Source organism: Hyla sarda, chromosome 9, assembly GCF_029499605.1.
Source record: "Hyla sarda isolate aHylSar1 chromosome 9, aHylSar1.hap1, whole genome shotgun sequence".
Classification (NCBI taxonomy): Eukaryota; Metazoa; Chordata; class Amphibia; order Anura; family Hylidae; genus Hyla; species Hyla sarda.
This window is the reverse complement of record NC_079197.1, coordinates 87732663-87846040: the sequence shown is the minus strand read 5'-3', so window position 1 is coordinate 87846040 and position 113378 is coordinate 87732663. Positions and strand designations below refer to the sequence as shown.

General features: G+C 43.1%; 1 protein-coding gene across 2 annotated transcripts; it reads right to left on the bottom strand.

Moving 5' to 3' along the window:
* Nucleotides 1–22559: 22559 nt before the first annotated feature.
* LOC130291357 (cullin-4B-like) lies at nt 22560–108511 on the bottom strand. 2 transcript variants are annotated; one of them, XM_056540032.1, is made up of 21 exons: nt 108047–108511; nt 107405–107788; nt 82489–82604; nt 80308–80411; nt 79459–79528; nt 77734–77807; nt 77097–77259; nt 67035–67124; nt 66208–66290; nt 54264–54331; nt 49791–49909; nt 49517–49709; nt 48759–48863; nt 41630–41740; nt 40276–40361; nt 40026–40133; nt 32288–32401; nt 29981–30086; nt 29675–29847; nt 28871–29023; nt 22560–26709 (listed from the first exon to the last, which is right to left on the bottom strand). In XM_056540032.1, exons 1-21 carry the CDS (start codon nt 108276–108278, stop codon nt 26614–26616), a joined length of 2748 nt encoding a protein of 915 aa, XP_056396007.1. In that variant the 5' UTR covers nt 108279–108511; the 3' UTR covers nt 22560–26613. The 2 variants fall into 2 exon arrangements, with proteins under 2 accessions (XP_056396007.1, XP_056396008.1); XM_056540033.1 differs by having other exon boundaries at nt 40026–40124.
* Between the last annotated feature and the right edge of the window lie 4867 nt (nt 108512–113378).

Sequence of the window (113378 nt, the reverse complement as noted above, 5' to 3'; positions counted from 1 at the left end):
AAAACCTAAAGAAAATGACCCAGGTTGGTTGGGGGTCAATAGACAAAATTAACCTAACCCCGAGGCCGAAGCCCGGGGTGAAAACCCCCTTATTGCTCAACCCTTAAAAAATAACCATTATTGGTATATATTAAAAACTCTCCAGTATAAAATTAAAATAACCCCTGACAGGTATATGCAGGGTTAGTGAGGGAAAATTCCCTTCCAGTATTAAGTGCGGTGCTGCAGACACTCACACTGTACTGTCAGAGGGTTGATTAAAACTCAACAGTATGCCCACCCCTACATGTTTCGCCGCATCCTCAAGAGGTATATGTGGCTACTATGGCCCCAAAATGGCGGCATGGGGTATTTATAGTTTACCCCTATGATGTAATCATTAGTGGACAGCGTCTACCATCCAATGGCTACTATTATCTCATATCTGTTGTGGACTCCATCCAATCCTGGTACTCACCTGGTGTTTACTTCCAGGTGAGCGCCGGTCCTTCTGTCCAATCCGGGTGCGTGGCACCTCCTCTGTATGACGCGCTATGTCGCGTTGTGCTGACGTCTTACCTGTCGCCTCGTTCTCATACTATGCATGCGCACTCGCTGCGTACCGCCGGCCTCGCATGCGCCCGAACTTAGACTAATCTCCAAGCCAGTCTCCATATCGCGCATGCGTCCGGACTTAGAAACCTGCACGTACTCTTATCTTTCAACTATGATGACACTGACCATACGCTCAGACTTAGAAAACTTGGAAAAATGAACTTTCCACTCATTCACTGTGAAGACACTGTGCATGTTATTATTAATTTGTAAATGGTACTATGACTGGCACTTATAGTATACCAATAATACGTCGATATATCATTAATCCACTAGTATCATAGCTAGATATGTATATATTTATATGAAGGAGAGATATAACCAAAAAATACAAATAATCCATTGGTACTTATAAAGAGAATACTCATAAATAACTATGACCCAACATAGGATATACAGTGAATGTGTGATAAATAAATTAATTATCCATACATACTTTATAACTAATAAGAATAACAATTAATCAATAATATATAGTGAATGACCATGAATCTACACGACTGCAGATGTTTGAGAAAAAATAATAAATCAAAATATACCTTACGGCACTCTTTATAATAATTAATGAAAAAATAATTTAAAAAAATGAAAAAATAAAAAAAAGTTATGTGCCCAAATGTGTCGTTATATTCTCTCATGCTTCCATATATAAGCAAGATCATTACTAACCAAAGACAGGTAAGTATATTTATAAGTCCATTGATCCACATATATGAAAAACGAGGATCGATATATGTGCTGTCATTATAAAGGATAAGTCCACAGTTAACACTATGTCCAACTAATTAATCGTATATATTTGTTTACCGCTATGGGGCTAAAAATGCAAATAAATGGGGATAATTACTCTATAGCACTATTAACATTTGACATGATCACAAAAATGCAGCGAACGAGAAGCCCTCATTAAGGCCCTTTGGTGTCTGACTTTGAAGCCTAAATATCCATTTAGCCTCCTCCCTAAGGAGGCAGGTGTCGATATCTCCCTTCCTTTGTCCTAGTTTGATTTGGTGCAAACCGATGAATCTCAACTCCTGTGTTCTGCCACCATGTATGGCATTAAAATGTCTGGCCACGGGTGTGTCTACATGTCTCCTTATATTACTAAGGTGCTGGCACATTCTCCTACAAAATTCCTGTGTGGTTTTCCCTACATACACTTTAGGGCAAGAACATATGATGAGGTAGATGATGTTATGCGTACTGAAATTGATCAATTCCCTTATCTCATACCTCCAATCATCAACAGGGTTGGTTATCTCCTTGGTCTTTGGTACATGTTGACCAAAACTGCAGTGCCCACACGGATACGAGCCCTTACTGCGGTCTCGCAGCCATGTGCCACTCCTCTCCTTCTTTTGAAAGTGCGAATGGACCAATTGGTCTCTCAGGCTAGGCCCTTTCCGGTACGTGACACTCGGTCTCGTGCTAATGACTGGTGATAGATCTTGATCTCTTGTTAAGAGGTGCCAATGCCTCCTAAGTATAGCCATAACCTCTCCACAGTGTCCATCAAATTTCCCTATATATCTCACTTGTTTAGATTCAGTAGGTTTAGGTGTAGAGGACAAGAGCATGTTGCTGTCGGATTGCCTTGCTCTTTGAAATGCCCGCTTGAGATGTTGTCGGGGATATCCTCTCTGTCTAAACCTATGATAGAGGTTGTCACTTTCCCGCAGGAATCCGCTCTCTTCCGAGCAATTGCTCCTTGCCCTGAGGTACTGGCCAACTGGGATACTCTATTTAAGAGACCCCGGATGCCAGCTGCCCCAGTGCAAAAGGGAATTGGTGGACGTGGGCTTCCGATATATGTCTGTCTGGATATGGTTATCCTCATCAATGTAGCTATTGGGATCCAAAAAATTAATGGATCTTCCTCCAATCTCTGAAGTGAACATCATTCCTATTTTATTCTGGTTCAGTCTCTTCACAAATTCTTCAAAGAGGCTAGGGGTACCGTCCCACAAGATCAGGACTTCATCTATATAGCGTCCGAAAAATAAGATGTGCTCAGTGAAATAATTCAACTCATCAGAAAAAACAAACGTGCTCTCCCACCACCCTAAAAAAATATTAGCATAATTCGGTGCGCAGGAAGCCCCCATGGCTGTGCCCTGTGTCTGGTGAAAGAAGGTGGCGTCAAAGAGGAAATAATTGTGTGTAAGGACAAATTCTAATAGTGTCAGAACAAATTGATTGTGCTCGTGAAATAATGTGCTCTTAGTGTTAAGAAACTTAGAGACAGCTCGAATTCCTAGTTCGTGTCTGATGTTGGAGCATAAACTCTCAACATCCAGGCTAGTTAGGATCGTATTGTCCATGACGGTAATGCCTGATAATTTGGCTACGTGTCTTTGGTGTCTCTCAAGTAAGAAGCTAGTGAAGTAACAAATGAGGAAAGAACGTGATCAAGATAGACACTACCACCCTCTGTCAAACAATTATTTCCAGAAACTATAGGGCGACCTCTAACCGGGATAGTGTTTTTGTGCGTCTTGGGAAGTGCATAAAAAGTGGCTATTGTGGGGCGGGGGTTACACATTGCTTAGTATTCGTCATCTGTAATGAGCCCCTTCTCCTTTGCTACAGTCAAAAAATGTTTGTATTCACATAGATATTCACTTGTGGGATTGGAGGGAAGTTTTTCATACTTTGTGGTATCTGATAAGAGAGTCATAATCATATCCACATAGTCTTCATTATTACCACGTTGCCACCCTTGTCACTAGGCTTAATTACCAGTCTGTCATTGTTCCTCAATGAGTCCAGTGCTACTTGTTCCGGTTGACTCAGATTGGAATTAACCAAACCTCTGTTTGGTTTGATATTTATAATTTCTTGTGTAACAATATCTACAAAAATTTCGATGTTCTGGTATTGTGAGAACAATGGGACTGTTTTAGATTTCGGTTTCATATCGGTATATGGTGCCACAAAGGTAGACCCCCCTTCCTCACTCTCTGTTAACAGATCATATAGAGTCTCCACCACTCTCTCGTCTCTCTCCATAATCGCCCTCGAGTCACTGTCTTGCATAGTGTGCCATTTGTGCAATGCCAATTTGCGTGCAAACAAGTTAATATCTTTGACCCATGTAAAGTGGTCAAAGATAGGTGTAGCGGTAAAAAACAGTCCCTTATTTATAAATATACTTACCTGTCTTTGGTTAGTAATGATCTTGCTTATATATGGAAGGATGAGAGAATATAACTACACATTTGGGCACATAACTTTTTTTTTTTTTTTTCATTTCTTTTTTTTTTTTTCATTAATTATTATAAAGAGTGCCGTAAGGTATATTTTGATTTATTATTTTTTCTCAAACATCTGCAGTCGTGTATCTGTAGATTCATGGTCATTCACTATATATTATTGATTCATTGTTATTGTTATTAGTTATAAAGTATGTATGGATAATTAATTTATTTATCACACATTCACTGTATATCCTATGTTGGGTCATAGTTATTTATGAGTATTCTCTTTATAAGTACACATGGATTATTTGTATTTTTTGGTTATATCTCTCCTTCATATAAATATATACCTATCTAGCTATGATACTAGTGGATTAATGATATATCGACCTATTATTGGTATACTATAAGTGCCAGTCATAGTACCATTTACAAATTAATAATAACATGCACAGTGTCTTCACAGTGAATGAGTGGAAAGTTCATTTTTCCAAGTTTTCTAAGTCTGAGCGTATGGTCAGTGTCATCATAGTTGAAAGATAAGAGTACGTGCAGGTTTCTAAGTCCGGACGCATGCGCGATATGGAGACTGGCTTGGAGATTAGTCTAAGTTCGGGCGCATGCGAGGCCGGCGGTACGCAGCGAGTGCGCATGCATAGTATGAGAACGAGGCGACAGGTAAGACGTCAGCACAACGCGACATAGCGCGTCATACAGAGGAGGTGCCACGCACCCGGATTGGACAGAAGGACCGGCGCTCACCTGGAATTAAACACCAGGTGAGTACCAGGATTGGATGGAGTCCACAACAGATATGAGATAATAGTAGCCATTGGATGGTAGACGCTGCGGTCCCGAACAGCCCGACTGAATAGCCGGGTTAGTGCTTACAGGACACCGGGAGGGACCTTACCTGCCTCCTCGGTTTCTTCTCCGTTCAGGGATCCCCTGTATGGCCGGCCGGCGCTCTCCTTCCTCGTCATCACGTTGTCGCGTACATGCGTCGGCGTGTGTAACGACGTGATGGCGGCGACGGAGAGCGAGGATACCCGGCCGGCAGCAGAGATGTTCCAGAGTGACAAGAACACGGCGACAGCGATGGAGTGACATCCAGGGCAGCGGTGACGGGTCCGGAGCGGCGGGGACACGTGAGTATTACCTCCTATGCAGTGGTCTTCAATCTGCGGACCTCCAGATGTTGCAAAACTACAACTCCCAGCATGCCCGGACAGCCAACGGCTGTCCGGGCATGCTGGGAGTTGTAGTTTTGCAACATCTGGAGGTCCGCAGGTTGAAAACCACTATTGGGTTCAAAATCTTTATTTTTTTAGATTTTGCACCTATAAATTGGGTGCGTCTTATACGCCGGTGCGTCCTATAGGGTGAAAAATATGGTAAATAGCCTCCTCCTTCATTCCTCTTCATTTCCACATGGAAATTCTGCTTGAATTCCACTCGATTTCCGCTTTAATTCTGCTTGATGGAGAAGGCAACAATTTCCTGACCAAAATAATTCCTCGTGAATTCCTCAGTGTGAACGCACCCTGCTCCTACCATGGAACAGACACTGTCCATGATGGGAGCTTTTCCATGATGGGAGGAGTAGTAGTCCCGCAGCAATGCAGGAGTCCCAAGCGGCTGCGGAGTAAAATGTAAAAAAAAAAAAAGTACAGAACCATGCACAAAACTGGTAGACTACGTTATTATGTGCATGAAAAAAAAAAAGGCAAAAAAAACGAACACATACATAATCAGATACATCTAATTGTGTAAGATTTTGTATGGTTGGTCAATGTATATAGTAATTACATTACAGGTTATGGATTCTAGATTTATAGGGACAGAACGTTGATCCAGGGATTTATTCTGACTGCCATATTTGGAGTCGGGAAGGAATTTTTACCTCTAGTATGAGGTTTTTTTTTCCTTCCTCTGGATCAACTCAGTAGGGACTCATTAGGGATATAGGTTGAACTTGATAGACTTTGGTCTTTTTTCAACCTTATGAACTATGTTACTATATGTTTTTCTGTACAGATGCATACAGTTTTCAAATTTAAAACGTATACTGCAACCGTATAGCAAAATCATGATCTGAATGCTGAGTCCTGTTTCATGAGGTTTGCACCCTTCCTTAGAAGGCATGTATTCCTTAAAGGACTACTCCGGTGAAAAATTTTACCTGTGAAAAAAAAGCATTAAAGAAAGTTATATAACATTATAATGTACTTACGCTGTCCATATGGTAAGGATCCCGGTCCTCCTCTTCTTTCTGTCGCTCACCGGAAGCTCTGTACTTTTCATTTTTCTAATGACGCTCGACTTCTTTTTTCATTGCTCTGCCGCCATCTTAGCCCGGTGACTCATACCTCCCATGAGTCAGCGCGGGCTCTGCCGGCCTCCTAGCCCGGAGTCGGCTACTCCCCCCTCGCTAATCTATTCATTTGTTCGGGTTTGCTGAGCTGCCATAGGCTTAGCTCAGCAAACGCCGCTGGCTAATCTAGATTATAGATGTGCGCATGCGCACATCGTTATCGCCGCTGGCCGATAAATCAGGGGGAGGGCAGGAGCAAACAGGAAATTAGACTAATGCATTATGGGAGATGTAGTCTTTTACGCTACACTCCATATGCACTGTACCCGGAAGTGACAGGATTTTCGGATGGGCATAGCGGACAAACGGCTGGACCGATTTGCGTGGAAATGGCATCTTTGGAAAGGTAGGAGTCTAGGCTACATTATAGTATCAATTTAGAGCATCGGAGTTCTCCTTTAACATGTATTCTGTTTTAAATTGTGAATTTGCATTTCTCTCGATGAGGTAACCAATCATAGCAAATAATGCATGTCAAAAAGGCAACAGAAACACAATGTGTACACAGCCTAAGGACTCAGGCACACTACAGAATTTCTGGGTGAAGCATTTGCTGCTGCTGCCTCCCATTGTCTTTATTTGGATTCTGCTACACTGTGTGCACGTGTAAATATACCTTTAGGGGGGTATTAGGCTAGGATTCCACTTGGGTTTTTTTCTGGCAGTTTTTGGAAAATTGCTGCTGCAGTTTTTGAGCCAAAGTCAGAAGTGGATCCATAAGGGAGGAGAAGTGTTAGTCCTTTCTTTATATGTCCTATTCCTTTTGAATACACTTGTGGCTTTGGCTCAAAAACTGCAGCGACAATTTTCCAAAAACTGCCAGAAAAAAACCCAAGTGGAATCCTAGCCTAATACCCCCCTAAAGGTATGTTTACACGTGCACACAGTGTAGCAGAATCCAAATAAAGACAATGGGAGGCTGCAGCAGCAAATGCTTCACCCAGAAATTCTTCACCCAGAGTCCTTAGGCTGTGTACACAGTGTTTCTATTGCCTCTTTGACATGCATTATTTGCTATGATTGGTTACCTCATTGAGAGAAATGCAAATTCACAATTTAAAACAGAATACATGTTAAGGAATACATGCCTTCGAAGGAAGGGTGCAAACCTCATGAAACAGGACTTTTGATGGGCATGGTACTCCAGTGGGTCACAATCTAGCTTTATTTTTTCCAACATTAACTCTTGAAATTAAAGATTAAAGGGGTACTCTTGTGGAAAACAATTGTTTCATATCAACTGGGTTCCAGAACATTAAACCGATTTGTAAGTTAATTCTATTAAAAAATCTTAATCCTTCTAGGACTTATCAGCTGCGGTATGCTCCAGAGAAAGTTGAGTTCTTCTTTTCTGTGTGACCACAGTGCTCTCTGCTGACACCTCTGTCCATGTCAGGAACTGCTCAGTGTACAAGCAAACCTCTCCTGCTTCGGACAGTTTCTGACATTGACAGAGGTGTCAGCAGAGAGCACTGTGGTCAGACAGAAAAGAACTCAACTTCCTCTGTAGTATACAGCAGCTGATAAGTACTGGAAGCGTTAACATTTTTTTAATATAAATAATTTACAAATCTGTTTAACTTTCTGGAGCCAATTGATTTGAATTTTTTTTTTCCACAGCAGTACCCCTTTTAAATAGTTACTCCGGTTGAAAACTTTTTTTTTTATAATCAACTGGTGCCAGAAAGTTAAAAAGATTTGTAAATTACTTCTATAATTTTTTTTTATCCTTCCAGTACTTATTAGCTGCTGAATACTACAGAGGAAATTCTTTTCTTTTTGGAACACTGTTCCCTGCTGCTCTCTGACACCTCTGTCCATTTTAGGGACTGTCCAGAGCAGCATATGTTTGTAATGGAGATTTTCTCCTAACTCTGGACAGTTCTTAATATGGACAGAAGTGTCAGCAGAGAGCTCTGTGTTCCAAAAAGAAAGGAATTTCCTCTGTAGTATTCAACAGCTAATAAGTACTGGTAGGATTAAGATTTTTTATTAGAAGTAATTTACAAATCGGTTTAACTTTCTAGCATCAGTTGATAAAAAATAAAATAAAAAAAACTTCCCTCTCGGGCCATTTTTAATTTTTGCACTTTTGTTTTTCCTCCTCACCTTCTAGAAATCATATTGCTGCCATTTCATCTGAAGAAGGAGCTCCTATGCTCTGAAACGTGTCATGTTTAGCTAAATAAACTACTTTAAAGATACTTTACTTCATCTGTTTGGTGGACTTCCCCAGAAACCCAGTAATATGTTCTCCTATTCCTGAGTTCTTCTAAAAATCATAACACTTTCAATTTTCCACCTACGTACCCATATGAGGGCTTGTTTTTTGCGCCAATTTTACTTTGTAATACCATTAATAATTTCACCAAAAAATCTATGGCGAAACCAGAAAAATATATTTCTGGGGCAAAATTGAAAACCCCCCGCCATTTAGTAAATTTTGGGGGCTTCCAATTCTACGCAGTGCACTTTTCAGTACAAATGACACCTTATCTTTATTCTGTAGGTCCATACGGTTACAAGGATACCCAATTTATATAGGTTTGATTTTATTTTACTACTTAAAAATACACCAAAATGAGTATGTTTAACATTGTCCACTTCTGACCAGTATAACTTTTTATTTTTCCGTATATAGGGATGTATGAGGGTTAATTTTTTGTACCATCATCTAAAGTTTTTATCATGACCTTTTTTTTTTGATGGTACCTTTTGATCGCGTTTTATTCATTTTTTACTAGTATATGAAGTGACCAAATATACGCAATTCTGGACTATGGAATTTCTTTTACTCTTGCATCTTTGACCGTGCAGTTTAATTAACATTATATTTTAATAGTTCAGACATTTACGCACACAGCAATACCACACATGTTTAGTTTTTTTTTTGACATTTTTTTTTATTTGAAAAATGGGAAAAGGGGTTGATGTAAACTTTTCTTAGGGAAGGGGTTGTAACATGCTATCTTTAGATGGCATACACTGATCAATGCTTCTCCTTAGCAGAGCATTGATCAGCGTTATCCGTGCTCCATTGCTTCAGCCTGGCAAAGCTGACTGAAAGCCTGGAGCACCAATCAGACGGCAGGGAGGAAGCTAAGATACCTCCCCCGTCCTCTCAGCTGATGCATATAAAAAAGTAAAAGATAAGAAACAGGCAGAATTAGTAATAACTAAAAAGCAGAGGATTGAGAATAACGGGGAAGAAACAGATCAGAAGTTTAGATACAACTTTATTACTAATTATAATAGTGGAGCTTCATGTATTAAAAAGATTTTACAAAAAAATTGGTCAATCATCCGTAATGACCCATCCAAAAAGAGGTTGTTCCTGAGCAACCAGGAATTACCTTTAGGCGTCCACAGAATTTACAGAACTTCAGCAGATTGAGGAATATAGGAGATGAATCCCCAGATAAGGTCGGATCTTGCTGCAGCCCATGTAGAAAAAGTCGGTGTCGATGATGTGAGTTAATTAAGGGAGACATTAGGAATTTTATAGCTACACATACTGGTAAGGAGTTTGAGGTAAAGGGTAATTTAAACGGGGTTATCAACATTATATATATATATATATATATATATATATATATATATATATATATATATATATTGGCTCCAGAAAGTTAAACAGATTTGTAAATTACTTCTATTAAAAAAAATATTAATCCTTTCAGTACTTATGAACTTCTGAAGTTGAGTTGTTCTTTTCTGTCCAAGTGCTCTCTGATGACACCTGTCTAAGGAACTGTCCAAAGTAGAAGCAAATCCCCATAGCAAACCTCTTCTACTCTGTGCAGTTCCCGAGACAAGCAGAGATGTCAGCAGAGAGCACTGTTGCCAGACAGAAAAGAACAACTCAACTTCAGCATCTGATAATTATTGGAAGGATTAAGATTTTTTAATAGAATTAATTTACAAATTGGTTTAACTTTCTGGAACCAGTTGATATATCAATAAAAATAAATTTTTTTTTTTTTTTCCTGGAATACCCCTTTAACCCCTTCATGACCCAGCCAATTTTCACCTTCAGGACCTGGGCATTTTTTGAAAATCTGACCACTGTCACTTTAAGCATTAATAACTCTGGAATGCTTTTAGTTATCATTCTGATTCAGAGATTGTTTTTTCGTGACATATTCTACTTTATGTTATTGGTAAAATTTCACTGATATTTGCATCCTTTCTTGGTAAAAAATCTAAAAATTTCATGAAACTTTTGAAAATTTTGCATTTTTCTAACTTTGAAAGCCTCTGCTTGTAAGGAAAATGGATATTCCCAATAAATTACATATTGATTCACATATACAATATGTCTACTTTATGTTTGCATCAAAAAATTGACAAGTTTTTACTTTTGGAAGACACCTGAGGGCTTCAAAGTTCCGCAGCAATTTTCCAATTTTTCTCAAGATTTTCAAAATCGTACTTTTTCAGGGCCCAGTTCAGGTTGGAAGTGGATTTTAAGGGTCTTCATATTAGAAATACCCCATAAATGACCCCATTATAAAAACTGCACCCCCCCCCCCCCCAATGTATTCAAAATGACATTCAGTAAGTGTTTTAACCCTTTAGGTGTTTCACAGGAATAGCAGCAAAGTGAAGGAGAAAATTCTAAATCTTCATTTTTTACACTCGCATGTTCTTGTAGACCCAATTTTTGAATTTTTACAAGGGGTAAAAGGAGAGAAATCACCCTAAAATTTGTAACCCAATTTCTCTCGAGTAAGGAAATACCTCATATGTGTATGTCAAGTGTTCGGCGGGCGCAGTAGAGGGCTCAGAAGGGAAGGAGCGACAATGGGATTTTGGAGAGTGAGTTTTTCTGAAAGGGTTTTTGGGGGGCATGTCCCATTTAAGAAGCCCCTATGGTGCCAGAACAGTGGACCCCCCCACATGTGACCCCATTTTGGAAACTACACCCCTCATGGAATTTAATAAGGGGTGTAGTGAGCATTTACACCCCACTGGCGTTTGACAGATATTTGAAACAGTGGACTGTGCAAATGAAAAATTTTATTTTTCATTTTCACAGACCACTGTTCCAAAAATCTGTCATACGCCAGTGGGGTGTAAATTCTCACTGCACCCCTTATTACATTCCGTGAGGGGTGTAGTTTCCAAAATAGGGTCACATATGGATATTTATTGTTTTGCGTTTGTCAGAACTGCTGTAATAATCAGCCACCCCTGTGCAAATCACCTCAAATGTACATGGTGCACTCTCCCTTCTGGGCCTTGTTGTGCGCCCCCAGAGCACTTTGCGCCCACATATGGGGTATCTCCGTACTCGGGAGAAATTGCATTACAAATTTAGAGGGTCTTTTTTCCCCTTTTACCTCTTGTGAAAATGAAAAGTATAGGGCAACACCAGCATGTCAGTGTAAAAAATGTATTTTTTTACACTAACATGCTGGTGAAGACCCCAACTTCACCTTTTCATAAGGGGTTAAAGAAAAAGCCCCCCAAAATTTTTAAGGCAATTTCTCCCGAGTACAGCGATACCCCATATGTGTCCCAAAACTGTTGCCCTGAAATACGACAGGGCTCCAAAGTGAGAGAGAGCCATGTGCATTTGAGGCCTAAATTAGGGATTTGCATAGGGGTGGACATTGGGAATCATTGGCATAGAATACCCCTAACAGGGTGCCTCCAGCTGTTGCAAAACTCCCAGCATGCCTGGACAGTCAATAGCTGTCCGGCAATACTGGGAGTTGTTATTTTGCAACAGCTGGAGGCTCCGTTTGGAAACAGTAGCGTACCAGACGTTTTTCATTTTTTTTGGGGAGGGGGGCTGTGTAGGGGTATGTGTATATGTAGTGTTTTTTACTTTTTATTTTAGGTTAGTGTAGTGTAGTGTTTTTAGGGTACAGTCACATGGGCAAAGGTTCACAGCAAGTTTGCCGCTGGAAGTTTGAGCTGCAGCGCAAAATATGCGCCATCTCAAACTTGCAACACTCACTGTAAACCTCCGCCCATGTGAGTGCACTCTGTACATTCACAATGGGGGGAGGGGGCAAACATCCAGCTGTTGCAAACTCCGAGCATGGCCTTTGGCTGTCCGTGCATGCTGGGAGTTGTAGTTTTGCAACAGCTGGAGGCACACTGGTTTGGAAACACTAAGTTAAGTAATAAACTTTCAAGTGTTTTGCAACCAAACTTAGTGTTTCCAAACCAGTGTGCCTCCAGCTGTTGCAAAACTACAACTCACAGCATGCATGGTCTGTCAGTGCATGTTGGAAGTTATAGTTTTGCAACAATTGCAACAGCTGGAGGCACTGAGGTAGGAAATGGACAATGTTTCCCAACTAGTGTGCCTCCAGTTGTTGCAAAACTACAACTCCCAGCATGCCCAGACTGCCCAGGCATGCTGGAAGTTGTAGTTCGGCAATATCTGAAGGATCAGATGTTGCCAAACTACAACATCCAGCATGCTTGGGCAGTCTGGGCATGCTGGGAGTTGTAGTTTTGCAACATCTGGAGGTCCACAGTTTGGAAACCACTGTATAATGGTCTCCAATCTGTGCTCTTCCAGATGTTAGAGAACTACAACTCCCAGCATGCCTGGACAGACTGAGCATGCTGAGATTTGTAGTTTTGCAACATCTGGAAGAGCACAGATTGGAGACCATTATACAGTGGTCTCCAAACTGTGGGCCTCCAGATGTTGCAAAACTGCAACTCCCAGCATGCCCAGAAAGCCAAAGGCTGTCTGGGCATGCTGAGAGTTGCAGTTTTGAAACTCCCAGAGGCAGAAGTGAGATCGCTTTACGGCGATCTCACTGCTGCCAATGAAGATGCCGCACTGCTGCCGGAAACTCACCTCCGGGACGCACCGCCGCCGGGACCGCCTGGAGGACGTCGCTCGCGCCGGGACCGCTCGGGACACCGCATGGACGGGTAAGTGACGCCGGGGGATGGGTCAGGGACACTTAGCAGAACGGTGTGTGTCCCGATCCCCGTGATCGGGACTTACACACCGCGCTGCTAAGTATTCTGATAGCAAAACGCTGCTATCAGCTAATCAGATTTGACCAGCTGATAGCAGCGATCGCTGGGGGGTGGGGGATGAAACCCCCCGTGGTCGCATGGTAAGATGGCTGGCTATCAGCGATAGCCAACATCTTACCGGGCGCTGCGGGATGCCGCGAGTAGCGGCAAAAATGTTCATGACGTACCTGTATGTCATGGGTCGGGAACACCTTGCCACTCATGACGTACAGGTATGTCATAGGTCGGGAAGGGGTTAAACTGTGATAGTACCTTTGCTGTCTATTTATTATCGTGCTGCTGTAATGTGCCATATGTCGGACAGACCATACAGATTGTCCGTACTAGGATGAACATAGGTTATCGGCTATCGGCCTGAAAATTCACAGGTTATCGGCTCAAAAAAATCAATATCGGTTGATCCCTAGTAATAATCATATGTATACTATTTTTCTTATATTTAACTGTATTGGTATATGTTGTTTGCATGGTTTTATTGTGTTGTTGCATTGTTATTTTGTACAGTGGTCCCTCAACATATGATATTAATTGGTTCCAGGAGAACCATCATATGTTGAAACCATCATATGTCGAGTACATATGTCTATGTAAAAATGGTAATTGGTTCTGGGGCCTCGGAACCATTCTATGTTGAATACATATCTCTATGGGAAACTGCTAATTGGTTCTGGGATGACCATTGTATGTGGAGTGTATGGGGAGTGTTTAACAAACCAGGGTGCCTCCAGCTGTTACACAACTACAACTCCCAGCATGCATGTACAGCCATTGACTGTCTGGGCATGCTGGGAGTTATAGTTTTGCAACAGCTGGAGGCACACTGATAGGGAAACATTGATGTATGGGGTGTATTGTGTGTATATGTATTGTATGTGATGTGTGACATTGCATACAGTACTGTACAGTTCTTTAAATACCTTCGGGGGGGGGGACAGAATGTCCTCCATTACGATCCTGCCGACTACAGCTGTATAGGAAAGGAAGGGGAGGGCAGCCAGCAGCTCATTGGGTGCCTGCAGCAAGATGCTGCAGGCTATTGGCTATAGCGGAACTTGGGGGGGGGGGGGGCTTACATGGAGCTCACAGTGGAAGCCTGCGTTAGTTAGTAGGACAGCATGTGAGTAACAGGAGGCAGAACGGGGCACATGGGGCACATTAAACAACTGTCAGTTGCTGAAGTCGTCAGCACTGTCAGATAGTTGTTTGTACGATGGCCCCGACACACAGCAGCATCATATGTCGATGCTGCCTTCAACATACGATGGGCTCTGAGAGGCCATCATATGTTGAAATGATCAAATGTCGGGGCCATCATAAGTCGGGGGGTCACTGTATTTGAATGTAAAGGATTAAAATCCTCCAGTATAAGACTGGGAGAGTTTTCCCTACCTGACATGCCTGAAGAAGCTGCGCATGTGCATTGAAAAGTGTTGTATGGTTGTCCAGTAAAGTTTTATCCATTACCTGGCGTCTCCCGTGACTGATGTCCTGCAGAGCGCTGCTGAAATTCCTGTTCTTTGCCGAAGTTGTTTGTTTTCCTATCTTGCAATCCATGGGATTTTAGATATTCCACAATCCTATCCTTTAGTAGGGTTTCCATTAATTTCCCCCTATTGATGTCAGACTAACTGGCCTATAGTTGCTTGATTCCTCCCTACTACCTTTCTTGTGAATGGGCACGACATTTGCTAATTTCCAATCTTCCGGGACGACTCCTGTTACAAGTGATTGGTTAAATAAATCTGTTATCGGTTTTGCTAGCTCGCCACTAAGCGTTTTTAATAATTTTGGGTGTATCCCATCAGGCCCCTGTGACTTGTCTTAACTTTAGACAGCTAATGTAGAACCTCTTCCTCTGTACAGACATTTTTTCACAGACTGCGCTAGTTTTTCTTCTGCCTGCGTTGTAGAAGCTTGCCTGGCCTCTTTCTGCCTAATCTTGTAGATTCCCTTATCTTTATTGCTATAATATATATATATATATATATATATATATATATATATATATATATATATATATATATATATATATATATATATATATATATATATATATATATATATATATATATATATATATATATATATATATATATATATATATATATATATATATATATATATATATATATATATATATATATATATATTTTTTTTTTTTTATTTATTAAATGTTAGCTTTTTGTTTATGATTTTGGCCATTTCTGCCGAGTACCACAGTGGTCTCTTCCTTTTTCTGCTTTTACTAACAAGTCTAATGGAATTTTTGGTTGCCTTCAATAATGTATCTTTTAAGTAGTCCCATTTCTTCTGGACTCCATCTAAACTTTCCAGTCGGATAGGGACTCATTTATGACTAATACAAGTCGGTTTTTCTAAAATCTAAAACTTTTATTTTTGTGTCATGTGACTCCTTCACTGTTCTTATATTAAACCACACTGACTTTTCTCTATCAGCTCCATTGGGGGACACAGACATACCAAAGCCGTCCTTTGGGTGGGTAAGGAATCAGTCAGGTAAACGGCTGGACCACGCCGCCTGCAACGCCTTACAGCCCAGAGAAGCATCAGCTGATGCAAAAGTATGAATCTGGTAGAACCTTGTGAAAGAGAGCAAAGTCAGCCACGTGGCCGCTTTACAGAGCTGCAAGGCCGAAGCCACGAAGTGAAAGGCCCAGGAAGCCCCGAAAAACGGGCGGAATGAGCTAAAACCCCGACGGGGGAATCTTGCCCTTGCAGCAGTAAGCAGACAGGAACCACCAAAAAATGGTAGCCGTAGAAGGTCGTCCTGTAAGAAGACCTTCCGGAGAAAAAAAAAAAAGAGTCACAATGCCGAAGTGACTGAGATATAAGTCCGAACAGCCTTCTCCACAACCAGTTTGTGGAGCAAACTCCCTGGGATGAGAAGGGGCCGGACAAAAAGACGGCAGGACAATGGCCTCATTGAGATGAAAAAGTCTAAACCATCTCAGGTAAAAAGGACAGACCTGGATGGAAAACAAGTTGTCCTGGTAAACAACGAGGAAGGAAGAACGGCAGTAGAAAACTGGCAGCAGTAACGCCCACCTAACAGAGGTAAGAGTAATAAGGAACGCCACCTTCCAGGGAAGGAGGTGAAGAGGAATGTCCCTGAGAGGTTCAAAAGGAGCGCCTTGCAGCTAACACCAAGTGTAAGTCCAAAGGGGGAGAAGGGGACAGAAGGATGGGCAGTGTGTGCCACTCCCTGAAGCATGTCTGGACATGAGAATTGAATGCCAGAGGACTTTGAAAAGGAATGAAAAGAGCCGAACTTTGACCCTAAAAGGGAGCTGAGAGCCAACCCCGACTGGAAAGGGAAAAAGGGGTCGGGGAAGGAAAACCACGACCAGAGAAAAAAGGCTGAGATTCACACCAATGAAAAGAAGACCGCCAGGTATGGTGGTAAATCTTCGCAGAGGAAGGCTTGCGAGCCCTCAGCATGGTGCGATCCACTTGGGAAGAGAAACTGCGGTCTCAACCTCCACGTCATCAAAAGCCGAGACGGTAAATTGGAGGTCTGGGCGAGAGGGAAGGCACAGCGGTAAGTCGTTAGGAGCTTGACCGCAACGGCGTACCATGCCCGCCGGAGCCAGTCTGGGCCACGATAATGGCGGGAATGCCCTCTGCTGTGAGTTTCCTCAGGACTCTGGAATGAGAGGAAGAAGGGGAGGAAACAGATAAGGTAGGGCAAAGCCCGACCAAGAGAGAGGAACGCTGCAGTTGTGGCAGGATGAGTAGAGGTCCACGCCTGGAGTGCCCTAGAGGTTGCAGGTCACTGGGACCCTTCGCCTTGGACGGCTGAGGACCAGCTGAGACAGACCACCTACTAGTTGAATATGTCTGGAATGAAGATCGCTGAGATGGTCGGAAACTTAAGTTCCGCCAAGTAGGGAATTTCACGAAGCAAGCAAGCAAGCAAAGATAGAATTGCCCTAGTCCCAGCATGTTGATGGGGAGAAGGGCTTCTGGGGGACCAAGATCCTGACTGGCCGGTCCCTGAAAACACCTCCCCAGTCCAACAGACCGGCAGGAAGGAGCGCCCCTGAAAAGCAGGGAGAAACGAAGCCACCATAGAAGGGACCGACAAGATTGTCGAGAGAGAACGATCGTGCAGTCGAGAGACAAAGGGGACCTGTCCCACCGGAAGAGAATCACCAGTTGAAGAGGTCTGATGAAACTGGGCGAATGGCACGGCCTCCATGGCCGCCAGCAACCAACCCAGGACAGTATGCAAAAGCGAATGGAAACTGGAGTAGGATGCCGAAGTTATCTGACTCCTGACAGAGTCAGCCGAATGTCCGGCAGAGTCGAAAGCGGGCAGAGGCCGCGTCGAACTGGAGCCCCAGGAGAGAGGTTGAACTTGTCACGATTAACCATCCAACCAGGGAAAACAAGGGTTGGAGGTTGAGAATAAGACTCCCCAGAGTCTGGGCCCTGGTTGGAGCTCTGATCAGGAGGTTATCCAAGAAAGGAATCACTGAAACAACTGTTGTCCGTAACAGGGCTATCACAGGCGTCAGGTCCTTGGTAAGGACCCGGAGTAGTGGTCAGACCGAAAGGGAGAGCCACAATATAAAATGGCCGTCCGGAACTGCAAAGCGGAAGTTCCGCTGATAACCGGGAAATATTGGAATGTGGAGGCAGGCATCCTTGATGTCCAAAGGAAGAAAAACTCCCCTTGAACCATGGACTCCAGCACCGAACGGAGAGACTCCATTTGGAATGGGAAGCAGAAGATGCTGGTGGAGATGCTCGAGAACCAAGATTGGGCGAACAACAACAGCAGTCTTGGGGACCACAAAGAGGTTGGAATAAAAAAAAAAAAAAAAAAAAAAAAATCGAAAACGTTCCCCTGAAGGAACAGGGAAAATTACTCCCTGGCTGAAAGGGAACTGGAACATGCCCCGAAATGCCTCCACTAGAGTGGAGGACCGGGTGGTCCAGGAAAGAAAAAAGCAGTCCCATGGAAGGGAGGCAAATCCGGCCCTGTATCCGTTGGCTACAACATCCCTGACCCAGGAAACCTGAAAGTGCATGTCCAGGCATCCCGAAAGAGTAAGACGGCCAACCACCCGAGAAAAGTCGGCGGGTGGGGGGCGACCCCTCAGGCCGAGTAGGCCTACGAGTGCCTGCTGAGGCCGCAAAACGTCCGGAATGGTTAGTCGACCTCCGGGATGGATGGGTCAGGAAGTAGGGAGCCCTCTTCCCGTGAAGGCGTCTGGCTGGACCTTTGTTGGTACCAAAGGTCCGCAGGACCGGAAAGAGGAGGACTTCCGATGGAAAGTGGTTCTGCGAGCCTTATCCAGAGGTATAAGGAACTCTTTCCGCCCGTCGCCTCACTTCTTGAAGGCTGTGTTCGCATTCCAGGCTATAAGCCACATGGAGCGAAGGAGGGCTACCAGGTAGCTTGTGGCAAAGGCAGCACAGAAAGTCTTGAGAGCTGAAAGTCTTGGGTGCCGGTCGGGCACGAAGAAAAGAGACTTCTGGAGACACGTCCGAAGTTCCTGGGTTCCTTATCTGGAAGGTGTCTCTTATGGCCGAAACCAATGAGTACACCACATCAGGCATATCCGTGCAGCCCTGAGTCGGAGGCCGAATCAGAAACCTCCTCCACAAGTTCTCCAGGTGAATGAGAACGAGGTGAGGCAGCCCCGGAAGAGGTCGGGCACGATGAAAGGCAACTTCTGGAGCCACGTCCGAAGTTCCTGGGTCCTCTAGATGAAAGGTGTCTCTTATGGCCGAAACCAATGAGTTCACCGTGTCGGCAGAATCCGATCGGTCCTCTGAGTCGGATGCCGATTCGGAAACCTCATCCACAAGCTCTCCAGGTGAATGGGAACGCGTGGAGGCGGCCCTAGATGAGGAAGAGACTGACCCGGTACGCGGCTCTGGAGAGCGGGAGCGTCCTCTGGAAGAGGGACGCTTGTGATAAGTTGAGGTAGCGGGGTGAGACCTATGATGGGAACGCCCGTATCTGTCCGTAGACCCCGGGGATGATTCAGAAGAAACACCCCTATTACGCTTGCGAGAAGCGTAGGGAGAAGGGGAGCGAGTGTCCCCGGAGGGCCGACGGAGGGAGGACCTCTCCAAGGCAGTCACCACAGAACGGGAGACCTCGTGTCAAACCCCCTGCACACGCACAGCGCTGATTGGAGAGGATTCGCTCCTTCCTGAAAGGCTTCGGAGGCTCAGGGTGGGCAGAGCTAACCCAGATAATGATGGTGCCCGCTCCCGGCCCAAAGCGCACCTTGTGAACGCATATGCGCATCGGGGGAACGGAGCTGGTGAACGCTGTCGGCAGAACACTGCCGAAAACCAAAAGTAAAAACTTCTATGCGGCTGGGCTGAAGGAGCGCCTGCCCGCCGAACAGATACACCGCGGCTGCAGAGGACAGCTGCCTCATACATACTGTGCACCAAACACACACATGCCTGCAATATATAAATGCCACTGCTCAAACCCCAATAAAAAGTTTCCCCCATAGAGTAAAAAGGGAGGGAAGAACCCCTCCTGGCCAGTCCCATAAACCCTTATAGAAAAAAGGGTGTCTCCAGCTGTTGAGGGTCCAGTACCTAAGAAAAAAGGGGGGGGGGAATATACTCACCTTAGTCAGAAGAACTTACCTAATGAAGTCTTCCTGATGAAGCCTTCAGCCAGCTTTTAGTCACCTGCATCATGCCGGGCTTGAAAAGCGAGACGAGCAGGGCAAAGTGAGGGACCCGGACCCGTGAGGTACAACCCCAGGCGCTGGCCGTTGGCGAGAGAGGGTTGACAGTACATCCACGATGTCTGTGCCCCCTCAATCGCAAATGGGGAAACAGTGAACGCTATGTTCCTGAGTCCCCACCTGAAAACAGGAAAATAAAAGGAAATAAGAAACTAAACGTCCCTAATCTAGAAAAAATAAAAAAGTTAGACCAGGTCTGTGGAAAACCCCAGACCAGTGTCCATCGCCTGCAGACACTAAGCTTAAACGGATTACCTCAGGCTCTACAGGCGGGTATATCCTGCTGGGAGGAGCAGACTTTTTGGTTTCCATAGGTGTCAAGTCTCCTAGCAACAACAGCATATACCCAAGGTCTGTGTCCCCCAATAGAGCCGATAGAGGAAATATTTTTTTGGTTGCGCCGTACATTTTATGGTAAAATAAGTGATGTCATTACAAAGTAAAATTGGTGACGCATAAAACAAGCCCTCATATGGGTCTGTGGATGAAAACATAAAAAGTTATGATTTTTAGGAGAGGGGGAAAAAAACTAAAATGCTAAAATAAAATTGACCTGGTCCTTAACCCCTTAAGGACCAGGCCCATTTTGGCCTTAAGAGCCATAACTCTTACTTACCTATATTAGGGGTTGTTTTTTTGCGCTACCAATTTTATTAATAATTACATCACTTATTTTACCATAAAATGTATCGTGCAACCAAAAATGTTTTATTTGTTGCAGGAAATTACGAAGGAAACTGCAATTTTGCCAATTTTGGAAATCAGTTTTACGTAGTGCACTTTATGGTAAAAAGTGCAGTTCTCTTTGTACCGACTGATCCCGTTGCCTTGAATGGGGTCTGATTGTGATGTCTGTCATTACCAGTGGATCGCCGGCTGCTGATAACAGTCAGGACAGACAGCCAAGAGAGCGCAGCTCCTGCACTCGCTGCACAGATCCGACATGGCACAGGGCATAAATGTACGGCTAAGTACAAGGCAGCCAGGGTGTACATTTATGTCATTAGCTGAGCAGGGTACTTCGAGACAAGATAGGGAACAGAAAAGCTCTGAAAGGGACTGCACTAGCAGAGTATTTAAGGCAAGTGAAATGTTTTGTTTTAAATGTCTTAGGCCACCCTAAGCACTTCTAACACAACCCCCTTTAAGAGCAACAACATTTTCAAATATGGAAGCTATTATCAGGGGGATGTTAGTTATAATATAACCCTCTTGAAGAAGGATGTGATTATTGCATTAGAGGAAGGGATCAAAAGGCCAGACAGTCTTTGTTTGATAAGAGCTTGCTAAGATATGGAAGTTGAGCCATGGTTGGTTGTTATAGGGAAAAAACTGTCTTGGTTTTTAGGAAGGTTGATAATTCTGAGCCAGTGTCCAACAGGCGCTTTAGGTCCATATTGTAGCTAGCAAGGGCAAGATAGGAAGAGGTAAACAAAAACCAAACAGGGGAGCGGGGAAGAGCAGAAAGGTGCAAATCACATTCATACAGAAAATAAAAATTTACATTTTATTAACATATCTGTTTGGCATTGTCTGAAAAATAGTTAACAGTTTATAACACAAAAAAACAAGTCTATCAAATTCAAACTATATCCCTATTGTGTTGATCCAGAGAAATGCACAATGAGGTTGATGCCAACTGCCCCAAATGTGGCAGTTAGGATTTATTCTGATGGGGCAAATCAGAATAAATCCCTGAATTAACATTCTATCTCCATAAATCTAGTATCCATAATATTTTAACCCTCCAAAAAAAAAAAGCTTTCAGGCCCCTTTGAACTTTTACTGAGTTCACCATGACCACTTCCTCTGGCAGAGAGTTCCATAGTAAAGAACAACAGTCTGTGCCAATGTAGAAACCCTATTTCCTCTAGGTGTAGAGCAGTCGTCCCAGACTTTGGCCCTTCAGAAGCTGCTAAACTATCACTCCCAACATGCCCATATGTCCACCAATGCTGTATGCTGTAGTTTTGCAACATCTGGAGGTCCACAGTTAGGAGACCACTGGTGTAAAGGCCTTCCTCGTTATAGACACAATCCTGGGTACAAATAAACACGGGAGAGATCTCTGTACTGTCCCCTGATATACATAGTTGTTAGGCCACCCCTAAGCAGTCTTTTCTCAACTAAATAACCCTAATTGTTATATTCTTTCTGGATACTGGTGTTCTCCCATTCCTTTTATTACTCTGCTTGCAGTCTTTGGAATCTTGTTTAGCACAAATTTATATTTTTTCTTGTACACTGGAGCCCAGTACTGTACACAGTATTCTGACTAGTGAGTTGTGAAGTGGTATTTTTTTTGTTCTCGTGGGCATCTATGCCCCTTTTAATGCACCCCATGATTTTATTTGTCTTAGCAGAAGCTGCCCAATACTGGTTGCTACAGTTACATTTATGGTCAACTAAGGCCCCAAAGTCCTTTTACAAGTTGGTTGTACCCAGCATGTTCCAATTTAATACATAATCCCAGCCCGGATTTTTCCTCCCCATGTGCATTACTTTACATTTATCAGTGTTGAACCTCATCTGCCACTTCCCAGCCCAAACCTCCAACCTATCCAGATCCATTTGTAACAGTGCAAGTGTGCTGGCAAGAACCAAGTTATGATGAACGCACTCAGAAACCCAGAATTTTAGCAACACAAAACTGCTTAATATTTATTAAATGACACAAAATACCTAGATACAGACTCACTCTTCTTTGAAGGGACACATATTTACATTATTTATCATCAACTTGACCTTGTACCCTTGTCACATTTGTTTTATGAAACATTAAAAAGGTTTCAACCTCTGCCTTAAAAGGATGCGATGAGCTCACATTCCTTTTCATTTGCATTGAGCATTAATAAAGTGAACAGATACAATTTCCGAAATCTACAATTTAGTGAATATGCTCCCCAAACAATAATAAAAAAAAGGAGGCATGTTAACTCCTCATTTGGAAAACAGTAAAATAAAAAGGTAAATTACATTTCTGAATGCTGCTGTACTCTTCAGCAGGTGAGGTGTGCACATTATACTTGAAGCCTTCTCTACAAGTCCGTAAGAGAAGAGCCAGCTGTACAGACATCTGCGGAAAGGTGGTGACATTTTACTGGGGTTCGCTTGTTGCCCATGTCTGGCACATCTGTTCCTAACTTTGCAGCTACAATATGCTTAAAGCTGTGATTGCCTCTAAACGCTTGAAAGAGAAAATCATGTTCTATATACATGTTATACTTAAAAACTTAAAACCTAAATGTTCCAAAAGGAGGTGACAGGATTAGATCTCTGTAAAACAATCTGCATTGTAAAACAAACATTTTTTAGTTGTGACTGATAACTTGATGCACTTTTTGGCACATTTGCGACATCTACACAAAAAATAACTGTATATTTCAGTTTCCCCAAACAGTAACAATGCCTGGTTCTTTAAGAGGAAAATAATGCAGATAGTTATCAGTAAATAAGTTAAAAAGAAGAAAAGCTCCACAGAAAATAAAAAAAATTAACAGCATTTGTAAGAGGAAAGCAGAGAGATTAATGCAAGCTTGGCAATTATTACCAGCAATTGCATTTAATGCACGCTACATTCAAGTACAAATCAAGATACATTATGGAGGAAGAACTCTGAGCTGTCAAGGGTTTTAAAAAAACAATAGCAGAGAAAAGTCATTTATTTTAAAGGGGTACACCAGGGAAATAAACCAGGGTATTCCATGAAGAAATTTTTTTTTTCATATAAACTGGCTCCAGAAAGTTAAACCGATTTGTAAATTACTTCTATTAAAAAAATCTTAACTTCAGCAGCTGATAAGTACTGGTAGGATTAAGTTGTTCTTTTCTGTCTGACAGTGCTCTCTGCTGACACCTCTGTCTCAGGAACGGTCCAGAGTAGCAGCAAATACCCATAGCAAACCTATCCTTCTCTGGTCAGTTCGTGAGACAGAAGTCCGCAGAGAGCACTGTTGTCAGACCGAAAAGGACAACTCAACTTCAGCAGCTGATAAGTACTGGTAGGATTAAGTTCTTTTCTGTCTGACAGTGCTCTCTGCTGACACCTCTGTCTCAGGAACGGTCCAGAGTAGCAGCAAATACCCATAGCAAACCTATCCTTCTCTGGTCAGTTCGTGAGACAGAAGTCCGCAGAGAGCACTGTTGTCAGACCGAAAAGGACAACTCAACTTCAGCAGCTGATAAGTACTGGTAGGATTAAGTTCTTTTCTGTCTGACAGTGCTCTCTGCTGACACCTCTGTCTCAGGAACGGTCCAGAGTAGCAGCAAATACCCATAGCAAACCTATCCTTCTCTGGTCAGTTCGTGAGACAGAAGTCCGCAGAGAGCACTGTTGTCAGACCGAAAAGGACAACTCAACTTCAGCAGCTGATAAGTACTGGTAGGATTAAGATTTTTTAATAGAAGTTATTTACAAATCTGTAACTTACTGGAGCTAGTTGATATGAAAAACATTTTTTTTTTCTCTTCATCGAATACCCCATTCAGAGCATAAGGGATAAGTTTCTAATCATTGTAGGTCTGGCTGAACCAGTGATTTGATGAGTGGGCTGTCACTGGTGGGGGCTGGAACACGCCATGGTCGAGTGAGTAGCCAGCCCCCATACAAGAGATCACAGGAGCCTTAATGTTTGAACCCTGCGATCAGAAACTAATCCCGTATCCTGTGGAGAGGGGATAGTCTTATTTCCCCAGAGTACCCCTTTAAGGGTATGAAAAAAGAAGGCTCCAGTGGACAAGAATCATCTCAAATCATCTTAAAAACAAAGACTTTCCTTGTAGTCAAGTGAAGGTGAGTGCTCACTGAGAATAGCAGATTAGATCCACAGCTTAGAGAATTGCATGCTTTGGGTTTCTAATGTTGCAGAACTTAGTAGGAAGGCAACATTTACAACATCTGACTTCTTGTTCACTTTCCTCTTGTGTCTACAGCTCATATGTAGATTACTGTCTCCATGGTAACAGATAAAACTCTTCAATTTGAGTCAAATTCCTGTATCTGCTTTCTACTGCTTGCTTATATACAGTTAGTAGGTTAAGAAGTACTGCAAGAGCAGACTACACAGGTTGTTTGTAGTCTGTCGCCATAGTTACACAGACATGCATAGGAGCTGTAGATACTAAACATCAAATTAAGTATATATTTGCTTTATTTTAGATGCACTGGAATAATAGAAATGGTTGTGAACATTCAGGTGTGAGCATGTTAAAAGAGATTCCTTACACTGGGTACATAGGAGCTAAAGCTGTGATTTTTCTGCACTTTCAGTTGAACACTATTCCTTCCTCCAGCATGAAAAGATGCATCACATTAAAGCCCAGCAACAAATACTGTAGACTATTCTAATACAGCCATTAGATTTAGGGTTCATTTGCCAATATTTGAAGGAACACTGACAGAGGTTCTAGATGTTTACAAGGTCATTACTGAGTTCTAAGTACCACTCCAACTACTACAAGGTGCTCAGGCAACCGAGAACATCTTAAGAAAACCAAGGATACTGCTCAGGGAATAAAACTCAGGAACTGTTCAGACCTGGCTAGAGAACAAGCTGATAGGTGGAGGCAAATTCAAATAAGAATGTAAATGGCTGCATGTGGAAGTGCTTCTGCAGCACAATAATTAGGAGGAAATCTATCTTCTATCCTGGATTTGTAAAATGAAAATTTAAAAAGAAAAAAAAATTAAAAAATATCTACCCTGTATAAAAAAAAATATTATATATATATATATATATATATATACCTATTTTTTTTCCTAAAGACATACACTTTTAGCAATAAATTCAATTGGAGTCTCTGATAAAAAGGCACAAAATTCACAAACCCCTTAAGTGAATTCACATTGCATACAATCCACGCGCCCAACACCAAACCAGTCAAAGGCCAATTAAAAAGCCAATTGAATTGGGCATGTATTGTAGGAAGCCACTACATAAATGCTGTGACTGATCACTTGGTTGCAGACTTCTCTCCATGAAATCCTGCACAGACAGGAAGTTAGTGTGGGATTTTGTAAAGTCCAGCCAAATTTGTAGGCTGAAGTCATTCTTCACTCAAAACAAAACAAGCCTCCACCGTACAATCACCTAGATCACAACATGTTCAGCCCAAAGAAAATGTACAATGATTCTTCCTATACATCTTAGCTTGGTACACACACATAGGAGAGTTTACAGTACAAGCTAGCACTTAGGCTCACATGAAAAGATGACGTTACAGGAACATGTTTAGGCTTTTGTTTTTGAAGTGGTAAAAAAAAATAAAAAGTCAGATATCCAGGTCAGGCTTTACTCACTGGGGCTTCAGCAAGCCTTTTTTGCACACAACTTTTGCTTGCTTGAATGCAGATTCAATGATCAGATGATACCATGTCGATTTCCCATTTAGCTTTATGAGGAGATGAAAAATGATGGAATATGGCCATGTAATCTTCAGCGTGTCCAGCAGATTACAACCCAGGGAATACCCAGGACACATCATTCTAAAGAACATGCAAAAGAGTTCAACAGCATTCTTATCGAGTGTAATCTTTAAAAAGAGGTTTTTCAAATTGCAAAAAAAATAATAATCTGCTCAAGTCTTCTTTATGCAGGATTCAGTTATCAATGGTTTAACAAGTTAATGGGATCAAGCTATTTTATTATCCGCTAGGGGCCCATCAAGACAAAGGCTGCAACATTTCTTATTATGCAACATAATTGTACTGGTTGGGATTCTCTTTGTCTCTTTCCATGTAGTCCCTGTCTATTAAGGATTCTATTCTTTTCTTGAGATCTGCAGGCTAAAAAAGAATAAAAAAAAACAAACACAAGTTTGATTAGGATAATTAGTTCCTGAAAAGTCTGCATGAGAAAGCATGGCAAACATTTTTATTATATACCTCTTAAAGAGTTACTTTTGCTTAACACTTAAGGATGCAGGGCGCAAATTTACGCCCTACACCCACTCCCATTCTATGATGCGCTCATCATGGAGAGATGGTCCCAGCATTCACTGGGCTGTTCGGGACACTAGTGGTGACATCGCAGCCTCCCGATCAGCTGAGGATGGCAGAAGGGGCCCTTACCTGGCTCCTCACTGTCTGATCGGCACTCCAATGATTCAGTAAGCCATGGCAGCTTGGAGCAATAAAGTGCAGACAACACTGATTAATGCTGGCAATGGCACAGCATTGAACATTGCAAGCAGTCAGAGGATTGCATGGAATAGTCCCCTATGGAAACTAAAAAATTGTGTGGGAATAAAAAATAAATAAAAAAAAAGTGATTTTATGGTAATAAATGCAAATTAACTAGAGATGAGCGAACTTACAGTAAATTCGATTTGTCACGAACTTCTCGGCTCGGCAGTTGATTACTTATCCTGCATAAATTAGTTCAGCTTTCAGGTGCTCCGGTGGGCTGGAAAAGGTGGATACAGTCCTAGGAAAGAGTCTCCTAGGACTGTATCCACCTTTTCCAGCCCACGGGAGCACCTGAAAGCTGAACTAATTTATGCAGGATAAGTCTTCAACTGCCGAGCCGAGAAGTTCGTGACAAATCGAATTTACTGTAAGTTCGCTCATCTCTAAAATTAACCCCTTCCCTAACAAAAGTTTTAATCATCCCCACCCCTTTTTCTAGTCTTTAAATAAAATTATGTAAGCAAAAACACACATAATCGGGGAACTAATCATATATGACCTGCGGGCGCTGCTCCCCCCCGTCCTCCTGTGAGCCGCCGGTGCTTTAAATGAGTGAAGTGTGTGCTGCGATCCTCATGCTGCTTCCTGGGGATGGGAACGTCACAGTGCCGTCAGCGTATCACCGGCCGCAGCGATGTCCTGTATCGGCCAGTGAAAGGCTGAGGGCACTGTCATGCAAGGAGCCGGACGGCTCCTTACATGACAGTGCGCCCAGTCTATCATGTCATGTAAGGAGCCGGCCGGCTCCTTACATGACAGTGCGCTCAGCCTTTCACCGCCCGAGGTGGGACATCGCTGCGGCCGGTGATATGTAGACGGCTCTGTGACGTTCCCATCACTCTGCAGCCCGGGCACAGGAACATGTAAAAAATTAATCAGTACAGATGTCCTTTAATCATTTCCAGCACACCGACACACAACTCATTTATTTAAAGCGCCAGCGGCTCACAGGAGGAACGGGGGGGGGGGGGTTGGGGTTTGGGGGAGAAGGGCCTGCGGGTCACATATGATTAGTTCCCCAGCGTGTATGGGGGAAATACTGTAGAACCGCCATAACTTACAAAAATACAGTGATATGCATTTTTGGTCACACTGCCCAGCACTAATGGACCTACGAATAAAGATAGTGTGGCATTTTTACAGAAAAGTGCACTTCGTAGAAACAGGAGCCCTCTAAATTTACAAAATGGTGTTTTATTTTTGTTCTTACATTTTGTGGTGAAATGATTGATGACCTTTTTATGCTTCATATAAAAATCTATGTGGAGGGTGGAGCCGCTGACAGTCACATGATTGACTTTGAACATAATTTCCCAGCAGTCAGTGCACATGCTCATTCCTGTGCTGCATAGTGTCAGTTATCCATCAGGAGAACCTTCATAACAAAGTTATCTCTTCTCTCCTTACACACCATACAGTGTTATTATAGTGAGTAATATTCTCCCCCCTCCCCTCCTGCCAAGTGAATTATGTGTTACAGCCTGCAACAGCCAGTTATAGCAGTAAATATTATATAAGGTATATTTACCTCATCCTGGCCAAAGGATGAGGTAAATATACCTAGCACTACAGCTTCTTATTAAGGAATTCTCAGCTGTCAGTCCCAGAAATCGCCAAATTATGCTATATCAAATGAAAAAACTTCACCTCTGCACTGAAGCAGCACTGGCACCTCCAATAAAGCCTATTACACTGAAATTATTACCACTCTTAAGACTCGAAGACAAAGCGCAGAGATGTGGACAGTGTGTAAACTTACCTTCACTGGGAATTTAAGCTGGTTGTACACCTCTGACACCAAAAGATTGTGGCTAAGTGTTTTCCTCATCTTCATGATTCGAACAATGGCTGCATCAATTTGGTACTGCCGGTCCTGAAAGACTCGCTCTGTAGTGCTGGCTTGTTCCTCCACCTTTTAAGATCAAATATAAAGCCTTAGCTAGACAGTCACCAAATACAGAAAATGTAACAATTTACAGCACAATATACCATACTGTAACATTTTATCAGGACGAAAACACAATATAGACTGACCAGAAAGTTGTAGGGCAGATCCAATATAGATATAAATGCTCTGTAACATAACTAGCTTATAACAAATAGGTTGTAGCACACCTCAAGTAACTCATGTTCCAAAGAGGATCCTAATTTATTGCATGTGAGGAAAGGGCTATTTCTAATGTTATGGGCAAAAAAACAGTAAATTATATAAGCTTAATTATTTTCATACACATGCTATATTTTTTAAATTATTTTTTTGTGCCACTTGTGTCAGACTACTCTTTAGGGATGTGATGTATTTCTAAAGAGTGTTATCCTGCCTTCTCTTGCCCTCCTTACTGTAAACCAATTTGCTGCCATCACCTCTGACTCAACAGGGAGGTGGATACTACTTATAAATACAACTGACTCCTAAACATGAGTCCACTGTATTTCTTTGGGAATGTGTCCTTTCTTCTATGTGCTGAAATCCATTCCCATGTTCTTTTAATCTAAACAAATGGGAGAACGGATCTTCCAACCTTCTATGTGGCCACAAGAGTTATAAGAACAGCAAAAGTACCGTTTCTTTCATCTGAATCTGATTAATCCTTATCCTGAAAAGCTGATGCTTGAAGTCATCATTGAATGTGAACTTGTCTCCATCATCTACATCTTTACTCCTTGGATTCTTGGTAAGAACTCTGGCTCGCCCACAGGCCAATGACTGAAGGGTTCTTCTTAATTCACTATCCTCTGACAGATGGGGGAATGAAAAAATATATATATGTATGTTAAACATCTAAAGCATACAAAATTATTGTATCTAGTTTAAGAAAAAAAAAAAAAAAAAAGGGCCAAGAAACAGTAACATCCATTCACCACTCACCTATACCAGTGGCCTGCCTTATGTCTTCAAAACTAAACTCCTCACCCTCATTAAACATGAGCAGAACCAGTGTTTGGAAAAGCGAAACTTGTAATTCTTTTCTACCCTAAAAGGAAAAAGAATAAATAAAATAAAAATGTTACCAAATCGGTTTCCAATTTATTTATTTTTTTAAACCTGCACGGTAAAAAGGTGATTATGGGGCTCTCAATGCAGTTATTTAGTCTTTGAGAACCCCCCCCCCCCCCCTTCATGATGCACAGATTTTTCTTATTCTCCACATTTCAGGGGTGGAACCAGAGCTAAAGTGTTTTTTCATTAGCACAATAACTTCCTTCACCTTATTTGTCTGGCCAATCATGGCACAGCAATTACTTCTTGCCATGACACAGTGTTCGTGAAAGAACAATGGACTGAAGAGGCAGGCTGGCACAGTCCTGTGGGTCGATTTACAAAGTACAATAGACAGAATGTATAGGGATCCACTGGCTTTGCAGGGTGCTAAGTAAGCAGAAGCAAAAGAAACCGCAGCACGGGAAGGAAAGGGTTAAACTAAGCACAGAATAGCTGCTGCTGGTGAAATGAGAAGGATGCCTTGATTCGTTGTGGTTCAGAGAGAATATAGAGCCTCTGGTGGATGGGGACAAGCTCACATCTTGCAGGGGCACAGGTCAGGCTCACTCGCTCTTCACCCTTCTTGAACACAGCACGTAGCTAAGCCCACCCCCATTTCCGGTTTTCTGTATTGCAGTTTTTGCTTTAGAGCTATGTTAGGGAATCTCTATTGCAGAATATGTTTAATTAGCAGGATCTGAGCAGACAAAAAATGCTGCAAGCAGACACTCTTGTCTCTTCAGATCCTGCTAAATAAACCGACACCAGACTGTCCCAGTTAAAGTCAATGCCCCTTATTTACTAAGAGTGTTGTGTAGGTTTCTTTGTGGGTTTTAATTCCCTACAATTTATTTTCCACGGTATTTACTAAGGTTTCCCTACATTTTCCACTTTCCCTACACTTTGCTTTTTTTACACATGCTCTGATCTGTAGGGTTTTCCTCAGTTCAAATCCACCACATTTTATGTGGAAACCTTAGTAAATATTTAGGATTTTTGTGAAAATGTCGGAAACACACCCCTTTCCAGGTTTTCCTGGCAAAATGGAGAGTTAGTTGGGGTTTTTCCAATTCTGGTGCAAATTCTAGCGCAGACAAAAATTTCTGGTGTAACACAACAGAATCTGGCACACAACCCGACAAAACATGTTGGGTTTGCAATAGTAAATGAGGGCCGATGTGTGTTGTGCAGACATATTTTTCCTAACAGGCACGGAAAAGAGAAACCTAATGGCCAAGAAGTAACTTTTGGGAAATGAAGTGATTTACTAGGGGGCATCCTCTTCGTTTAGAGGAAAGACTGTTTCTACACCAGCACAGACGGGGGTGCTTTACTGTAAGAGCAGTGAGACTGTGGACTGTGGAACTCTTCCAGGGAAGGTGGTCATGGTGAACTTTGTAAAAGCGTTCAAAAGGGGTCTGAATTAGATATCTATAGCCGCTGTGATGTAGGCCGAGGCAGCAAGGCTTTGGCCTAGTAAACGTACTTGAAAGTTGCGGAGGTCCTACCTCATTCAGTGTCAGCAACCCAAGAGAGAAGAGATCAATTGCCGCAGCTCCCTTATATGGGCAGGGGCGGGCCGTTTTGGATTGGTCCAAAACAACTATCACTCACCGTTACACGGCATTATGGGAAAACACGTGACTCAAGAACCACCTAAGGTCCTTCAACATACCATAGAGTTCTGAACCGTGTCACATGACCCCCTAGGTCCTGCGACGCTAAAACAAGTGAGCAACACCATATACATAGTAACTTGATATTTATGGATATTATCAATCTAAATAAGGGGTGACTAGGGGTTAATTAGGGAAGCGAACCCCGACAGTCCTAGGGACTCTGACTTTGGGGACTAATAAACAAGGAACAGTATGAAATACGGTGCCGGGACACCACACAATACTTATCATACTATTTCACATGAAGTACCAGAAACTTTGCAGGTGCTTCCTTCCATCTCCAAAAGAGAGGAGACTAACAGGCTGCAGCAATCAATGTTTAGCCAAAGTAACCCCTCAGGAACCCCTAAAACATCAGCTTATAATACATACATACATATATATACACACACACACACACAATTTTTTTAATGTTTATTTGTTTATTAATTTTTTCTTCTTTACAAATCAGCAGCCAGGACATAAATTATATCAAATGCTAAGAAAGAAGAATAAAAACCACAAGTAAGCTTACCTCATTGAATTCTGCTTTTAAGACGCACTGCCCTAATGTGGACTGCCACTGTAACTTCCTACCACTGTGCTTTCCAAGGTAAAATGTTTTGAATATTTCTTGCAGTTTTACCATCTAGAAGTAGAAAATATATATTATTGCACATTGGTCTGTACACCCATGACACAAATGAAGACTTAGAAGTTTATCACATTAAAGTAGGCAGAGTCCAGAATAAGAAATTTCCCTTAATTCAGCTTTTTCAATTTTTAAAACTTGTTTTTAAGGGGGAGAAGAATAAGGCTATGTTCACATACCACAGGAATATTTTGCTGCAGCAGAGTCACATTGATTTCAATAGGATTCTTCTGCACTGTGCACACAGCAGAATTTATGCGGCAGATGTTTCTGCCACGGAAATCACGACTGCAGTGTCCGCAGAAAGAATAGACTATTCTTTCTGCGGATTCTGCTCTGAAATACACTGCCGTCTATGAGAAGGCACATTCCCGACCAGTCCTAGTGCCTGCTAGATCATTCAAATGTGCGGAATGTCCACCCATTTTCGGCTGTGTAAACCCGGGTTAAAAGTGGATGCCACTATTGAGGCAGTGTTGCTAGTATTCATTTTTCTTTTTCCATCCCCACTTGCCTTGCTGCACCAGTTTTTGCTGTACAATGAACCTTTGGCTTAGTATTTATTTTGATGACATTTGATTACTGTTTCAGGCTTCATCAAAATGCTAGATTTGTTGACATAGCTATTAAATTTCACTTTACCCAGACTTGGCCTTTCAAGAAGGTGACTCAGGCTAAATATAATTTTCAATAATACAAATGACTACACAGAAATATTTAACCCCTTAACTCCTTAAGGACTCAGCCCATTTTGGCCTTAAGGACTCAGACAATTTAATTTTTACGTTTTCATTTTTTCCTCCTCGCCTTCTAAAAATCATAACTTTTATATTTTCATCCACAGACTAGTATGAGGGCTTGTTTTTTGCGCGACCAGTTGTCCTTTGTAATGACATCACTCATTATATCATAAAATGTATGGCGCAACCAAAAAACACTATTTTTGTGGGGAAATTAAAACAAAAAACGCAATTTTGCTAATTTTGGAAGGTTTCGTTTTCACGCCGTACAATTTATGGTAAAAATGACGTGTGTTCTTTATTCTGAGGGTCAATACGATTAAAATTATACTTTTATATTATTGTTGCGCTTAAAAAAAAATCACAAACTTTTTAACCAAATTAGTACGTTTATAATCCCTTTATTTTGATGACCTATAACTTTTTTATTTTTCCGTATAAGCGGCGGTATGGGGGCTCATTTTTTGCGCCATGATCTGTACTTTTTTTTGATACCACATTTGCATATAAAAAAAACTTAATACATTTTTTATATATTTTTTTTAATAAAATGTATTAAAAAAGTAGGAATTTTGGACTTTTTTTTTTTCATTCACGCCGTTAACCGTACGGGATCATTAACATTTTATTTTAATAGTTCGGACATTTACGCACGCGGAGATACCAAATATGTCTATAAAAAAAAAATTTACGCTTTTTGGGGGTAAAATAGGAAAAAACAGACGTTTTACTTTTTTTATTGGGGGAGGGGATTTTTCACTTTTTTATTTTTACTTTTACATTTTTTTTTTACACTTGAATAGTCCCCATAGGGGACTATTCATAGCAATACCATGATTGCTAATACTGATCTGTTCTATGTATAGGACATAGAACAGATCAGTGTTTTCGGTCATCTTCTGCTCTGGTCTGCTCGATCACAGACCAGAGCAGGAGACGCCGGGAGCCGCACGAAGGAAGGAGAGGGGACCTCCGTACGGCGTTATGAATGATCGGATCCCCGCAGCAACGCTGCGGGCGATCCGATCATTCATTCAAATCGCGCACTGCCGCAGATGCCGGGATCTGTATTGATACCGGCACCTGAGGGGTTAATGGCGGACGCCCGCGAGATCCGATGCCCGCGGTTATGCTTAGGACGTAAATGTATGTCCTGGTGCGTTAAGTACCACCGCACCAGGACGTACATTTACGTCCTGCGTCCTTAAGGGGTTAAGGAAAATGGACGTACTCCTACACCCCCGTTTCCGAGTCCTTAAGGACAGAGGACGTATGAGTACGTCCTGTCCATTCCCGGCCCCCCGCAGCCATGTGGAGCAGAGCCGGTGCCCGATACCTGCTGATATCGATCAGCAGGCATCGCGGCATATCGCCCAGGGGGGTCATGATGACCCCCCATGTCAGCGATCGCAGCGCATCGCTCGTCAATTCAAACGAGCGATGTGCTACGATTCCGTTCCCCGCCGCTCGCCGGGCGGGGATCGGAGCCGGATGTCTGCTGATTTCATTCAGCAGACATCCCGGCAGTGTGCCAGAGGAGGTCCGGAGGACCTCCTACACCAGCGATCGTTGCAGGACGCCGGTAACTACTTACCGACGTTCTGCAGCGTTTCCGCGTAATCAGCGTTTGTGCAGACCCTCTTAGCTATAAAAGAGCGGTCCGCCACCGCTTGTTAAAGCCCACCCGCCGCTGATCAGTCCCGTAGTATTGATCAGCGTTTTTTTTTGTTTGTGGTGCGGGCATTTTTTTCTAGCGTTTTTTTGCACCCATAGGCGGTCCGTGTCACCAGTAGCAGGCGTGTGCTGTGTGGCCGGACCGTACCTGTGTGTGTGGGGCGTGCTTCACTGCTGTCCGTGATTTATCACCGATCAGCGTGTTTTTTTGTGGTAAAGGCACTTTTTTCGGTTAACGCTTTTTTTTAAATTTTTTTTTGCACCCATAGGCGGTCCGTGCCACCAGTAGCAGGCATGTACCTGTGTGTGCAGCCTGTCCCACCGCTGTCAGTGATTTATTTAATCAGTGCGCACACCACTGATAAATGCTTTTTTTTGGCGCAGGGCTTTTTTGCGCTAGAAGTCCCCCCCTTTTTTTTTTTTAAAGTCCCCTTTTAATTTTATATTTTTTCTGTTAGGGCGGGTTAGTTTAGTTAGGTTAGGGCGGGTTAGGGAGGTAGTCTCGCACCACACCACACGCAGCACATACACAAATAAAGTTTCACACACACACCAGTATTCCCATTAGATTAGGGAAATGGCCCGCAGAGCATTTTTGGCGGAGGAGGCATATGCCATAATTGCCTCCGACACCTAGAGCGGCTCAGAGGACGATGAAGACCCCACCTTCCTTATTTCATCGTCCTCCTCATCATCTAGTTCTGATGATGAGCCACCAAGGTGGCGGCGGCGCCGCAAACCTCCTCTGTCCTTGACCCTGTGCCCCATGCTAGTATGAGTCCCCCTGGCACTCATACTAGTGAAGCCCCCCAGCCAAGATCACTGGTACATCGTACCGGAGAACTTGTCTGGACTCAGCCAGCGGACCACGAGCCCCTGATTCCTGAGCTTGTTGGCGACTCAGGAATCAAAATTAACATCGCCGGGTTCACTGAAAAGGACTTTTTAAATCATTTTTTTAGTGACGACTTTGTTAATTTGATGGTTACACAGACAAATCTGTATGCCCAACAGTTCGTCGCCGCTAACCCGGGCTCACTTTTAGCTAGACCCGGCGGCTGGACTCCAATCGATGCAGCCGATATGAGGACCTTTTGGGGCCTCGTGCTGCATATGGGTATAGTTAAAAAACCCAGTGTCAGGCAATATTGGAGTGGGGACGTCTTTTACCAGACACCCCTCTACAGTATGGCCATGGCACGTTCCCGGTTCGAGGCCATTCGGAGATGTTTGCATTATGCTGATAATGCGGCATGTCCCCCCCCCAAACTGATCCTGCGTATGACTGACTGTATAAAATCAGGCCGGTCATTAATCACTTCGGGGCCAGATTTTGGGAGGCCTATGTCCCGGGGCGGGAGGTCTCTATTGATGAGTCGCTCATCAGCTTCAAGGGGACACTCAGCTTCCGGCAATACATCCCGACCAAGCGAGCGCGGTATGGCGTGAAGATGTATAAACTTTGCGAGTGTACCTCCGGGTACACTTGCAAGTTTATAGTGTATGAGGGAAGAGATTCCCGTTTTGAACCCCCAGAATGTCCCCCCACTCTGGGTGTTAGCAGGCAAATAGTTTGGGGCCTTTTGCATCCATTGCTAGATAAAGGTTACCACCTTTACGTGGATAACTTTTATACTAGTATCCCTCTCTTCACATCCCTCGCCGCCAGATCCACGGTCGCTTGTGGGACAGTCCGGAAGAATCAAAGAGGCCTTCCGCCCCATCCCCTACATGCTCCTATCCCCCGGGGCGAGTCCCGTGCCTTTTCCCATGAGAACCTGTTGTTGGTCCGGTATAAGGACAAGAGGGATGTCCTTATGCTCACCACTATTCATGGGAACGGCAGCACCCCTGTCCCTGTGCGAGGTAGCGAGGGACCGGTCCTCAAGCCCGATTGTATTCTGGACTACAATCGGTATATGGGGGGAGTTGATCTTTCTGATCAAGTCCTGAAACCATATAATGCCATGCGGAAAACACGTGTATGGTATAAAAAGGTTGCGGTCTACATGGTACAGGTTGCCATGTACAACTCTTTTATACTGTACCAGAACGCTGGCAACACAGGGACATACCTGGAGTTCCAAGAGGTAGTTCTAAAGGCCCTCATCTTTGGTGACTGCCAAGGAGCGGGTCAGAGCACCTCTGGAACTTTAGGTCCCCGGATCGTCCCGGGCCAACACTTTCCTGGTGTGCTCCCCAACACTAGAAGGTCGGGATGAACCCAGAAGAAATGTAGAGTGTGTCACAAGAAGGGGAGACGGAGGGACACCACCATTCCGTGTGACACTTGCCCAGATAATCCGGGCCTCTGCATAGGCTGCTTCAGGGAGTATCACACTTACATGGAGTACTAAATTTTCCATCCTTTGCCCTTATTTTCATTCCCCAGAATTCGGCTCCAATGTACCAGTCCAGGATACATTGACTTCCAAATTTTAAATCAACCCCCCCCCCCCCCCCAAAAAAAAAACCCTAAACCTTTTTCCCCCCAATACCCCAATAGTCTTTTTTTTCTTCTTCCTCCTAAAAAATGGGTCATGGGACACAGAGTCAACAGCATTGGAGGTTTGCAGTTGCCTCAAATGCGCAACGCTCTCTCTCCACCTGAGCGGGTTGCGCATTTGAGGTAACAGAATAGGGACGCCCCCACACATCCCCTTCCCAGAATGATGATTCAGAGTATAGGGTTTGGGGCAGGCATCATTTTTACTTTTGGCTGTACTCTGGGTCATCATTCTGGGAAAATAATTGGCATATCAGTACTAAATTTGCAATTTTCTTCCCCCCCCATAGTACACTTCATCCATTCCTGTAAAATAAATGAAGGGAACACCGTCTGTTCCAAATCTCCACTTCACCCTATACACCTTCCCTAGGGGGTGTAGTTTGTAATAGGTTCACATGTGGGTGTTCCTTTCTTGTATTTTCCTCTGAATGCATGTAATTGTTAGGTCCGTAACAAACATCGGCCTCAAATGCGAAGAGTTCTCACTGAGCTCTGTCGTATTTCCAGGCGACAATTCGGAGTCACATGTTAGTTGTTCCCAGAAAGATGAAGGTTGAAAATTGCAATTTTCAAAAAGCTACCCTTCATCCATTCCTGGAAAATAAATTTAGGAAACACCTGTGCGTTCAAAATGTCCTCTTTACCCCTATACCCATTCCTCAGGGTGGGTACTTTCTGTAATGGTGCCACATGTGGGTGTTTCATTTTTGCATTTTCCTCGGAATGTATGTAACCGTCAGCTACTGATATGCCATAGGCCTCAAATACAAACTGACCTCTGACTTCTAAGCCTTGTTGTGCGCCCATCCAGCACGTTACCCCATATGTGGATGTATTTTTATAGTCCGGGGAAAAATCCCTCCAAAATTTGTAACCCAATTGCTCATATTACCCCATGTGAAAATATAAAAAATTGGGTAACCCCAGCATTTTAGTGTAAAAAAAATCTAATTTTTCAATTTATGGCCCACTTTTCAAAAAACCTGAGAGGTGTTATTTCCCACTGTACCCCTTGTTACGTTAATTTTTTTTTTGGCTGTTGGAGGTTTTATAAATGCACATGACCCCCAACTTCAATTTTAACAAAATTTTCACTCCTTCCATTCTGAGCATTGCAGTGCGTCCACATAGCAATTTACATCCACATATGGGGTATTTTTTTTTTCTCAGACAAAATTGTTCTACAAATTTTGGGGGCCTTTTGCCCTATTACCCAATGTGAAAATGAAACATTTGGGGTAGCACTATCAATATAGTGCAAAAAAATCTAATTTTTCACTTTTACGTCCCACTGTTCAAAAAACCTGTGAGGTGTAAGTACTCACTGTAACACTGTTACGTTCCCAGAGGGGTCTAGATTCCAAAATGTAATGCCATGTGTTTTTTTTTTTTGCTGTCCTGGCACCATAGGGGCTTCCTAAATGCGGCATGCCCCCAGAGCAAAATTTGCTTCCAAAAAGCCAAATGTGACTACTCCTGAGACCTGTAGTGCGACAGCAGAGCACTTTTCACCCCCATATGGGGTGTTTTCTGAATCGGGAGAAATTGGGCTTCAAATTCTGGGGGGGTATTTTCTGCTTTAACCTTTTTTAAAAATGTAACATTTTTGGAAAAACAAGCATTTTAGGTCAAATTTTTTTTTTACATTTGCAAGAGTCATGAAACACCTGTGGGGTATTAGGGCTCACTTAATTCCTTGTTACGTTCCTCAAGAGGTCTAGTGTGCAAAATGGTATGCCAAGTGTTTTCTTTTGCTGTTTTGGCGCCCTTGGGCTTCCTAAAGGTGACATGCCCCCCAAAAACCATTTCAGAAAAATGTTCTCTCCAAAATCCCCTTGTCGCTCCTTCGCTTCTGAGCCCTCTACTGCGCCCGCCGAACCCTTTACATAGACACATGAGGTATGTGCTTACTCGAGAGAAATTGGGCTACAAATATAAGTAAAAAATTTCTATATTTACCCCTTGCAAAAATTCAAAAATTGGGTCTACAAGAACATGCGAGTGTAAAAAATGAAGATTTTGAATTTTCTCCTTCACTTTGCTGCTATTCCTGTGAAACACCTGAAGGGATAACACACTTACTGAATGTCATTTTGAATACTTTGGGGGGTGAAGTTTTTATAATGGGGGTCATTTATGGGGCATTTCTAATATGAAGACCATTCAAATCCACTTCAAAACTGAACTGGTCCCTGAAAAATATTGAGTTTGAACATTTTGTGAAAATTTGGAAAATTGCTGCTGAACTTTGAAGCCCTCTGATGTCTTCCAAAAGTAAAAACACGTCAATTTTATGATGCAAACATAAAGTGGACATATTGTATATGTGAACCAAAAAATAAAAAAATTTTTGAATATCCATTTTCCTTACAAGCAGAGAGCATCAAAGTTAGAAAAAATGCAAAGTTTTCTATTTTTTTCATCAAATTTGGGAATTTTTCACCAAGAAAGGATGCAAGTTACCATAAAATTTTACCACTATGTTAAAGTAGAATATGTCACGAAAAAAAACAATCTCAAAATCAGAATAAGTAAAAGCATTCCAGAGTTATTAATGTTTAAAGTGACAGTGGTCAGATGTGCAAAAAATGGCCTGGTCCTTAAGGGGTTAAACTTTAATATAATTGTTAATACTTTGTAGGTTCTCTTCTAGATCCATGCAGTAAATTAAACATAGAACCATAGGAGATGCACATACCTCAGGAGGTAGGTGAACTTCCATAGGCACGTAGGTTGGCCAGTAACCCATTGTTAAGATATTCACAGTTAACTCCATGTTACCCGGTACATTCTGATTCTGCATATACTGAAAAAATGACATTGAATTAAAAAGGAAAAAAAAAAGAAAAAGTTTGCAAAAAGCAGAGCAACAAAATAAGTTTATGCACATGATCATGACAATTCTAGCAAAATAGCTTTTACACTATGGGTTAGGTGGCTTTCTGTACCTGTTTAAAGTGAACCATTATGTCTTTAGACAACTCCATGTCTTTAAACATTCCTTCAAGTTTGCTAGTAAAAGCAGCTCCACATTCTGGAGAAAACAAACAAAAAACATAGGAATATTAAAAAAGCAATGAATAAAACTATGGCTTGCTGAAATAATTACTGTCAAAAGTTGTTGATCACACCAGGTCTCACTCCCAAGACCTGTTGTGATCTTGAGTAAGGCTGAAATAACTAATAGATTATTCAGCAACTAATCTATTATTAAAATAGTTGTCAACCATTTTCATAATCAGATAATCGGTTGGTCGATTAGTTGGTGAGCCAATTTCTAAAGTTTATATACAGATAGAGATTATCACTGTATATATACACAACTCTGGTCCTTGGCAGCCTGTTCCAGCACACAGGATCTTCTGCTTCCTGCAGGTAGCGCGAGTCCCCAGTTTTCAGGCTCTGTGCTAAAGGCCAGACTCAAAATAGTTACAGAGAGAAGATGCAGGAAGTGGAAAATGATGTGTGCTGGTCCTCTCTTCACTAAATGGGCTGCTGGGGGCACATAGGATGGATGGACAACCAGGGAATGCGCTGCCCCTCCCATCTGGCCAGAGGTAAGAAACAGAGAGGAGGGGGGGAGGAGGTATCAACCATACAAGGAAAAAAAAATAATTTTAAAGAATTTTACGTATTTAAAATATAATAAAAAGCTTCTCCTCTCCGCCTCTGCAAAGCTCAGCATCTAGCCAAGCCCACAAACTAGATGCGGAGCTAACCAGTTCTAACAAGTGGCAATAAATAAAGGGAATCAGTCAGCTGCAATTCCCGTTCCAAACTGCTAACACTGTTAGGGCAAGGAAACACATGGTACCTTTCATATTTCTGTCTGTGCTTCCATAACAAAAAACAATGCTTTTATTCTCCCATGCAAATCTCTGCTCCTAAACCCTTGAAGTACTGAAGGTTTCAACACCGCCTCCTTCCCCCTCCAAACGTGCGTATGTGAGTTTTGCACACAGGGCTCAACTTCCAGCTGAATATCAAGCAGCTACAAGAATTGGGGAGGGGGGAGAGTACGATAGTGAGGAGACGTTCCAGTCCTCAGCACTTCAAGATATAGAGAGATATCAAACGGTACCATGTGTTTTCCTTGTATTAGGACAGACATGTGCCAGCTGCATTGCTGGATCTTACTACTGCTCCTGTACCAGTTGACAATATACTGAATGTTCTCATTTTACATATTTTAATTACTTATTTGGTCCCTGGCAGATGATCTTAAAGAAAATACTGAATAAAGGAAATCATGTTTACTTCCAACTAGAGTGCAAAAGTTCACTGAGCAGACTGTAATCTTACCATGTTTGAGCTTGGAAAGCATAGACTTTTCAGCATCCACAGAAGCACTTTTCCCCACCAAGAGCCTCTTGGCCAAGTCCTTTTTGTAGAAGGCCTCAAAGACATCTTTTCCTGTTGAAGTTACCAGAATATGTAAGTATCACTTTTCAGGTCTTGTTTATTTGCATGCTTTTGCTATTATACTATAACGCATGCTCACGAGCTTAGCTTGCTTCATCGAAGGTGAGTGATGGCTGCCATCAGCAGCCAGCGCCCACAGATAAAGACCAACATTAGCGATCAAACGGATATTGGCCATTACCCAATTAAATGCGGCATTTAAGAGGATGCAGAGTGCTGCTATGTTTCACTGGGAGCCAAAGGCCTTCAGAATGCCTTTGTGCTGGCCCTAGTGATCTGCTAATAGAGCCTCTACTAGCAGAGCACCAATCTGACAGTTTAATGCTATGCAATAGCATTGGCCACTATACACAATCTAATTAGGACTTCTATAAAGGCCTTTCCAAACACTCCCATTTCCCATTATTTCAATATACAAAATGTTATTTGTTATCATAGCCTGCTGAATGGTTTGATCTTTTAAAATATTTATGAGATCACAGCACAAGAAAGAGCACTCTTACAGCTCTGTAGGCAGAAAAAAGTTAGTATAGGGTCATTTTAAGGATATTCTGTAAAAAGAAAAGTTTTACTTTTTTTTAAAAGGTAGTAAGAAAAAAAAGCAATGTAAACATTGTTATTGTAATCAGACAGACCTGCAAAACAAAGGCAGCAAGTTTCACTAAGTTTTACTGTGTAAAAACACCCCCTACCCCCCTCCCCCAAAGTTGCTCCAATTTAGTCTCACAAAATGTTTTTTGTTTCACCGTACATTTTAAAGGAAAAAAAAAAAAGACGACATTTCAAAGCACAATTGGTCCCGCAAATAATAGGCCCTCACATAGTTCTGTATATGGGGGGAAAAAAAAAAAAGTTTTGTGGCTCTTAGAGGACAAAAAACATTGCAAAAGTCAAAGTGTTACGGTTAAACATAAAATAAATATAATAATAAATAATAAGTGTTGACATGTCAAAAAGGCTTTGATCGTTCAGGGTCTGGGTGCCGAGATCCCACCTATTCCTAGAATAAGCAATTGCTTAAATGGGCACAGTCAGATTCAAAAACTTTTTATATATGTTGTACGTGTGTGTGTGTGTGTGTGTGTGTGTGTGTGTGTGTGTATGTATGTATGTTAACCTTTCTAATATACTTCATGAGAAAATTTTATTTCCTTGCACAGGCATGTACAAAGTCCAGTAAGTGAGGGTGGTTGCGGGTGCAGTCAGGGGCGGGGGGGGGGGGGGGGTGGTCACGGCGGCGGTCGTGGTGCAGCGGGGGGGGGGGGGGGGGGGGGGAGCAGTGGCAGAGATAGGTCTCAGGACCCCCTGACAGGCAGGGGGAGAGAAGCGGGTGGCGGCGGCGGCCTATGGTACTGCAAAAGCCACTGAAGTGCATTGATTTAAAGCGCCCACTTTAAATCAATGATCTGCAGCGGTGTCGCGGGGGGATAAATAGCAGATAACTTATGCCGGAATATCGGTATAAGTTATCGGCTATCGGCCCTAACCTCCACCGATTATCGGTATCGGCCCTAAAAAACGATATCGGTCGATCCCTGATCCCGACCTCCCATCCTGACCTGTAATATGTGTACCAGGTATTGAAATATCTCCAGCCGTACAGAAGTTATATGAGAACATACATTTCCCATTGATTTTCATGGGACTTTAAACAAAAACCCCAACCCTCACAAATGGGGGTAGTTAAGGGTTAAATTAACTATACTATATTTTAAGTGGACATATAAGTAACATGTGACCAAGTATTATCGAAATATCTCTAGCCGTTTGGAAGTTATGCAGTAACATATATTTCCCATTGAGTTGTATGGGACTTTAAACATAAACCCCACCCCTGGCAAATGGGGGTGAGTAAGGGTTAAATCACCTATCCTATGTTTGTTGTTGACATATAAGAAACATGTGTGCCAAGTTTCATGTTAATATCTTTAGCCGTTTGGAAGTTTTTGTGGCACATACATACACATTGAGAGAGAGAGATAGATTATTATATATATATATATATATATATATATATATATATATATATATATATAGATAGATAGATAGATAGATAGATAGATAGATATATAGATAGATATATAGATAGATATATAGATATATAGATATATATAGAAATAACACTTCTAACTTTATTTTCTCTTGGCTTTCGCTACAATGTGTCTGAATGAACAATAGCAGTGACCAAGCACAACCTGGCTGTAATGCATCATTATGGACTAGCAGACCCTAGCAAGATTTGTAAAAAGTTGTGAACAGTAGCTCAAAAAGCTTGACAGCAATTATTTTATTTAACTGATTAACGACCAAGAACGTGTATACACGTCCTTGTGCCATTAACGGTGTATGGCGCAGGCTGCTGAGGTAGCCGGAGGGCTTACCTCTCTTCCTCCGCCGTCCATGGCTCCGAGATTGATAAAGCCTGGCAGGACCAGGCTTTATCAATTGTGTGCAGAGCACACAGATCATTGTGGTTCTATGGAACTACATTGATCTGTATGAGGAATCTAATGATTCCTCCTAAAAGTACCCCAAGGGGACTAATAAAGTGTAAAAATCAAAAGTTTAATAAAAGCTTTAAAAAAAATAAAAAACACATTCATTATCCCCTTCCTTATTAAAAGTTTAAAACATCCCCTTTTTCCCAAATTCCATATAACATAAATATTAAAAAACATAAAAATTAACATGTGGTATCGCTGCGTGTTAATGTCCGAACTATAAAAATATAGCATTAAACTGCAAAAAAAAAAATTTTTATTTTATTTTATAATAACCGATCAAAAAGTCCCATCAAAAAAAAATGGTACCGATGAAAACTTCAGATCATGGCGCAAAAAATGAGCCCTCATACCAACCACCCCATATATGGAAAAAATAAAAGTTATAGGCGTCAGAATTGGAAATTTTAAACCTACTAATTCTCGTGCATAAAGTTATAATTTTTTAACAGAAGTAAAGCAAAATCAGACCTATAAGTTGGGTATCATTTTAATCGTATGGATCTACAGAATAAAGATGAGGTTTAATTTTTACAGATTTACAGAAAAACGCACTGCATAGAAACAAAAGCACCCAAGAGTGCCAAAAAAGTAGTTTTTTTATTTTTTTATTTTTTTTTATTTTTTATACTTACTGTAAAATCTCTTTCTCTGAGCTTCTATTGGGGGGACATAAGAACCATGGGTATATAATGCTTGCCACTAGGAAGCTGACACTAAGCTAAAAACATAAGAAAAAGTCCTCCTGTCAGGATATACCTGCCCCCTGACTCAGATAATCAGTTTAGTCCCAAAGAAGAAGGAGAAACCGACCAAAAGAGAAAACCGTCCGAACAAAACCCAGATAAAGAGAACCGACCAAAAACTCCCACGAACAGGCGGCCGGACCTGGCTGGCCACCAAACAACCAAAACCAATGGGTGGGTGCTGTGTCCCCCAATAGAAACTCCAAGAAAGATTTTACAGTTAGTATGAAAAAAAATAAAAATCAACTTCTCAATCGCTTCAATTGGGGGACACAGGAACCATGGGACGTCCTAAAGCAGGACGTCAGCATCAGCAGACGCGAAGGTATGAACACGATAGAACTTAGAGAAGGTGTGCAAGGATGACCAAGGCAGTTAGCCTTGCAAACTTGCATAGCTGAAACCCTGTGGCTGACCACCCAGGATGCCCCCACTGCGCAAGTGGAGTGAGCCGTTACCCGGAATGGGGGAACCTGCCCCTTACAGTGATAAGCGTCCCAGATGGCAGACCGAATCTGCCTTAGAGGCCTGGAGCCCCTTGTGCAGCACTTAGGAAAGCACAAACAGTGAGTCCCAACCCCGGAAAGAAAAGGTGACCAAAACAGTAAGTCCGAATGTCCGGAACCACGTCCAGCTTATGCAGCGGACCAGAGAGAAGGAGACACAGAGAGGCAGAGAGAGACAGAGCTGACCGGCCATAGGAGAGAGAGACAGGAAGGGGGAGGAGAAACACAACCCCTGCAGCACGTGCAGGACCTGAGAGGCTGAAGCTCCGATCCCAAGCCCGCGCTGCCCGATCATAAGCTGGGGGAGAGAGGGAGGTGGAGCGCACGAGCTCCGGGCGCTGACGAAAAGTAAGCGGAGCTAAACTGAGGAGCAGGCCAAGGCCGCGGGCTAAATTTATATGCCACCCCCCGGCCAAGGCCCCCTCCGGTATACTGTTTGGGAGTACCGCTCCAGAGGATGCCGGCAGTGTGTGCTTAGAGAGGAGACCGCCGGGGACGCAACGGAAGCAGTCAGCGGTCCCTTACGCAGAGTCTTCCCTGCCATGCCACAGTCGCAAAGGAAGCCACATCGGAGCTGTTTGACAGCTGCAAGGGCTGCTCCGGGGACGGGGGAGAGAAGCTGCCAGTAAGAACAGTGCTGCCGCCCAGTGCCAGAATGTATGAGAGGGGAGCCTGTGCTCAAAAAGAGACCCCCCCAACCCCAGAGAATAGAAATAGAAGACAGCCCATACCTCACAGAAACTGACAGAGGGACAGTTTGGGAGGGGGGGGGGGGGTGTACATACTCGCCCACATGGAATATACTCACCCGATTAGTCTTGGACAAGCTGAACACCAGGCTACCATAGTGGGCAAGCTGGGGACATGGACCCAGGGTACACCCCCAGGCGCTGGCTGATGGCAAGGCGTGGTTAAAAGCCCATATTCTATGCACCGTGCCCCTAGCTCGTAGACCAGGGATCAGGTAGTGCCATGCTCCTGTCGCCCCAACCTAGAGAAAATAAAGAAAAGAAAACCTAACTAAACATAGAAACTAGATAAAAAAACAAAAGTTAGAAGACCAGGTCTGAGAGCTCCAGACCTGTGCCTGCCTCATACTGACACTAAGCTAAAACTGATTAGCTCAGAGTCAGGGGGCAGGTATATCCTGCCAAGAGGAGCAGACTTCCTTTTGTTTTTTGCCTAGTGTCTAAGGAGTAGTGGCAAGCAGCATATACCCATGGTTCCTGTGTCGCCCAATTGAAGTGATCGAGATAATTCATTTATTTTTTTTTTTTCAATTTAGCCCCATAAATTTTTTCTGGCTTCACCGTAGATTTTGTGGTACAATTATTGATATCATTACAAAGGAAAATTGGTGGCGCAAAAAACAAGCCCTCACATGGGTCTGTAGATGGAAATTTTTAAGTAATGATTTTTAGAAGGTGAGGAGGAAAATACGAAAGTGCAAAAATGAAAAAACCTGTGGTCCTTAAGGGGTTAACCCTTATTTCCTTACCAACATCTGTATTGGTGCCTGGGTCTTGTGTAAGGTTGTTTTTTTTTATCATATCTTTTTTTTTTTTTTTTTTACTTTTTTAAACGGAAACAGACAGTCGGCACAATGAATAAGACAGATGGGTACAAAGTCTCAAGGAATGACTGACAACATAATATCAGACTCAGGCATTGAGATATATCAACATTGTGCGTAAAAAGAAGTTTTTTTAACATAGCGTAAAATCTCTTTCTTTGAGCTTCTATTGGGGGACACAGGACCATGGGTATATGCTGCTTGCCGCTAGGAGGCAGACACTAGGCAAAAATCAAAAGAAAGCCGGCTCCTCCTAGCAGGATATACCTGTCTCCTGGCTCTGAGCAACTCTGTTTAGTCCTACAGCAGAAGGAGAACAGACCAAGAAAGGAACAGTCTGAACGAAAACCGAGACAACTGGGAACCAACCCCCCAAAAAAAACATCCCCACACTAAAGCAGCGGAAACCAGCTGGCCACAAACAAACCAATGGGTGGATGCTGTGCCCCCCCCCCCCCCAATAGAAGCACAGAGAAAGATTTTACGGCAAGTCCAAAAATCTACTTTTCTCGAGCGCTTCATTGGGCGACACGTCCTAAAGCAGTCACTGGGGAGGGATAGACTAACATCCCAGCAAGAACAGAACTCCCCTGCGGCCAAGGCCTGCGACTGAGTATGCAACAGTATGAACACGGTAAAACTTAGCAAAGGTATGCAGAGACGACCAAGTCGCCGCCTTGAAAACCTGCAAAGCCCCATGGGTGACCGCCCAAGATGCACTCACTGCGCGGGTGGAGTGAGCCATCACATGAAAAGGGGGCACCTGAACATTGCAACGATACGCCTCTGAAATGGCAGAGCGTATCCACCGGGAGATAGTGGCCTTGGAAGCCGGAAGCCCCTTGCGCCATCCCTCAGGAAGCACAAACAGGGAGTCACACCACCGAAACAAGGAAGTGACTGACAAATCGGTCCGAATTGCTCAAACCAAATCCAGCTTGTGAAGCCAGCGCTCTCGTGGATGAGAAGGGGACGGGCAGAAGGAAGGTAACAATCTCTTCGTTCAAGTGAAATGAAGACACGATTTGGAGCTGAAAAGAGGGCACAGGCTGAAGGACCACCTTTGTCTTGATGAAGCACCAGGAAAGGGTGGCCAATTCCGACACCATACTCACCCCTGAAATCTTCGACCAGCTAGGGCCACCTGCCTTAAGCCAGTCCCAGCTGGCAAACAGGGGACCGGGACCCAGGGTACACCACCCGACACTGGTTGGTGGCGAGGAGGGGTTAACTGCCCATCCAGCAATGCACCGTTCCCCTGGCTCACAGGTGAGGGATCAGGCAGCGCCATGCTGTCGCCCCACGCTAGAAAAAAAACTTAAAAAAAAGGAGAAAAATTTCTAACTAGACACTGAAACTAGGGGAAAAAAAAATAACCTAAAGAAGACCAGGTCTGGAGAGCTCCAGACCTGTCTCTGCCTCCTGCTGACACTAAGCTAAAACTGAGTAGCTCAGAGCCAGGAGGCGTGTATATCCTGCTGGGAGGAGCAGACTTGCTTTCGTTTTTTTTGCCTAGTGTCAGCCTCCTAGCGGCAAGCAGCATGTACCCATGGTCCTGTGTCCACCGATGAAGTGCTAGAGAAAACTGAGTAAGGATGCTATAAAATAAGCAGTAAAACAAACCTCACAAACATTTGTGTAAGGTTTCTAAAGTACTTTTATGGCAGTTTTTTCATAACATACCGTAAATAAACCTAAAGATGATCATAATCTTATCCAGCATTTTCTCCAACTCCTCATCTGTTGCTTCTTTGTTTCCAGTTCGTAATTTAGAATCCACATATTTTGCTGAATTGGAAAAAAAAATTATATATGAATATTTTTTTTTTTTTTTTTTTTTTATGATAAGCCATGATTCGGCACACTGTTACATATTGAAGGGGGAGTCCCATAGAAGCTAGACCCGTGCAGACTTAATAGTCCCTGGAATGAATGGAGCGCACCAACGGTATAATCTACATTCAGCAGCACCGTAGATAATTAGTGGAGCAGTGGTCGCACTCTATTCCTTATAGGGACAATTAAGTCACAACAAGGCACATACATATCTTTCACTTTTTATTTTTTATTTTTTAAACAGTTTCAGAAATCTTCCCTATGCTGCAATCAACATTTTCCATGGTATATGTGGATCTAAAGGATGGTGATAATCTTGTCTCCACCATGAGAGCAGGCGAGTGGCTGTAAATGACAGGTATTGTCCTGCTCCTAATAGTACTGGTTAAATACTCTGAGAAATCCTGTCTTCAACATACTATTGGGGTGCTAGTTTTTAATGGAAGAGACAATACAAAGAGATTTCTATCAGTGAAATGGGCTAAGATGACAAGACTATATTGCAAAATATTCTCCCCAATTGTATAAAACATGTTGTATGTTAGCAGCCTACATCTTAAGCCGTTTGGTTATGAAATGTACTTTACACCATAATAAATTTGTACCAATAAGTTCTGCTGGCTTGTTTGGTCTCTTGTTGATAAAAGTTTCAAATGCTTCTTTCATGGCATTGACAAACTTCTCATTCTTCATAAAACACACATCGATTACGTGGTCAACTTTGTCTTTGAAGTCCAGCAGTTCTTGTACCATAGTTCTATCTTTTTCTGGATTTATCACTATGGTGCTTCCAAATGCCTGAAAAATGTTTAACATTAAACATTCAACTCTTACATGTTTTATCATTATATGCGAGACATTTTAGACTCAAGCTTCTACCTTTATGTACTCAATCCAGTGCTGCAGAAGAACCTGCACTCCACCTCGGACTCTGCTAAACAACTGATAAAGCAAGGAGAGGTCTTGGATTCTGTTTTCATCCAGAAGGTGATTCAAACCTTTATTTGGAACACAAGAGTAAATCTGTTCACCTCATTTGACAGCAAAATATGAGATGTTAACCAGAGAAGTGTTAATATTACCCTGGCTAAATCTCATCCAAAAGTGACAAATTTGGGATTGCTCAACTTTAAAGATCTGGGCGGTCTGCAATTTAATTAGCAGGGATGTTCCATGAATCTGCAGTTGCAAGATGCACAGATAGTAAACACCTTCTCCGCTGCAGAGTGGAGCTCTACATGAGAAAGTGGAATCTATCTGCTCGCAAGAGATTTCACAGTGGAGAAAGGAGGTCTAGATGCCGAGTGGAGCTACATTCTGTAAGTGAGGAGGCATTACCTATGAAGATTCAAGGCAGATGTCACTGTGCACCCAGGGCCTGGGCATGCCTCACGTGCACTAAACTCCTTCATTAGCATATAGTGAAATCCGGGAATAATGTCTGAATGAAGGCATGTATTCTAAAACGGTAAGAACCATTGTCATCAGTGTGACTCACACCAAAAGCCTATATCAAGGGAGAAAAAGTATAGTATCGAGCTTAAAGAAGATAGTGGAGAACTTACCAGGTCAGTAAATGGCTTCTTTATTGATCATCTAGATCAGTCGGGATACATGCAGGGGAGGATGGAATGGATGCCTGACTAAGTGCATCGGCACGTAAACGGTCCGTTGCCACTCTCTGTACCCCCGCGTCCATTCCATCCTCCCATGCATGTATCCCGACTGATCGAGATGATCAATAAAGAAGCCATTTACTGACCTGGTGAGTGCTCCGCTATCTTCTTTTCGCTTGATATTATCTGCTCTTGATGCTCGGCATGGTAGCACTGAAAAGGTTGAATATTCTGGTTTCCAGGGACTGTGTGGATCAGGTGTTCATTCATTTAGGTTCCATGCAAAGTAAGGGAAGGTGCTGAGACCAATCCTCTATGTGTTGGAGAAAAAGTATAGTTTGTACTGTTATGTCACAGGGTTAAGAAGCTAGAGAAGGGGCTCGGGAGTCGTGCCCACTCTATACCCGGCGGCTCCATGAAACTTGTACTAGGCCTCTATATTTGGCATCCTCACGTGAAGAACTGTCCAAACTATTAAAATATAATGTTCTGCACGATAGCATGATAAACAGCATAATATAATTGGTCCTGCATGACAAACAGCTTAAACAAAGAAAAGAAAATTTTTTTTTTTTTTTACAGTCATGGCCGTAAATGTTGGCACCCCTGAAAATGAAAATGAAGTATTTCTCACAGAAAAGGATTGCAGTAACACATGTTTTGCTATACACATGTTTACTCACTTTGTGTGTATTGGAACTAAACCAAAAAAGGGAGGGAAAAAAAGCAAATTGGACATAATGTCACAGCAAATTATTGGCACCCTTAACTTCATATTTGGATGCACACCATTTGGAAAAATAACTGAAATCAGTCACTTCCTATAACCATCAATAAGCTTCTTACACCTCTCAGCCGGAATGTTGGACCACTCTTCCTTTGCAAACTGCTCCAGGTCTCTCTTATTGGAAGGGCAGCTTTTCCCAAAAGCAATTTTAAGATCTCTCCGCAGGTGTTCAATGGGATTTAGATCGGACTTATTACAGGCCACTTCAGAACTCTCCAGGGTTTTGTTGCCATCCATTTCTGGGTGCTATTTGACGTATGTTTGGGATCATTGTCCTGCTATAAGACCCAAGATCTTGGACACAAACCCAGCTTTCTGACACTGGGCTGTACAGTGCGACCCAAAATCTGTTGGTAATCCTCAGATTTCATTATGCCTTGCACACATTCAAGGCACCCAGCATCAGAGGCAGCAAAACAACCCCAAATCATCATTGAACCTCCACCATATTTCACTGTAGGTACTGTGTTCTTTTCTTTGTAGGCCTCATTCCATTTTTTGGTAAACAGTAGAATGATGTGCTTTACCAAAAAGCTCTATCTTGGTCTCATCTGTCCACAAGACATTTTCCCAGAAGGATTTTGGCTTACTCAAGTTCATTTTGGCAAAATGTAGTCTTGTTTTTTATGTCTGTCAGCAGTGGGGTCCTCCCGAGTCTCCTGTTATAGTGTTTCTTCCTGAGCCTGCAGGACAGCTTGAATATCTTTTAAACTTGTTTGGGGCTGCTTATCCACCATCCGGACTATCCTGCGTTGACACCTTTCATCATCGATTTTTATCTTCCGTCCACGCCCAGGGAGATTAGCTACAGTGCCATAGGTTGCAAACTTCTTGATAATGTTGCGCACTCTGGAGAAAGGCAAATCTAGATCTCTGGAGATGTAACCTTGAAATTGTTGATGTTTTTCAATAATTTTGGTTCTCAAGCCCTCAGACAGTTCTCTTCTCCTCTTTCTGCTGTCCATGCTTAGAGTTTGGTGTGACATTATGTCCAATTTTGCTTTATTTCCTCCCTTGTTTGGTTTAGTTCCAATACACACAAAGGGAATAAACACGTGTATAGCAAAATGTGTTACTGCAATCCTTTTCTGTGAGAAATCCTTCATGTTCTAGAAAAATTTCAGGGGAGCCAACATTTACGGCCATGACTGTGTGTGTGTAATTAAATATATATTATATATAATATATAATTATATACATACACACACACTAAATGGTAGAATTGGTGATATTTGGTGACTTCATATATCAGAAAAAAAATTTATATAAAGCGATTATAAAGTAACATCTAATCCAAAATGAGAGCAATAAAAACTTCAGATCACACTGTAAAAATTGGGTAGGAATGAAGTGGAAAAAAAATAGGACTTCCCGGATGGAGTCTGTTGGGAACTATAGATACGGAACAAAACGTTGCATATGTTTGACCACAAACGCTCCTTGCAATTTCCCTCCATAAGTTTAGTGCACACCTGTCCTGCTGGAGATAAGGACAGGTGTGCACTAAACTTCTGGAGGGAAATTGCAAGGAGCATTTGTGGACAAACATCTGGAACACTTTGTTCCGCATCTACAGGCGCCATCTGGGAAGTCCTACTTTTTCCACTTCATTCCTACTCATCATACCGGACCTGGAAGTCATGGTCAAGGATGCCGAGTTTGCCACCCTCTGGTTATATACTCCAAGCGAGTCTACACGTCTACTAAGGGTGCGTTCACATGGAGTAAATGAAGAGTAATTCACGCTGAAAAATTTACGGGCAGAAATTTTTTTTTCCCCGCGGGAAATTCATGCGGAATTGCACGCGGACATGGGGGAGAAAGAAGTTAAGGGTTTTTCGGCCATTTCCGCGCAAATTGCACGCGAATTGCCCGCAAATTCCGCGCGAAATTTTTTTTTTTACCATTGACTTCAATTGATTTCTGCTAGCGGATTCCGCTTGAAGAATGAACATGTTCTTTCTTCAAGCGGAACGGAATTCAGCGCCGGAATTCTGCTAGCAGAATTTCCGCAGTGTGAACAGGACAGCAGAAATAACATTAAAGTCAATGGGCCGAGGAGATGTGCATTAGTTTGTAGCGGAGAATTCAAGAGTAATTACTCGAGTAAATTCCTCTTGAATTACTCCGTGGGAACGCACCCTAAGGTGTTGTACTCTCAGCACAACATCCTATGGTAAGGTGCATTACTTGGCACACATAACTCCAGCAATCACAGTATTTCACTAGGAGCGCACCTCTCTTCTTTTTTCCTATTAGACACTGTAAAAATTGGCCCTCACAGCCACATAGACCAAAAAAAACACAACATATATATTATAATAGGGATATTTTAAGCACATGATAATGTCAGTTTTACAGCATGGCAAACAGCATAAAAACATGTTTGTATTTTGTATACATCAAAACGCATTTTACAAACATCTAAATGCAGCTAAACATAGCTTGTTTTATGGAAATTTGAATGGTGTAAGGTGTCATTACAACATGCAAGTGGCCCCACAAAAAATATCCCTTCATATGGGTATTGTAGGGGATCTGTAGATGGAAAAATGTATGGCTAATAAAAGGCAATGAAGAAAAAGTAATGAAAAACTAAACTGGTTAGGTTTTTAACCCCTTTTCCTGTCAGCAGGTTTTCACCATGTTTGTAAAGTCTCATCTACCAAGAGCCATAGATCTTATTTTTCCATCTACAGAGCCATATGAGGGCTTGTTATGTGCAGGATCAATTGCACTTCTTAAATACACCCTTCATTTTACCATAAAATATAATGTAAAATAAACACAAATGTGTTTATTTTACATTATAGAATGGATAATCTTTACAATTTATACATGCACTGTTTGTTCATTTCTGCAAGAGGACATAGAAGAGCACAGGAAACTATTCTATACAAAAAAGTAATGACCAGAATGCAATGTGGTGGCCGACAACAAAGACTGTACCTTTCTGGAGAGTTGTAGTTAAGTGTTCACCAAGAAGTTGCTTTTCAACTGTGGCAATTAAAGGTTTCCTGTATATTAAAAATGGGTTCATTAAACATAAACTAGAACATTTATTATGATTAAATGTATAAAAAAAAATACAGCTCTTTACAGCTCTTCTCCACCCACAAGCTAATATCCAGGTGTAACTGCAGTTAGTCCATATAAAACAGCCCATACTGAAAGCTGGTTAGTTGGGAGCTGTTTAATGGGGGTTTGGGTAAGAAAAGGTCTTTAAGGGGTACTCTGGTGAAAAACTTTTTTTTTTTTTTTTTTTTTTAAATGAACTGGTGCCAGAAAGTTAAAACAGATTTGAAAATTAATTCCATTAAAAAAATCTTTATCCTTCCAGTACTTATTAGCTATGAGGGTTTACTCCTGCTCTGGACTGTCCCTGATCCGGGCATCAGGTGTCAGCAGAGAGCACTGTGGGCAACACAAAAAAGAAATTCAAAAAAGAAAAAATTTTCTCTGTAGCATACAGCTGCTAAAAAGTACTGGAAGGGTAAAGGTGTTTTAATAGACGTAATTTACAAATCTGTTTAACTTTCTGGCACCAGTTGAAAAAAAATTTTTAATTAACACACTCCTGAGGAAGTCACTTAGTGACGGAACGCGAGGAGGTTCTTCGGACCTGGGCGTATGGGTGATATTTGCTCCCACCTTGTGCAGGCCTTGCCTCCTATCTGACCTTATTTAGGCATCCTTTGCTGGCATCTCTAGTTCATTTGTTTACATTTATTGACTGCTTGGCAATTTATTTCTAGAGATTCCTTGTCATCTCTGATGTTCACTGTGACACCTCTGTATATAGGTTCATTTTACGTATTTTGCATATGTCACTTTATTATGTGCTTGTGTGATATAGGTACTGCAATCACTCTATTTGTGATAGGAGAGTCATATTTCTTTAGCCCTGGTCCGGATGAGACATATACCATGTCTCATCTGTGTGGTGTGGCCCGATATGGGCCTTTTTAAGTGGTTTTAAATACATTTCCTTTGTGTCTGTCATTATTGTGTTTTTTTTTTTTGCTATGTCAATCATGTGTTCCTAATAAAGACTGTTATATTTTGCGTTAATTGAATATCTTAGGTGTGCTTCCATTTGTACATTATTTCTGGGTTTGTTGCAGCAGAGAGCACTGTGGACAACACAAAAAAGAAATTCAAAAAAGAAAATTTTCTCTGTAGAATACAGCTGCTAAAAAGTACTGCAACTTTCTGGCACCAGTTGAAAAAAAATTTAAATAAATAAAAAAAGTTTTCCACCGGAGTACCCCTTTAAGACATACATAATGGGGAGGTAGTGTGATACCAAAATTAACTACAGTGAAGAACGATGAGGGAGATTTATAAAAGCCTGTGCAGAGGTAAAAGTGGTGCAGTTGCCCACAGCAACCAATTAAATCAATTGTTTTATTTTTTTGGAGACCTTTTAAAAATCCTGCAGATGGACGTATATATACACGTCCATTTTCTTCGTGCCTTAACCCCTTAAGGACGCGGGGTATTTCCGTTTTTGCATTTTTGTTTTTTCCTCCTTACCTTTAGAAAATCATAACTCTTTCAATTTTGCACCTAAAAATCCATATGATGGCTTATTTTTTGCACCACCAATTCTACTTTGTAATGACACCAGACATTTTACCCAAAAATCTACGGCGAAACGGAAAAAAAATTAATTGAGAGACAAAATTGAAGAAAAAAAACGCCATTTTGTAAATTTTGGGGACTTCCTTTTGTACACAGTAAATTTTTTGGAAAAAATGACACCTCTTTATTCTGTAGGTCCATACGATTAAAATGATACCCTACTGGAGGGGGCGTGGCTTGCTCATGGCGGCGTGAGGACACACTTCTCCGCTCCTCGGCCCGCTTTACAAGCACTTAGTGGACTGCAGCGACGCTGATTTTTGGCTCCCCTGATGCCTAATAGGAGGGGGAAGAAGCAGCCTACCCTCACACCATCGGACAGAGGCTCCATTACCCATTTTTTCGGCAGCCAGAGGTCGGCGGGAAGAGGTTCCTCGGGCCCAAGATGGTGGCGGTGGCAAGTACGACATCTTCGCAGCGCTCAGCTGTGCGCGCGGGTCCTCCCTCTCCTACACCTTCCCGTGCCTCCCGCTCTGATGTATCGGACGAGGAGGGTGAGTGGGACATTAGGTCTTACCTGAAAGCTTTACCCACAAAGAGGGACTTGATAATTGTGTGCATAGACTGGAGGCCAGTTATAAAAGGGAGATGGATTCTCTTAAGGGGGACATGCGGCAGCTGGACCAGCATATGGAAGCTATAGAGAAACGGCAGGAGGCGTTCAGTGACCGCATAGATCATCATCAACAGGTCTTGCAGGACCATGCTACCAAGATCACTGACCTCATATACATGCAAGGGGACATTGAAAATCGCCACAGGCGAAATAATATCAGGCTACGGGGCATACCTGAAACTGTCTTACCTCCTGAACTGGACAGTACAGCTCAAAGGATCTTTGGCATGCTTCTGGGTATGGAGGATCCCCCCTCTATTGAACACGATCGTATCCATCGTTCGCTGGGAGCTAAGCCACCTGACAACGCACCCCCTCGGGATGTCATATGCATTTTTATAAAGAAAAAGACCGGATTATGGCCGCAATGCGCTCACATGGCCCCATTGATCTAGACGGTGCTACTATTACTCTCCTGCCGGATTTAGCAAGACGCACATTGCAACTACGCAGAGCTCTGAAACCCATCTTGATTATGCTCCGTGAGAGGGAGATCCCATATAGATGGGGGTTTCCGTTTCAATTGAATGTACGCTACCAGGGCAAGACTGCCACTTTTTGTCATCTCGGGGACTTGCCAAAGTTCCTCACAGTTTTGGAGCTGCCTATGGTTTCCATTCCGGATTGGCCGTCTGTTTTGTGCCCTATTGATCCACCGTCTCGTGAAAAGTGGGCGATGGTGCCCCCAAAGCAGAAGTCATGCAATAGATCATCGCAGAGACCCCCCGCTACTTGACTCTGCGACTTCTTCCTTGCTACGCCATTAACGCAGTAGCGCTCATTCTTGGCGTGCTTATTCTGTTCTTTGTGTTGATTTTCCACAGGAATTGTCACGCCTGCATGGAACTGTGGACATTGCTTTTGTTCTTTTTTGCTGGAGTCCTTCTTTTCAAGCCGGGGTATACTGTGCATATTTGCTATATAAGTGCTCATGTATGGGTTATTACCTCTCCCTTCGGGGAGATTATTGTGTTATTGAGCAGGTTTGGGGGTGTGGTGGGTAGTTGGGGTGTTTATATTTCATAAGTTGCACTTTGGTCCTAGATTGTCCTATGCCATTAGTTGTGATGGGCTGGCATTGCCCTAGCCTGCCAAGGGCGGTGGGTGGGATACCGCCAAATGCTGCTCTGTTGGTAGCATGCATGTCGATGTCTACTAGAGGCATCGTGATCCAATTTTGTTACGTTTCTTGCCTTCTCAGTTCCTGAGCTTGTTTTTTCTCTTCTGTTTCTTTTGTCTGTTCGTCTCCCTTCTTCTCCTTCCCTTCCTTCCCTCCCCCTTCTGTCCCTCCCAGTCTTGCCCTCTCCTCCCTTTTCCCCTTCCACGAACCATACTAGGTCGTTATGGATACATTGGGGGACATTTACTAATCTAGTCTATTCTGGGTATGCTTATAGACCAGCGTATGTGGTAGTCTCCTGTCTATTGTGCTCCTAATTTATTAAAGGTCTCACAGCCCTTGATAAATTCTGTGCTCAGACTTCAGGGTCTACAGCTTAAACTGCATTTAGACCTGCTCCCACATGGTCTGACATTTTAGCGTATTTTGGGCAGATGCAACTTGTCGCACAAAAGTCGCACTTGATAAATTCAGCACCAATGCATTTTCCAATGCATTTTTGGCTAAAATTGACTTGCATGATTCATGTTCTAAAAATCCTCTACAGCAAAAGTCGCAGAAAAGTCGCACATATTTAGACTGCGACTTTCTGTGCGACAAATTTAGACAGGAAAAAACAGTCTAAATCCTTTGATAAATATCCCCCATTGTCTTTATGCTCCTTCAATGTGAAAGGTCTAAATGTCCCTGAAAAAAAAAAAAAAAAAAAAAGGACGCCAAATATCTAGATACCTCCATAAGCAAAAGGTTTTAATCGCTCTCTTTCAGGAGACTCAATTTAAATCCACAGAACTCCCGGTAATCAATGATCGGCTATATCCGGTCTGGTATCACTCTATGTCTCCCGATTCCAAATCCAAAGGGGTGTCTATAGCTTTTCATCGATCATTTCAACCCTCTATCCTGAAATCATCCTGTGACCCTCTGGGTCGTTATGTATTTTTGCAATTTTCACATTCCTCCCACTTGTTCACTATTGCATCTGTTTATTTTCCAAACCAGGGACAAGTTTCTTTTGCCAATAAGGTCCTTCGACTTCTGGACGACTTTGCAGGTTCCTCACAGATAATTCTGGGTGGAGACTTCAACTGGGTCTGGGACCCTCTTGTAGATACTTCAACCGGTAAGTCCTCTTTATCGTTTGCAGCATTGCTTAGACTGAGAAGGGGGCTCGTTGATCGCCGGATGGTAGACGTGTGGCGCACAACTCATCTGGGGGTCAGGGATTTCATCTTTTTTTCACCCACATCATATAGGGGGACATTTATCAAGGGGTTTAGTCAGGTTTTCTTTACTATAATTGTCGCAAAATTGTCGCAACTGCGACTACGTGTGTTTTCGTGTGACAATTTGCGTGAAGAACAAGAAAAGCAAGAAAATTCAAACTTGCTTATGTAGTTAATTTTTCAAAATGGATTTGCTTTAGTCAGGTATTTATTAACTGCGACAGTGGCAGCTGCGCAATAAAAAGTCACAACTGCCTTAAAAATTGACTAAATTTACTCCAGCTCCAACATGGAGCAGGAAAAGCTACTGCCGCCCGGGCTCCGACATACTTTCTCCCCGCTACCCTTACTTCGCTAAAGGGACACTGCAGTGATTTACATCCCACCCCTCTCACCTGCCAGCGCCACACAACTCCCATCTGTCTGCTAACTGTTGCAAGACTACAAGTCCCAGCATGCCCTTAGAGTGAGGACATGCTGGGAGTTGTAGTCTTGTACAGCAGGAGCTGAGCGGCACGGGCGGGAGACAAGGGGGGGGGATGTATATCAGTGACCCCATCATTATTAGAAAGTAGCGGGGAGGCCGTATGAGGAGCCCGGGCGGCTGCACTGTAATGTCAGCCTGGGCTCCTTATAACATATACCGGCGCCGCAGACTTCTAAATCCCCTGCTATCATTTCCCATTTCCCGCTGGGTACTGTGATTGGCCAGGGGGGGGGGGGGGGGGGGGGGGGCTATGGGGTCCATCAGCATACACCCCCCCCCCCCCCCGGCCTTCACCTGCACTCACTGTTTCCGGCCTCTGCCCTCCGCAGTGTGTGTCACTGTGTGTGTGTGTGTGCCCGGGCTCCCTTTGCAGGACTACAACTCCAAGCATGCCCTTACTGTAAGGACATGCTTGGAGTTGTAGTTGTGCAGTGCAGGCGAATGACAAGCTTGTCTCCTGCCCCCAGCTGCAGGACTACAAGTAGTCCTGCAGCTGGGGGCAGGGGACAAGCTTGTCACTTGCCCACACATCTACAACTCCCAGCATGTCCTTACTGTAAGGGCATGCTGGGAGATTTAGTCGTGCGGGGCGGGAGATGTGCGAGCAGGTGATAATAAATGTACTAACCCATTTTTTGTTTTTTCTTCTCATTTCAGATCCGTGTATCCTGTGGACTCCTTCGGATTCGGTGGACTACTTCGATGACCAGCGTTTTTCTTTGTTTGATTTTAATAAAATGGTTAACGAGGGCTTGTGGGGGAGTGTTTTGTAATAAAAAAAATTTTAAACCGGTTGCGTTTTTTTCCTTACTTTACTTGACAGGCTTAGTAGTGGAAGCTGTCTTATAGACTGAGTCCATTACTAAGCTGGGCTTAGCGTTAGCCACAAAAACCGCTAGCGCTAACCCCCAATTATTACCCCGGTACCCAACGGCCACAGGGGTGCCGGGAAGAGCCGGTACCAACAGGCCCGGAGCGTCAAAAATGGCGCTCCTGGGCCTAGGCGGCAACAGGCTGGCGTTATTTAGGCTGGGGAGGGCCAGTAACAATGGTCCTCGCCCACCCTGGTAACGCCAGGCTGTTACTGTTTGGTTGGTATTTGGCTGAGAATAAAAATAGGGGGGACCCTATGCGTTTTTTTTAAATAAATAATTCTCAGCCAAATACCAACCAAACAGTAACAGCCTGACGTTACCAGGATGGGCGAGGACCATTGTTACTGGCCCTCCCCAGCCTAAATAACGCCAGCCTGTTACCGCCTAGGCCCAGAAGCGCCATTTTTGACGCTCCGGCCTGTTGGTACCGGCTCTTCCCGGCACCCCTGTGGTGTTGGATACCGGGGGGTAATAATTGGGGGTTAGTGCTAGCTGTTTTTGTGGCTAACGCTAAGCCCGGCTTAGTAATGGACTTCGTCTATAAGACAGCTTCCACTACTAAGCCTGTCCAGTAAGTAAAAAAAAACAAAACAAAAAAACAGGTTTTTATTACAAAAATCACTCCCCCCACAAGCCCTCGTTAACCATTTTATTAACATCAAGCAAAGAAAAACGCTGGTCGTTGAAGTAGTCCATTTTTTTTCAAAGCTGCAAAGTGGTGTTCTGTAGTCATTATTTGTTTTTTGCTTATGTATGCTAAAAAAAAAAAAAAAAAATGGTATTTAAAAGTGATTTCTTGGTTTTTGCTCATTTAAGCCAAATTTATCAACCCCCTGTGATAGTATGATAAATATGTCATACATAAGCAAAAAAAAGCAAGAAAAAAATGACTACAGAACTTTCTTACCAAAGCAACGATGAGAAATGTCCCCGATAGTCGCTTAGACATGGTATTCATTAGTCACTCCCTTCTTTCCCTCTCACACCGGGCCTCTATTGCCCAGATTGTTTGGTCAGAACATGCCCCTGTCCTTGTCAGCATACAACTCTCCCCGGGTGCACCCAGAGCTTATTCCTGGAGGCTGAATGATCATCTACTTAAGGACGTTCTGTGTCCAGGAGGTCAGACGAGTGATATCCGACTTTCTTGACATCCATGCCTCCGATTGTACTTCGGCGCCCACCCAATGGCTGTCTAGAGCTTTGCATCCACGTTTGTTCACACCTTACATTATGTCACTGACATCCCCTACCTCGGGTAAATTACATACCACGCAACAGATTATTGAGGAGTTCGGATCTTATCAATCCCTGTACAGCATAAAAGGCAGATATTCGGATCTCCCGACTTCTTTCTTTCGTGATAAAATTCAGTTTTACGTGACCCGCCATAGTCTCCCCATGTTACCCCCCTCTTTATGGGAGCATCTTGAGCGGCCGCTAGAACTTGGGGATGTGACCGACGCATTCAAAGCTTTAAGAATGGCAAGAGTCCTGGACCAGATTGATTCACGGCTCGATTCTATAAATTGTTCGCGTCCATGGTGGCACCACCTCTGCTTCGCTCTTTTAACTATTGTACGTGGTGCTCGCTTCCCTCCCCAGGCTCTGGCTGCACATATCACAGTGTTACCAAAACCTAATAAAGATCCCTCTAGCTGCTGTCATTCTAGACTTCTCTCACTCCTTAATCTAGATTTTAAATTATACTCCAAGATTCTGGCCCTGAGATTAGGCCAATTGTTGCCCTCTATTATTCATACGGACCAAGTGGGTTTTGTTAAAGGACGGGAGGCTAGGGATAACACCCTGAAATCGTTCTCGCTCATTGCTGCCGCCAAATCGAAGGGCCTGTGTGCTTTCTATCTATAGATGCCGAGAAGGCCTTTGATAGAGTGGGGTGGGACTTCCTAGACCTAGCATTGACAAAAGCATGGGTCCGAGATTACATAGATATGTAATGGCACTGTATGGGGGTGCGAGTGCCCAGGTGAAAGTTAATGGTACCTTGTCTGCTCCATTCGATGTTCGGAACGGCACCAGACAAGGTTGCCCTTTATCGCCACTTCTCTATGTTACAGCTATGGAGTATTTGGCGGTGGCACCGAGACAGAATGATTCTATCAAAGGACTGGCCTTAGGTTCGTCCACATATAAGTTATCTCTTTTTGCTGGTGATTTTCTCTTATATGTATCCTCTGCTCATGTTTCTATCCCTGTCATATCCGAATTCGAAGAGTATGGCGCCCTGAGCCATTTCAAAGTTAATTCTCATAAGTCCGAACTCCTCAATATTACTATCTCTCCCGACACCTTTGCCGCCATTTCCTCCCATTTTCCCTTTAAAGTACAACGCACTACTATTTCATACCTGGGAATACAATTGGGTCCTGACTTGTCCTCTCTATTTGACCACAACTATCTCCCCCTGTTGCGATCCCTAGAACGAGATCTGTCCTCCTGGCAGCTATCAAGATGAACGTGTTACCGCGTCTACTATATCTCATGCAGACGTTACCCTTTAGGATTCCTGTCTCCTTTTTCTCCCGTCTTCGGACTATGGTGACTCGATTAATTTGGTCTTCTGGAGGGCCGGGTATGCGTCACCAGATTTTTATCAGGAGTAGGGAGAGGGGGGGGCAGGAGTCCCTGATTTTCAACTATACTACAAGGCGGTCATCTACTCGCGTATTTTGTTGTTTAAAATACATTAACAAAATCTAAAAAGTTTTTTTGATGACAGGTACTCTTTAACCTCTTAAGGACCCATGACGTAAATGTACGTCCTGAGCCCGCTCCAGTCATAGCGGGTCGGGTCCGGCCACTAACAACAACCAGGACCCGAGGTTAAAGTTGAACGCCGCGTCTAAAGTGAAAGTAAATTGTTGCCGGTTAGCTCAGGGGGCTGTCCGCAGCAAAATCGCGGCATCCCGAACAGCTGTAAGACAGCAGGAGGGTCCCTTACCTTGCCTCCTGGTGTCCGATCGCCGAATGACTGCTCAGTGCCTGAGATCCAGACATGAGCAGTAAAGCGGCAGAATCATTGATCAATGGTTTCCTATGAGAAACCATTGATCAATGTAAAAGATCAGGGTGTGCAGTGTTATGACGGCTATAACATTGCAAAAAAAAAAAAAGTGAATCAAGATCATTTAACCCCTTCCCTAATAAAAGTTTGAATCACCCCCCTTTTCCCATTTATAAAAAAATAAAAAGGGTAAATAAAAATAAACATATGTGGTATCGCCTCGTGCGGAAATGTCTGAGTTATAAAAATATATTGCTAATTAAACCGCACGGTCAATGGCGTACACTCAAAAAAAATGCAAAGTACAAAATAGTGTATTTTTGGTCACTTTATATATCATGAAAAAATGAATAAAAAGCCATCAATAAGTCCTATCAATACAAAACTTCAGATCATGGTGCAAAAAGTTAGCCCTCATACCGCACCATACGCGGAAATATAAAGTTATAGGGGTCAGAAGATGACAATTTTAAACGTATAAATTTTCCTGCATGTAGTTATGATTTTTTTCCAGAAGTACAACAAAATCAAACCTATATAAGTAGGGTATCATTTTAATCGTATGGACCAACGGAATAAAGATATGATGTCATTTTTACCGAAAAATGTACTGTGTAGAAACTGGAGCCCCCAAAAGTTACAAAATGACGTAATTACAAAGTAGAATTGATGGCGCAAAAAATAAGCCATCATATAATTTTGTAAAGGTAAGGAGGAAAAAACGAAAATACAACAGAATTTTTCACTAAGTTTTTCACACAAAAATGCTGAATTTATTGACCAAAAATCGACCACTAACATTAAGTACAATTTGTCACGATAAAGACAATCTCAGAATCACTTTCATAAATTAAAGTGCCACGAAGTTATAACAACATGAAGTGGGACAGATTTGAAAAATGGTCATTAACCTGTTCAGGACCCAAGACGTATGCATACGTCTTGGGACCCTGGTACTTAAGGACTCCGGTCTCCGCCGCTCGCCATGCAGGTTTTTTTTTGCTGTCCTGGCACCATAGGGGCTTCCTAAATGCGACATGCCCCCGAGCAAAATTTGCTCTCAAAAAGCCAAATGTGACTCCTTCTCTTCTGAGCATTGTAGTTTTCCCGTAGTGCATTTCAGGTCAACTTATGGGGTACCTCCATATTCCGAAGACATGGGGTTACAAATTTTGGCGGGTATTTTCTGCTATTAACCCTTGCAAAAATGTGAAGTTTGGGGGGGGAAACACAAATTTTTATGAAAAAATATATATTTTTTTTTTTACATATGCAAAAGTCGTGAAACCCCTGTGGGGTATTAAGGCTCACTTAATTCCTTGTTACGTTCCCCATGGGGTGTAGTTTCCAAAATGGTATGACATGTGTTTTTTTTTTTTTTTTTTGCTGTTCTGGCTTCCTAAATGCAACATGCCCCCCAAAAACCATTTCAGAAAAACGTACTCTCCAAAATCCCCTTGTCGCTCCTTCACTTCTGAGCCCTCTACTGCGCCCGAACACTTTACATTTATATACTCGAGAGAAATTGGGCTACAAATATAAGTATAAATTTTCTCCTTTTACCCCTTATAAAAATTCAAAAATTGGGTCTACAAGAACATGCGAGTGTAAAAAATGAAGATTGTGAATTTTCTCCTTCACTTTGCTGCTATTCCTGTGAAACACCTAAAGGGTTAAAATGCTGACTGAATGTCATTTTGAATACTTTGGGGGGTGCAGTTTTTATAATGGGGTCATTTGTGGGGTATTTCTAATATGAAGACCCTTCAAATCCACTTCAAACCTGAACTGGTCCCTGAAAAATAGTGAGTTTGAAAATTTTGTGAAAAATTGGAAAATTGCTGCTGAACTTTGAAGCCCTCTGGTATCTTCCAAAAGTAAAAACACGTCAATTTTATGATGCAAACATAAAGTAGACATATTGGAAATGTGAATAAAAAAAAATAAAAAAAATATTTGGAATATCCATTTTCCTTACAAGCAGAGAGCTTCAAAGTTCGAAAAATGCAAAATTTTTCAAATCTTTCATCAAATTTTGGGATTTTTCACCAAGAAAGGATGCAAGTTACCATAAAATTTTACCACTATGTTAAAGTAGAATATGTCACGAAAAAATAAACTCTGAATCAGAATGATAACTAAAAGCATTCCAGAGTTATTAATGTTTAAAGCGACAGTGGTCAGATGTGCAAAGACGCTCTGGTCCTAAGGTGTAAAATGGCCTGGTCCTTAAGGGGTTAAAGGAGAACTCCAGAATATAAAAATTGTCCCCCATACTGCCGGCAGTAAAAAAAATAAAGATGTACATACCATCCTCCACTCCCCCGGGGCCTCCAGTAGCCGGCTCTGGTCTTCGCCGCGATCCCATTCCTGGTTGCCGGCGAGTCATCCTGCACTCAGCCAATTACCGGCCACAGTGAAGTCCCGATTCGGCCGGCGATAGGCTGAGCGGCAGTGTGACGTTTTCGGCCCCGGCAGCAGGTGCCGGTGTAGTGAAGAATTGTGTGTCTTGAAGCGTTCTCACACTGCCGCTCAGCCTATCGCCGGCCGAGTCGGGACTTCGCTGTGGCCGGTGATTGGCTGAGTGCAGTATGACTCGCCGACCACTGGCAACCAGGAAGAGGATATTGGCGGAGACCGGAGCCGGTTACTGAAACCCCGGGGGAGCTGAGGAAGGTATGTACGTCTTTATTTTTTTTACCAACACACCAACTCACATCATAGGTGATAGATGTACGGCCACAATCACAACAAAAGAAATACCCTTCCCCCATTTGAATGAGGTGGCAGTGGTTGGGCATGTGTGCTGCCACTCCATTTAAAGGGGTTATCCCTTTAACGGATACACATTTTTCTAATAGCCTAAACATGAAGAAATAATTCAGAGTGAAACTTACTGTGTGCTTTGATCCAAATATGTAATAACACGATCTGCTTCTTCTTCTAAGCGTTTGTTTACATGATGAAGATACTCTGGGACCTGAATAATAGGAAAAAATGAAAATTAATTGTAAATATAAATTAAATAGATCAAGAAAAACATATCTTAAGTGAGTGGGTGTAAATTATTTTATTTAATGCTTAATGTTTTTTTCATAACATTAAAATAAACTGGAAAAAAAAAAAAAAAAAACATGTTGCAAATGAATTGTCTTGTTTATCATGACCAGTCGATTTATCCTGTGCTTCAATTGAAGGGAACTTACACATGTTCAATAAACTACAGAGAAACAACCCTAAGTGGAAACAACCCTTGATCCTGGAAGACCAAAAGGTATTTCTTATTTTTCTCGAAACTTCAAGCCAAATAGTCTTGGACTGGTGTTTGGGATAGGTGGGAGTAAGGAAGTCCTTTCCTCCCTGCACTATCTTTAGCCCTCTGAGAAAGTATAGATTAGATCTAGTTGGTTCCTATGAACACTTACTTCTGAATAAATTAAATAATCTCGTCCCCAAACAAACAGCATTTGCTGTAACCATTTGTAAACAGCTTTTAAAAATACTGTGCTGCCTTGTCATTACCTTACTGAGGGTTACCTCAGTATTTAAAGAATTGGTTATTGATGTGTGCATGATGCCTATATAATGTGTAATTACTTTGTACAGAGAGAAGATGCATAATACTATTTGCACGTAGAATTAGGCAGGCATATAAAAACTACCAAATTGTACATTTCAGCCCTTGCCAAGGTTTATGAACACAGTTTCTTTTAATAAAGCCTACCTCTCTTTCTTGCATGAGCCTTTGGCCTTCAGCAGCGTACAGACGATTTGTTTCTTCTAAGAATCTGTGCTCAAATGAATCTTGGTAAATCTACAAAAGAAAACCATGAAAATGTACACGGACTTAACTGCACATATGCAAATCAACGTCATATAGAAAAGTGTTTGTATATACTCCCATTAAAGGTTACAGATTTGCAAAATTACTTCTGTTTTATAATACAATAAAAAGAGGAAACCAACTATATATATATATATATATATATATATATATATATATATATATATATATATATATATATATATATAGTTGGTTTCCTCTTTTTATTGTATTATAAAACAATAATAAAATATATATATTGTAAAAAAAAGAATGTAAAAAATAGAATGAATGGGTGATGTAAAATAGGTGAGTGGTTAAGAGATATCAAAATGTATAATTTAAATATATAATTAAAAATAACAGAATAAATAAAAAAATTCTATTTTCATTTTATTTCATTACACACGATTCAACAAGCTGGTTTTGACAAACATACTATATGTCTGGGCAATAATAATCCAGTACATGTTTTCTGGGATCTAGAATCCAGTCCACATTTTATGTTCACTAAGGATCACACCTGTGTCATCACAAATTAACTACTGTCATTAAAAGTGGACTATATAAGACCCTCATTCACCTATGGCAGACATTGCTACTGAGGAAGGGGATACCCCAAAATGCGTTTAGCCTATCTGCCTACACAGCCCACCCTGAAGAACACGCTGTTCCTGCAACTGCTGGGACCCCCTGATTTCTACGCGCAGTTTACAGTGCTTCTATACGAGGCAGTTGTATGCACACACTCCCTGCCGGACCTGCGCTACCCCACCACCGCCAACCATCTTCGGCCAGTCATCTGTGCCACTCCGGGTTCGACATTCCATCTAGGCAAGCTCTCGGACACTACATCCAGGCCGGCCGCACAGCTGTGCCAGTCCCCAGCAGCGAGGTCTGATCATCCCGGAGAAGCCTTTAAGCGGTGTGGTGAGTGGTGCACAGCACCAATCTCTTGATACAAACTTGTCTCAAACTTGCTACAATATCGGTGCTCATTTGTTACAAACTTACTATTAACTATTGAACTATCCATTATCTGCCTAAAACTACTGATACCTTGAATTAAATTAACGGCTTTTCCAACCAACTTACGGGTGGCAGTATTAACTATAAATGATTTTATTGTACTATTATTCCTATCTACTTATCCTGTTTCTTAATTGTTATATTTATGCTTACAGTCCACATATTTGAACATACTTGTTTAAACCAGCTTTTCTAATTATATATTTAAATTATACATTTTGATATCTCTTCGCCTTTCACATATTCACCACTCACCTATTTTACATCACCCATTCATTCTATTTTTTTACATTATATATTTTTTTACAACATATATAAAAAATTTTAATTATATTTTATATTAATTTTTCCACACCACATTTGCACTCACTTTACCTAGTCCACATTTGCACAGAAATCCATTTCATCACCTATATATACCTAGAGGTCTGTCTTTTTCCTCTTTTTATTGTATTGTATCTATCGGCAAATAGGGTACATGTATGACAAGTACATCGGTATATATTATATAGTGTGAGGCCCCCCAACCTTTTTATTTTTTCTACTTCTGTTTTATGCCCTAGGAGAAGGTAATTTATTTTTTCCAGTCAAACACTGTGCTTCCTCTGCCACACCTCTGCTATACACTGCTTAAAATAGGTGTGTACTTGTGGGTGGAAAACATTCCCTATACTTTTTACCACTAGGGGTCACTTCACTGTCCAGATTGCCTGTGTGTCTTAGCAGACAGACAAAATACAGGAAATGTGGGTGGGACAAGCAGGGATCTGCCTGCTTTGTGAGCCAGGAGCGTGTCAGAGCAGACAGCTGTCAACTCTAAGGAGTGAGGGAGGAACTTTCCACATGAGATGTGAGGGCAGGTGTTATGTGGGAATGCCCCCTCCTCAGTGAACTGCATGTGAGCAGAAAAAACAAAAAACGGATGAAAGCAAGAATTTAAACACACAAACAGAACCAACGCCAGTTAAAAAAAAAAAAAAAAAAAACAATAATTTCTCTGGAATATTATAATGTGTGGGCAACATAGTAAAGTGAGAAAGGTGCTGGTTTTCGGAATATACAGCATGTGAAATAAGTATTGAACACGTCACCATTTTTCTCACACTCTCTCTAAAAGGGAGATATTGATATTAAACTTTCACCATATGTTTGTACCAACTCCAGTAATCCATACAAAGAAACCAAAACAAATAAGCACAGAAATGAAGTAATGTAAAATGTCACTGTGAAAAAGTATTGAATGCATGAAGGGAAGTGCAAAAAGGCATGGAAAGCCAAAAGCAACAGCAGAAACGTAACAGTAAAAAAAAGGCCATTAATAAGCTTGTAAGTACAAATTAACATCAGCTGGTTCAGTCCCAATCGATGGACTATAAAAATGGTTGCTTTTTGGTCCCATCACAAAATTAAATAAATAAGAGTAAAAAGTCAGAGAAATGCAAAAGTGGTACCGATAAAAACTACAGGTCATGTTGCAAAAAAATTAGCCCTCATACAGCCCAGTTTACAGTAAGAAAAGAAAAAGAACAGGGCAATTCCAAACATAACCTCTTAACTTTTTCAGTTAAAAAGTTAAGAAAAAAAATAAAAAACAGTACAATACAAAATCATGTAAACATGGGTATCATTTTAATGATCTTGACCCATAGAAGAAAACATGTCAGTTTTACTGTAAAGCGTAAAAAGCAGATTTTTGTTTACTTACCGTAAAATCTTTCTCGGAGGATCCATTGGGGGACACAAACCGTGAGTGTATGCTGCTGTCTCTAGGAGGTGTGACACTATGGTAATAAAAAAATAAAAAAAAGTCGGCTCCTCCCAGCAGGATATACCCGCCTTCAGGCTCCGAGCTAACCAGTTTAAGTTCCAGAGCAATAGGAGGAGACCAACCGGTCAAAGAAAAACCCCAAACTTTCCGAGAACAAGAAGGAAAAAAAAAACATAACTGAACACACCCTCGGAGAGAGAACCAAAGGGAAAACCCAAAAAGGGCGGGAGCTGTGTCCCCCAATGGAACCTCCGAGAAAGAGATTTTACGGTAACAAAAATTTCATTTCCTCTAATCGGCTCCATTGGGGGACACAGACCGTGGGATGTGCCAAAGCCGTCCCTTGGGTGGGCAGATAAGCAGTCAGGCAGACGGCCGATCCACTGCCGCCTGCAACACTTTACGACCCAGACTAGCATCAGCCGATGCGAAAGTATGAACTCTGTAAAACCTCGAGAAAGTGTGCAAAGACGACCAGGTAGCTGCCTTGCAAGTCTGCGAGGCCGAGGCTCTATTCTGGAGAGCCCAGGATGCCCCAACAGAACGGGTAGAATGAGCCACAACCCTGAAAGGAGGAATCTTCCCCTTACAGCGATAGGCTTCCGAAATGGCAGACCGAATCCACCGAGAAATGGTGGCCTTGGAAGCAGGTTGTCCCTTGCGACGACCTTCCGTAAGGACGAAAAAGGAATCACACTGACGAAACGAAGAAGAGATGGAGAGATAAGACCGAACAGCCCGAACTACATCCAGCTTGTGTAGTAAGCACTCCTTAGGATGAGAAGGAGCAGGACAAAAGGACGGGAGGACCATGTCCTCATTGAGATGAAAGGCCGAGACCACCTTAGGCAAAAAGGAAGGACCTTGCCAGAAAACAACCTTGTCCTGGTGGATCACCAGAAAAGGAGAACGGCAGGAAAGAGCTGCCAATTCAGACACCCTCCGGATGGAGGTGATAGCAACAAGAAACGTCACTTTCCAAGAAAGAAGGCGGAGAGACACCTCTCTAAGGGGCTCAAAGGGTGCACCCTGGAGGGCACTCAGAACCAAATTCAAGTCCCAAGGGGGAGAGGGAGACCGATAAGGAGGAACAGCGTGCGCCACTTTTTGAAGGAAGGTCCGGACATGAGAAGTAGAAGTCAGGGGCCACTGGAAAAGAACAGCAAGGGTCGAAACCTGACCTTTAAGTGAACTGAGAGACAACCCCAGTTCTAACCCCGACTGCAAAAAGGAGAGAATACGGGGAACCGAGAAGGTTACCGGAGAGAAGTCCTGAGCTTCACACCAACGAAAATAAGACCTCCAAGTACGGTGGTAAATTCTTGTGGAGGAGGGCTTACGAGCCTTGAGCATGGTGTGAATGACTTGGGAAGAGAACCCGCGGGCCCTCAAAACCGTGGTCTCAACCGCCTCGCCGTCAAATGCAGCGACTGTAAATTGGGGTGGCAAAGAGGACCCTGAGAGAGCAGGTCCGGGCGGAGCGGAAGGCGCAGTGGAGTCATCCAGGAGCCTGACTACGTCGGCGTACCACGACCTTCGGGGCCAATCTGGAGCTACCAGAATGGCGGGGATGTCCCCTGCCTTGAGCTCCCTCAGCACCCTGGGAAGGAGAGGAAGAGGGGGGGGGGGAACAGATAGGGTAGGGCAAACCCCGCCCAAGGCCAGAGCCTGTGGGTCCCGGGACTTTGACACAAAAGGAAGGATCTTCCGATTGTGCCGGGACGCGAAGAGGTCCACGTCCGGAATGCCCCAGAGCTGCGCAAAGACCTCCGGATGTAGAGACCACTCGCCATGGTCGGGCGAGGACTGATTGAGGAAGTCCGCTTCCCAGTTGAGCACCCCCTGGAATGTGAATAGCCGAAATGGCCGGAACCTTGCTCTCCTCCCAGGTGAGAATCTTGGTCACCTCGGCCATGGCTGCCGAGCTGCGAGTGCCGCCCTGTCGATTTATGTACGCCACGGCCGTGGCGTTGTCCGACAACGCGGACAGGACTGGACTGAAGACTGGACTCCCAATGAAGAAGACAATATAATACAAGACGGTAATTCCAATATGTTTATCGGAAAAAGGGCCTCCTGGGGAGACCAGAATCCCTGCACCCTCCAATCCTTGAAAACGCCGCCCCAGCCCGACAGGCTGGCATCCGTTGTAACAACCTGCCAGTGAAGGGGAAGAAACGACCGCCCTTGGAGAAGGGGGGAGCGGAGCCACCAGAGCAGAGACTGACGGACCCTGCGAGGGAGAACAATCTGACGATCAAGGGACAGAGGAGACCTGTTCCATCGGGAGAGAATCGCCAGTTGAAGGGGGCGGTAATGAAACTGGGCAAAGGGTACGGCCTCCATAGTTGCCACCATCCGACCCAGGACTTCCATACAAGTGCGGATGGAGACTGATACCTGGGTCTGAAGGGAGCGGACCCCCGACAGGAGCGCCAGACGTTAGTCCTGCGGAAGACAAATTCGGGCAGAGGCAGTGTCGAATCGAAGTCCCAGGAAGGTTAGAGACTGGGTAGGACGGATGACTGACTTGTCCCGGTTGACCATCAACCCGAAGCGAGTCAGAGTGTGGAGAGTGATGTCCAGATTCTCCAGAGTCTAGGCTCTGGTTGGAGCCTAGATGAGAAGGTCATCCAGACAGGGTATCACCGAGATTCCCCTCGACCGTAACATGCCCATCACTGGCGCAAGGATCTTTGTAAAGACCCGAGGAGCCGTGGCTAGACCGAAGGGGAGGGCTACGAATTGAAAGTGCCCCTCCGGAACCGCAAAGTGGAGGTACCGATGATGGCCTGGGAATATTGGCACATGGAGGTAGGCATCCTTGATGTCCACCGATGAAAGAAAGGAACTCCCCTTGTTCCAGGGACCCACCACCGAACGGAGGGATTCCATTCGGAAGTGGCGGATGAGAAGGTGACGGTTGAGACGCTTGAGGTCTAGGGTTGGTCGCACACGACCGTCCTTCTTGGGGACCACAAAAAGATTTGAATAGAAACCTCGAAACCGTTCCCCTGGAGGAACGGGAACGATAACCCCCTGGAGAAGCAGAGACTGGAGAGACGCTCGAAATTGCTTTGCCAGGAGGAGGAGGAGACCGGGGGGCTCGGGAGCGGAAAAAAAAGCGATCTCTCGGAACGGAGGCGAATTCGATAACCGTTGGACACCATGTCCCTGACCCAAGAGTACTGAATGTGTGAGGTCCAGATGTCTTGAAAAAGCAAGAGACGATCTCCCACCCGAGAAGAAACCGCGGGTGGGGGCCTCACTTCATGCAAAAGTGGGTTTGCGGTTGCCCGATTTGGGCGCAAAACGGCCAGACCGGTTGGAGTCCGACTTCCAAGATGGGCGTGCCGGGAACGAGGGAGCCTTCTTGTCCCGCGAGGGCGCCTGCCCGGATCCTTTTCTGGAGCCAGAGGTCCGAAAGGAAAAGGACTTCCTTTGAGAAGTAGGGCGAGCCTTATTTTGAGGTAACAAGGAACTCTTACCTCCCGTTGCCTCCGAGATAATCTCATCAAGGAGTTTGCCAAAAAGACGGCCACTCGTAAAGGGAAGCTCAGTGAGAGACCTTTTTGAAGCGGCAGCCTCATTCCAAGCTTTAAGCCACATAGAGCGATGGAGAGCCGCTAGGTGACCCACAGCAAAGGCAGAGCAACGGGCTGACTGCATGGAAGCTGTGCACAGAAAGCCCCCAGCTTTAGAGCATTGGAGAGCCAGAGCAGATAGATCTTTTGGGGGGGATCCCGCTAAGATATCCTGATGGAGCTTTTGGCACCACTCCGACAGGGCCTTGGACACCCATGTCAAGGCGAAGATGGGAAGAAGAGAAGAGCCAGCTGCTTCAGAAGCAAACTTCGCTAAGGATTCTACCTTCTTGTCTGTGGGATCCTTGAAGGCAGCGGCATCTGCCAGAGGCAGTGTAGTCGCCTTAGAGATCCGGGAGATTGGTGGATCCACTGAGGGAGGGGTTACCACCTTAGCAACTAAGTCCTTGTCAAATGGATAACGTTCTTGAATTATCTCGATTCCCGGGAACCTCTTGTCTGGATGTTTCCATGCAGATTCCAGAATGTCGTCAAAGTCAGCGTGAGAGCTGAACCTTTGAGGTGCTGGCTTATACTCCTGGATTGACATCCGAAGATCCTGGGTCCTCTAAGTGAAAGGTGTCTCTTATGGCTGCCACCAATGAGTTCACCACAGCAATTGAGTCCAAGCGGCCCTCTGAGTCAGATGCCGGCTCGAAAGCCTCGTCCACCAGTTCACCAGGGGAACGTAAATGAGTAGAGGCAGTCCTGGAGGGGGGGGGGGGGGCAACCCTGACCGGGTACGCGGCTCTGGCGTGGCAGAGCGACTCCTCTGAGAACGTCCTCTGGACGAGCGACATTTGTGCCCAGATGACAGGGGGGGGGGGGCGGGAGCCACGAGGGTAACGCTCACGTCTATCTGAAGACTCAAAGGAAGAGTACTTTTGTGAGAGCGTGAAATATGTGGAGACGAGGAGCAGGCCCTTTCAGAGCTCCTGCGCAGGGCAGACCTCTTCAAGGCGGACACCACTTCCCGGGAGGCCTTAGCCACCGAACGGGAGACTCGGCTCAAGTCAGCCATATACTGGGTCAGGGAAGAAACCCAAGCTGGTGGAGCGGCTGAATCCACCGGGACCGAAAGGGCATCATGGGGTACCAGGGGAGCAGTGGAGCAGGCAGGGCATGTGGGCTCAGCAGAGCAAGACATCTTGGTATTACAGTGCTTACAGACAAAATAAGTCACTGAAGTCCCAGGTTTCTGTTTAGAGGGAGGAACAGCTCTGGGTACGGACATAATGTGAAAAAAAGACAGGAACTATCTAACCCTAGTCTGTGTCCCCTGTCAGCTGCAATGAGGAGAACTCGCTCCGTACAGCTAGAGTGAATGAACAGGCCAGCCAATAGGAAGAGAGGGGCATGCCTGAAGCAAGGCACTAACTAACTGACCCCTTCTTACTGAAAATCGTGCCCACATCGCTGATTGGAGGCTGCTTCGCGCCTCAGAGCTTCCCGCCCTGTGGGCGGAGCTAAAGACCGGCCGGGAAGAACTGTAATGGCGCCCGCTCCTTGTCCCGAGCGCACATGTCAGCCGCATATCCGCTCGGGGTTATAGAGTGGGCGGCCTAAACGCCGGCAGAGACTGCCGGAGAAAGAAAGTAAGCCGGCGCTGAAAGCACCCGGCCCGTACCAGCGTCGCAGCTGTCAGCCGTGTATAAGGCGCTGCCGGCAAAGTGAAAGCAAGCCGGCGGTGAGAGCGCCCGGCTCGTAACAGCGCCGCGGCTGACAGCCGCATATAAGGCGCTGTGGACATAGTCGCACCAAACACACACACAAAGTAAAGTGCCCCATATATTACATGCCCCCTCAGGTGCCACTGCTCCCCCAGAATAAAAGTTCAGCCCCTGTATAAGCCAGCCCCATAACCTGAAAGGTGGGCCAAAAACAGGTGGTCTCCAGAGGTTGCAAGACCATACCTATGGAGAAAAGGGGTGGGGGGGAGGGGGAGTACTTACCTCAGTCAGAAGAACTTACCTAATGGAGTCTTCAGTCAGCTTTTGTTACCTGCATCACGCCTGGCTGCTATGCGCGAGCGAGGCGAGCAGGGAAATAGGGGGACCCGGACCCATGAGGTACCAACCCAAGCGCTGACCGTTGGCGGGGGGGCAAACGGCGCATATACGCAATGTCTGTGCCCCCTTACTCGCAATGGGGAAACAGGGAACCGGAGTCCCCGAGTCCCCACCTGAAAACAGAAAAGAAAAAGGAATAAAAAAAAAACTTAAAAAAAACTAACACTAACACTAATACTAGGAAAACTAAAAATCAGAAGACCTGGTCTGGAGAATTCCAGACCATGTCCACCTCCTTCAGACACTAAGCTTAAACTGATTAGCTCAGAGCCTGAAGGCGGGTATATCCTGCTGGGAGGAGCTGACTTTTTTTTATTACCATAGTGTCACACCTCCTAGAGACAGTAGCATACACCCACGGTCTGTGTCCCCCAATGGAGCCGATAGAGAAATAGAGACCCTCCAAAAGTTGCAAAATTGCAGTTTTCTCTTTAATTTCCCCACACAATTTTTTTTTCCCCATACATTTTATGGTAAAAGCCAAAGTGTGCCATGTCATTAAGGAGTTCATTTCTGACCTTATTTGTTTTGGTTTCTTTGTATTTATGGATTACTTGCGTTATCACCAATACCTGGAGAAAATAGCACCTTTAGAAATATATTTTGTGAGAAAAATGGTGATGTGTTCAATACTTATTTCACCTGTTGTGAAAACCAGGGTGCCTCCAGATGTTGTAAAACTACAACTCCCAATATGCCTGGACATCATTTGGCTGTCCAGGCATGCTGGGAATTTTAGTTTTGCAACACCTGGAGGCACCCAGTTTGGGAAACATTGGTTTAGATTAACAGATTTCCTTCACTTTAGCACCCAAAAAACCTTTGACACAGCTAAACATGTCAGAGGCTACAACATGCAAGTGTTTTCAACCACACAGGTCAGACTGACTGAACATCAGGTGAGGCATGGGTTTTTCTACCCAGAGACAGAAAGGGAACCACATTTCAGGTACGTAATTTGCACCAAAAACTGAAACATGAGAACAAAGACAAATAGTCTTTGTATACCCCCAAATATCTTTAAATTAATATAATATATTATATATATAACAAAAACCAGATTGGAGCAGCACGTCCTATTGTACCATAGTGCTGGTGCAAGCGGCGAAAAGAGCTTTGGTCAAAGCAAGTCAGACATCTAGGAAGGATGCCGCAGCACACAAAAATAGTTCAAGTGTAAAAAACAGTGGTTTATTCCATGGAAATACAAGCAAGCGACGTTTCAGCTGCCAGTGCAGCTTGTATTTCCATGGAATAAACCACTGTTTTTTACACTTGAACTATTTTTGTGTGCTGCGGCATCCTTCCTAGAGATATATATATATATATATAAAAATATGAGAGAGAGAGAAGAGAAAAGAGAAAGAGAAAGAGAAAGAGAAAAGAGAAAGAGAAAGAGAAAGAGAAAGAGAAAGAGAAAGAGAAAGAGAAAGAGAAAGAGAAAAAGAGAGAGAGAGAGAGAATTTTGCTAGTTATATGCTACAAAACCTGACAACGGATGTGTATGACTTACTTGTAGGTCAGAAAGCATACTAAGAAGACTTCTTAACAGACTCCTGTCAATGGCTTCTCCATTCCTCTCTCTCTCAATTAATAGTAGGATGCCATCAATCGTCTTGTTCTGAACTTTTTGATCACTTATTATGTGAGTTCTAAATAGTTCTAGACCCATGTCCCTATGAATAAAAAAAAAAAAGTTAAAAATTAAAAAAATATACAAACAAGCTGTCAAGTCATATAAATAAACAGGGAGGCCTTGCTATCCCTGTTGCCCTAGGAACCTTTAGGGAACTGGAACTTCACTTTTTTTTATCCACATCATGCATCGCTGTACTGATAATTTGAGAGTTTTTAGCCTAATTTTACCTGTTTTAGTCTAAGGTACTATATTGCATATTAATACACATTTTGTATGGGCATATATACATTTTTTTCATAGAGCTGTGCTGCAAACTCTGCAAACTCTGCATGCCAAGAATGGGAAAGTTGCAGTAGCCTTTTAGCTATACTATTCCCATAAACAATAATTTAAGAAGACGGACACCAATATATCTAGGCATGCTGGCTTTGTGTGATTCATCCAGCTTTTACTAAATGGTTTGGTTGTATTTCCACTTATTTATATGAAACTCTTAAATGGATAACCTTACCATATAGAAGGCAGCATGGAATTCTGAAGAACATAGGTACGATCCAGAAATAGGAAAATACTTCTAATCATTATCTTCAAGAAGGGGGGGAAAAAAAAAAAATAAAGTTAGTTAGCTTCAATTTTTGTACATTCAACAACAATTATGTTTCCATAATTTCTGGAGCTCTGTATACAAAATTAAAGTGGCATGTCTCTAAGAATTAACTATCCCTATAGCATGGAGAGCCAGGTCACCATTGTGTTACGTTACAAATACTGTGCAGGCAGAAAACATCAAGAATAAAGAGGATGGAAGAACAGGAACTGATGTTTTAACAAAAAAGGAATCAAATGAAAAGCTCTTAATTCAGCCCAAGGTGTAAAACAGACAACTCTGCTAAAATAGTCTCTCAATGAGTAGGTGCAAAAACCATCAAATAGCCATATGTAGTGACTATTAAGATTTGTTAGCAGTAGACCTGAAGGTTATAGTTACAAGCACAGAGGCAGAAGCTCCTCCACTCTAAACTTCCAATAACAATCCTCCCTGTCTCTGGCAGTGTTGTCATAAGACAATTACCGTATTTATCGGGGTATAACACGCACCCTCATTTTACCAAGGATATTTGGGTAAAAAAAGTTTTTTACCCAAATATCCATGGTAAAATGAGGGTGCGTGTGTGTGCACGCGTATACCCCAATACACCCCCAGGAAAGGCAGGGGGAGAGAGGCCATCGCTGCCCGCTTCTCTACCCCTGCCTTTCCTGGGGTCTAGAGCCCTGCTGCCGCCACTTCTCTCCCGCTGGCTCTCGGCGCCGCTGCCCGATCTCTCCCCCTGACTATCGGTGCCGGCAATGGGGCAGCGGCACCGACAGCCAGGGGGAGAGAAGGGGCAGCGGCACCCATTGCCGGCGCCGCTGCCCCGTTGCCTCCCCCCATCCCCGGTTGCATAATTACCTGTTGCCGGGGTCGGGTCCGCACTGCTTCAGGCCTCCGGTGTGTGTCCTCTGCGTCGTTGCTATGCACTGCCGCTTCTCTCCCCCTGGCTATCGGCGCCGGCACCGATAGTCAGGGGGAGAGAACGGGCAGCGGCGCCGATAGCCAGGGGGAGAGAAGGGCCGGCAGCAGGGCTCTAGACCCCAGGGCAGGCAGGGGCAGAGAAGCCGGCAGCGCTGGCTGTCTCTGCACCTGCAAAGCGGCTGCAGTTCATTGATTTAAAGCGCCCGCATTAAATCATTGAACTGCAGCGGCTTATCGGTGTATAGCACGCAGATAGACTTTAGGCTAAAAATTTTAGCATAAAAAGTGTGTGTGTTATACGCCGATAAATACAGTACTTATACGACTATATCCTACGTAGCACTATTTAACCCCTCAGGGACAGCCAATTTTGTGTTCTTTTTCTCTCTCAGTTTAAGAGACAAAACTAACTTTCCCTCTAGAGCCATACAAGTTTTTTTTGTTAACTACCAATTTTCTGATCGATGATGTGACCAGAAATCAGCAATTCTGTCCGTTGTTTTTTACATTTACACTGTTAACCATTTAACATTTTATTAGACCACACAACAGTGCTGTACATTTACATTGCAGATCCCCATTTAGATAATAAAAAATAAAAAAATCCAAAGTCTGACAGGATTAGATCACTGGGATTTTTTAGATGCAGGGCTTGGGTCTGTAACCTCAGCCAATGACACAAATACATCATTAGTTTCTGACTCCAAAATAAAGAATGCTTACCATTTGTCTGCAATGATCCTGCCAACATTTGTCTATTTTCTTTAGGAAGAGAACACTATCCAAAGAATCTGTAAGTTATTTATTAAGGAAAAAAAAACCTTAAGCAAAATATGTGAGAAAACATGCAAAAAGCTTCAGTAATCTATGCCTATATGTTTGCTATTTTCAGCCATTCCATTTCAGCCACAGACAGCGATGGATTGGGTTCATAGTGGCATAGGCGGCTTCTTTGGTGCTTTCAAAAATACAGGACAAATGAACTTTGCATGCGGTGCTGTTTTGTCTGGTAAAATGTTGTGTACCCCACCAGCACAATTTTGTTTTCATTGATCTAACCCAGTGGTCCCCAAACTGCGGCCCTCCAGATGTTGCAAAACTACAATTCCCAGCATGCCTGGACAGCCTACGGCTGTCCAGGCATGCTGGGAATTGTAGTTTTGCAACATCTGGAGGGCCACAATTTGGGGACCACTGATCTAACCCATTGCTGGAGCAGAACAACAGAAAAGACAATGGTGGTGTGAACCCAGCCTTAGGAAACCAAGCACTGTACATAAGAGGATTGCAGACTGCCCGTTGCTGCTGACGCTATTCTCACGTCTCTGCTGCATGGGTCTATTGACTGGACTTAATAGAAACAGAGAGAATATGCATTTCTAACTGCTATTCTAGTCAGTGGAGCAATTCAAAATAACAGAAATGTGTATGCATATGAACCCTGGGTAAGACATAAGATTCAAACAATATACTGCAGGAACATGGGCCTGTTTACATACTTACGGAATGTCAGCTAGATAGACATTACAAATAAAAAAATAAAAAATAAAATCACAAATTAAAAAAGGATATTCTCTGAACTGATGGATTTGTGCTTTGATGTGGTCTTCACATATCTGTCTCAATTGTTTGTAGAGGTTTGCAGAAATTTTATAAGAGCAAAGGTTTTCAACAGCCTAAATACATAAAATATATATATATAAATGATTAACAAAAACTGGAAGAGACTCTGCCTGATGGGGTGTACATTATTCTAAACATCACTTTAAAGATTAAGAACCAACCAAGAAAGCAAGACTGGCCCAGCTTCCATCTATGTTCTGTGGTCATCATCGTATTATAGATATTTACTGAAATGTTTTTCCCAATCCAATCTAAATAATAATAATAATAATTTATTATTATTATTATTATTATTATTATTATTATTATTATTATTATTATTATTATTATTATTATTATTATTATTATTATTATTATTATTATTATTATTATTATTATTATTATTATTATTATTATTATTATTATTATTATTATTATTATTATTATTATTATTATTATTATTATTATTATTATTATTATTATTATTATTATTATTATTATTATTATTATTATTATTATTATTATTATTATTATTATTATTATTATTATTATTATTATTATTATTATTATTATTATTATTATTATTATTATTATTATTATTATTATTATTATTATTATTATTATTATTATTATTATTATTATTATTATTATTATTATTATTATTATTATTATTATTATTATTATTATTATTATTATTATTATTATTATTATTATTATTATTATTATTATTATTATTATTATTATTATTATTATTATTATTATTATTATTATTATTATTATTATTATTATTATTATTATTATTATTATTATTATTATTATTATTATTATTATTATTATTATTATTATTATTATTATTATTATTATTATTATTATTATTATTATTATTATTATTATTATTATTATTATTATTATTATTATTATTATTATTATTATTATTATTATTATTATTATTATTATTATTATTATTATTATTATTATTATTATTATTATTATTATTATTATTATTATTATTATTATTATTATTATTATTATTATTATTATTATTATTATTATTATTATTATTATTATTATTATTATTATTATTATTATTATTATTATTATTATTATTATTATTATTATTATTATTATTATTATTATTATTCAACATACTCTATCCAATACTCTGAGCTGTTGACTTCTGTAAAGCTATGAAGAGTCTTTTTTTCAAAACTTTACTGCTTTGTATGCATTTCTGGGAGAGCTGGGTGACAAATCATTATTACTGCTCCTACAGGGTCTGTCTCACAGGGTTTTCCCTGACTTCTTTAATATTACTGATAAAAAAAAGTTCCTTTTAGATTCTTACTAGTTTACCTTTCTTTCAGTGGAAAACCTCTTACACCTAAAGCATCAAGTCTACCCACTTTGTCTCTTGCCCATTCAGTTTAATCTAGTGGCCACAGATGGGCACTGACTGACCTAGTGATCCTAGCAATATGCCATCTCTGTCTTTAAGGGGATCCAAATAAGCTTTATACCATGATAAGAGCTCAAGTGTCTATGAGGCTATGATGAGCAACAAGAGTAACTCCTCCACCCCCACCCATCACTCTTTGCCTTGACTGACTGATGTACAGGGCTCTGCTTCCAGTGCAGAGCCAGACACATCAGGCAGGGAGGAATGGGCAAAGAAAGGAGTGCATCTTGCAACTCATTACAGCCTCCTTAAATCAACTGGTGCCAGAAAGTTTAACAGATTTGTAAATTACTTCTATTAAAAAATCTTAAACCTTCCAGTACTTATCTGCTGTTATGATCCACAGGAAGTTATTTTCTTTTTGAATTTCCTTTCTGCCTGACCACAGTGCTCTCTGCTGACACCTCTGTCCATGTCAGGAACTGTCCAGAGCAGGAGAGGTTTTCTATGGGGATTTGCTCCTACTCTGGAAGTACTGGAAGGATTAAGATTTTTAAATAGAATTGATTTACAAATCTGTTAAACTTTCTGGCACCAGTTGATTTAAAAATGTTTTTTTTATTATTTTTTTTTTTTTTTTTTTACAGTGAAGTACCCCTTTAAGCTCTGGCAGATTTCCTTTCAACACATATGGCATACATAGAGACTAACAGATAAAAGAAATACTATGTGCAGTATTAGTATAACATACTCACCTGGTATAATTCTTCTAAGTTGTATTTTATTGAAGTGCTATTTTCAATGGCATCGACTGCTTCTTTCAGCTTCTGCCAGGTTTCATCAGTGTAGTTTTCAGGCAGTTTTGGTTTTTCTGTGATCAGGGGGGAAAAAAAAAACAAAAAAACATTGAAGGTTAACCAGTGAAAAATATTCATGTGCATCGACAGCTTTTCAAACAATAACTGTGTATGGGTGTTTAACTAGCAAACAAAATGCAAATATCTTTGGAAACTTCTGCCACATCTACATAAGCACTCCCTATCCCTTGGGACTAACAAAAGTAGTTAATATAGCGGGCTGCTTAACCCACCAATCCAGACCCTTTGAGACAAATTGGCAGTGTTCTGCCACCAAAGTAGCGACACCAAGGTTTCAGGGGACAAGATAATCTAGATCAACAGGTCACCCATTCCAAACTCTCAAAAAAGTTTTTCTTTGTTCATGTAACACGTTGTTCTAAATATTAGCTGACAAATGGTCTGTCCAAAGTAGAAGGGATCTAGCAACACATGTACCAGCTCTATTTGGCTTGAGGGCTGCCCTGATGTTTTCAAAGACCTTTTCAGAAAAAAAAAAGAAAAAAAAAAAAAAGTGTGGCAATCCTATTACCGAGCACGAGGAGGGACGGGGAGTGATAACTGTTTAGTTTGAAGTGACGCTTATTTGGCTTCTACGTACAATGGGAAATGTCATTGATGTGTTACATGTTCTGCTTTCTGATACTATATTGATGTCAAATATTGTGTTCACCACTGCCAGTCTTGTTCAGAATGTCAGGGAATGTCCTGAGCAATGTCTATTTCTTCTGTGTATGAAAACATAAAAATGTGTTTAAAAGGGAGTGACCCATTAGTAGATACCTTTGAAACAGACGTTTATTTTAGGGAAAGTATTCTAATTCGTAGTTCCCGACTCTTTAAAAAGGATATGTTTCCTTCTGATAGCCTTTGGTAGAAAGGTCTGTCTGGGCTTTCCCATTCTATCATTACTTTAAAGTTTTATGAATTTATGGCCTAAAAATTAGGGCCAATACGGATGTTCACTATTTTGGACGTTATCATATCGGCAATTACCTTGCCGATAATCAGCTAATGCCCCGCCCCCGCACAGCACTGCTCTGGCCAGAGACCGCCACCACCTCATTGCCTCCCCCATCCCTAGTTTTATAGTTACCTGTTCCAGGCTACTTCTGGCTCCTGCGGTGTCCTGTGTTATGCTGTGCGCAGCGCAGCGCAATGACGAGTGATGTCCTCAACGCTCAGGAGGACGCCGCCGGAGCCAGAACAGGTAATTTTAAAACCGGGAATGGGGGAGGCAATGGGGCAGCGGCTGTCTCTAGCATGGGCGATGTGGCACGTTCGTGGTGGTTGGACTCAGGAGGACCCCAGGACAGGCAGGGGGAGAGAAGCGGGTGGCAGCGGTGGTCTCTGGCACCACAAAAGCCACTGCAGTTCATTGATTAAAAGAGCCCACTTCAAATCAATGATCTGAAGCGGTGTCGCCAAGGGGGGGGGGGAGATAAATAGCAGATAACTTATACTGGAATATGTGTATAAGTTATCGGCTATCGGCCCTGACCTCCACAGACTATCGAAATCGGCCCTTAAAAAAAAAAAACAAAAAAAAAACAAAAAACATATCAGTCGATACCTACTAAATGTCAGCACAGCCTGAGAATGCATTAAGGGGTTACCCATCTGAAAATATGCCCAATATGCCCATGCTGCCATCATTAACACACAATATAAATTAACCTTGAGTTACCTGTCCCGGTCTCCTCTGAATTCCTCTTTCTTCTGGAGCCCATCAAGGAACACTGCAGCTCAGCAAACCTCTGGCAGCAGCGATGTCCTGCCTCAGCCAGTGATTGAACCCAAACACCAGGAAGCAGACTGGGGCCCAGGCCCAGCCTGACATTTTGCCGCTAAGCCAATAACTGGGCGACATGGGACACGGCTGCAGCCAGCGAGTAGTTTAGGTGCACTCTTGCATATCAGGCCCCAGAAGCAAAATGAGGATTGGGGCAGAGACCAGGAGAGCGATACCAGAGGCACCCGGGGAGTGGCAGATTTTCACCGGAGTACTCCTTTCAGGTAACAGGTGATTATCTTACATATTTACTACAGAATCCACGGCAGACATTGGAGACTGAAACTTCAATTTGCACCAAGGATATAAAGTCCTATGGGCTGCTGATCCACATGAGCTAAGCCCCATTCAATGGGGAGAATACACAGATTTTATCTAGGCAGAAAACACACACACATTACTACCACTGACCAGCTAAAATCTGTGTGTGTTCTGTAGGTCAATCTGATTACAAAGAGACCCAAATTAAAAAAAAGTTTTATTTAACTACGGTACTTTTAATATATCTTAACTTTTTGTAAGAAAATAAATATGCTTAAAATTGTCCTCTTCTGACACCTATAAGACTTATTTTCTGTATACGGGACTGTATCAGGGTTAACTTTGTTGCGGCATGATCTATGGTTTATATTGGTACAATTTTTGTTTTGATGGAACCTTTTGATCATCTTTTAATATTTATTTTTTCGTGGTATATGAAGAGATAAAAAAAAAAATGCAATTTAGAGGTTGCATGGAGTTTTTTACGTTTACTCCATGCAACGTGCGGGTTCATTAAAGGAGTACTCTAGTGCATTTTAATAGTTTGGACATTCCGCATACGACGATACCAAATATTTCTATATTTTATTTATTTACTGTTAGGGTTAATTCACATTTATTAAATGGGCACTGTCAGATTCAATAACTTCTTATATTTGGACATCTCGGCAAAACAAGCCTACAGAAGTAGGCTGGAGAAGCAGAGCACCATAGGGACCGCACAGAGGCAGGAAGGGACCCTGCAGCGGTCATGCACATTGAGAGATGCTAGTACCCCCCCTTCCCCACTAAAGCACTGGTGGCACAATTTTCACCAATTCCCAGCACTAGTGGTATGCCCAGCTGCTGATAGCAGCCGGGACTTCTTGGGAATGAAGCACACTCAGCGTGTAAGTGCACTTCATACACCATGACTGCATTCAGGGCACATTTTTTTTACTTCATTGCCCTTACAGTAAAATAGATGAATGTTTAGCACATTGTGCTGATCAGTATGAGTGCAGTGATACCCAATATGTATGTGTCTATATTTTACTATAAAAAAAAAAAATGCCATCTACAAAGTTACTGGTTTTGTAACAAAAAATAATAATAATAATTTAAATCAACTGGTGCCAGAAAGTTAACAGATTTGTAAATTAATTCTATTTAAAAATCTTAATCTGTCAAGTACTTAGCTCCTGTATGCTGCAGAGGAATTTGTGTCGTTTTTATAGGAGTCTGACCACAGTGCTCTCTGCTGACCCCTCTGTCCATGTCAGGAATTGTCCAGAGCAGGATAACTTTGCTGTGGGGATTTGCACCTACTCTGGACAGTTCCTGACATGGACAGAGGTGTCTGCAGAGAGCACTGATTAGACTGAAAAGAACTTCACAACTTCCTCTGGAGCATACAGCAGCTGATAAGTACTGGAAAGTGAAAGATTTTTCAATTTAATTTACAAATCTGTCTAAGGCTGCATTCACACCACATTTTTGCAATATAGTTCCCGTATCAGGTTTTTGATGAAAAACGGATTCTTTAACCTGTTGGGGACGGAGGGTGTATGGATACACACTCGCGTTCCTGTACTTAAGGACGGAGGGCGTACCTGTACGCCCTCCGCATTTCCAATCACCATAGCTCGCGGGCTGTCATTGGACCGGGATGACTGCTGATATCTATCAGCAGGCATCCTATGACATCGCCTAGGTGGGCAATCAATTCAGATCGGCGATTCGTGGCGATTCTGGGCTGATCGGGTCACTGATGACCCGATAGCCCGGAAAATAGGGATGATCGGAGCCATCAGAAACAGCCCGGATCACCCTAAATGCCGGAATGCCACCTTCCCCTATCCCTTGCCATTGGTCTGTCAGTACGACCACCAATGGCAGTTGGGGGGCGGGAGGGGTTAAAGTTTAGATCCCCCGCTCTGCTCACCCATAGAAGTCCAGACAGAGCGGGGGGGGGGTACTTGAACAGGGCACGGGGGTCTTACCCGGCAGGGGCAGCGGCGGCAGGCACATGAGCTGCGGCGGCAGAGGAGGAGACTGCGGGCGACAGTGAGGATCTCTGGTGAGTGATCTTCTCTGTAGCCTGATGGAAGTAACAAAACTACAACTCCCAGCATGTCCAGACAGCCTTTGACTGTCTGGGCATGCTGGGAGTTGTAGTTTTGAAACATCTGGAGGGCCACAGATTGTAGACCACTACTTAGCGGTCTCCAAACTGTTCTTCCCCTTTGTTGTATAACTACAACTCCTAGCATGCCTTTCGGCTGTCATTGCATGCTGGGAGTTGTAGTTTTGCAACAGCTGTAGGCACATGGGTTGGAATCACTGAGCTAGAATCTGTTTCCTAACTCAGTGGTTCCCCACGAGAGTGCCTACAGCTGTTGCAAAACTACAACTCCCAGCATGTACAGTCTTTGTGCATTTGTATTTTTTCAAAAGCTGAAGGTTAGCGCCCCCCCCCCCCCTCCCCTCAGTATTGCCGGACAGCCATTGACTGTCCTGGCAGGCTGGGAGTTTTGCAACAGCTGGAGGTACCCTGTTTGGGAAACCCTGCCATAGGATTTTGGTGGAGACAAGCGCCAATCCGGGACCGCCCCTATTTCAAATTCCTAATTTAGTCCTCAAATCTGCATGGTGCTCTCTCACTTCAGAGCCCTGTTGTATTTCAAGGCAACAGTTTAGGGCCACATATATAAATTGCATTACACATTTGGGGGGGGGGGGCTTTCTCTCCTTTTACCCCTTATGAAAAGGAAAAGTTGGGGGGCTACACCAGCTTGTTAGTGTAAAAAAATAAAAAATTTTACATTAACATGCTGGTGTTGCCCCATACTTTTCATTTTCACAAGAGGTAGGAGACAAAGACCCCCAAAACTTTTAACACAATTTCTTCCGAGTATGGAAATTCCCCATATGTGGACATAAAATACTCTGCAGACGCACAACAAGGCTCAGGAGTGAGAGCGCACTATGTACATTTGAGGCCTAAATTGGTGATGTGCACACAGAGGTTGGGGTTACAAATTTTTGGGGGCTTTTTCTCCTATTACCCCCTGTGAAAATGAAAACTTTGGGGTAACACCAGCATTTTATTGAAAACAATATTTTTTTATTTTTACGTCCCACTTTAACGAAAGTTCGTCAATCACCTCAGAAAAGATGGTGTGACAAGTTTTGGGGGGCATTTTCTCCTATTACCCCTTGTGAAAATGAAAAGTTTGGGGTAACACCGGCATTTTAGTGTTAAAAACCAAATTTTTCATTTTCACATCCCACTTTAATGAAAGTTCGTCAATCACCTGTGGGGTATAAAGACTTAATTTTCCCCTTGTTACATTCCTTGAGGGGTATAGTTTCCAAAATAGTATGTATTTTTTTTTTTTTTTTTACTGTTACTGATACTGTTCTGGCATCACGGGGGCTTCCTAAATGCGACAAGCCCCCCAAAAACCATTTCAGCAAAATTCGCTCTCCAAAATGCCATTGTTGCTCCTTCCCTTCTGAGCCCTCAAGTGCACCCACAGAACACTTTATATTCACATATGGGGTATTTCCTTACTCAAGAGAAAATTAATTACAAGTTTTGGGGGGGGGGGGGGGCTTTTTACCTTTTACCCCTTGTAAAAATGAAAAAATAAATTGGGCTACAATACCATGTTAGTGTAAAAAATGGAGATTGATTTTTCTTTTCCACTTTGCTGCTATTCCTGTGAAACACCTAAAGGGTGCCCCATTTTGAATACTTTGAGGGGTGAAGTTTTCATAATGGGGTCCATTATAAGGGATTTCCAACATAAAGACCCTCATATTCACTTCAAAACGTAACTGGCCCCTGAAAAATTCTGATTTAGAAATTTTCGTGAAAAAATTGCTGCTATAATTTGAAGCCCTCTGATGTCTTCAAAAAGTACAAACATGTCAACTTTATGATGCCAACAAAGTTAATAGGGATGCCCCAATACAGATACTAGAATACTCTGCATTTGCATGGTATCGGGGACTCGTTTAATGTCCCCGATACCATGTCCGATACCTGTCTACAAGGGGGACAAGCGGGGGGTGCTGTCTACAAGAGGGGGGCGCTGTCTACAAGGGGGCTGCTACTAATTTCTGCAACTATCTATACTACCTACAAGGGGATACTACCCACTATTAAAGGCAATCTTACAGCAGAGTCACCTGCACCAACTTGAATTTATAGGTAGATAGGTCAGGTGACCCGGTTTCTATCACTGCTCACCATGTGAACATCAGTGACACACTGATAATTTTCTATTCATTTCTGATATATGATGTGATAAATTAAATTTTTATTTTATTTTTTAAACGTTTACGCTGTTCACCGTGCAGGATCATTAACATTATTGCCCAGATTTACCAATCTGCTGGGTTTTACCATAGCAACCAAGCACAGCTTGGCATTCACTTTATCAGAGATCAATAAGATATGACACATGAGCTGTGATTGGTTGTTAGAGTTTCTAGGCCAACATTTAAATATTTCAGAAAAATCTGCTGCGATACCATTTAAAAAAATAAAAATAAAATAAGGAAACTTCATTTTTATTAGAGAATGGGCTTTTAAATAACTTTAAATACATTTACACTTTTTTAAGTCCCCATATTATCTGCACTCATTAGGTTGCATTAACTGCTCAATGCGTTGCTACTGCATAGCAATGAACAGTGATATGGGTGCTCTGGCTGAATCATTGAAGTGTCTATACTGTGAATCGTAAGGGGACCCTCCATCCCCATTTTACCTCAGGGTTCAATGACCACCCTGTGCTACCCGACATTTTGTATTTAGGCCTTTAGGAACAGTGATCAGCATCACTCACCCTCACCCCTAAGAGTTTTTCCATATTCTGACCCCCTATAACTTTATTTTCTTATTTATGGAGCTGTTTAAAAGCTTATTTTTTTTCACAGGGAGTGCTTAGTTTTCTTTGGTGCCAATTTTAGGTACCGTATTTTTCGCCCTATAGGACGCACCGGCGTATAAGACGCACCCAATTTATAGGTGCAAAATCTAAAAAAATAAAGATTTTGAACCCAATAGTGGTCTTCAACCTGCGGACCTCCATCTGAAGGTCCGCAGATTGAAGACCACTGCATAGGAGGTAATACTCACGTGTCCTCGCCGCTCCGGACCAGTCACCGCTGCCCTGGATGTCGCTCCATCGCTGTCGCCGTGTCCCCGTCGCTCCGGAACTTCTCTGCTGCCGGCCAGGTATCCTCGCTCTCCGTCACCGCCATCACGTGGTTACGCACGCCGACACACGTACGCGACGACGTGATGACGAGGAAGGAGAGCGCCAGCCATACAGGGGATCCCTGAACGGAGAAGACACCGAGGAGGCAGGTAAGGTCCCTCCCGGTGTCCTGTAAGCACTAACCCTGCTATTCAGTCGGGCTGTTCGGGACCGTCGCGGCGGTCCCGAACAGCCCGACTGAACAGCCGGGTTAGTGTCACTTTCCCTTCAGACGCGGCGGTCAGCTTTGATCGCCGCGTCTGAAGGGTTAATACAGGGCATCACCGCGATCGGTAATGTCCTGTATTAGCCGCGGGTCCCGGCCATTGATGCCGCAGGGACCGCCGCGATAGGGGTGTATTCGCCGTTTAAGACGCACCGACTTTTTCCCCCCAGTTTTGGGGAAGAAAAAGTGCGTCTTATACGGCGAAAAATACGGTAGATGGGACTTTATAATCTATGTTGTTTGTTTTTTTTTTTTTTTTTTTTTAAGAATGCAAGTGGCCTTAAATCGTAGTTCTGGCACTTTGTATGTTTTCAATTATGGAGTTCACATTTTACAAAAGAAAAATAAATCAAAATAAATTGGCATAAGTACAGTGCATCGCAAATATCATTAATTATAATCCAATCAAAGCAAAAGAAAGAAAAACATATCCGTGCAACACATTGATAAATGAAGATCCAGCTGATCAGTGCAGAGATACATATCAGTGCTGAGATATTAGGAGATTCCAAACATATCAAGAAAACAAAAATTTAATTATAGAAACAATTCCACTAAGAGATGGTAATCAGTAACCTAGTAAAAGAACATTTATAACCAAAAGAAGACAGACAAAAAAAAAAAAGAAACCCACACAAAAGGGAAGAAGGAAAGGGTGGGAATGAAGAGGTCAGAAAGTAGATCTCTCAAGGAAACTATCCCAGGGATCCCAAACAGAAGAAAACAAATCTCGCTTAGGCTGGGTTCACACCACGTTTTTGCAATACAGTTCCCATATCAGGTTTTTGATAAAAAAAAAAAACAGATGCCTCAAAACCGGACTAAACTGTATCAAAATGTGTGTACAAATTTTTATCTGTATACGGCTGAAAACCATACACGGTTTGAAAAATGTCCGTTGCATCCGTTTTTTTTAAGAAAAAAACGTATACATTTTTAACTTTTCACTCCATTATGAATAAAGTTTCACTTGTTTGATCGAAATTCCAAGAAAAAAAAAAAAAAAACTGTGCAAAGTCAAAAACCATATGGAACGGTACACACATATGGTTCCCATTGACTCCCATGTTAAATTTTTTTTTTTTTTTTTTTAAACATACGGTTTTTCACCTAGACCAAAAACAGTGGTAGGCCATGGTTTTCTGTCCAGAAAAAAAAAAAAAAAAAAAAAAAAAAGTAAAAAAACGGAGTCAACTGTATACGTTAGTGGTCCCCAAATGGTGGCCCTCCAGATGTTGCAAAACTACAATTCCCAGCATGCCTGGACAGCAGTTGGCCGTTTGGGGACCACTGGCATACAGTTTTGAATGGGAAGTCTATGGGCACGGTTTTCTGTACGGTTGCATATTTTTATTTTTTTAAGAAATCGTATGCCGAAATCATATAGCAAAATCGTGGTGTGAACCCACCCTTATTCAATGAGGTTGTGGGGTACTCAAGATCACATTTCTTGCTCCATGGCCTGATGATCTATCACTGAAGGAGTGACCTGTCTCATACAAAATTTTGCTATCAATGCCTTTGCTGCCAAAAGAATTTGTAACATGAGTTTGCCGCTTCTCTTACTCAGGGTCTGAGGGGATAGATGGAGGGCAAACTATGGGTTAACTTATCTGTATTTTCAGTTGACAAAAGTAACATGTGTACCAAATATCTCCAGCCATTTGGAAGGCATGCCGGAATATACACACACACACACAATGGGGGAGATTCATCAAAACCTATGCAGAGGCAAAGTTGCCGATAGCAACCAATCAGCTCGCTTCTTTATTTTGCAGAGTCCTTGTCAAGAAAGAAGAAAGCTGATTGATTGCTATGGGCAACTTTACACACACACACACCCCTAGATCGATAAAGTTATTTTAATAGTTCAGACATTTCCACACATTGGTAATGACAATAAAGCAGGGGGCAATCTCATCCATAAAAGCAACTGCTAATTGTCATTTCACTGCCTAAATGCTGTAGTTGCTTTTGACCATGGCATCTAAGGGGGTTAATCATATGCGCACATAAAAAAATAAAATATTATAATAAATACTAATAAATAAAATAAATATATTATATACACATATACATACATTCATACATACACACACTGATCCCTCAACTTACAATGACCTCAACTTACAATGATCTTTTCTGGACCATTGTAACTTGAAACCAGACTTAACAATTCTACGGACAGTCCAGATCTGTGAAAAGTGTCAATGGCTGGAAGAGCTGACCAATCAGAATGGGCATTTTACTGGTAAAACACCTGTATTACTGAAGTGTATGCACTGACTGGCTGTCTGGTAGCGCCCCATACAGTGCAGGGAGATACTACATGTTCTGTACTACTCTTTACCTGTGCCACTGTTAGCTGCTCCTTTGGACACTAAATGGGGGTGGCTCAATTTTACTTTTTACGACAGTGCATTTACTGTACAGCACCCTGACGTTCCTGTCCTCTATATAGACAGTGATTACAGCTCCCAGCTGCACTCTTACTTTTATATGGAAGGACTTGCTTTATCTATATTAGTTATCTACTTTTTTTTTTTTTTAATCCTCACTCTTTTTCCTATTCTTGGATGACAGAAGATGTGCAATCTGCATCAAAACAATAGAAAATGTGGGCACCCCAACAGAAATATCATCAATAATGAATTGTACCTCCTTTAGCAGAAATAACAGCCTCTAGATGCTTCCTATAGCCTGTAATGAGTGTCTGGATTCTGGATAAAGGTATTTTGGACTATTCCTCCTTGTAAAACATCTCCAGTTCAGTTAGAGTAGTCCAGTGGTGAACAACTTATCCCCTATCCTAAGGATAGGGATAAGTTGCAGATCGCGGGGGGTCCGACTGCTGGGGCCCCCTGCGATCTCCTGTACGGGGCGTGTTGACCACCGCACAAAGCGGCGGCCGAAACCCCTCAATACAACTCTATGGCAGAGCCGTAGCGCTGCCTTCGGCAATCTCCGGCTCTGCCGTAGCGCTGTATTGAGTGGGCATGTCGGCCGCCGCTTCCTGCGGTGGTCGACACCCGCTATCTGGCCGGAGAGCCTGGCCCCCGTACAGAGAGATCGCAGGGTGCCCAAGCGGTCGGACCCGCCGAGATCTCAAACTTATCCCCTTTCCTTAGGACAGGGGATAAGTTTTTCACCACTGGACTACCCCTTTAATGGTTGCCGAGCATGGACAGCCAGCTTCAAATCACACCGCAGAATTTTAATAATATTCAGGTCTGATGTCTGGAATGGCCATTCCACAACTTGCACTTGTTCCTCTGCATAAATGCCTGAGTAAATTTTGAACAAAATTCAACTTACTTTGCAATGGATTCCTCTACATTATTCTCAAGTATCTGCTAAAACTGAGTGGAATCTATGCCACCCTCAACATTAAAGGGGTACTCCGCCCCTAGACATTTTACCCACTAAGGATAGGGGATGTCTGATCGTCCAGCCGCTGGGACTTCCCACAAACTCTGTCCCGGCACCCCGGCATTCTGAACATTTATGGCTGTGATGTTATCACCCACCCCCCCCTTATTCACTTCCATGGGATCGGGTGTGACAATTACACCATGGACGCTCAAAACTGGCGTTCTGAACCTAAAATGTTCAGAACGCCAGTTTGCTGGGCCAGAGATAAGACTCCCAGCAATGGCCACACAGCATGATTGAACCTCCGCCGAATTAAACTGTCGGTACCAAATGTTTGTCTTGGAATGCGGTGTTCTTTTGATGCAATGCATCACGCCCCTTGTTATGACCAAATAACTTTCATTAGTCCACAGCATCTTCTTCCAAAATGAAGCTGGCTAGTTCAAATGTGCATGTGCATACCTTAAGTGACTGTTTGTGGCGTGTGTGCAGAAAAGGCTTCTTACGCATAATTCTCCCTTACAGCTTCTTCTTGTGCTAAGGGCACTAAATTGTTGAACAATGCACAGCGACACCACCTGCAGCAAGATTGTGTTGTAGGTCTTTGGAGGTGGCCTGTTTTTTGACCGCTCGCCACCATTCACATTTGCCCCTCCAATATTTTACTAGGCCTGCCACTTCTGGTCTTAACAAGAACTGTGCTTCTGGTCTTCCATTTCCACAATATGTTCCCCACAGTAGACAAAGACAGCTTAAAGGGTTTTTGCGCTGCCCTGACCACCGGACGCTGTGAGCGGAGCTCCGAAAGTTCATTACTCCGAACACTGTGTGCGGGCTTCCGTGTTCGCGGCCGCCACGTCACGCCCGGCCCCACGTGATGTCTCGCCCGCCCCCCTAACGAAAGTCCATGGGAAGGGGGGCGCGACCGCTGTCATGCCCCCTTCCCATAGACTTTGGTAGATAGGGCGGGCGAGACGTCACGTGGGAGCAGGCAAGACGTCACGCCCGGCGGCCGCGAACACGGAAGCCCGCACACAGACACACACACACACACACACACTAAAAACTGGTGCCAGAAAGTTAAACAGATTAGTAAATTACTTCTATTTTGAAGTCTTTAATCCTTACAAAATTTAGCAGATGTATGCTAGAGAGGAAATTATTTTCTTTTTAAATTTATTTTCTGTCTGACCACAGTGCTCTCTGCTGACACCTCTGTCCGTATCAGGAACTGTCAAGAGCAGCATAGGTTTGCTATGGGGATTTTCTCCTGCTCTGGACAGCTCTGGATAGGGGCATCAGGTGTCAGCAGTAGGGATCGACCGATTATCGGCACGGCCGATATTATCGGCCGATATTCACGTTTTTTCCCCGTTATCGGTATCTGCTTCTAACCTGCCGATAATGCGCAAAACAAGGCGTGTGCACAAATCGCGGGACTTCAGTCCCGGCCCTGAACTTCAGGCCGGGACTGCTTGTTTTGCCGTGCGGAGCAATTGCCTGACAGCATGGTGAAGAGAAAGCTGTCAGCTGTTCCGCTCCTCCACTTCTCCACTCCCTCACCTTTCTCACGCTGCCATCCACGGCAGGGGTGTCACTAAGTCAAATTATCCGGGGCCTGAGCCCCATATGTCAGCAAAGGAGCCCCGAATGTCAGGAGGCGGTAGTGGCATATTTACAGGGGCCGTTCATCTGCCCTTGCACTTTTTCTTTTAATAAAGCATATGCGGACCTCGCCGCTCTCCTCCCCTTCGGCACTGAAGGGGACCTCGCTCCGGGCCGGTGTTATAAAGGAAACTGTGTCCCTGTGGAGGAGAATCACATTCTGCTACAGGGACACAGTCTTCTTTATTACAACAGCGATGAGTTAACAGGCAGGGATGCAGCACACGACGCAGGCACCTAACGTCACGGTCCATACCCTGGCTGGAGGAGGAGGAGGACATCCCGCCGCCACAGAGCTGCTTCAGCTGTCCTCCCAACAAGGTGAGAAGGTGGGTGAAAAGGAGGATAGGGGAGAGAGAGCAGTATGGAATGAGGGAGGGGGCTGTAATTGGAGTGTAGAAAATCACAGGGGGGGGGGGGGGTTAGAAGAAGATAAAGCATCAGAGAGGTGTGTGTGTGTGGTTGATGGCAGTGAAGTTTTAATAAATATAGAGTCGGGGAGGAGGGCAGAAAAGTGTGGTGGAGAAGGAGACAAGGGGATCTGGGGGGGACTTAGTGGCTGAAGGAGGATAACCGAGGGTCTCAGAGTGACTAAGGCAGTGGTGTACAAACTGTGGCCCTCCAGATGTTGCAAAACTACAACTCCCAGCATGCCCGGACAGCCAATGGAACGGGCATGCTGGGAATTGTAGTTTTGCAACATCTGGAGGGCCACAGTTTGGACACCACTGGACTAAGGGTTCCAAACAAGGGGAAAGGGGGGATCTGGAGGAGAACTAAGAGGTCTAGGGGGACTAAGCGCTCATCCACACTGCAGACATTCGGCTGGCATAATTTCACTGTGGAAATCCACTAGCAGCAGAGTCCTATTGTTTAAAATGGGATTCTGTTGCTCTGTGTATACTGTGGAATTGCCACAGTGGAATTATGCTGGCGCAATGGAGAAATAGCCGATAATTTATACCGGAATATCGGTATAAATTATCGACTATCGGCCTTCACCTCCACAGATTATCGGTATCGGCCCTAAAAAAAATCGATATCGGTCGATCCCTAGTCAGCAGAGAGTCCTGTGGACAAGAAAAAAAAAAAAAGATTAAAAATAAAGAAAAGAATTTCCTCTGTAGCATACATCTACTAATAAGTACTGGAAGGGCATATTTTTTTTAACAGAAGTAATTTACAAATCTGTTTAACTTTCTATAATTATATATTTTCCACCGGAATACTCTTTTAACCTGTTGGTGATAGAGAGCGTATGGGTACGCCCTCGCATCCCGGTACTTAAGGACTCCCTCCATATTTCCGCTCGCCGGGCAGTGATCGGACCGGGAAGACTGCTGATATCTAGTAGAAGGCATCCCGTGACATCGCCTAGGGGGGATCCTTAGACCCAACCCATAACTGCGATCGCCGTGATTTGCCAGTCAATTCTGACCTGCGAATCACGGCTTTTCCAGGTAATTGGGTCTCCGGTGACCCAATAACCCGGACAATAAGAATGATCCCCCGCCCTGCCCACCGATAGAAGTCCGGGCAGGCCGGGGGGGGGGGGGGTGCTTGAAAATGGCACATGGGCCTCACCCGGCGGCAGGCAGCGGCAGCAGACAGCTCAAAAGCAGCGGCGGCGGAAACTGCGGGCTATAGTGAAGATCCTCTTTGGTGAGTGATCTTCACTGTGGCCTGCTAGAAGTTACAAAACTACAACTGTCTGGGTATGCTGGGAGTTTAGTTTTGCAACATCTGGAGGGCCACAGATAGGAGACCACTGTGCAGTGGTCTCCCAAAACTACTACAACTCTCAGCATGCCCAGACAGTCCAGGCATGCTGGGAGTTGTATTTCTGTAACATCTGGCCCTTCAGATGTTACCGAACTACAACTCCCAGCATGCCTGGAAAGTGTGGCAATGCTTTGAGTTGTAGTTTTGCAACACCTGGAGATCCACAGTTTGGAGACCACTACACAGAGGTTTCCAAACTGTTTTCCTCCAGCTGTTGCATAACTACAACTCCCAGCATGCCCTTAAGCTGTCATTACATGCTGGGAGTTGTAGTTTTGCAGGCACACTGGTTGGGAACACTGAGTTAGAGAGTCAGCAAAACTACAACTCCAAGCCTGAACCGTGCATGCTGGGAGATGTAATTTTGCCACATGTGGAGGTACACTGGTGGGAAGGCACCGAGAGTCTGTTACCTAATCCGGTGTTTCCCCACTAGTGTCCCTCCAGCTGTGGAAAAACTACAACTTCCAGCCTGCACGGTCTCTGGGAGTTGTAGTTTTGCAACAGCTGGAGGTCTTTCCCCCCCCCCCCCTCCCCCATGTGAATGTACAGGGTACATTCACAGGGGCGGGGGTTTACAGCGAATTTCCGGGTGCAAGTTTGAGCTGTGGCAAATTTACCACTGCTGTTCAAACTCCCAGCGGGAAACTCACTGTAAACCTCCGCCCATGTGAATGTAACGTAAAAACACTACACTTACATGAAATAAAGCGTAAAACACTACACATTAAGACCCTAACACCCTAAAGATGCCTTGTACAGCACTTTCCTCAACGGAGCCTCCAGCTGTTGCAAAACAACTCTCAGTATTGCCAGACAACCATTGACTGTCCAGGCATGCTGGGAGTTTTGCAACAGCTGGAGGCACCCTGTTTGGGAAACACTGCCGTAGGGTACTTTTGGTATCGGAGGCAAGTGTCATTTTTTGCACCCGGGTCCGCCCCCATGGAAATCCCCAAATTCTCTCTCCAAAAGCCCAATGGTGCTCCTTCTCTTCTCAGACCTGTAGTGCACCAGCAGAGCACTCTACATCCACGTACGGGGTATTTCCTTACTTGGTAGAAATTCGGCTTAAAATTTTGTGGGCCTTTTTCTCCTATTACCCATATGAAAATGAAACATTCGGGGGAACACCAGCATTTTAGTTAAAAATCTCATTTTTAATTTTTACGGTCCACTGTTCAAAAAAACTGTGAGGTATAAGTACGTACTCTAACCCTTGTTATGTTCCTTGAGGGGACTAGTTTCCAAAATGGTGTCACATGTGGGGGGGGGGGGGGGGGGGGGTTCTGCTGCTCTGGCACAATGGGAGCTTTGTAAACGCACATGGGCCCCTGACTTCAATTCCAGCCAAATTCTCTATCCAAAAGCCCAATGTTGCTCCTTCCCTTCTGAGCCCTCTAGTGAATCAGCAGAGCACTTTTCTACCAAATATGGGGTATTTCCTTACTTGGGAGAAATTGAGTTTTACATTTTGGGGGGCATTTTCTATTACCCCATGTGAAAGTGAAAAATTTGGGGTAACACCAGTATTTTAACTGTCCAACTTTAACATAAAGTTGTCAATCACCTGTGATGTGTTAAGGCTCACTGTACCCCTTGTTACATTCCTTGAGGGGTGTAGTTTCCCAAATAGTGTGCCATGTGGGTTTCCTTTGCTGTTCTGGCACCCTGGGGACTTCCCAAATGCAACATGATAAAATAAAATGCAATATTTGTCCTCCAAAACTCCAAAGTTGCCCCTACCCTCCTGAGCCATGTTGTGCGCTTCCAGAGCACTTTACATGCACATATGAGGTATTGCCATACTCAAGAGAAATTGGGTTACAAATTTGGTGTGTGTGTGGGGGGGGGGGGTTCTCCTTTACCCCATGTAAAAATTAAAATAAATGGGGCTACAAGAACATGCTAGTGTAAAAATGGGAGATTGAGTTTTCTCCTTCACTTTGCTGCTATTCCTGTGAAACACCTATAAGGTTAAGCTTTCTGAATGTCATTTTGAATACTTTCAGGGGGTGCTGTTTTCATAATAGGTCCATTATGGGGGGGGGGGAGATTTCTTACAGAAAGGCCCCTCAAATCCACTTCAAACTGAACTGGGCCCTGAAAATTTCAGATTAAATTTTTCATGAAAATTTGGAAAATTGCTGCTTTACTTTGAAGCCTTCTGATGTCTTCAAAAATTAAAAAACATGTCAAATTTATGATGCCAACTATAGATGAGCGAATTTACAGTAAATTAGATTCGTCACGAACTTCTCGGCTCGGCAGTTGATGACTTATCCTGCATAAATTAGTTCAGCTTTCAGGTGCTCCGGTGGGCTGGAAAAGGTGGATACAGTCCTAGGAAAGAGTCTCCTAGGACTGTATCCACCTTTTCCAGCCCACGGGAGCACCTGAAAGCTGAACTAATTTTTGCAGGATAAGTCAACTGCCGAGCCGAGAAGTTTGTGACGAATCGAATTTACTGTAAATTCGCTCATCTCTAATGCCAACCTAAGACATATTGTATACCTGACTCAATATATAATTTATTTGGTATGACCATTTTCCTTACAAGCAGAGAGTTTCAAAGTTAGAAGAATACAACATTTTCCAATTTTTCATGAAATTTTGGAATTTCTCACCAAAAAAATAATGCAAGTATCGACAAAAATGTACCACTAACAAAATACAATATGTCACGAAAAAAAATAAAAATCTCAGAATCAAATTAATAAGTAAAAGCATTTCAGTTATTAATGCTTAAAGTGACAGGTCAGATTTGCAAAAAAAATGCTCCTGTCCTTAGGGTCAAAATGGGCTCTGTCCCCAAGCGGTTAAATCTTTGCGATAGGTTTTTGTAGCCTTCCCCTAAACCATGATGTCAAACAGTCTTTGTTTTAAGGTCATTTGAGAGTTGATTTGAGGCCTCCCATGTTGCCACCCACAGAGGAGAGTCAAAGAACAACAACTTGCAATCGGCCACCTTAAATCCCTTTTCTCATCATTGGATGCACCGGTCTATGAAGTTCAAGGCTTTATAAAGACACCAAACCAGTTGTGTTCCAATTAATCAGCAAAACCAAAATTGCCCAAGGTAGGAAAGGGGTATATAACAACTGAATACACCACGTCACCTAGGTGACCGGGTAAAAAATAAATAAATAAAACCCTATATTAGAAAAATTCCCTCCTTTTTATTATGTGTTATTAAAACTTCCCAAAACAATAATGGAATCTCTTATATGGAATTGAAGGTTTTTGGATAACAGTATCCGCAGTACGCTGTGGGAACTAGGCTGCTTATTGAAATACATTTTAATAAGCAGCCTAGTGCAGGAGGTGTTCGTGCCTCCCCGCCTCTTGCATAGAGCTGTATGGGGAGGGGGTGTACCGTCGACCTCAGTAAGGTCGACGCTACGCACATTAGCTGGCGCATTGCGTTGCAATGCCGGGGCCCTGATCGGGAGATCGTGGGGGGGTCCCAGCTGTCGGACCCCCCCGGGATCAAACACTTTTCTGTCAATTCTGTTATTATAGATAAATGTAAAAATCTAACTTTTATAAAAATATTTGAAAAAGGCTACAATCTTAGGCTGGGTTCACACCACGTTTTTCAAATACGGTAACCGTATACGGTTTTCCGCAAAAAAACGTATACGACCGTATCCGAAACCGTATGCATAGAGAATGCATTGTAAACCGTATTCCAAATGTTGTGTATGGTTGCATCCGTTTTGCCTCGGATACGGTTTTGCCGATTTTTCAACCGTAGGCAAAAACGCTGTCGACCACGTTTTTGCCTCCGGTTGGAAAACCGTATGCGGTTCTTTTAACATTGTTGTCTATGAGAACCGTACACAGAATTTCAGAATACGGTTGCACACGGTTTTTCTGATCCGTTTTTGGAGTTGACACATGCGCAGAAGGAATTTCAATAGAACAGTAGTAACTTTATTAAGTTGCTGGAAAACTAATTCCAACGAAAATAGCAAAAACTTTGGCAAAGACTGATGCAAACGGATAGAACCGTACGGGGAAAAACCGTATACGTTTTAATTTGGAGTCATACGGTTGTATAAGGTTGCATACGGTTTTTGCCATACGTTTTTTTAGCGGAAAACGGTAACCGTATTTGAAAAACGTGGTGTGAACCCAGCCTTAGCAGGGCCCTTGCTACAGATTCAATGTGATATGTTTTATTGTGATACCATATACTTAAGTATAATCACTAATAGTATCAAAAATGCAGTGCAAATGTGATTTAGACAGTACTGTAGCCTTGCTGGATTATGTCCAAATATAACTGATACTACAACCGTATCATAGGTTGCATAAAGTTGATGCAAATGATATCTCAGGGATGTGGAAATCATATTGCCCGAAGCCCGGGACATGCAGTTCCGTGCAGGTGAATTTTTCATAGCTTTATCCCGGCCAGATCGACTCACACCCCCCCCCCCCCCCTTTTTTATTTTTTATTTTTTCTTTAAATAATGCAGGTGTGAGGCGCAGGAGCAGACACAGACTGGCATGGGACGCAAGTCTGCACCTCCTGACTCGAGCCCGCTCCATACTCTGCATGAGTGAATGACCTGTAGAGAACTGGGACCAAAGTAACAAAGGCCACCATCAGTAATACACTACACCGCCAGGGACTCAAATCATGCAGTGCAAGAAAGGTTGCCTTGCTTAAGCCAGTACATGTCTGGGCCCATCTGAAGTTTGCTAGAGAGCATTTGGATTATACAGAAGAGTATTGGGAGAATGTCATAAGGTCAGATGAAGCCAAAGTAGAAATTTTTGGTAAAAACTCAACTCGTCGGGTTTGGAGGAGAAAGAATGCAGAGTTGCATCCAAAGAACACCATACCTACTGTGCATGGGGGTGGAAACATCATACTTTGGGGCACCTGAAAGCTGAACTCATTTATGCAGGATAAGTCATCAACTGTCGAGCCGAGAAGTTCGTGACGAATCGAATTTACTGTAAGTTCGCTCATCTCTAGTCAAAATGATAACAGTGATACCAAATTTATAATCTTTGCTATCCTCACAAAAATAAAAAATAAAGTGTATTATATATTTATTATTATATATATTACACACCCCCACCCCCGGTATATACACCGTATATTATGCAAGCATTTTTATCCATAATGGGAAAAACAAGTCCAAAAAAAAATAATTATATATATCTCTGCAGTTTTTTGCGTTCATTAATATGCTTTGGTTAACTTTTCAATGTGAGAACACACTTGCGCACAACAACACTAGGTCACTATGAGGTAACAGTGAAATGTTAGAGGGGCATGACATTTTTCAACTGAGCAAATCCCCACAGCAAGCCTCTCCTTGGCCCGGACAGTTCCTGACATTGGCAGATGGCATCAAGGAGCACTGTGTCCCCTCCAGGGTGCAGCTTAGGCTAAGTTTACACTCCTGCTGTGCATCTGTGAAGGGAGTAGAGATGAGCAAAGTTACAGTGATTCGATTTGTCACGTCGGATAAAGTCAGCAACTGCTGAGCCGAGAAGTTCGTCACGAATCGAATCACTAAGTTCGCTCATCTCTAAAAAAGGAAGCTCCTTCGCTCTGTTGGTTGGAAGGATGGGTGTCGCTCAACTCCCATAAAATATTGGATACTGCACGGACCCTCAAGAGCCAAACGCACCCTCAACAGGTGAGAGCACAACATCAGTGTCAACTTCTCCTGATAAGAATAAGTAGTGGAATGCTTGCTGTTCTTTACATAAGAAAGTAATTTGCTACTCTGTATAACTTTCTGCAGGTCAGTACAATTACGGTGATGCCCATCTTATATACTGTTATGGTCTTTTAGTTTCATTGCTTTGCATAGCTATATTCTGACCCATCTAACTTTATTATACAACCTACATTTTCTTGAACTTATTTTCTTGAGCTATAGTTTTTATTGGTACCATTTTGGGTGGGTTTATGGATGTGAAGTATCCAAAATACAGGATTTCAGGCAGTTTCTTTTTTTGATTGTGTTCATTAGTGCAGACAATTCTGCGTTGTTTTTAGGAAATATTACCTACATCGCTGTAGTGTTTTTTCTCCTCTTCATTAGATCTGATCTGTGACCCTGCTATTGCCAAACATCACACACTTTCCCAGAGTCCCCCTTGCTTGCATACACAGTAATTATGGTGCGTTCAGACGAGTGGATCCACAGTTTCGCCGACGATGGACCCTACAGTGCTGCCTCAGATGTGCCTGCGCAGAGCAGCAATACTCCGCTACGAGCAGACACACTGCTGCGATATGTTTCGCTGTGTGCATGCGCGGTGTACTTGCACACGTCGTGGCCGCTCCCCCTGCTCCCGGAGCGAGGCTGAGAGCAGCCACGATGTGCGAGTATACTGTGAATGCACGCAGCGAACCGCACATCGGAGTGTCTCTGATCGTAGCAGCGGATTGCTGCTCCAAGCAGGCACATCTGAGGCACCCTGTAGGTGTACTTCGGCAGCAGATCCGCAGATCAGGGTATTTTCACACTTAAATTCAGCAAGAGATTTCCTTGCTAAATTTCTTCAGTGGATTAGCTTTGTTCAACTTATGTCCATGGCAGTCTGCAGCAGACATAAGCATCTTCCCATCAGTAAACAGAACTTCTGTGGTGAATTCAACCAGAACGAACATGTTCCAACTTTCACTGAATCCAATTTCTCATCTTAGTTACGCTACGGAACTTCCAACGTGTGAACAGAGCAGCAGAATTCCCCCTGAGATCAATGGGAGACTGCCGCAAGCGGAATCTCCATAGTGTAAATGGGGCCTAACCAACAATATGCAGTTGAACTGAGCATGGTTGGCAATATCAGTAGATGCCCTAAGTGGTAGCCAAGGGAAACTGTATTAGAAAGACATGGGACATTAGTCAGTATTTAGCTTTCATTTTCTGAAATTCTTGTACATATAATATACCGTATATGTTTTACTTCAGATAAATCAGTTTACAACCATTTATCTTTGGGGTAAAACCACTTTAGTTGTAGGGTACAATACAAAACGTATGTACCTTCTCTATCACACCCTGACAAAATTGCATGTCAAGTGTCAGGAAGGGGTTAAAGAGTCCCATTCCTGACTTGTCTGTTTTAGTTAATATTAGTATTCCCCATAATATACCTTTGAGTTGTGCATTTTACACTAAACAGGCATAAATATATTGCGGTACACTCAGATACATAGTTACAAAATATTACATGTAACTAAATGGTACCGAGAAGTAAAAAAATGTTACAGTTCTCAGAATACAGCAACACCAAAACATTTTTTTTAACAGTCTTTATTGTGCAAAATTTAGTAAAACAAAAATTGTACTTTACTGTAATTGTACTGACCCACAAAATAAACATTATGTTATTTATTACACACTTTCAATGCCAAAAAACAAAAATCACATGCACACACTAAAAACACTCATTCCACTACATAAAAAAAAAACAAAAAATAGCACAGCGCGCCCCCTGCACTACAGGAGCAGTCACAGATACTCAATGAGGATTGGCAGGTTGCTACCTATGCTCACCACTTTGAGCAGTAACAAATAATAGGTACAGTGCTCAGTTTTTCTGCCCCAAGACTGATATCACCTTTTGAAATGTCACTGACTGTCAAAGTGATTGGAATCTTTTAAAGGAGCCCTCCACTTGTGTCAGACATGGATTTACTGAACAACATACCAAACGTAAAGCATAAAAGCCACCACAGATCAGACTTATCAGTGCGGCTCACAGTAAGGGCCCATGCACACTACAGAATTTACCACTGGAGAAATGCAGAACAGAGATTTCTTTGCAGCAGCCTCCCATTGTCCTCAATGGGAACAGTGCATGTCCCCATAGTTAAGGTGTTGAGCCCACATTTAGCAATTTGTAAGACAAAGAATGGTGTGGTTTACCTACCACAACCAATCACAGTTCAGCTTTAAAGGGGTTCTCCACCATAAGGTGATTTTAGTACTTACCTGGCAGACAGTAATGGACATGCTTAGGAAGGACCTTGTCTTGGGGCTAAATGGCTATGTTGTGAGATTACCATAACACTGTGGCTAGCTTCTTGTGAATTGGTATTTCTTGTTTGACTTTTCTTCAATTTATGACTACAAATCCCACAATTCCATTTTCTCCCTCCCACACATCAGCCACCCCACCCATAGAAACAAATGAGCTGCATCCATCAAAAGACCGGTGGTTTTCAATCAGGGTGCCTACAGCAGATTGATCTCTCTCCCACCAAGCGATCGCTCCACCCATTGAAGCAGACAGGCTGACTAATAGTATACAAAATGACTGTTGCCTCACTAAAAATTAATATTGGGGTGAAAAATCACATAAGAATTGTGAGAAAACCGTCTCACACACACACACACGTTCAGATACTATTAATGAACTACACTAACTTTACAGCCCCTGTAGCATAGTCAAGTAAAAAAAAAAAATCCTGGAACACCCCTTTTAGAGATGAGCGAACTTCCAGTAATTCGATTCGTCACAAACTTCTCGGCTCGGCAGTTGATGACTTTTCCTGCATAAATGAGTTCAGCTTTCAGGTGCTCCGGTGGGCTGGAAAAGGTGGAGACAGTCCTAGGATAGAGTCTCCAGCCCACCGGAGCACCTGAGAGCTGAACTCATTTATGCAATCTAAAGTCAGCAAACGCCGAGAATTTCGTGACAAACTGAATTACTGGAAGTTCGCTCATCTCTAACTCCTTTAATATCTTAAACTCTGGAAAAGTTAACAATGAGCTGTGAGCAAACCACACCAGTCAGATTAATACGTCTGGGTCATAGTATTTAAAAGGAGTTCTCTACCCAAGCATTACTTGTTAGACCAGCGGTTCCCATACTGTGGCCCTCCAGATGTTGGAAAACTACAATTCCCAGCATGCCTGGACAGCCAACAGCTGTCCAGGCATGCAGGGAGTTGTAGTTTTCCAACATCTGGAGGGCCACAGTTTGGGGACCACTGTGTTAGAAGAAGAGGCCCCTGTTGGGACAACCTCAGCTGTAAGCTGTTGGAACCTAGAAGTTCTTTGCAGCTCTACCACAGGGGAAATTGAAGATAAGTATCATGAGTAGAAAAAAAAAAAAAACTCTGAAGGATAGGGGGATAGAGGGGTCCGAGCGCTAGGGCCCCCCCGAGATCTGTTTAGAGCCACGTCCCCTCCATATAGCTCTATGGAAGAGCCGTTGGGCAATCTTGGGCTCTCCCATAGAACTATATAGAGGGGGCGTGGCAGCCCCCGCTTTGGGTCGTGATATGCCGCTGTATAGGAGAGCCAGGGCTCTAAACAGGAGATCACGGGGGGCCACAACACTCGGACCCCCGCAATCAGAAACGTATCCCCTATCCTTTGGATAGGGGATAAGTTTTCATTTCATGATACTTATCCTTTAAGCATGACACAGTTCTGATTTATAACAATGGGTTATCTGTTTAATGCAGAACAGGTCCTCCAGACACACAGTCTTTGTAACCACTTTCTGGGCTGACCAAGAGATTTAGACCATGAACAGAGACTGTTTCCCATGTGGAGAACCCCTTCAGAGTATATTCACAGGATCAACTTCACTGAGTATAGCACAACACCACTTCAAATGATGTCAGGTGCCCTTTATCTCCTTCCTAGGAAAAGACCAAGTAGTCAGTACAGAAGGGGGAAAAAAAGCTAGCCACCAATACTGTGGGGCCTAAAGGGGTACTTAACTTACATGTGTCAGATCGCAGGGGGTACAACTGCTGATCATTTGCCCACGTTCCGGCTCTCCGTGAAGGGAGCTGTGTTGGCCACCGCATGGAGCACATCTCTATGGGAAAGCCGGATATACAAGTGATGTATCTCCAGGTCTCCCATAGAGATGCATGGAGGGGGAATATACCTTTAAAAAGGAAATCTGTCATCAGTGTCACCCACACTACCATGTTGGTACAGGCAGGTAATGTGGATGACATAATACTTACCTACCCCTGAGGAAGCTGTGAACAGTCTGGTTTTGCCCATAGCAGCCAATCACAGCTCTGCTTTCATTTTACCAGAGTATGTTAAGAAATTGAACCTAAGCTCTAATTGGTTGCTATAGGGAAAACCAGTCAGTTTATCGTTATTGCCGCTAATAGACTCACTGAGCATCTACAAGCATTACACCAAGAAAGTGACTTCCAGTCCACACAACAAGTACTGGTGACAGAGCTGTGGGGACCAGGAGTGGCATCACAACATGGAGAAAGCAAGCTCCAGTAAACACAGAGCACGGTGTGAATCGGCTGGTCAGCAGCAGGACAGTCATCTCGCTCACTACACTTATGCCCATAGGGTCACATAGGGTGCACGTTCTGTCCAGATGTCACCTTAAATCTGTCTCCCTAGACAATATATAGTTATACGATCACACGGTGCCAATCTAGCAGCAGGCACATACCCAGCGGGGCAGACAACCAATGCCGCACTTTACCTTTAAAGTTCTTGATGACTAACTTCTTGGCAGAGCCCGGCTTGTTGTTGGCGAAGCTGGAGACAGGAGAGGCTTTGGTGAGCCCGTTGGCGTGATGCCCTGCGCCCACCGGAGAGATGAGCAGGTTCTTACTCCGCAGGGGCTGGGGGGTAGACGAGGAGGAGGAGGAGGGGGACTCCTCAGCCATCTTCACATCGAGTCCTAGAAAGTCCAGAGTGTCCTCAAACCTCAGCTTCTTCTGGATGTGGTTGGAGTTCTTGGGCGGGGAGATGGGGTCGAAGTCGTCCCTGTCAGCCCCGCTACTGCTGCTGTTGGTGAGCTTTCTCTTCTTGCTGTTTCCCTCTGCCTTGACCTCCTGAGCTGGAGGGTTGGGGGACGATAAACCTGCGGGGAACATGAACACACCGGACATGGAGGAGCTGAGAGGAGGCTATGGCACACGCGTGGGCACCGGCTCCGGCCTGCCTCCGGTTACTCCACTTTCTGCTTGTTTATTGTCAGAAAAGGCACCAAAGATGGCCTCACTTCCTCTCTCAAGGCATCTCGGGTAGAGCGGCCTAAAGAGACTACCGGCGCCCCCTCCTCCCCGCCCCCCACAACTACTGCCGGTGAATTAACCCCTGTCCGCTCCCTCTCACCTACCGGAAGGGCTGGCGGCGAGGTCTTTCATAATGCCCGACCGTGCGGGCCTCATCCGTCGCCTTTCCCTCGCCGAGCTGCCGATCTGATTGGTCCCGGCGGGGAGCTTTGGAGACCTGGGAGGGAGAGAACAGGGACACTGGCGAACGGGGTGGGGGCGGAGCCTCTGCTGAAGGTATGACGTCACTGCGCTGACTGAAGCTCTGATTGGTGGGAGCATGTGACGTGAGGTCATCCGCGTGCTGGACACCTTCTGCCGTCACCCGGCAAGTGCACACTGCCTGCGGTATTCCTCGGAAGACGGAGAGTGCGTCACGTCGTCTATCGGATGTATGAGAAATATCACGTGACTCACTCAGGATATGTCAGGAAGAAATAACGAGGCTGAACTTGGTTTCTTATTCACTGAAGTTGGTTTCTTATTCGCGCATTGTCTTATAGATGACTATGACCAATAAACCATTTCTCCTCTTATTTCTCTGCAGTAAATCTGTTTTTTATACATAGATGTTGAATATTATTTGGGAACAATCAGGTTCAGAAGAAAAAATCTACATTGTTTGTATTTTTCCTGAAATAAACAATAGTAAAAAAAATGGATGAAAAAATATGCATTTTGAATAAGTAACTGATGATTTCAAGGGGTTAAACGCCATTGGGCCACTGAATTAAGGATGGAAATATAAAGAGTAAGGGCCCCTCCATAATACCCAACTGTATCCAGCCTGGCCCAAACAGCAGATTGGCATTAAAACAGGTGCCAACCTTGCCAACTATATAAATTTTTTGCATTTTGAATAAGTAACTGATGATTTTAAGGGGTTAAATGCAGTTAAGCCACTGACCTAAGGGATATAAAATAAAGAGTAAGGGCCCCTCCATAATACCCAACTGTATCCAGCACTGGTGCCACCTCGCGATCGCCCTGATTCGTCGGCCGGCCGACCAAACAGGGCGCCTGCTGCGGGTGTCACTCCCGCAACCCGCTCCGCCCCTCTTCCGGAGGACGTGAGCGGGTGCGGGAAGAAGACCCCGGGTGCTGGGGACCCCGATCCCCGGCGTCCCTGTTGGGATCGGGGCCCCAGGAGCTGCGGCGGCGGTGGAACTGACCTGCGCGGCGTGGAGCAGCAGCAGCAGTAGGAGGTGAGTGACAGCCTCCTGCTGTTGCTTAGCAACAGCTCCCAGCATGCAAAAAGGGCATGCTGGGAGCTGTAGTTATGCAACAGCAGGAGGCAGACCACCACAACTCCCAGCATTCCCTTATGGGCATGCTGGGACTTATAGTTTTGCAACAGCTGGAGGCACATTTTTTCTATGGAAAAGTGTACCTTCAGCTGTTGTATAACTACAACTCCCAGCTTGCACAATCAGCTAAAGTGCATGCTGGGAGTTGTAGTGGTGCATCTGCTGGTTGCATAACTACAACTCCCAGCATGCCCGTTGGCTGTCGGTGACTGTTGAGAGTTGTAGTTTTGCAACAGCTGAAGGCACACTGAGTTAAGTAGCAAACCAGTGTGTCTCCAGCTGTTGCATAACTAAAATCCCCAGCATCCCCAGCCAAAGTAGTATGCCTCCAGCTGTTGCATAACTACAAGACCCAGCATGCCCTTCCGCTGTCCGTACATGCTGGGGGTTGTAGCTTTTGCAACAGCTGAAGGCACACTGGTTGCAAAACACTGAGTTTGTTACCAAACTCGGTGTTTCACAACCAGTGTGCCTCCAGCTGTTGCAAAACTACAACTCCCAGCATGCACTGATAGACCGTACATGCTGGGAGTTGTAGTTTTGCAACAGCTGGATGTCCCCCCCCCCCCCCCCCAATGTGAATGTACAGGGTACACTCACATGGGCGGAGGATTACAGTAAGTATCCGGCCGCAAGTTTGAGCTGCGGCAAATTTTCTGCCGCAGCTCAAACTGCCAGTGAGAAACTACTGTGAACCCCCGCCCGTGCGACTGTACCCTAAAAACACTACACTAACACAAAATAAAAAGTAAAAAACACTACACTACACATACCCCTACACAGCCCCCTCCCCAATAAAAATGAAAAACGTCTGGTACGCCACTGTTTACAAAACGGAGCCTCCAGCGGTTGCAAAACTACAACTTCCAGCATGCACTGATAGACCGTACATGCTGGGAGTTGTAGTTTTGCAACAGCTGGATGTCCCCCCCCCCCCCCCAATGTGAACGTACAGGGTACACTCACATGGGCGGAGGATTACAGTAAGTATCCGGCTGCAAGTTTGAGCTGCGGCAAATTTTCTGCCGCAGCTCAAAACTGCCAACGAGAAACTACTGTGAACCCCCACCCGTGTGACTGTACCCTAAAAACACTACACTACACTAACACACAATAAAATAAAAAGTAAAAAACACTACATATACACATACCCCTACACAGCCCCCCTCCCCTCCCCAATAAAAATGAAAAATGTCTGGTACACCACTGTTTCCAAAACGGAGCCTCCAGCTGTTGCAAAACAACTACTCCCAGTATTGCCAGAAAGCCACTGACTGTCTAGGCATGCTGGGAGTTTTACAACAGCTGGAGGCACCCTGTTTGGGAATCACTGGCGTAGAATACCCCTATGTCCCCCCCTATGCAAGTCCCTAATTTAGGCCTCAAATGCGCATGGCGCTCTCACTTTGGAGCCCTATCGTATTTCAAGGCAACAGTTTAGGGTCACATATGGGGTATCACCGTACTCGGGAGAAATTGTGTTACAAATTTTGGGGGGTATTTTCTGCAATTACCCTTTTTAAAATTGTAAAAATTTTGGGAGAACAAGCATTTTAGGTAAAAAAAATTTTTTTTTTTTTACATATGCAAAAGTCATGAAACACCTGTAGGTATTAAGGCTCACATTACCCCTTGTTACGTTCCCCGAGGGGTCTAGTTTCCAAAATAGTATGCCATGTGTTTTTTTTTTTTGCTGTTCTGGCACCATAGGGGCTTCCTAAATGCGGCATGCCCCCAGAGCAAAATTTGCTTTCAAAAAGCCAAATGTGACTCCTTCTCTTCTGAGACCTGTAGTGTGCCAGCAGAGCACTTTTCACCCCCATATGGGGTGTTTTCTGAATCAGGAGAAATTGGGCTTCAAATTTGGGGGGGGGGTATTTTCTGCTATTACCCTTTTTTAAAATGTAAAAATTTTGGGAAACCAAGCATTTTAGGTAAAAAAAAAAATGTTTTTTTTACATATGCAAAAGTCGTGAATCACCTGTAGGGTATTAAGGTTCATGTTACCCCTTGTTACATTCCCCGAGGGGTCTAGTTTCTAAAATGGTATGCAATGTGTTTTTTTTTTGCTGTTCTGGCACCATAGGGGCTTCCTAAATGTGGCATGCCCCCAGAGCAAAATTTGCTTTCAAAAAGCCAAATGTGACTCCTTCTCTTCTGAGACCTGTAGTGCGCCAGCATAGCAATTTTCACCCCCATATGGGGTGTTTTCTTTATTGGGAGAAATTGGGCTTCAAATTTTCGGGGGTATTTTCTGCTATTACCCTTTTTAAAAATGTAAAATTTTTGGGAAACCAAGCATTTTATTTATTTGTATTTTTTTACATATGCAAAAGTCGTGAATCACCTGTGGGGTATTAAGGTTCACTTTACCCCTTGTTACGTTCCCTGAGGGGTCTAGTTTCCAAAATGGTATGCCATGTGTTTTTTTTTTTTGCTGTCCTGGCACCATAGGGGCTTCCTAAAGGTGACATGCCCCCCAAAAACCATTTGTCGCTCCTTCCCTTCTGAGCCCTCTACTGCGCCCGCCGAATACTTTACATAGACATATGAGGTATGTGCTTACTCAAGAGAAATTGGGTTTCAAATACAAGTAAAAATTTTCTCCTTTTTACCCCTTGCAAAAATTCAAAAATTGGGTCTACAAGAACATGCGAGTGTAAAAAATGAAGATTTTGAATTTTCTCCTTCACTTTGCTGCTATTCCTGTGAAACACCTAAAGGGTTAATACACTTACTGAATGTCATTTTGAATACTTTGGGGGGTTTAGTTTTTATAATGGGGTCTTTTATGGGGTATTTCTAATATGAAGACCCTTCAAATCCACTTCAAAACTGAACTGGTCCCTGAAAAATAGTGAGTTTGAAAATTTTGTGAAAAATTTCAGAAGTGCTGCTGAACTTTGAAGCCCTCTGGTGTCTTCCAAAAGTAAAAACTCATCAATTTTATGATGCAAACATAAAGTAGACATATTGTATATGTGAACCCCTTTCTTGGGATTTTTCACCAAGAAAGGATGGAAGTTACCATAAAATTTTACCACTAAGTTAAAGTAGAATATGTCACGAAAAAACTATCTCGGAATCAGATTGATAACTAAAAGCATTCCAGAGTTATTAATGTTTAAAGTGACAGTGGTCAGATGTGCAAAAAAACGCTCTGGTCCTTAAGGTGTAAAATGGCCTGGTCCTTAAGGGGTTAAGTGCGACTTTCACACTTGATAAATTCCCAACCACAGCAAAGTGAAAACTGAAAATTGCTTAGGTAGGGCTGAGTGGTACTTTATGCTTACCCACGAAGGTCGCACAAGAAATTGCTTAGGCACACGTGCGACTTTTGGCAAGCAGAAAAGACAAACCTTCAAAATCCCTTGATAAATGTCCCTCATGGAGATCCTGACATGGAGATTATATTCCTTTCCAAAGGAGCAACCAAGGTCGCTTTTGGAGGTGACAACAAGCCATATTATGTAACGATACAAGATGGCTTCAGGGGCAATACCACAGCCGCTGGCAATACCACAGCCGCTGGCAATACCACAGCCGCAGGCAATACCACAGCCGCTAGCAATACCACAGCCGCTGGCAATACCACAGCCGCTAGCAATACCACAGCCGCACTCATGGGGGGGGCAATACAGGGAAAGCAAATGTTAAGATTACTTATTCAAAATGTAGAAAATGTACATAGTTGGCAAGGTTGGCACCTGTTTTCTTGCGAATCCACAGTGTGGGCCAGGCTGGATACACTTGGGTGTTATGGAGGGGCCCTCACTCTTTCTATTTCCACCCTTAAGTCAGTGGCCCAACAGCATTTAACCCCTTAAATTCATCAGTTACTTATTCAAATACTGAAACTGCATATAGTTGGCAAGGTTGGCACCTGTTTTCGTGCCAATCCACAGTTTAGACCAGGCTGGATACAGTTGGGTATTATGGAGGGGCCCTTACTCTTTATTTTTTATCCCTTAGGCAAGTGGCCCAACAGCGTTTAACCCCTTAAAATCACCAGTTATTTATTCAAAATGCAGAAAATGTATATAGTTGGCAAGGTTGACACCTGTTTTAATGCCAATCCACTGTTTGGGCC

Excerpts from the sequence above, each read along its gene's own strand:
- LOC130291357 (XM_056540032.1), bottom strand. The coding sequence starts at position 108,278 with ATGACCTCACGTCACATGCTCCCACCAATCAGAGCTTCAGTCAGCGCA. Across the intron at positions 54,332-66,207 it reads TATTTGGATCAAAGCACACA|GAAACCTTTAATTGCCACAG; the intron begins GTAAGTTTCACT and ends TTTAATATACAG. Across the intron at positions 32,402-40,025 it reads AAGTTCACCTACCTCCTGAG|ATGGTAAAACTGCAAGAAAT; the intron begins GTATGTGCATCT and ends TTCTACTTCTAG.